The sequence below is a fragment of the Myotis myotis genome, unplaced genomic scaffold (genome assembly GCF_014108235.1).
Source record: "Myotis myotis isolate mMyoMyo1 unplaced genomic scaffold, mMyoMyo1.p scaffold_m19_p_9, whole genome shotgun sequence".
Classification (NCBI taxonomy): domain Eukaryota; kingdom Metazoa; phylum Chordata; class Mammalia; order Chiroptera; family Vespertilionidae; genus Myotis; species Myotis myotis.
Genome location: NW_023416401.1, coordinates 92,665,210 through 92,776,453, shown reverse-complemented (window position 1 = coordinate 92,776,453; position 111,244 = coordinate 92,665,210). Strand labels below are relative to the sequence as shown.

The following is a 111,244-nucleotide window of genomic DNA, read 5'->3' as shown; positions in this document are numbered from 1 at the left end:
TATAAACATGAATTCCTAATATTTGAAAGCACATTCAAGTGAAAACGCTCCCCAAAATTCCTGGAGTTGTAAATATTATCAGTTTTCTGGTTATTTCACCGTTTTCCACGGGTAATGTCCGTGATTGAAAAGGACAGGAAATGTAGTAAGAATCTATTAAATTTTATTTCAAGTGCTTATTACAAGTTTTTAATCATTTCTGGAAACTCTAATTGCGTATTTTAAGAGTTTTACCACAATTTGAGGGTTTTCTTACAAGTATGTACTGGAACCGTCAGGATATTAACTGATTCACAAAAAAGCCGCTAGAGAAATGCGGCCTCAATTGTAAACATAAGCAGTGTAGTCATTACTTACAGTCTTTCTACACAAATTTGGAGCTGTATAAACATGAATTCCTAATATTGAAAGCACATTCAAGTGAAAACGCTCCCTAAATTGGCCCGAGTTGTAAATATTATCAGTTTTCTGGTCATTTCACAGCTTTCCACGGGTAATGTCCGTGATTGAAAACGGCTGGAAATGTAGTAAGAATCTATTACTTTTACTTCAAGTGTTTCTTCCAAGTTTTTAATCATTTCTGGAAACTCTAATTGCGTATTTGAAGAGTTTTACCACAATTTGAGAGTTTTCTTACAAGTATGTACTGGAACCGTCAGGATATTAACTGATTCACCAAAAAGACGCTAGAGAAATTCGGCCTCAATTGTAAACATAAGCAGTGTAGTCCTTACTTACAGTCTTTCTACACAAATTTTGAGCTGTATAAATATCAATTCCTAATATTTGAAAGCAAATTCAAGTGAAAACGCTCCCTAAATTGGCCCGAGTTGTAAATATTATCAGTTTTCTGGTCATTTCACAGCTTTCCACGGGTAATGTCCGTGATTGAAACGGCTGGAAATGTAGTAAGAATCTATTACTTTTACTTCAAGTGTTTCTTCCAAGTTTTTAATCATTTCTGGAAACTCTAATTGCGTATTTTAAGAGTTTTACCACAATAAGAGATTTTTCTTACAAGTATCTACTGGAACCGAAAGTATATTAACTGATTCACAAAAAGCCGCTCGAGAAATGCGGCCTCAATTGTAAACATAAGCAGTGTAGTCCTTACTTACAGTCTTTCTACACAAATTTGGAGCTGTATAAACATGAATTCCTAATATTTGAAAGCACATTCAAGTGAAAACGCTCCCCAAAATTCCTGGAGTTGTAAATATTATCAGTTTTCTGGTCATTTCCCAGCTTTCCACGGGTAATGTCAGTGATTGAAAACGACAGGAAATGTCGTAAGAATCTATTAAATTTTATTTCAAGTGCTTATTACAAGTTTTTCATCATTTCTAGAAACTCTAATTGCGTATTTTAAGAGTTTTACCACAATTTGAGGGTTTTCTTACAAGTATGTATTCGAACCGTCAGGATATTAACTGATTCAAAAAAAGCCGCTAGAGAAATGCGGCCTCAATTGTAAACATAAGCAGTGTAGTCCTTACTTACAGTCTTTCTACACAAATTTGGAGCTGTATAAACATGAATTCCTAATATTTGAAAGCACATTCAAGTGAAAACGCTCCCTAAAGTGCCCAGAGTTGTAAATATTATCAGTTTTCTGGTCATTTCACAGCTTTCCACGGGTAATGTCCGTGATTGAAAAGGACAGGAAATGTAGTAAGAATCTATTAAATTTTATTTCAAGTGTTTATTACAAGTTTTTAATCATTTCTGGAAACTCTAATTGCGTATTTTAAGAGTTTTACCACAATAAGACTTTTTTCTTACAAGTATGTACTGGAACCGTCAGGATATTAACTGATTCACAAAAAAGCCGCTAGAGAAATGCGGCCTCAATTGTAAACATAAGCAGTGTAGTCCTTACTTACAGTCTTTCTACACAAATTTGGAGCTGTATAAACATGAATTCCTAATATTTGAAAGCACATTCAAGTGAAAACGCTCCCTAAAGTACCAGAGTTGTAAATATTATCAGTTTTCTGGTCATTTCACAGCTTTCCACGGGTAATGTCCGTGATTGAAAGGACATGGAAATGTAGTAAGAATCTATTTATTTTATTTCAAGTGTTTCTTACAAGTTTTTAATCATTTCTGGAAACTCTAATTGCGTATTTTAAGAGTTTTACCACAATTAGAAGGTTTTCTCACAAGTATTTACTGGAACCGTCAGGATATTAACTGATTCACAAAAAAGCCTCTAGAGAAATGCGGCCTCAATTGTAAACATAAGCAGTGTAGTCCTTACTTACAGTCTTTCTACACAAATTTGGAGCTGTATAAACATGAATTCCTAATATTTGAAAGCACATTCAAGTGAAAACGCTCCCCAAAATTCCTGGAGTTGTAAATATTATCAGTTTTCTGGTCATTTCACAGCTTTCCACGGGTAATGTCCGTGATTGAAAACGACTGGAAATGTAGTAAGAATCTATTTCCTTTTATTTCAAGTGTTTCTTACAAGTTTTTAATCATTTCTGGAAACTCTAATTGCGTATTTTAAGAGTTTTACCACAATTAGAAAGTTTTCTTACAAGTATGTACTGGAACCGTCAGGATATTAACTGATTCACACAAACAACCCCAGAGAAATTCGGCCTCAATTGTAAACATAAGCAGTGTAGTCCTTACTTACAGTCTTTCTACACATATATTTTTAGCTGTATAAACATGAATTCCTAATATTTGAAAGCACATTCAAGTGAAAACGCTCCCCAAAATTCCTGGAGTTGTAAATATTATCAGCTTTCTGGTCATTTCCCAGCTTACCACGGGTAATGTCCGTGATTGAAAAGGACAGGAAATGTAGTAAGAATCTATTACTTTTATTTCAAGTGTTTATTACAAGTTTTTAATCATTTCTGGAAACTCTAATTGCGTATTTTAAGAGTTTTACCACAATTTGAGAGTTTTCTTACAAGTATGTACTGGAACCGTCAGGATATTAACTGATTCACAAAAAGCCGCTAGAGAAATGCGGCCTCAATTGTAAACATAAGCAGTGTAGTCCTTACTTACAGTCTTTCTACACAAATTTGGAGCTGTATAAACATGAATTCCTAATATTTGAAACACATTCAAGTGAAAAAGCTCCCCAAAATTCCTGGAGTTGTAAATATTATCAGTTTTCTGGTCATTTCACAGCTTTCCACGGGTAATGTCCGTGATTGAAAAGGACAGGAAATGTAGTAAGAATCTATTAAATTTTATTTCAAGTGTTTATTACAAGTTTTTAATCATTTCTGGAAACTCTAATTGCGTATTTTAAGAGTTTTACCACAATTTGAGGGTTTTCTTACAAGTATGTACTGGAACCGTCAGGATATTAACTGATTCACAAAAAAGCCGCTAGAGAAATGCGGCCTCAATTGTAAACATAAGCAGTGTAGTCCTTACTTACAGTCTTTCTACACAAATTTGGAGCTGTATAAACATGAATTCCTAATATTTGAAAGCACATTCAAGTGAAAACGCTCCCCAAAGTGACCAGAGTTGTAAATATTATCAGTTTTCTGGTCATTTCACAGCTTTCCACGGGTAATGTCCGTGATTGAAAAGGACAGGAAATGTAGTAAGAATCTATTAAATTGTATTTCAAGTGTTTATTACAAGTTTTTAATCATTTCTGGAAACTCTAATTGCGTATTTTAAGAGTTTTACCACAATTTGAGGGTTTTCTTACAAGTATGTATTCGAACCGTCAGGATATTAACTGATTCACAAAAAAGCCGCTAGAGAAATGCGGCCTCAATTGTAAACATAAGCAGTGTAGTCCTTACTTACAGTCTTTCTACACAAATTTGGAGCTGTATAAACATGAATTCCTAATATTGGAAAGCACATTCAAGTGAAAACGCTCCCTGAAATTACCGGAGTTGTAAATATTATCAGTTTTCTGGTCATTTCACAGCTTTCCACGGGTAATGTCCGTGATTGAAAACGACAGGAAATGTAGTAAGAATCTATTAAATTTTATTTCAAGTGTTTATTACAAGTTTTTAATCATTTCTGGAAACTCTAATTGCGTATTTTAAGAGTTTTACCACAATTTGAGGGTTTTCTTACAAGTATGTACTGGAACCGTCAGGATATTAACTGATTCACAAAAAAGCCGCTAGAGAAATGCGGCCTCAATTGTAAACATAAGCAGTGTAGTCCTTACTTACAGTCTTTCTACACAAATTTGGAGCTGTATAAACATGAATTCCTAATATTTGAAAGCACATTCAAGTGAAAACGCTCCCCAAATTGCCCGGAGTTGTAAATATTATCAGTTTTCTGGTCATTTCACAGCTTTCCACGGGTAATGTCCGTGATTGAAAAGGACAGGAAATGTAGTAAGAATCTATTAAATTTTATTTCAAGTGCTTATTACAAGTTTTTAATCATTTCTGGAAACTCTAATTGCGTATTTTAAGAGTTTTACCACAATTTGAGGGTTTTCTTACAAGTATGTATTCGAACCGTCAGGATATTAACTGATTCACAAAAAAGCCGCTAGAGAAATGCGGCCTCAATTGTAAACATAAGCAGTGTAGTCATTACTTACAGTCTTTCTACACAAATTTGGAGCTGTATAAACATGAATTCCTAATATTTGAAAGCACATTCAAGTGAAAACGCTCCCTAAAGTGCCCAGAGTTGTAAATATTATCAGTTTTCTGGTCATTTCCCAGCTTTCCACGGGTAATGTCCGTGATTGAAAACGACAGGAAATGTAGTAAGAATCTATTAAATTTTATTTCAAGTGTTTATTACAAGTTTTTAATCATTTCTGGAAACTCTAATTGCGTATTTTAAGAGTTTTACCACAATTTGAGGGTTTTCTTACAAGTATGTACTGGAACCGTCAGGATATTAACTGATTCACAAAAAGCCGCTAGAGAAATGCGGCCTCAATTGTAAACATAAGCAGTGTAGTCCTTACTTACAGTCTTTCTACACAAATTTGGAGCTGTATAAACATGAATTCCTAATATTTAAAACACATTCAAGTGAAAACGCTCCCTAAAGTGCCCGGAGTTGTAAATATTATCAGTTTTCTGGTCATTTCACAGCTTTCCACGGGTAATGTCCGTGATTGAAAACGACAGGAAATGTAGTAAGAATCTATTAAATTTTATTTCAAGTGTTTATTACAAGTTTTTAATCATTTCTGGAAACTCTAATTGCGTATTTTAAGAGTTTTACCACAATTTGAGGGTTTTCTTACAAGTATGTATTCGAACCGTCAGGATATTAACTGATTCACAAAAAAGCCGCTAGAGAAATGCGGCCTCAATTGTAAACATAAGCAGTGTAGTCCTTACTTACAGTCTTTCTACACAAATTTGGAGCTGTATAAACATGAATTCCTAATATTTGAAAGCAAATTCAAGTGAAAACGCTCCCTAAAGTGGCCCGAGTTGTAAATATTATCAGTTTTCTGGTCATTTCACAGCTTTCCACGGGTAATGTCCGTGATTGAAAATGGCAGGAAATGTAGTAAGAATCTATTTAAGTTTAATACAAGTGTTTCTTCCAAGTTTTTAATCATTTCTGGAAACTCTAATTGCGTATTTTAAGAGTTTTACCACAATTGAGAGTTTTCTTACAAGTATGTACTGGAACCGTCAGGATATTAACTGATTCACAAAAAAGACGCTAGAGAAATTCGGCCTCAATTGTAAACATAAGCAGTGTAGTCCTTACTTACAGTCTTTCTACACAAATTTGGAGCTGTATAAACATGAATTCCTAATATTTAAAACACATTCAAGTGAAAACGCTCCCTAAAGTGACCGGAGTTGTAAATATTATCAGTTTTCTGGTCATTTCCCAGCTTTCCACGGGTAATGTCCGTGATTGAAAACGACTGGAAATGTAGTAAGAATCTATTTACTTTTACTTCAAGTGTTTATTCCAAGTTTTTAATCATTTCTGGAAACTCTAATTGCGTATTTTAAGAGTTTTACCACAATTTGAGAGTTTTCTTACAAGTATGTACTGGAACCGTCAGGATATTAACTGATTCACAAAAAAGACGCTAGAGAAATTCGGCCTCAATTGTAAACATAAGCAGTGTAGTCCTTACTTACAGTCTTTCTACACAAATTTGGAGCTGTATAAACATGAATTCCTAATATTTGAAAGCACATTCAAGTGAAAACGCTCCCCAAAATTCCTGGAGTTGTAAATATTATCAGTTTTCTGGTCATTTCACAGCTTTCCACGGGTAATGTCCGTGATTGAAAACGACTGGAAATGTAGTAAGAATCTATTTATTTTACTTCAAGTGCTTATTACAAGTTTTTAATCATTTCTGGAAACTCTAATTGCGTATTTTAAGAGTTTTACCACAATTAGAATGTTTTCTTACAAGTATGTACTCGAACCGTCAGGATATTAACTGATTCACAAAAAAGCCGCTAGAGAAATGCGGCCTCAATTGTAAACATAAGCAGTGTAGTCCTTACTTACAGTCTTTCTACACAAATTTGAGCTGTATAAACATGAATTCCTAATATTTGAAAGCACATTCAAGTGAAAACGCTCCCTAAAGTGCCCAGAGTTGTAAATATTATCAGTTTTCTGGTCATTTCACAGCTTTCCACGGGTAATGTCCGTGATTGAAAAGGACAGGAAATGTAGTAAGAATCTATTAAATTGTATTTCAAGTGTTTATTACAAGTTTTTAATCATTTCTGGAAACTCTAATTGCGTATTTTAAGAGTTTTACCACAATAAGAGGTTTTTCTTCCAATTATCTACTGGAACCGACAGGATATTAACTGATTCACAAAAAAGCCGCTAGAGAAATGCGGCCTCAATTGTAAACATAAGCAGTGTAGTCCTTACTTACAGTCTTTCTACACAAATTTGGAGCTGTATAAACATGAATTCCTAATATTTGAAAGCACATTCAAGTGAAAACGCTCCCCAAAATTCCTGGAGTTGTAAATATTATCAGTTTTCTGGTCATTTCACAGCTTTCCACGGGTAATGTCCGTGATTGGAAAAGGCTGGAAATGTAGTAAGAATCTATTTACTTTTATTCAAGTGTTTCTTACAAGTTTTTAATCATTTCTGGAAACTCTAATTGCGTATTTTAAGAGTTTTACCACAATTAGAGAGTTTTCTTACAAGTATGTACTGGAACCGTCAGGATATTAACTGATTCACAAAAAAGACGCTAGAGAAATGCGGCCTCAATTGTAAACATAAGCAGTGTAGTCCTTACTTACAGTCTTTCTACACAAATTTGGAGCTGTATAAACATGAATTCCTAATATTTGAAAGCACATTCAAGTGAAAACGCTCCCTAAAGTGACCGGAGTTGTAAATATTATCAGTTTTCTGGTCATTTCACAGCTTTCCACGGGTAATGTCCGTGATTGAAAACGACAGGAAATGTAGTAAGAATCTATTAAATTTTATTTCAAGTGTTTCTTACAAGTTTTTAATCATTTCTGGAAACTCTAATTGCGTATTTTAAGAGTTTTACCACAATTTGAGAGTTTTCTTACAAGTATGTACTGGAACCGTCAGGATATTAACTGATTCACCAAAAAGACGCTAGAGAAATTCGGCCTCAATTGTAAACATAAGCAGTGTAGTCCTTACTTACAGTCTTTCTACACAAATTTTGAGCTGTATAAACATGAATTCCTAATATTTGAAAGCAAATTCAAGTGAAAACGCTCCCTAAAGTGGCCGGAGTTGTAAATATTATCAGTTTTCTGGTCATTTCCCAGCTTTCCACGGGTAATGTCCGTGATTGAAAACGGCTGGAAATGTAGTAAGAATCTATTTACTTTTACTTCAAGTGTTTCTTCCAAGTTTTTAATCATTTCTGGAAACTCTAATTGCGTATTTTAAGAGTTTTACCACAATTTGAGAGTTTTCTTACAAGTATGTACTGGAACCGTCAGGATATTAACTGATTCACCAAAAAGACGCTAGAGAAATTCGGCCTCAATTGTAAACATAAGCAGTGTAGTCCTTACTTACAGTCTTTCTACACAAATTTTGAGCTGTATAAACATGAATTCCTAATATTTGAAAGCACATTCAAGTGAAAACGCTCCCCAAATTGCCCGGAGTTGTAAATATTATCAGTTTTCTGGTCATTTCACAGCTTTCCACGGGTAATGTCCGTGATTGAAAACGACAGGAAATGTAGTAAGAATCTATTAAATTTTATTTCAAGGGCTTATTACAAGTTTTTAATCATTTCTGGAACTCTAATTGCGTATTTTAAGAGTTTTACCACAATTAGAGGTGTTTTTCATTCAAGTATGTAGTGGAACCGAAAGATTATTAACTGATTCACAAAAAAGCCGCTAGAGAAATGCGGCCTCAATTGTAAACATAAGCAGTGTAGTCCTTACTTACAGTCTTTCTACACAAATTTGGAGCTGTATAAACATGAATTCCTAATATTTGAAAGCACATTCAAGTGAAAACGCTCCCTAAAGTGGCCGGAGTTGTAAATATTATCAGTTTTCTGGTCATTTCACAGCTTTCCACGGGTAATGTCCGTGATTGAAAACGGCAGGAAATGTAGTAAGAATCTATTTACTTTTACTTCAAGTGTTTCTTCCAAGTTTTTAATCATTTCTGGAAACTCTAATTGCGTATTTAAGAGTTTTACCACAATTTGAGAGTTTTCTTACAAGTATGTACTGGAACCGTCAGGATATTAACTGATTCACAAAAAAGACGCTAGAGAAATTCGGCCTCAATTGTAAACATAAGCAGTGTAGTCCTTACTTACAGTCTTTCTACACAATTTTGAGCTGTATAAACATGAATTCCTAATATTTGAAAGCAAATTCAAGTGAAAACGCTCCCTAAAGTGCCCGGAGTTGTAAATATTATCAGTTTTCTGGTCATTTCACAGCTTTCCACGGGTAATGTCCGTGATTGAAAACGGCAGGAAATGTAGTAAGAATCTATTTACTTTTACTTCAAGTGTTTCTTCCAAGTTTTTAATCATTTCTGGAAACTCTAATTGCGTATTTTAAGAGTTTTACCACAATTAGAGAGTTTTCTTACAAGTATGTACTGGAACCGTCAGGATATTAACTGATTCACAAAAAAGAGGCTAGAGAAATTCGGCCTCAATTGTAAACATAAGCAGTGTAGTCCTTACTTACAGTCTTTCTACACAAATTTTGAGCTGTATAAACATGAATTCCTAATATTTGAAAGCAAATTCAAGTGAAAACGCTCCCTAAAGTGCCCGGAGTTGTAAATATTATCAGTTTTCTGGTCATTTCCCAGCTTTCCACGGGTAATGTCCGTGATTGAAAACGACAGGAAATGTAGTAAGAATCTATTTAATTTTATTTCAAGTGCTTCTTCCAAGTTTTTAATCATTTCTGGAAACTCTAATTGCGTATTTTAAGAGTTTTACCACAATTTGAGGGTTTTCTTACAAGTATGTACTGGAACCGTCAGGATATTAACTGATTCACAAAAAAGACGCTAGAGAAATTCGGCCTCAATTGTAAACATAAGCAGTGTAGTCCTTACTTACAGTCTTTCTACACAAATTTGGAGCTGTATAAACATGAATTCCTAATATTTGAAAGCACATTCAAGTGAAAACGCTCCCTGAAATTACCGGAGTTGTAAATATTATCAGTTTTCTGGTCATTTCACAGCTTTCCACGGGTAATGTCCGTGATTGAAAAGGACAGGAAATGTAGTAAGAATCTATTAAATTGTATTTCAAGTGTTTATTACAAGTTTTTAATCATTTCTGGAAACTCTAATTGCGTATTTTAAGAGTTTTACCACAATCAGAGAGTTTTCCTACAAGTATGTACTGGAACCGTAAGGATATTAACTGATTCACAAAAAAGACGCTAGAGAAATTCGGCCTCAATTGTAAACATAAGCAGTGTAGTCCTTACTTACAGTCTTTCTACACAAATTTGGAGCTGTATAAACATGAATTCCTAATATTTGAAAGCAAATTCAAGTGAAAACGCTCCCTGAAATTACCGGAGTTGTAAATATTATCAGTTTTCTGGTCATTTCCCAGCTTTCCACGGGTAATGTCCGTGATTGAAAACGACAGGAAATGTCGTAAGAATCTATTAAATTTTATTTCAAGTGCTTATTACAAGTTTTTAATCATTTCTGGAAACTCTAATTGCGTATTTTAAGAGTTTTACCACAATTTGAGGGTTTTCTTACAAGTATGTATTCGAACCGTCAGGATATTAACTGATTCATAAAAAAGCCGCTAGAGAAATGCGGCCTCAATTGTAAACATAAGCAGTGTAGTCCTTACTTACAGTCTTTCTACACAAATTTGGAGCTGTATAAACATGAATTCCTAATATTGGAAAGCACATTCAAGTGAAAACGCTCCCCAAAGTGCCCGGAGTTGTAAATATTATCAGTTTTCTGGTCATTTCACAGCTTTCCACGGGTAATGTCCGTGATTGAAAAGGACAGGAAATGTAGTAAGAATCTATTAAATTGTATTTCAAGTGTTTATTACAAGTTTTTAATCCTTTTTGGGAACTCTCATTGCGTATTTTAAGAGTTTTACCACAATAAGAGGTTTTTCTTACAAGTATCTACTGGAACCGTCAGGATATTAACTGATTCACAAAAAAGCCGCTAGAGAAATGCGGCCTCAATTGTAAACATAAGCAGTGTAGTCCTTACTTACAGTCTTTCTACACAAATTTGGAGCTGTATAAACATGAATTCCTAATATTTGAAAGCACATTCAAGTGAAAACGCTCCCTGAAATTACCGGAGTTGTAAATATTATCAGTTTTCTGGTCATTTCCCAGCTTTCCACGGGTAATGTCCGTGATTGAAAACGACAGGAAATGTAGTAAGAATCTATTAAATTTTATTTCAAGTGTTTATTACAAGTTTTTAATCATTTCTGGAAACTCTAATTGCGTATTTTAAGAGTTTTACCACAATTTGAGGGTTTTCTTACAAGTATGTATTCGAACCGTCAGGATATTAACTGATTCACAAAAAAGCCGCTAGAGAAATGCGGCCTCAATTGTAAACATAAGCAGTGTAGTCCTTACTTACAGTCTTTCTACACAAATTTGGAGCTGTATAAACATGAATTCCTAATATTTGAAAGCACATTCAAGTGAAAACGCTCCCCAAAATTCCTGGAGTTGTACATATTATCAGTTTTCTGGTCATTTCACAGCTTTCCACGGGTAATGTCCGTGATTGAAAACGACAGGAAATGTAGTAAGAATCTATTAAATTGTATTTCAAGTGTTTATTACAAGTTTTTAATCATTTCTAGAAACTCTAATTGCGTATTTTAAGAGTTTTACCACAATTAGAGGGTTTTCTTACAAGTATGTACTGGAACCGTCAGGATATTAACTGATTCACAAAAAAGCCGCTAGAGAAATGCGGCCTCAATTGTAAACATAAGCAGTGTAGTCATTACTTACAGTCTTTCTACACAAATTTGGAGCTGTATAAACATGAATACCTAATATTTGAAAGCACATTCAAGTGAAAACGCTCCCTAAAGTAGCCGGAGTTGTAAATATTATCAGTTTTCTGGTCATTTCCCAGAAATGCACGGATAATCTCCCTGATTGAAAACGGAAGGAAATATAGAAAGAACCTCCTTACTTCTTTGATCGCACATTCTCAGTGTTTCAACACTACCCTACAGATATAAAGGTTCTAGGAACATGTATTCCAAGTGTTTCAAACAGATTCCTAAACATTTCCCAAGTCCATCATTGTGAATTCTTTTCGGAAGGCGCTTGCTCTGCCCCAGGTTCTAGGACAGAACCTGAGGTCAGGGGTGTGCATGGCCCTGACCTTTCATCCCTCCCACCCATCACCACACAGAGCAACCACAGCTGTTTTCCAAACAATTTTTTTTTCTCCAAGTCTCCCCTAACCTTATGGGACAACAACTCCACTGCCCTTCTGTCGTGTGGGGTGGAGGGGAAGGGTCAAGCTGCAATCAGACACAGACTCACCTGGCGCCTTGATCCTGGCCTTCCCACCTCCAGCTGGGGAGAAACACATCCCTGTTGCTGATCAGCCACCAAGACTCTGGCGGCTGCAGCTGCCCGTGCTGCCGGACACTCCTGCAGATAAGCCTCGTGTGGGCGCACCTCTGGGCCAACAGCATGGCTGGACCCACCTCAGGCAAGATCCCGTCACAAGGACCTAAAGCCTGGGTGACGGTGTTAGGAATGGGCCTCAGGCCATGACGGTGGAGTCCGCATGAGGGTCCTCGCTGTCAGAGACCCAGCCCCCCTTCCTTCCTCCCTGCGAGGGTGAGCCTGGACCCCAGGCTCTGGAGAGAGGCCCTCCCCTACCAGCTCGGCACCCTGATCTCAGACTTTTAGCCTCCAGAATGTGAATAACAACTTTAGAAGCCACCCCAAAATACCAAAATGGTGTTTTGTTATAGCAGCCCAGATGGACTAAAATGTACAGGAAAAACTGGAATTTGAAATGAAAAATTTTTTTGCAATAGCACCTCAAAAATTGAAGTCCTGACCCTAACCCTCTGACCCTGGATGCTACCCCTGACCCTAACCATAAACCCCAAACCTAAACCCTGGCCCTGGCCCTAGGCCCTGACCCAAACCAACCCTAAACCCTAAACCCTCACCCTTTGCTGCTGGTAAAATGTATAGCTACCAGTAGTACCCAATTTTCTTTCCGTATTTCAGGTCATGGAAAAATTGTGCCAAAAATCTAACCACTGACACTCTTCATGTCCCAGAATTAAGTAATAAAGTATGAAAGAAAACACACTGTAAGAAAGAAAAAATATATCTTTTTTAAGATTTGGGGGGGGGGGGGGAATGTAGGCAAGAATATCTATCCCAGACAAGAAACAGAAGCAATGCTAAGGCGGCTAAAATGTCTTAACTGCCTTTATTGATATCTTGTATTTATTCAGGTATATCAGCTTTTAAATCAGTTTCAAATTTCTTACATTAATCCCCTGAAAGCTCCAGACTGGCTAAAGCACTTTCATACACACAGTGATTTTTACGTTACACGTTTAATGTTATAAACTTGATCTTTGTTTTGTACATCTCTATGGCTCGCCTACTTCTAAGACAAAAGTCACATATAAAAGTACAGACGACTCCACAGAAGCCCACCTTGTCTAGAGGGTGGTTTCCGCACGGGCTTACAGGCAGCACAGCCCGCGTAGTCGCCGGCTACTCACGCTGCACCAGCAACAGGGCCCACAGGAGGCCCACTCGCAACTCTCCGTCATGTTTACAAGATAAACACCAAGCTAGTTCATATATATTACAGCATCATATTTTTTAACCAAATTCTGGTTTAAAAATCACAACTGACAACATGTAAAATAAAACTGTTAGGCAAGGTTTAACACATACATAAGAAAAACATGTGTTATGCATGGCCTTTTTTTTTTAATCCTCCCCTTTTGACATTTTTTCCATTGATTTTAGAGAGTAAAAGGGAGGGAGGGGCAGAGGAAGAAACATTAACACAAGAGACGCTGATTGGCTGCCTCCCACACATACCACGACCAGGGCTGGAGAACCCACAACCGAGGCACACGCCTCTGTATTGCCTTTTATAAGGCAAACATGGTTTAAAAGAAATGAAATCCATATACAATCATAGCGGAACGCATAATAGAACAGATTTCACAGATATCACATCTAATATCATGTCCAAAAATGTCCACGACTTGGAGGCCTCTGTGGATCGAGACCCTGTCGCACTGCAGTGTCAGCAGGAGCGCTCTGCCCTGCTCTCAGAGTGCGCGAGTCCCAGGCAGGACACCAAGCCATGAAGTGCCTCTTCCCAACAGCTTCAATGCACAAGCCCAGGACACAGCAGTTTCCCAGCCAGGCATGCTCACAGCACCCTGTGACAGAAAGGATTCAGCTACTAAAAACAGCAAAAAGGTGAAAAAATAACCAGGACTCAACTGGTTGAAACCAGAGACACTAAACCTCAGCAATACCCAAGATGTGAAGCAATAAAATTAACCCTCAATTCTGGGTGACTGACCAACATCAGCACTCTGTTTACTGGGTTTACTGTTAACATTTAATACTATTCTTTTGTTTGGGTAAAAAAAAAAAAAAAAAAAAAAAAGGGAAAGAACCAGTGTTTTGGAATAAGCGCTGTAACTTCAAAACATTCTGCCACCAGACCCACAGGACCCTTCCTTCCGAACCCAGAACCTGATTAGACAAAAGCTCCCGCCACACAAGGCCCCGAGGTCGGTTCCCCGAGAGTGAAACTGCTCTAGTGTAATGGAGCTAGCAAAATACATATATTTGTTCTTAAGAAAAATTACAAAACTAACAAATCTTTTTTCTCCAGAATTACAAAAGATAAAATCTGAGTCAGTACTTGAATGTGATTACAGAGAAATACCAGCGGAAGCTCAGAAAAGCGAAAAGCGCAGGCAGTCGGCCAGTCTGCCAGTCCATCTCTGCCCCTCCCGCAGCCCAAGGGCCTCGGTCCCCAGAGGCCACCTCTAGCAAGAATCGCCAAGATCCCCTTTGTCCGGGTAAAAGTTATGTTGTTTATTACCTATATACGACATGCGCTTCATTCTTCAGGATATTCTCTCAGGGATTACTAGACATTGGATCTTTTATTTTTTGATTGATTGATTAATCGTAGAGGGGAAGGGAAAGAGAAACACTGATTTATTGTTGCTCCACTTTTTTAAGCATCCAGTGGCTGATTCTTGTATGTGCTCTGACAAGGGATTGAACCTGAAACCTTGGTGTATCTTCTAAACGATGCTCCAACCAACTGAACTACCTGGCCAGGGTGACATTATTCTAAAGGTAAGGAAAGGTGTCAGGAAAAAATTCCTTGGAATTCTTTTGGAACTCCTAAAAGATATCTGGAAGTTTGATGCTTTTATTCCTCCTCCTCCTCCAGCACAATTTTAAAAAACCCACAAACTGACAACTCCCATAAGAGTTACTTCAATTACTTACAATAAGGGAGGGTTTGTCAAGAATGGAGAGCTAGGTTTAGTGAAAGTCAGGACCACGAATTAAGAGGTTGATAACGTCAAATTCAAATTTGGACAAAGGTGTGTCACACTCAGAAGTCCCCCACACTTCCAAAGGTGTGCTTTCACGCTCCACACACAGCACAGCACAGGCCCCTTCGATCTCACTGCTTGTGCAGACATGCCTCCCTGCGCCTCCTACCAGCTGGGGGGAGCCCTTTCTCCAGGAGACTCTGTCCCTTTCAAGAAAACATTCTCCCATGCACTTACGTTTGTCAGATTATATTTAAAGAAATCTACCATTTAATGAAAATTCTACAAGATAATCAAGATCAAACTGGAAGAACCGTGCAGACAGGGCACACTCCACTGGCCACAGCCTCAGCGCCGCCCACGTGCGCTCACTTGTCCCTGTAGTAGAGCAGGTAGTACTTCAGGGGGTCAGGCAGGGGCAGGCTCAGGACCTTCTCCCGCAGGAAGTTCACGGGGGGCTCTGGCTTCATCTCAGCCGGGCTCTGCTCGTCCTCTTCCCGCTGCTCCTCTCCTAAACCTTCACAGCTGTTGTCCTCAGATGGGTTGGAAATCCGACTGGCAAAGACCTCTTTGTCTAAGAAGACAATGGTTTCCATTCGACGTCGACGCACTCTCCTTCGCTTAAACCTGGGAGTGGCCTTCAGTCCGTCCCCATTTCTGCTCACTGCTTCCTGGTGAATGACCTTCTTAATGGCACCCCGGATGGCAATGCGAGCCAAGTCCTGGAGGCTCCGGACCGCCAGGGGGGCTGCAGCGCAAAGGACATGAGTCAGTGTCTGTGATGACAACACAGGCCTAACCACCTGGAAACTGCATGTGGACAAAGCAAAGAACATGAGCTCTTTTCAGGAAATACTTTAAACACATAACCAGCACACAGACGAAGGAGGGCGCCACCTGCTGGTGGAGACCGGCAGGAGAAAGCCCGGCTGCTCTGCGTCTTCCCCAGCCCAGCCCCGACGGCCCTCTGGTCCTCTGGTCCCTATGTGTCTGCCCATGGGCTCTCTCATCCAGTGCCATCCAGCACTCGCCCACCTACTTTAATGTTTTCACTGTGATTTATAAACTGAATACTTTTTTGTTGTTGCTATTATAGTAGAGAAAAGTAGAACCACAACATTTTTAAGAACAAAAACTCTACAAGACAAGAAAAGGAAAACTTGGTCACTGAGGCTCTGTTCAATTCAGGCTCTGTGCCCGAGGGGTCAAGTGCTTCAATACAGTAAATTCAAAACCAGCAGCACTTTCCCCTCCAGTACCTGAGTTCTCCAAAAAATCACCACCCACTGTCGGGGAGCCTCGCAGAACCTCAGCAAATGCCCACAGAACCCAGGGACCCTGAAAGTTCCTGTGACCCCATTGTCAGCACCAACTCTCCTCTCTGCTCAACTGTCCTCCTCCTCCAGGAAGGGCGCTGGGGCTCACCCTGCCGCTAGCTGCTGCTCCTAAGGCAGTTGAAAGGAGTCCTTCACAGGCCACCAGACTTCCCACAGACAGCACTGGCACGTGGGCCACGTGGGGAGGTAACCTGCTCGTGGGCTGGTGTCAGGCCGAACCTCTCCCTGGCTTCTCCTCCGCCCAGCCCAAATGCTGCTTCCCAAGGTTCTGACTTGGCCCTTTCTCCTCTCCCTTGATTTGACATCTAGTCTGTGGCTTCAATTAACAGAAACCGGCCAGCAGCTCCCAGGGCTGACCACAAACCCGAATCTACAACGGTCTCTGGCATCCTTCCTCAGAGAGGCCCGTTGGCCTGCCCCAGCCCTTCCCTCTCAGGCCAGTGTTTCCATCCATCTTCCTCTCTAGCCTGGGAAATCCCAATCGCCTCCTAACTGGTTCCTGCCTGTGCTGTCCTTGGCCCATCCACTCTGACGGCTGACCCTGTCGGCACCTACAGGACCGCACTAGGCCCTATCTCCATCAGTGTGACTATTGGTCGACAAAGATCAAGTTATAAACAGTGGACTGCTGTTCCCTTCATGAGCCCTAAACAGCATTACATGATTATTTATCATCCAATATTCACTTGGAAACATGGGCTCAAAACCCACATATCAGGGTGCCCTCTACCCATCAGCCAGGCCCGACCAAGCCTCCTCGACCCCCGACTGTCCCCTCACCTCCAACACACTGCCGTGGGCAGCATCGGCTCAGTTACCCTCTGGGATTTTCACGGAACATGGACACGACTGCACACCCCCCGCCTGGCAGAGGATGGTCCTGAGTGAGACGCACCACCTCTTATCTGAACCCGCGGGAGCTCTGCACAGCCCGTGTGATAAACTGCAGGCTAACCTGCATCCCATCAGGGTCCCCGCTTGCCTCCGCTAAGCACCTGGCGACGCGCACGTCACAGTCATGGCCTTGGATCCCTTCCTCCCTCTTCTCTCCGTAGGTAGCTCCTTTCAGCCTCAAGGACCAAGCACAAATACCCTCTCTCTACACACCTAGCCCTCTCAGTCCCTCTGCACATTCTATGGCTGCTCCTTACCCCGGTTCCTCACACTTCACCAACCATGTTGATGTCATGTGACCTGCACTTAGCAGAGACCAGGAAGAACATCACATTGGTAAGTGACTCTTCTCATATATTAAAGGATGATTCTGGAAGGAACTCACCAACAAGTATTAGTTATCTTTGGGTGTTGAAATTAAGGGTGATTTTTTTTCTTCCTATATATTATTTCATTTTCCAAATTTTCTAAATGATCAGAAAGGAGAGTGCATGCTGAATAGTTTTATTTTAAATAAAGACACTTGCAATCCTCCTTGCTGTGTAAATCTCTGTTGAAATTATAAAACATTTGGCTGAATGCTTAGCTCTTTGCTGGGTCTGCACCCTAACAGATTGAGAGGCACAGGCCTGGCCAAGGAAGGCTCCACTGCAAACCTGGCCCTGCCCACACGAGCCGAGTGGCAGACACGTGGCCCTGCAGCCACCCGGGAGCAGAGGGACCAGTGTCTGCAGGAGCCCCACAGCCAGAGGTGCCGGGACACACTCTCCACAGAGCGAGTTTAAGTCCCCTTCAATGTGGCTCTTCTGCTTCCCAGGGCATCACCATCAGCAGTTCTCTGTAGACATAAAACAAGGCTAAAATCACGTACAATAAGCTGGAAATGGAGTATAATTGTTTAAATGCCTAAAAATCACTTGGAAAAGTTTAAGGTTATAGTGAGTGGGAAATGCTCTTTAATATTAAAGGTTCCTTCTAATGAAATTCAAAACATCCAAATGATGGCTAGGGTCTCTGTACTCACGTAACTGGACGAGTCTTGATTTCCCCGACTCTGAGCGGCGCGGCTGGACCAGAGGAGCAAAGGAAACAGCCAGGATCTTTTTGGTTTCCCATGCAGAAGGTCCTGTGCGAGTTATCTTAGTCAGCTATCCCAGAGACAAAACAAGATTTAACTGCTGGTAGGTCAGAATACATATGATCATTCCCACACCATCCACAACCACAGATACACAACTCGTGACACCCGAGGGCGACGCGACATGAACGGCGGACACATTTAGTCGGAACACAGCCAAGCGTCTCACCCTAACTCCTGTTGACAGGAAACGTCTATGACAGAGGAAGAAGTTAAAGGACAACAAGAGGACACAATCCAGTAAGGAGTGTGGGGTTCTGATGAGACCACTTTCAATGCTGGGGGACGTGGGGGCTCTGAAGTGACAGTCATCAGACACACACAGTCTACACCGCACTCTGGCCGGCAGATCTCCTACAGCAAGTGGGGACTCACGCCCAACAGCTGCAATCACAGAGCACAGCTCCTTGCTGCGAGTCTAGTCTTCCTGTCCCCTTGGGAGATGCGCACTGAAGTGTCCAAGGAGCTTCCCAGTGATGCTGCCCAGGACCCCGGAGTCAGTGGCTAACTGCGTGCAGGTCTCACCACATTTTCCTGTGAATCACAATTCCAGGGGCAGCAGAACCGATTAGACAACACACCATCCTGTGTTCTGTGGGCCTGTTCTGCCACCACACACACCTGGGTCACAGGACTATTTCTGATCAGCTCTGTCCTGCTAAGATTATATACTCTCTAATCTAAAAATATCTAAACCAGCAAACCATCTAAAAACTAAGATTCTATGCCACGAATCTTAGAAATAAAAGAATTCAGTAGCCATGTACTCATGAACATCAACAGGTTACTTGCATTCTTGTATACTAGCAAAGACATTCCTTTTTTTATTTTTTTATTTTTATTTTTTTATTTTTTTCTTACATTCCTTTTTTTAAAAAAAAATTTATTAAATTGATTGGGGTGACACTGGTCAACATGAACATATAGGTTTCAGGTGTGGGTTTCTATGATACAAGATCTGTATTGCACTGTGTGCCCACCACCCAAAGGAAGACATTCTTAAAAGGAGAATTTCTAGTTATAATGAACATCAAATATTTAAATATAATAAAAAAATGTGTGAGCCCTTAAAACTATAAATGCCTATTTCATGCTCTGTATGAGCAGAATATTAAAAATATGTCTCTCACCCTCAAATTAATCCAGCTGTAGCACAATTCTAATCAAAGATCCTATGTATTTCTACAAAACCATGAAGAGTCCTACAGTCATCTGTAAGGAAGGACCCACTCCGCATTCTGAGAATAAAGAGCAGAGACAAGGCCTGGTCCTGTCACCTGTGAAAACAGCAGGATCAACCTGGCAGGACGGCCTACTTGGCACGTCTCCAGTGGAATAAAATGGCAAAAAGCACACACCCCTGCCGGGAGCCAGTCCATCCTTGCTGTTTCAAGGGACCTGGCATATATGGCATACTGTTCTTAATATGTTTGCTCACCTTCTTGGCACTATGTGTTTTAACCAAAGTCACCTCTCTGAGAAAGGTTGTTTCCCCAGGTAGGGATTTTCCCCTGAAGGTAGGGAGGGAATAAAACCTCTTAACTAAGTGCCAGGTGGGTAATTAATCACTTTAACTACGAACAATCATGCTTAAGCTACATAATCTTTACTCCCTGGAATGGAGATAAGAAACGCCCTAACCTTTGTAATAGAGATTGATAGGATTGAATCAACTGGTATAAATACAGATGTAACAAGACAACAGGACACAGAACCTAGACACAGAACCTACACAGAACCTACACAGAACCTAGAGACAGAAGAACTTAGCTAGAGACAGAACATGGCAAAAGATCCTTGACAGAAACTGGACACAGAACCTAGAGACAGAACCTAGAGACGGAACATGGCAAAAGATCCTGGACAGAAACTGGCCTCAGAACCTAGAGAAGAACCTAGAGCCAGAACCTGGCTACAGAACCTGGATAGAACATGGCAAGAGAACCTGACTAGAACCTGGTGGCTGAACCTGGCTGAAGAACCTAGAGACAGAACCTGGCTACAGAACCTGGATAGAACATGGCAAGAGAACCTGACTAGAACCTGGTGACAGAACCTGGCTGGAGAACCTAGCAAGGGAACATGGCTACAGAACCTGGCTGGAGAACCTGGAGAACCTGGCTGGAGATCCTAACCAGAACTTTGCTGGAGATCCTGAACAGAACTTCGCTGGAGATCCTGGCTAGAGATCCTGGCTAGGCTGCTGATCAACTGAACGCTGTCTCCGTATCATTCCTTCTTCACCAACTACATCCACACCTTTGGGGACCCCAGCATCTGGCGCCCGAACAGGGACCCCTAGGTAAGCCCCACTCTCGGGATGGATAGGACTCCACCGTAGGAAGAGGGTGAATAGTCTTCGCCGACTCTGTCCAAACCTTTGGGGACCCCTGGACCTGCTGGGGTTGGACCCCAACACACCCCAAAAATCTTTTTTTTTTAAATATATTTTTATTGATTTTTCACAGAGAGGAAGGGAGAGAGATAGAGAGTTAGAAACATCGATGAGAGAGAAACATCAGCTGCCTCCTGCACATCTCCCACTGGGGATATGCCCGCAACCAAGGTACATGCCCTTGACCGGAATCGAACCCGGGACCCTTCAGTCCGCAGGCCAACGCTCTATCCACTGAGCCAAACCGGTTTCGGCCACCCCAAAAATCTTGAACTAGTTATAGACATCAGATTGTTGGTGATCATGGTGATGCCACATGTTGTGGCTAAACATCACACTGGGCGGATGGGGACAGGCGTTCTGCCTGAGATACAGGTGACACTGACACCGCTGGCAGAGGGCCAACACCCACCACCATCTCCTGGAGGAAAGGACAGGAGGAAGAACACGGGAAAGAGCCCCACAGAGACATGCAACCCCACAGTCCAGGCTGCAGGGGGCTCTGTCAGACAAGTGGCCTAAATGCTTCAAAACTAAATGGCAAAGAAAAAGAAAGACTCTAAGGATGAATGCACTTAGGAGATACTCCGACCAGATTCAACACATAAATCTTACATGGACATGCATTCACATAAACAACTCAAACTAACTTTGAGACAACCAGGAAAAATGGAATGCTAGCTGACATTTGAAGATATTAAGAAATTACTATTGCCCAGCAGGTGTGCTCAGTGACTGAGCGTTGACCCATGAACTTGGAGGTCACAGTTCAATTCCCTGTCAGGCCACATGCCCAGGTTGTGGGCTTGACTCTCCCTGGGGAAGGAGAGGGTGTGCGGGAAGCAGCCGTTCAATGATTCTTTCTAATTAATGATGTTTCTATCCCTCTCGCCCTCTCCCTGCCTCTCTCTGCAATCAATAAAAACACATTTTAAAAAAATAAATTGCTATTTTTTAGGTTGATGATGGTTTTAGGACTATGTTTGAAAAACAGAACCCTTATCTTACCCAGATACATACTGAAATATTTATGAGTAATTGTTTTTTAATTTGGGTAACTCACTGAGTCTTTATGTAACAGTAAAATAACAGTGAGTCACAACACACAGCCTCATGTCCAATCACAGTAACTGGATCATAAACTAGGCACACACACCAGTGGCTGCCAGGTAAGGACTAAAAATGATGATGTGAGCACTGACTGACTTGAAACTATATTCACGAACTCTTTTAAGTAACCCAGTGTAACTTCTCAAACATGTGCTGTCGCCTTTGTAAAAAGGACATCAAACTAGAAACAGGTACAAGGACCACACTCAGCCAGCAGGAAGGGAATTGTGAGCAGTTGTCCCTGGTGTTCCTTCATTTCCTAAAATGAATGATTACTTATCAAACAAAATGAGTTAAATGCAAACATTTAACAATTACAGAAAAATTTTTAAAAAATGGACAATCTCATAATTTTTATCATTCTGTTTTTCCTAGTTCTTTGTGACAATGAATCATCCTTCCCAATGACCAATGCGTGTCTATTTTTCCCACTGAAACACAGTACTGAAAACATACTAAAACATGCATGACCAAACAGCAGACTTGGGCAAGATGCCCACCAAGCAAGGGATTCCTGTGAACTACCACAATGAGACTACCAGCCGGAATAGACTTACTCTAGTGGTTTTATATAAGTAATTATAGTAACAGGACAAGCACCACAGCACAGCTGGGGGTGTGAGTGCACAGGGAGGCTCAGAGATGCTTATTCAACCCAACACCTATCCTTGCCTGCTATCTCATTTGTGACCACAGAACTGTTACAAGGAAGAATATGTGTCAACTACCTGCAACAGACCTTGCCAAACAGTTACATGTGCAAAGATGTCAGTTAGGAAGGGGTCTGACCTTCTCTTCCAGCGGCATGACCAGGATGCCCCCCACCTTGAGAAGACTCTTCATGTAGTCCTCGTGCTCCTTCTGCACGCCTGCCCCGCAGTACACCCGGTCATACTGAGAGCAGTCGGGAGAAAGCTCCAGGCAATTGCCAGGAACAAAGGAAGGTTCACAGAAGTCAAACCTGAAAGGAAGAAGTGTGTTCATTCCACACCTCCGTAACTTGTAACAGGGCTATAATAAATCTATGCCAACCACAGGTTAGACTTTCATTTCAGAACCTACACCATGTGATACAGCTTACTGAGCTGGCATGGAAGCCAGACTTCAAAAAGAATTGTGCTATTAATACCTAAACCCTAGAAATTGCAAATAAAGTATCATGAAAGTGAACATTATAAGCATGATCCAAGCTTAAGTCATCCAACCTCCAATTATCACTATCTTTGCCCTGCATTTATAATTATTTTATTCAAAGTCACTACACAACAGAAATGAGAGTAAGTAAAATACATTTGTTTTTTCTAAAAATTTTAATACCTAAAATAAGAATATTCATGCCTTGTTTAAAAATGGCAAGAACTAGTTACAAATACTATTCACTGTTTTAGAAACCATCTGTGATAAAACACCTCTATAAGAAACATGAAAACTGAGCAAAGTGAACATTCTATTTCTCTCTCTTATTGGTGAAAAACTACCTTTACCTAGGTAGCACAGTGGACAAATCTAAAGCCCTTAAAACCCCAATATATATGTTTTAAAACTTTTTTATTGATTTTCAGAGATAAACATCGATTTGTTGTTCCACTTATTTATACATTCGCTTGAGTCTTGTCTGTGCCTTCACCAGAGAGCGAGCCTGCCACCTGTAACCCTGGCATATTGGGAAGATGCTCTAACCAACTACCAACTGAGCTACCCGGCCAGGGTGAGAGAGAGAGAGAGAGAGATATATTAAGATTTTTTTTTAAATATATTTTATTGAGTTTTTACAGAGAGGAAAGGAGAGAGATAGAGAGTTAGAAACATCGATGAGAGAGAAACATCGACCAGCTGCACTGCCCTTGTCTGTAAAAAGGACATCAAACTAGAAACAGGTACAAACAAGAAACTGCCCTTGTCTCTCAAACAAACAAAACCGTTTGAGAGAACTTTGAATCCCAGGGGACTTTGAAGTTAATTACTCTGTTTAGAGCAACCCAGGTACATGCCCTTGACCGGAATCGAACCTGGGACCTTTCAGTCCGCAGGCCGACGCTCTATCCACTGAGCCAAACCGGTTTCGGCAAGATTTTTTTTTTGAGAGGGAGAGGAAGGAAGAGAGAGAAACATCAATGTGAGAGTGGAACGTCCATCGGCTGCTTCCTGCACGCCCTCCACCAGGGATGGAGCCCACAACCCCAGCACCTGTGCCCTGACTAGGAATCGAACCAGCAACCCTGTAGTGCACAGGACAGCCCAATCAACTGAGCCACTCCAGCTGGGGCCCCAATATACTTTTAAACAATTAGACCACACATCCTGGTCCCCTGCCACACCACAGCCATGCCTGCTGGTCCAAGGACGCTGCGGATGGACTTCCCCCAGTCTCATCAAGTTTACCTTACAACCCAGACCCTGACCGAGGGACAGGACTTGACCTTACTTGTCAAAGCTGTCGCTGGTCCTGATGAAGAAGTCTAGTTTCTGCTTTGCGTACTCAATCACGTCTGGATGAAGCTCCACACCATGGTTTACCCCAAAAGGACCTGCAAGGGTTCAGAGCCAGAAAACTTTCAGAACTGGAGCGACAACTCTTACTCTGCATTTCTCCTGACTTTGTGTGAGCAATTACAGAAATTCACAAGGTTTTCTAACTTAACACATCACCTCGAGCTAATCTTTACATGCAAGGCAGGCTCTGCTCACATCACACACACTTGTGGTTACTGACTCCATAGCTTTCCAAAGCCTGACCCTCGCTGCTCTCCAACTTCCAAAGAATTATTTGAAAATATAAAAAAGCCAAGGTCTGAAACCAATAGTTCAAGGTCTTGCCAATAACTGAAGAAACGTGTCTGCACATCGATATAGGGCTGTTTTCCACAGAAGGTCCCACCAGACACTCAGAGGTGGGCACTAATAATCCTCACAAAACAGGTTGTAATCATCATTGAAGAAACTGCCATTCCAAGTCACAGTGAAACATTCTATCAGAGGGAACCGTGACAGACATCACGCTGTTCCTGCTGTCAGTGCTCCCTGCATGGGAACCTTCTTCCAGGTGACATCTGGGTGACAACGATCGACACAAACAGCTAAGGTGAGTCTGTGTGGGAATCTGTTTCTATGCAGGTCAGAAACAGGCAGCACCATCTGTGCTGATGGAGGGCACAGTGCTCCTCTCTGGAGGGTGTGGGTCCTGTGGGCGCCTCTGGGTGTGCTTGCAAGGAAGTGGAGGCACATGTGCCAATTCTCCAGGCTCCACACTGCACGCTCTCCTTTCCTCCTCCCGACACCCCATGTGGATTCTCTCACAACTGACATCTTTCTTCTCCAGAGTCACTGTCAACCTCCGGACGGGACAGAGTGGCCTCCTCCATCTTGTGAGGCTGCCCAGGACCTGCTCCCTGCTCTGCATTGATACATTTTATTTTTCCAGAAAAGCTTCAGGCCATGATAGTTGTTAAGATGCCTTCCCCTGCCCTACCCCCCCCCCCTCATTTTACACAAGATAGGAATTAAATGAATCCTCAGTTATCGGATATGTTACTAAATGGCTTCAAGTAAGTTAACTTGTGAAATCCCTCTCATCCTGGAATTTATCTAAAAATAACATTACAGGCATTAATTCTTCCAGTGTTCAAATCACAAAACAAACAAAACCGTTTGAGAGAACTTTGAATCCCAGGGGACTTTGAAGTTAATTACTCTGTTTAGAGCAAGTGGCAGGGCATGCTGGGTGAGGTCGAGTCAGGAAATCAGGGAAGATCCAGACTGACGCCACTGTCCAGGGGCTCCACTGCTGGGGAGGAGGGTGTGCTGACACCTGCTGGAGGCACACGTGGCAGGGGACAGGGACCGGGAGCCAGCCCACCAGCGACTACTGGTAAATGATACCAGATAACACTGGGAAGGCCAAGGGCAATTAGACCCCTTCAAAGGACACTGCCAGCAGCTCTTTGGTCCTGCAAACTCCCCCGATTACCTAAAATGAGCCCCACCATGGAGCTGAGGTAGCCGGTGCCACTGCCCAGGTTCAGGAACGAGAGCCCCGGCTGCAGGTCCAGGGCTTCCATCACCTCTGAGTAGATGCACGGAGCTGACAGGTGGATGTTTCCGTGCTTCCATGCCAAGTCTTTATAAGCATTTTCTTTAAACTCTTCAAGATAATAATCTGCGCGGTCAATCGCTCTGAAAGCCTGCTCCACCAGTTCGGTCCGGATGTACTGTGCTTCCTTCAAATTGTCTATCAGCTCATCATTGTCCTCACCAGCACTCACCGCACCTCCCATCTTTGAGATCACACTCGGGCAACACTGCAATGAAAAATTTTTAAAGAGCCATTTACATTAAAGGTAAGAGCAGAACAATGAAAGCACTAACACATACCAATTTCAAATTCTGAATTCTGAAATACAGATGGAAGATATTTTGTCTACCCCTGCCTGCCCCATAGCAAGGATGCCAGCTTCAGAAGGAAATAAACTCAGTGGTACCCATCCAGAAGGAAGTCTATAACTTATAGTATCAACTGAATTAAATTTTTTTAATTTGCACTTGAGATACCTATGACATATTTAACTTTAAACCTTAATTAAACTGTGAATCCCATACTGTACTTTCATCAACAATCCACAAAGTCAAAATTTTAGGATTAATTCTATCTTGAATACAGATCCGCCTTAAAGGGATACACCCACCCATGGCAAAATCACTGAATGTAATACCACAGGAGGGCAGACAGTCTAAAAACTCATTCTAATAGCAACTGTTCCTTGAATATTTCAAGTGCTGCAGATCTTTTTTTGCAAAAAAAAAAAAAAAAAAAAAAAGGCACTGAAATTCAGGTAAACAACAAGTACTAAAAATTACTGGTCATTTGAAATCCTACTGTGCATGGTGTCCTACATGCTAGCAGGCACCTCTGCACCCCTCACACACACAGGTGCCCCGTCCCGCAATCCAGGCAGTCTGCTCATCTGGATGTTCTGTCGTACACAGTTAAATTGAAAACAGAACATATTGTAACAAACACAAAATCTAGTTTCCAGGTAGGAGGAGCTGCTACTCCAACCCCTGCGGCCTCTGAGTCTAGCTCTGCGTCCTTCAGCTCTGTCACAGTATAAGCTACATCTTCCCACCCGCCTTCAAGAAAACCAAGAAAGCATGGCCGGCTGCTCAGTGGTTAGAGCACTGGCCTGAGGACTGAAGGGTTCGGGTTCGATTCTGGTCAAGAGAGCACGTACCTTCCGTTGCAGGCTTGATCACTCGCCCTGGCTGGGATGTGTGGGAGGCAACCAATGGATGTGTCTCTCTCAAACTGAGGTTTCTCTCTCCCTCCCTCTCTTCTACTCTCTCTAAAAATCAAGGGGAAAACATCCTTGGGTGAGGACTAACAACAAGAAGAATACCAGTACCACCCTGTGTTCCCCTCTGGCTCAACTAGGAGCCAAATGTGCCTTCATCGAATCACTAGGGAAAAGGCTCTGTAGAGGTCTTACTCTTCCAAAAGCTAAAGAAGGTATCTTTTCAAATTTTATACTTCGTCCATGTAACTTTTTCCGAATCAGGCCAACTCCTATAACAACATATTATAATTTTGTTATTACAAAATGTCCCCTTGCTTTGCCCTCACTATCCTCTGGCTTTCAACAGAAAGAGAATCCTGAGGAGGACTGGGCGGAGGGATTCCACACCCGCTTCCGCTCACACAAAGGCAGCGGTGATGGGAGAGGGTCACCCAGGGAGAAAACACACCGGCACACGGACGGATCGCCATCTCCTGACACCACGAACGTGTGAGAGCCGGGGCTCGGCACACACGCTTCCACGCCGCCGCCGGACGGCTGCCTTCCCTGGGGTTCCGCGCTGAGGAGGAGGCTGTACACAGCGCTGGGGCCAGCGCTTCCTGCCCCGCGCTGCCTCAGAGCCCCGGTGAAGCTGGGTCCATGGCCAGTTTGTGGGATACTGTGCTAATGAGGGCGAATTTAATCTCAGATAAGCCACTTAGCTTTAAGGTTCAAGTCTACACCCCTAGTCTAGGACAATCATCTTAAAATGTGGGTCACTGGTTAAGTGGAGCTGTGTGTGCCTGCTTCAGGGTTTAGGTAAAAGCCTAGAACCACACACACCCCACCATGGGTCTGAGCCTACCCATGATGTCGACACCATCATTCCACCCCACCAGGCAAACACAGACTATGTATCGGTAGGTTTTATCTTGTACAAAGTACTATCACTTATCTCCAACTTTGCCTCACTGAGAATTTATTCCATATGCAAAGGCTACTTTTTTATTTGGTTGGTTGGTTAATCCTCACCCAAGGAAATTTTCCCCATTGCTTTTTTTTTGGGGGGGGGGGATGAAAAAGAGAAACAGCAATGTGGCGTGCACCCCGACCAGGGCCAGGGACCAGGTATTGAAGCCGAGACCCCCTCGGTGTTGCGGCCGACACTCTAACCATTGAGCCCACCAGCCATGGCGCAAAAGTTAGTTTTTTAGTAAGTACAGCTTCAACCTTTTCTCAGGCACCGCCTGCCAGTCACGACCTCATTTTGGCTTCACAACTTGTAAGAGGCTTGGAATTCAAACCCAAGACTGTCCGGTCAAAAGCCTGTTTTTTACCCACAACAAATGCAGCTTTTAACAATTCTCAAAGGGGCAACATCCTTTAACACATAACATGTGGGGAATCTTTGTCCAAAATGACAGACTAAGTAACTCTGGGGTAACCCTACCCCCTGCCACTGGTGAGATGCACGTGCCCATCTGTAGGGTCTGAATATTAACTTTGCAGGACCCTAAGGCTCCCTTCCCACTGGACACCATCTCGGCTGATTGCTGACTCCGATGCGATCAGTCACCAAGCCTCCAAACCTGGATCTCCCGTCCGTTCATTCAAACCCGACTCGTCAGAGGGACGCTGTCCTTTCTCGGGCGCCGCGCTGGACGGTCCTTCCCAGCCCCCGGCCTAACGCACCTCCCTCTCGGGAGCTCCCCCAACCCGCGCGGCAGGGGCTCTCCCGATGGATGCGCGGGGCGCAGGCATGAAGCCGCGAACGTGAGGCCACCGTCCATCCTCCTGTTTGTCGATCCTACGTGAGGGCCAAGTCCCACCGTGAACATCACTCAGGAAAAATGTGAGTACGTCATCCAGGCGGACCGGGAGCGGGGAAGGGCCCGCCCGCACCTCCTGCCCGAGGAACGGAAGCAGCGGCGACGGCCCTCCCTTCCCAGCGCCGCCGGCTGCCGAGCGCGCGCTCCTGGGCCCGAGGCGGGCGGACCCGGCACCGAGTGCCGACCGAGTCCCAGCCGCCGGACCCCGCCTCCCAGGGCCACACCGAGTGTGCGGCTCCCCAGGCTCGGCCACGAGTTCTCGGCGGCCCGTGGGGACCGGACTGCACTAATCCCCGAAGGACAGAATGACACCGGGACGCCCGCTTCCACCTGCCGCTCCCTCGGCGAGAAGGTCGGGGGCGACGGCGCCACCAGCGACGAGGGCCGCCCCGCCACCTGGCCCCCCTGGGCCCCTCCGGCGGAGGCCTCCGGCTCCAACCCGCAGAGACGCCTGACCTGCCCGACCCCCAACTGCGAACGCTTCCCCCGTAACTTAGGGGCAGCTGCGACCAAGGCTGTGACGACGGGCTGGGGGGGAGGGGGCCGTGCGGACGGGGAGACCCCGGGGCCGGCCGGGCGGACCAGGGAGGGAACAGGTGGACCGTCGGGAAGGGCCCAGGGCAGCGACGGCAGCGGCTCTACCTCCGGGCCCGGCCGGCCCGCGACCTACGGCTCCTCGGGCGCCGCTCGCCCGTCCGCGGCCCGTCTGCGGCCGCCGACCTCCGCCGCCGTAAACACCCGCCGGCCACGGCGCCTGCGCGGCCAACGGCCCGACTGCGCGTGCGCCCCGGCCCGCGCCGGAAAGGGCGGGGCGGCGGCCCGGCCCCGCCCCCCGTCGGCCCCGTCCCCGAGGTCCGGGCTGCTAACTGACGCGAGGCCCCGGGGAGCCGGCTGTCGCCCGGCCGTCCTGGCGCCCTGCGGGGAGCGGAGCGCCACGGGCCGCGGGGCCGGGCGAGGGGCGGGTAATCCTTCCGCGCGCCGCCGCGAGCCGGGGCCCCTCAGTGAGCACGACCGGCGGGGCAGGTGAGGCACAGCCACTGGCGGCGGCGGCTACCTCGGGTGGCCCGGGAGGGACGTTCAAGCCAGGATGTGCGGGGCCAGGGATCCAGCCTAGAGCGGGCCGCCCACCCCTCCTGAGCCCCGGCTGCCGGGCCGCCCACCCGCCTCGCCGGCGCCGGGCAGAACCGCCCCTTTCCCCGCCCCAGCAGAGAAGCCCCGCGGTTGGAGCAGGCCGCCGAGCTCCAGCAAAGTCGCTGTTCTGTCCATAGGGACAGTGGAAGACATCCCCAATGACACCTAGTCCCCATCTGAACCAGTGGGCGCTCATGTCACGGCGTCTCGGTTCCTGGGTATTGACAGCAAACAAAAAGGATGGGAGGTAGGGGTGCGACTCAGCAGCCCCGTGCAAGTCCGCCGGTGCGAGGGAGAGGGAGGAGGAGGACGGCCGTGAGCAGAGGCTGGGGGCTCTTCCGTCCCCGGGGCCTGAGCGCCTCCTGCAGGATTCCCGTCTCCGGTGACGGGGAGGGGAGTTTGGGCTAGAGGGCCCACTGGCCGGGTTTCTTTGGGTCCCACCAGGCGAAGAGAAGCTTTTTGAATCATGAAAAGGAGTGACATGCCGGTGTGAACTGAAAGCTGCCCTGAGGCGGCGAGCAGCTGGAGCGCGGGAGCGAGTGCCTCCCACACGGAGGGCGTGTCCGCTCCGTCCACCGGGGGTGGGGGCTGCCCTGGTGAAGCTGACGGCCTGAGCGGGGCTGGCAGAGGGGCCGCACAGGCTGTCTGTAAGCCCGCTCCCGCCACGAGTCAAGATCATGCTGGGTTGTGTTCTTCAAAGTACAGCACTAAGGCGTCCTTTGCTTCAGGTAACCCCATTTTTTAGTTGTTGTTTTTTAATTGTGAAAATATGTAGAAAACAGAAATTTACCATTTTAACCATTAATAAGTGTACAGTTCGGTGGCATTAGGTGATTTCACATTGTTGTGTAGCCATCACCACCGTCATCTCCAGAACTTTATCATCTGCAACTAAAACTCTGACCAAGATGCCTGAGACAACCAAGAAATGGACACAATATGTGAACCGGCAGGTTTTGTTGTTGTTGTTGTTGTTTAAAATATATTTTACTGATTTTTTACAGAGAGGAAGGGAGAGGGATAGAGAGTCAGAAACATCGATGAGAGAGAAACATCGATCAGCTGCCTCCTGCACACCCCCTACTGGGTATGTGCCCGCAACCAAGGTACATGCCCTTGACCGGAATCGAACCCGGGACCCTTGTGTCCACAGGCTGACGCTCCATCCACTGAGCCAAACCGGTTAGGGCTGAACCGGCAGTTTTTAGGGTGCTGCGAGTTATGCAATAGCTCAGTGACTCCTGAGAGGTCAGAAGCCAGTGGACCGAACCTAACAATCACCTCTTCCTACTGCTGTCACAGTTTCCAGGCCACAACGCAGAGGGGAGTCCAAGCAGGGCCTGGAGTTGAGGAAATAAAACTGAGAATGCAGGGAGACCAAGGCAGCTAGCAGTCCCAAATCAGGCTGGTCCTAAGGAAGGTTTCAGAGATCTGCAGGTTCCCATGAGTAGAAGTAACACTGGCCACAGTTGCACCAAGTAGGGATCAGTGCCTGACCCACCAGCAGACTGGGAGCCTAGTGTCCAGTACAGAGAAGATCTTGCTGCAACCGTGGGGAGTAACTAGCTTCTGACCCCAGCTAACAAATCAAAGAAAGCTTTGGAGAGATCAAACTGTTCCTAGTAACTGTGTCCTAGAACAAAGCTAAACAATCCTATCTAATAAAAGAGTAATATGCAAATTAACCATCACTTCACAATAAAGATGGCGGCACCCACAGCCAATAAGAAGGGAATATTCAAATTGACGCGACAAAGATAGCAGTGCCAGCTGGAGCCACGGACCCGGCCAGAGAGCAGGTGAGAAGGCCTGGTTATTCTGGGTTGCCCCAGCGACCCAGGAATGGGGCTAGGGGCAATCAGGCCAGGAGGGGAGGGCAGTTGGAGGTGATCAGGCTGGCGGTGGGGGAAGTTGGGGGCAAGCAGGCCAGCAGGGGGGGCCAGTTGGGGGCGAGCAGGCCAGCAGGGGGGTGCAGTTGGGGGCAAACAGGCCGACGGAGGGGCAGTTGGGGGCGAGCAGGCTGGTGGGGGGGGCAGTTGGGGGTGATCAGGCTGGCAGGCAGAGTGGTTAGGGGTGATCAGGCAGGCAGGCAGGTGAGCGGTTAGGATACAGCAGTCCCGGATTGCAAGAGGGATGTCCGACTACCAGTTTAGACATCAGACATCCCCCAAGGGGTCCCAGATTGGACAGGGTGCAGGCCGGGCTGAGGGACACCTTCCCCGTCCCACCCCCACCTCCACCCCCCGTGCACGAATTTCATGCACCGGGCCACTAGTCCTATATAATAAAAGGTTAATATGCAAATCGACTGAACGGCAGAGCTATGGGCTGCTATGATGCACACTGACCACCAGGGGGCAGACGCTCAACGCAGGAGCTGCCCCCTATGGTCAGTGTGCTCCCACAAGGGGAGCGCAGCTCAGCCAGAAACCAGGCTCACGGCTGGCAAGCACAGCGGAGCACTAAGGATATCTGACTAAGCTGACAGACATCCCCCAAGGGCTCCGGGACTGCAAGAGGGCGCAGGACTCCCCCATCCCGCTCAGTGCATGAATTTCATGCACTGGAGCTCTAGTATTTAATATAAGAATACAAAATTTTCAGCACTCAACAAGATAAAATTCAGTGTCTGCCATCCAATCTAAAATTGTCAAACATACAAAGAAGGAGGAAATACAACTAATAATGAGGAGAAAAATCAATCCGTTGAAAGTAACCCAGAGCCCTAGCTGGTTTGGCTCAGTAGATAGAGTGTTGGCCTGCGGACTAAAGGGTCCCGAGTTCAATTCTGGTCAAGGGCACATGCCCGGGATGTGGGCTTGATCCCCAGTAAGGGGTATGTAGGAGGCAGCCAATCAACCTGTACAGCATGTTACCATAATGAATGCTCTAGGCAACTGCCGGAAGCCGGTCCATCCTTGCTGCTTGACACAGTCACTGCAGGATAGAAACATCTGCACAGCATATGTTTCAAGGGACCTGGCGTATATAGCATACTGTTCTTAATATGTTTGCTCCCCTTAACGCTGTGTGTTTTAACCAAGGTCACCTCTCCAAGAAAGGTTGTTTCCCCAGGTAGGAATTTTTCCCTGAAGTCAGGGAGGGGATGCCTCTCCTAGAAAGGTTGTTTCCCCAGGTAGGAATTTTTCCCTGAAGTCAGGGAGGGGATGAAACTCCTTAACTAAGTGCCAGGCGGGTAGTTAATCACTACAAACAATCATGCTTAAGCTACATAATCTTTACTCCCTGGAATGGAGATAAGAAACGCCCTAACCTTTGTAATAGAAATTGACAGGATTAAAATCAACTGGTATAAATATGGATGTAACAAGACAATAAACAGCAGAACTTCGCTGGAGATCCAGACCAGAACTTGGCTGGAGATCCTGGCTGGAGATCCTGGCTAGGCTGCTGATCAACTGAACGCTGTCTCCGTGTCCTTCCTTCTTCGCCGACTCCGTCTACACCTTTGGGGACCCCTGGACCTGCTGGGGTTGGACCCCGGCAGGCAACCGTAACACAATGGTAAATATTTATGTGCCTAAACATAGAAGAGGCACAGTAAAAATATGGCATAAAAGATAAAAATGGTGCACCTGTACGGGGCCCTTGCCAGGAATGGAGTTTGCCGGGCTAGACGTTGCTCTGGATGAGCCAGGGGTGAGTGGGGGTGATGTGAGGCCTGCATCCCCCTGGGCACTTTATAAATGCTGTGCACTTAGGCTACAGTCAACATATTTTTTTTAATTCTTAAGTCGTAAAGTAACCTTAGCTTTAACTTTTTTACTTCAGAAACTCTTTAACTCTTTTATAATAACACTTAGCTTAAAACAAACACATTATATAGCTGTACAAAAATATTCTTTATATTATTCTATTTTAAAATTTTTAATTTATTTCTTCATTTTAAACTTTTTTTGGTAAAAACTAATATACAAACACACACAGTAGCCGAGGCCTGCACAGGGTCAGGATCATCACTATCACCAGCCCCCACTCCATGCCCTGTCCCCTCTGGGTCTTCGGGGCAACAACACTGTGAGCTGCCCTCTCCTGTGCCAACACGCCTTCTGCTGGAGCACCCCCGGGCTCTTCCTGAGGGTCACTCTTCAGAAATCTGTCCATGGTGGTTGGCTTGGTTTCTTTTTTCCATCATAGACTTGCTTGTAGGCACAGGAGCACTCCTCCCTGTGAATGAAACCTTTCAGTGTGGGCCGTGTGTTAAGGAGCTGGTTGAGGTCTGCAAATGCTCTGCGAAGCCCTTCGCTGAGTTTTCTTGGTGGTTCCTCTTTTTCTTCTCCTGCAGTTTCCTTTTCTCTTGCCTCTTCTTCAGCTCTGCCTGCTGTTCCAGGTCCAACAGCTCCTCAATCGTCAGTCCCCGGAGCTCCTCGTGCCACCACCCTCCTCCACCCAGCTTGGAGGTGCCGGCCATCTCAACCACAGGCTGGTGGTTTTTGCGACCTCCTCATCCTTGGCAAATCCTTTGAAGTCACAGGCTGCGACATCACTAGGTGACAGTGAGTTTCAGTTCCATTTTAGTCTATGGGACCACGCTGCACATGTGGTCCATCATTGAACAGAACGTAACGATGTGGTGCATGACCATAAGCCAGCAATGAACAATTGGAATTTGACGTTAAAAACACAATAGCATTTACATTAGCATCAAAAAAGGAAATACTTAGGCATAAGTCTAACAAAGTACAAGATCTGTATAAGAAAAACTACAAAACTCTGATGAAAGAAATCAAAGATCTAAATAAATGCACAGATATTCCATGTCCACGAATAGAAAGACTCAATGTAGTTAAAATGTCAGTTCTTCCCAATTGGATCTGTAGATTCAATGCAGTCCAATCAAAATTCTAGCAAGTTATTTTATGGACATCAACAGAATGATTCTAAAGTAATGTGGAGAGGAAAAAACACAGTAGCCAACACAACATTGAAGAAGAACAAAGCTGGAAGACTGACACACCCAACTTCAAGACTTACTGTAAAATTATGGTGATCAAGACAGTGTGGTATCGGTGAAAAACACAGACACATAGATCAATAGAACAGAACAGAGAGCCCAGAAATAGACCCCAACAAAAACAGTTAACTGATGAGTGACAAAGGGGTAAAGACAACACAATGGAGAAAGGACAGTCTCTTCAACAATTGGTACTTGCACAACTGGACATCCACATGTGCAAAAACTAGTCTAGACACAAATCTCACAATGTTCACATGGAAGTTCTAGAAAATAACATAGAAGAGAATGTAGCTGACCTTGGGCATGGCAATGATATTTTACATACAACACCAAACATGATCCATAAAAAAAAAAAGATAGGCTTTAGTTAATAATGTATCAATCTCGGCACATGAATTATAGCAATGTACCAGACTAATGCAAGCTGCTAATAATAGGACTACTATCACTGCAACTTTTCTGCAATCTTAAAACTACTCTCAAAAATACAGACTATTACTTTTTTAATCTTCACCTGAGGATTTTTTTTCATTGCTTTCTCAGAGAGTAGAAGGGAGGGTGGGAGAGGGAGAGAGAGAGAGAAGCATCAATGTGAGAGAGACACCAACTGAATGTGCCCTAACAGAACTGAGCCCCTTCCATGTGTGGGCCGACACGACACTCTAACCATTGATTAACCCAGCCAGGGCTAGACTATTACTTCTTTGAAATGATAAAATAAAAGCTAGAAGAAGAAGCAGACTCACACGATATGACGTGATAAATGAAGGACAGCCACGTGGGGAAGGTACGTATGAGTGACATGTCTGTACAGTAGTTTTTCCTTTGCCCGCCTGTCCTGGCTGAAGACACCACTTGTTTTATTTGTCACAGTGCTGTCGCTTCACTGTGGGCAAGGACCGCCTTGGCAGTTACAGTCACCACGGTGTTTTATCAGCTCGCAGCCTCCAGCTCCGTTTCCAAACCTCAGACAGTGACCAGGAAGCTGAGTCAGGGCTGCAGATGGGGGCTCCTCCAGCTGGTGGAGTGGAGCTAGACAAACGGGGCCTGGGGGGGGGGGGGGGGTCCTCCCCCGCTCCCATGTCAGCCAGGAAGCGCTGCTAAGGCCGCCCTCACTGCCTTTTGCAGAGGAAGTGGAGGGTGGGTGGCAGCTCCGCCCCACTTCCTGACAGCTCCATGGGGGAGGAAGGTCTCGTGCCCACTCTCCTGGTGTCCTGGGTCTCTGAGTGAGATCCTTGTCGGCAGATGCATGAAACACCCTTAGGCTGGAAGCGGGTTGGGGGGCGGGGGGCTCCTAGTGGACTGCCTTAGCCTGAAGTGAGCCAGGAGGGACTGCACCTCAGCAGCTTGAGGCCACAGTGATAACAAGATTCAAACGTCACCACAAGGTGTCGCCACAGCACAGCTTTTGTGATGGGAACATCCAAACTAGGTTCTCTGAAAAGGGAAAAAGTATTCTTTCCCCTTTTTAAGGCACTCAGCTCAGTCCTGTCAGGGCCTCTCTGCTGTGTGCTGCGCAGGCGACTGGGGCTTGATGCTGATTTGAAAATACTGGTGAACTCTAATCTTTTATTTGTACATGTAAAATGACTCACAAAATAAAAATAACTTATCTTAAAACAAACCACCTTAACAAAATGTTCCCATGCATGAGCGGGGGTGGGGGGGTAAGGGGGTCCACCTGGCTAGGCCATGGTGCCCAGGGGGCTGGTCAAACATCAGTCTAGATGTTGCTGTGAAGGCTTTTTTGATGTTTTTGTGTGTTTTTCACATGTGATTAACATGTAAATCAGTAAACTTTAAGAACAGCAGTCTTCTCCACCATGTGGGTGGGCCTCGTCCAAGCTGTTGAGGCCCTAAAGCGAAGACGGAGATCCCCAGAGAGGAATGAGTTCAGCCCCCAGACAGCCTCTAGGAGGGAAACAACAGCATTAACGCCTCCTGGGCCTCCAGCCTCTGGCCTGGCTGCAGAGTTCAGACTCAGCCCCAGCAATCGTTAAATCTATTATATATCTAATCGGTCTCCTATTGGTTCCATTTTCTTGGAGAAACCTGACTAATGCAGGGTCCTTAAAAAGAAGTGGCGCCAGACCCAGGTCCAGAGGTCTGTCTACAGGACACCGCACTTATTAGGGTGTAGTCCCAAGGTTAAGGGTCCCCTCCCCTTCGCCAGACCCCAGCCACTCTTCACTGCCTCTTGTGGCTGAGGAGAGGGAAGAGTGTGAGTGGGACCAGTTTGGGAAGAGTGGACTCCAGAACTTCCGACTAAAGCTGTTGGTGGCAGATGTCACTTGGGAGGTGGCAGTAGCAGATGCAGGCGCTCTGCAGGTGCCAGGTGGGCGGCAGCAAGACTGTGGGTGCTTGTGGGAGGCCTGCGTGGCAGCTGTGAGCAGACAGCAGGTGGCTGCCACCCCCCAGGGGCAGACCTCAGAACCAGGAGTGGCAGCTGGTACAGATGGGAAGGGGGGCGGGTTCGAGGGTGTCCTCAGGGTGAGTGAGCTGGGGTCTAGGCTCCCTCTCCTTCAGCAACATGTACTGGGGCCCCTTTATAGAGAGGCTGGAATTGACCTGCAGAAGGTTCTCGGGTGGGACATGGGCCAGATCCAGCCTAAAGCCGTCACCTGTGCTTCTGCATCGGAAGCCAGAGACCCCATGAGGGACCTCACCCAGCACTCCTGACCCATCGCTGCACCACCCCTCAGGCCTGCGGCTGCCTATGGGCCTACCTGAGCCTCCTTAGGCAGGGGGGGCCAGAGGAGCTCTAGGGGATGTGCCTTTGCCTCAAGGAGTCCTGAGGGTCTCTAAGCAGAGCCACCTACCTGGGGATGGTCGGAGCATCCTGGCAGGCGATGGCATCTACCTGGGCCAACTCTTCCAAGAAGGGGGCAACCCTGCACCTCCACTCCCTGCTCCCCCACTCCCTGCACCTCCACTCCCTGCTCCCCCACTCCCCAGCGAACTCTCAGCCTGCAGAGTGGACATTTCACAATCAGTCTGGCTCATATCCAAGCATCTGTGTGCTGATGAGCATGGGCATAGTCCAGGCCACAGGCACCCCTGTCCCCAGTGGGGCTTCAGCAAAGGGGACCCCAGGACACAGGCTCCACACGCCTCCTTGCTTGTGATGTGCCCTCTGTCCTACAGCAGCAGCTGGCACCTCTACACACCAACGTGCCCTGGACTGTTTGCTCAGACAGGGTTTGAAAATGAAACCCTGGATTTCTAAAGTATTTCCTTTGTTCACATGGTAAACGGGAGCTCCAGGTCACCTTGCAGGGCCACATTCCCAAGGAGGTCAAAGTGTGCCCCTAACCTAGTCTAACCCTGGGGAGCTAACGCCCCCCTGCACAGGAGCATGAGACAGTGAGGTGCTCCTGCAAGGCCAGGGACTTAAGCCAAAAAAAGGGAATCTGTTACTCTGTTGCCTCATATAACTGGGAATTGCAAGGGTATATAGCAGGGGTGGGCACACTTTTTGACTCGAGGGCCACAATGGGTTCTTAAACTGGACCGGAGGCCCGGAACAAAAGCATGGATGGAGTGTTTGTCTGAACTAATATAAATTCAAAGTAAACATCTACACTAATAAAAGAGAAACATGGTAATTGGCGTACGACCGCTACCCTTTTCGTTGGCTAATCAGCGAGATATGCAAATTAACTGTCAGCCAAGATGGCGGCCGGCAGCCAGGCAGCTTGAAACTAACATGAGGCTTGCTTGCCTCAGTGAAGGAGGAAACCAACGTTCCCCTCCTGCAGCTGCAGGCCTCTGAGCGGGCAGTTTAAGAAACATTGTAACAAATACCACCAGACTTCAGCCAGCAGATTCACAACATTGTAAGCAAAGGCCAGAAACCTACTTTCAGTGCGGAGGCCTAAGAGCTGGAGCCAAGCCTCAAGGTAAAGCTGGCCCAGAATAAAAAAAGAAAAAGAAAAAGGAAAAAAGGAGCAGTTGGGAGCTTCAGTCACCCCCAGCCTGAAAACAGACCTCAGCCCCTCACCCAGACTGGCCAGGCACCCCAGTGGGGACCCCCACCCTGAAGAGTGTGTGACCAGCTACAAACAGCCATCATCCCCTCACCCAGGCTGGCCAGGCACCCCAGTGGGGACCCCCACCCTGATCCAGGACACCCTTCAGGGCAAACCAGCCGGCACCCACCCGTGCACCAGGCCTCTACCCTATATAGTAAAAGGGTAATATGCCTCCCGGCACTGGGATCAGCGTGACAGGGGGCAGCACCCAAACCCCCTGATCAGCCATGCTCTGTGTGTGACAGGGGGCGGGGCCACAACCTCCCTACCGGCCCTGCTTTGTTCGTGACAGGTGAAGGCGCCCCAACCCCCTGATCCGCCCTGCTCTGCATGTGACAGGGGGCGGTGTGCCAACTCCCCTATTGGCCCTACTCTGTTGAGTGACAGGGGGGAGCTCCTCAACCCCCTGATGGGCCCTGCTCTGTGCGTGACGGGGGGGGGGGGGGGGAGCTCCCCAACCCCCTGATTGGCCCTGCTCTGTGCGTGACAGGGGTGGCGCCACAACCTCCCCATTGACTCTGCCTTGAGTGTGACAGGGGGCGGTGCCCCAACCCCCCAATCGGCCCTACCCTGAGCGTGACTGAGGGTGGCATCTCAACCTCCCAATCCGCCCTGCTCTGTGCATGACAGGGGGCGGCGCCCCAACTCCCCAATCGGCCCTGCTCTGAGCCCGACCAGGGGCTGCACCTAGGGATTGGGCCTGCCCTCTGCCACCCGGGAGCAGGCCTAAGCCAGCAGGTCGTTATCTCCCAAGGGGTCCCAGACTGCGAGAGGGCACAGGCCGGGCTGAGGGACCCCCCCTCCCCCCCCCCGAGTGCACAAATTTTTGTGCACCGGGCCTCTAGTCATTACATAAAAGGGTACGGTCTTTTTTTTTTTTAGTTTTATTCATTTCAAACGGGCCGGATCTGGCCTGCAGGCCATAGTTTGCCCACGGCTGATATATAGCCTTCAGGTATGGCTGGATCCAGGAGCTCTGAAAAGATCCTTAGAGAGCTCTCTCCTTCCTCCTCCCACCTCCACTTCTCTCCCCGCTTCTCAGCCCTGCCTCCCTTGAGAGGTCCAAACTCTCTCCTGCTGCGGGCTCTCTCCTTGTGGCCAGGAGAGATGGCCCGAGGCACACCCCCCAGTTACAGCCTCAGCAGGAAGACCGCTCCCTGAGCCTACAAGAAAACACGGGGTTACACATGCCTGTCGTGTGGGCAGGGCAGGGTGCAGTGCCTTAGACCTTCACACCTCGGGAAGTTGCGGGTTCCCTGGGTGGCAGTGAAGAGGCCTGAGATGAAAGTCCACACCCCACCCTCACTCCCCCGGAAGGTGAGCAAGGGCTGCCCCACAAAGGTAACGGGCGCAGGCACAGAGGCAGCGTGCACGCCATCACAGTCAGAGGGGCTTTTATTCGGAAAGCAGCCGCCAGCACACCGAGAGCGCTGTGCTGTGGTTCCACACATTTCCTGAGGAAGGAGCGTCACAGTATGAGCTCAGAGGAGCTGGGCCAGTGGGCAGGGGACTGCTTAGCGCCGCGGCCAGCACCCCTAGCGACAGGACTCGCCATCACGATCTGCACACGGACGCCACACGACACACAGCTGCGCTACACACACATAACAACAAACACAGAGCTGCTGCTGGGCCTGGAACAAAAGGAACCGAAAGGGATAAAAAGAACCAAGCCTTTCTCTCCATTGGCCAGGGGGGCCATTCCCCAAATCATCAAACTTCCTAGTTACAAAATACTTTTTAAAAATTCTATTATTAAAAGAATAAATAACAAAATATATTAAAAATAACTTGATTGCATCAAAATTATAACTAGAAGTTATAGCAAGATTTTTTGTATGTGTGGCCTACCTCATAGTCAAATCGTTAATTTCACTTTGATTTCTTTTATTTCTCTCTCATGGTATCCTGGTATGTGGGGGGGCTACTTCAAACAGTATAAAATTAATAAATAAAAAATGTCAAATAAATAGCAAACGTTAACATAAAAGAGGTTGTGAATATAAATACTTACATCTTGACAAAATTAAATAATTTACAGAATAATTAAACTAACTACTTTTTTAATTTCTTCCAGAAAGAGCAATTTCTCTACTTGTAAATACTAACTTGGAATTGCAGTCACAACTGATTTGGACTCTATTTACATGTAGGAACATTGTGTTTTTAACACATTAGATTAAAATTTACCTTTTTTCGCATCTTGAATAGATCTAACAAGGAGTGAAACCTTGGTGTCTCCGATTAGAATGTGTCACCCAGCCCTGAGTCAGCCCCGTGCAGGGCTGCAGCCCACGAGGGAGCTGTGTGGCGCTGGGCAACCGGCGCCCCGGCGCAAGATGCTTTCTGGGTGAGCCAGCGCTGACTCGCAGGGGCGCCCCGGTCAGACACCTGAAGCTGACGGTGGGCTGCAGGCCTGCTCCCACCTTACCCTCTGGAGCAGCGCTTTGTTCCATTCTTAACACAAAACTGAATTAACTGAAAACAGAAAACACACTCGCCACACTGGCCTCGCAGAGCAGCCGCACCGGCTGGGCCCAGGCTCAGGCCACGGCCACCCCCGGCGCCACAGACACGGGAACACCGTGGTTGCAAACTCCAAAACTTCCCTGAGAACCACGGGAGACCTCGAGCTGTTCTTCATATTATTTTCAGAAAACAAAAATAAATCCCTTTGTAATACTTCACATTCTGCCCTCGCTCAGGGAGGCTGCGGCCTCGGCCTGACCAGCATCGGAGGGAGCCCGCCCTCCAGGCACCCCTCTGATCACCCGCAAGGCGGGCTCCCCCCAGAAGTCACTGTGACTTGGGAACCTCCGGGAGGGCAGTGTGGGGGAGGTAACACGGAGCCCAGCTGGGGGCCTAGACCTGGATGCCCCTCACGGCCTGCTTGACGCTCTCCAGGAGGGCCCTGTGCTCGGGGTTCTGGTAGCTCTCCCGGCTGGAGCACATGTCGGTGAGGGTGCTCACGTAGGCGTCGAAATTCTGTTCACATATTGGCTCCTGGAGGACAGAACCAGTCTAGCAAGCCCTGCCCGCAGCGGCCCCGGGGTTTCAAAGACTGTGGAGCCGCAGGGGACGAGGCCCCACCCACCCAGCACTGACTGCCCCTCCACTCCATCACCCAGGAGGGCTGGCTGCGATCTCCAGCGACTCAGGAGGCCAGGAACCATGTGGCAGCAGCCCCCCGTGCGCCCCAGGCCCGCCTGCCGCTCACCATGTGTGGAAGGCGGATGTTGGCAAGACTTTGGATGAGGGCCTGGCTCAGGCCCGACAGCTCCAGAAACAGGGCTTCGTTCTGCTCCTCGATGAGCTTGTTCTCCTGCTCGATGGTCCGCAAGCTCTTCTCCATGGAGGAGATCTGCACTGACAGAGACGGGAGCCGTCCCTCATGTCCTCCTGGGGCCATCTCCTGCCTCAGGGGGAGGGTCCCTGCCACAGGGAGGGGCTGGCAGCGCCCTGGTCCCTGGTTGCAGGGCACACGGTGACTAGCCAGGGGCAATGTGGGCCATGGCTTGGTGTGTGTCTTCCTTGGGGTGAAAGAAAGGAGCCCAGGCCAGCGCAATCCTGGGCAGCTTCACAGTCCTCGTCTGTAATGGGAGTTCTGCACCCAGCGGGGTGTCTGCTGCCTTTGGGTTTCCACCCCACAAAGACCAGCAATGTGTCTAAAGCAGCTGAGGAGGCAGGAGGTTGGGGAGGGCGGGCAGCCACTGTCCCCAGAAGCCCATCGCCCAGGGGAGTGGCCGATGGCTCCTCCAGGCACCCTGACAGGGCCCTGGGGTTTCCAGCAGGACACCAGAGGGGAATCCCAGGGGGGCTCCGGGCTCTACAGTGGAATGCCAGAAGACAGCGATGCCTGGGCTGGCGGCCATGGGCAGTGCTGTGTGCCCTGGGCAGCTCAGGCCACCCGCACAGCCGTGCAGGGGCGCATGGCCAGCACAGGAAGGTGGGCCTGCCTGACTGCATTTTGCAGGAGCCTGGGCTCAGAAAGCTCAGTGTCGGTGACGAACCGTGGGAGCGGGGTGGGGGCTGGGGGGGCTGGACGTTTTCCTCCAGCCAGGTGGCTCTGTGGCCCACGGCTGGGAGCATCCTGCGTCTGGGCAGCTGCCTCTGGGCCTCAGCCTCCGCCCAGCAACTCCCTGGAGGGGAAGGGAGTCCTCCCTAAAGGACTGCTGAATACACTTCTAAAGGTGGGCGTGGAGCCCTGGCCGTTTGCCTCAGTGGATAGAGCGTCAGTCCTCAGACTGAAGGGTCCCAGGTTTGATCCAGTCAAGGGCACGCACCTCAGGTGCAGGCTAGATCCCTGGCCTGGTCGGGATGTGTGGGAAGCAACCAATCAATGTGTCTCTCTCACATCAATGTTTCTCTCCTCCCCCAACACCCCCTAAAAAGAGAGAAAGGAGCCTGGGCAAGCTCAATGGGAAAATATCCTCAGGTAAGGATTAACAACAACAACAAAAGATGGGCGTTGGCAAATGAAGAGAAATTAGAGGCCCTACCTGCTGGTTACTGATGCCAGAGGGCCCATGGTCTTTGAGAAGGCAAGTGCCAGGAAGGGACAGACATGGCACAAAGATGTGTCTTGGAGCCCAGAGACGGCCTGATGCCCTCTCTGCTTCCACTGTCCAGGACCCTGGGGAAGATGCCGCTGGCAGTGTGACAACCCTCCCTGCCCTCGGGGCTGCCGCTGTGTTTACATGGCCTCTGAGTGACAAGCAGTCGGCAAAGCTTTGCCCGGAAGGAAGGAAGGAGCAGTTAGACGTGTCACATTGCGGCCTCAGGACAGGAGCCCCATCTTCTGTGCCGTCCTCACTGCCCTCAAGTCGTGCAGGGCCGGGTTCCCTCCTTGTCCCTTTGTCGCATCAGCCACAGGGACATTACTCTGTGTGGCCCCACCTCTGTATGCTCAGCTCTGTTCCAGCCCCACTCAGCACCCAAGGGCAGGCCATGGTCTCCTTTTCAAGATGAGATCTTTACTGCTTTTTCCTGGTCGCAAGCATTCATTTGGGGGAAGTCCGAGGGATGCGGCACACACACGTAGAGTCCTCGGCAATGCCGCCGCTCGGTGCAGCGCTGCTGGGTCACACACACACTCACTGCCTTCTCAGAAACAGGCTCCGCTGACGACCCGTGGAGCTGACTGCACTGAATCAGCCCCACGAGCACAGGAAGGTGCGCGCAGCCTGTGTGGCCACGCGGCGTGGGACCAGCTCCGTCCCGCTCTTCAAACCACACTGTGGGTGCTCCTCCTGACACTGACTCTGCCGGGCCACCAGCCGCCAGTGCCAGAGCCCAACACGGACACAGAGTGGGCCAGAGGCGGCCATGAGCACCGTGCTCATCTGCCCAGACCAGCAGTGACCTTGATGTGGGGCTCGGCTCTTCCCCCCTCAGAGAGGAAGCCGAGGACCCAGGACAAAAGGACTTTGTTGAATTGGGAGCCAGCGGGCAGGTGGGCGGAGCCACCCACCTGAGACTGCAGCTGCACCATGGCGGCCTCCATCTCTGAGTTGGACTCATTCAGGTCTCGAATCTCCTGGTTCAGCTGCTTGATCTCCTCATCGTTCTCCAGCACTGCCCCAGAGAGAAAGCCTGGTCATGGCTCTCCGCCTCACACCCAGGCTCTGGATGGAACTGGGGCCCCTTTCCAAGCAGAGGCACCTGGCCTGCTTTCTGAGCACCCCTTGGTGAGTGGCTCACCTCCCACATTTCATGCTGGGAAGGCTGGTCTGCGGCCACTGGCTGTGTCTGTGGTTTGCCTCCTGGCCCTGGGTCACAGGCATTAATTGCCAAGAATAACATGGAAGTGTTTTCAGATGATACTGAGTTTTCTCAGCTCCCTGCTCCACTGGGACTGAGTTCTCTGCTCCTCGCGCCTGCAGGGCACAGCCCCCAGGTCGGCCAACAGGCTCCTCTGCTGCCAGGGCTCACCGACGCCCAGGTCAGAGCTGCAGTGCTGGGGGCCCAGGCACGGCCACCCTAGGTGAAAGCCAAGGTCCGGAGACCCATTGGCTCAGGTCAAGGGATCTGTCTCCACCATGATGGGTTCTGCACCCCTAACCCTCCCTACGGGAAGGCTCGCTCACCCCGGTGCCAGGTCCACGCAGATGCTGCCGAGGGGCGTCCTTACCATCACTCGTCTTAAACTTCGTGCCGAGAACATCATCCCCTGAGAGTTTTCCCTTCTTTCCAGCAAAGGTTGCTCTGGGACAGCCGGACAAGCTGGAAGCAAAAGTCACACATCAAAAACCAGCCGAAGGTCACACATCCCAGTGAGAGCCAAGTCCTCGCTGCTGGTGGCCTGGGAGGGTCCTGGATGGAACTTTCTAGCTCATGACCTTTTGCCCCCTCACCCAGGGACAGTCAGTCCCCCCAGCTCCCTCCCTCCTCGTCTAGGACCCTGGTCACTGCCCTGAAGACTTGTGTCCCCGATGTCCTGGGAAGCTGCTCCCTCCCTCTGCACCCTCCCAGCTACGCCTCCCCAGCGGGGACCACCTCTGACCACACCGGATGTTTCACGTGTTTGTTTGCAGCCCGTCTTCCCACCCGCCCTGCCCACGTGGCCTCCAGGAGGGCCAGCTGTCAATCTCATCTCTGCTGTCTCTCCAGAGCCTGGTGCTCCGTGGACTCCAGGAGAGGCTTGTGGAGTGAGTGAGTTCATTGATCTCATGGGGGATAGACGAGGGCAAATACAAGAAGGAGACAGGACCCAGTGGTGACTCTGTGCGCCTCAGCCATCACTTGGCACAGAGGAAGCGGGCTGGCGAAAAAGTTTCACTCGCCCTGGGGTGGGGGGTGGGGGGGAGATGGGGGAGGAGCCCCCAGGAGCACTGACAGGGTGAGGAGGGGTCTTGTCACCAGGACTCTTTGCAAGATGGGCAAGGCCGGCCCCAAACTTAAAGAGGCCCCAGCAGGAAAGCAGGGCATGGAGCATGGCAACCAACACTGCTCCTAAGACGCTGGCAGCCAGGACTCAGGAGGGACTCAGACACGTGGAGAGAGGCAGTGACAGCCGCCTCAGGTGACAGGCCACAGGCACATCACCTGGGCCACAGGCTTCCTCTCGCCTCCCCAGGAGCCCCCAGGAGCCCCCCAGTGCACAGAGGGAGCAGGTACCTCCGGTGGGTAAGGAGCCGGTACCTCCGGTGGGTAAGGAGCCCCCCCCCCCAGTGCACAGAGGGAGCAGGTACCTCCGGTGGGTGAGGACCCCCCCCCCCCAGTGCACAGAGGGAGCAGGTACCTCCGGTGGGTGAGGACCCCCCCCCCAGTGCACAGAGGGAGCAGGTACCTCCGGTGGGTGAGGAGCCCCCCCCCAGTGCACAGAGGGAGCAGGTACCTCCGGTGGGTGAGGAGCCCCCCTCCCCAGTGCACAGAGGGAGCAGGTACCTCCGGTGGGTGAGGAGCCCCCCCCCCCAGTGCACAGAGGGAGCAGGTACCTCCGGTGGGTGAGGAGCCCCCCCCCCCCCCAGTGCACAGAGGGAGCAGGTACCTCCGATGGGTGAGGAAGCCGCCGTTGGCGTGGCCGGAGCCGTCGCAGCCTGGAGTGGGGCACGTGGGTCCCTCGTTCCTCGGCGACTTCCAGAATGAGGGGCCGTTGAGGGAGCCCTCCTTCTGCCGGCGGGCGGCCAGCGGGCAGCCAGATGCGCTTCGGTGGGAGGCGTACTTGCCGCTGACATGGCCAAGCCCCACACAGCCTGGAACTGGACACCTGGCACAGACATTTCAGAGGGGAGCAAGGGGTGCCAGGGGCAGAGCCCAGAGACCCTCCCACACGGGCCCTGCCATGGCAGCAGCCCCAGGGTGGTGACAGCCACAGGAATCACATCCCCTCTCCAGCCTTGGTCTCTGCCCCCTGCGTGGCCAGAGGGTCCCCAGCAGACTTTAACATGACGCCCTGGCCCCGAGGTGGCTCGCGGGGGTCTCTGGATCCACCCTACTAGTAGACCTGCTGCCAATGCCGCCTTGTACCATGCCAGTGGTGAAGTGCCCGCTGGGACCACCCAGAGACCACTGGCTGGGAGCCTGCACCAAGCACAGGCCTGGGTGGCCTAGGAGTCACAGAGGTCAGAAGGGTGCCCTGAGCCCTACCACCCCCCAGCACCCATAATGAGGCTGGTCATGGCATGATGCCTGTGGGTGTCCCAGCTTTGCCGCATCTGAAATGTGTGTCTGGAAGGATGGATGGAGGCCACAGCTCACATGGGAAACAGGCTCAGACACCCCAGAGTGACCCAGCCTGAGGCTGGCCTCCCCTTTATTCAGGTTGTTCAAGGAGAGGAAGGGGTCCCTACAGAAATCACAACGCCCCAGGGACAGGTGAGATGACGTGAGGGGGGCTCAGAGTGACTGCCCTGCACCCTGCTGTCAGGACCACGCGGTCACACACAGCAGGTCGAGGCCAAGAGCTCTGGGTGGCCTCATGGGGAGGGACCTGGCCCGGCAGCTCACAGCTGTTCCTTCTGAGCACCGACAGGTCCAGGCTTTTGGGCGAACAGGGGACGGAGGACAAGCTCCTCTATCTGCAAGTTCCTCGTCTTCTCCCTCCAGCAAGCAAGACTCCTTTAACATGATGCTGGTCACCACTGCCTTTGTGCTGCAGACCCGCCCGGGCACAGGGCCCAGGAGGGGACACACCACCCAGGTTACAGAGAGGTTCCTGGGCTCAGAGAAGCCGTGGCAGGGCTGGGCCGTCCCAGGGCTCTTGCAGCACCGGAGAGGGGTGCGGGGGTGTGCACTGCCCAGTGACAAGGCCATCTGGGCTCCTAGCCCCAACACCCCGGCCTCGGTCGGAGTAGCCACCGCAGACACTTTCTGGCCTTATTTGTCCCCTTCTGCCAGCTCCCATTTCCTTAGTCATCCCACCCACATGGACCTCGGGCCTGTGGGGTGTCCACTGACCCCATCCAAGGTCACCTCAGCCCATAGTTCAGAGCAGACACACTGCCAGGGGCTCACAGGGGGTTGGGGAGGTTCCGTTTGATACCCATCCCCCAAACCTGGACACCTCCCTGCTGAGGGCATCTGGCAGGAGGCCTGGGCCAGGTGCCCATGAAGCCCCGACATGACAAGATCAAAAGGCCGAGTGAGCGGTGGGCCCGGAGTCTCCTTCGCTCTCTGTGCAGCTGCCTGCAGGGGCTGTGCTGTGTCCCTAGAACTGAGGGCATAGTGAGCACTTTCTTCTCATCCATCCAGCGCCCAGATCTTCAGAGCTGTCAGGTGACATTGTTAACACGTGTGTGGAGTGCCGACTCGCGTGGCTTCTGCGCTCCCCGGGCAGCCTGTGCTGGGAGCAGGAGTGATGAGCCACCGGGATCCCAGATGCCACTGTAGTGAGGACAGAGGGCATCCAGCTCCCGACCCCAGGAGCCTCCACAGACTTGGATGGCCAGTTACCCAGCTGTGGCCACAGGGATTCACCACAAAGTGCTGACAGGACTTAATCTCAAGCAGAGCAGACACAGGGGCCAAAACAGGAGCCCTCTCCTCGCCAGCCTGTCCAGAGGCTCAGGGAGGGCATGTCACAAAACCCCATCCCGCAGCAGGGCAGCCTGCAGGCCCCTTGCCTGGGAGCCCGAGGAGCTCGCCCCTCCTGCAGAGGCTGAGCTGTTTCTGAAAGTCACCTTCTCAGCTGGCTGCAGAAATCCTGTTTGTTTTTTTGTTTGTTTGTTTGTTTGTTTTGTTTAAACAAAGGTCACAGCACACTGGGAAGAGGAGCGGGTCCCAGGGAGCCTGCACTCCTGGCACTGGTTTGAACTGTCTGCAGGGACAGCACAGTGCGCTCACTGCGCCCCTCCTCCCACAGCCTTGTGGGGGCCCCAGCCCAGGGCGAACCTCCAAGGATCTCACCGGCTCCCGCAAAGCTGTGTGAGCCCCACACTCACGACCGACTGCAAGATCTGTCATCTTTCTTACCACAGCCTCCTCCTCAACCCCTGCACCCACCCTTTCCCACAGACGGACCGAGCCAGTGCCCACGAGTGCCCCAGGGGCTGCTCCACACCTCAGCCCTGTGCCCAGTTGGCCTCCGGTACCTGGGTAGCAGGGCCCTGTGCCTCTCGGCCCATGGCTGGGGCCTGCGTGCCCCGATACAATGCACAGGGCTCACGCCTTCATAGGCTTCCACATACCTGGGGCGAGAACATCTGTACGAGCAGGTGCTGTCACTGACGGGCCATGTTAATGGAAAGGGATCGAGACACTACAGGAAAGCCCCAATTCTGCCGGGCAAGGCCCTGACTTACTTCATCAGCTCGGGGTCCTCCTTGTCGTCCTTGGTCGGCGTCACCTTGGTGCCACTCTTCTTGGCACGAGGGCAGCCTGACAAGCTGGTTTCAAAAGAGGAAAAATACAACTGTGGTCCCAGAGCAGCAGCACCTCACCCCGGGGTCTGCAGCCCTGGAAGACCCCCAACAGGGTGCGCCCCCAAGAGCCCAGCTCTGGTGCAGAGGCAGCTCAGCCTGGCTGCCAGCAACACTGACGTCTTACTTGGACCTTTACACCTTCACCTGAGAAAGAGGCCTCGCCTCCCGGCACCCCTGGGCACGCAGGCTCACCTGCGGTGCGAAGCGTAGTTCCCCGTGATGTGGCCAGAGCCATCACAGCCGGGCGTGGGGCACCTGCAAAGCAAAGGGACAAGGGAGCTGGGACAGAGCCGGTGAAGACGCCCACCCTAGGGGGCCTCGCAGTCGGTGGTGCCCACCCTGGCCAGCCTTCCACCGGGCCTCCGGCCTTCACTGCTTTGCCAGTGAGACCTCCACGGAGTCCCAGAAAGGCCAAGAGGAGAGCACACCCCCACAGCAGGGATGCTGAGCTCCGAGCCTGGCCTGGTGCAGGGTTTGAGGCTGCAATAGAAGGTTCCAGAACACACACCGGCCTTCACTCTACACGGATGGTCAGGGAGGCAAGCCTAGCACCTAGCACCTGGTCTCCATGGTGTCACTGGGAAGGAGAGGGCTTCCCTGAAGGGGAAGCCACCCACACCGTCCCCAGGACCCAGCGTGCTCACCCAGCACGGGGCGGGCTGGCACCAGGGAAAAGGGGAGCACGACACACACAGCCCAGCTCTGCCCACACAAAACGCTGGGCGGCCATAGCACAGAGGCCGTAGAAATTCCACTTTAGTGCACGAGCGTGGGCTTCCTTAAATGATGTTCCCCAAATGATCTCTGAGCAACGCAAGTATTCCTGTCGCTGTCGCTGCCGCGGCTGCTGGCCTGACTCTGCAGGTGTCCCCATGAGGGTGCACCCTGGCCGGGAGCCATGGGGACCGGCAGGCCTGTGGTGTGGCATGAGGGAGCCATTACTCACACCTTCACCCTCCCACACAGAGCCATGGCGCCCACGTGGCCCGAGGGGCCTGGGGACTAGCACACTGGAGCAGGACACAGGTCTTTGCCTGCCCGACCCCTTCCTCAGTGTCCCCCACCGGCACACACAGTGTCTGGCACTGGGGGCAGGACAGGAAGCTGGTGCAGCCAGCAGATGCCCCACAGCTACAGGAGCACCTCCCAGAACCCAGCAGGCAGCACTTCCTGTCCCCATAGGAATCCTTGAGGTGGGCACACGGCATGGGGCTCAATGCCCAGCCTCCTCTGGCCTCTCCTGCCCTCGGGACTTTCTGGGGCCCCTCCTCATCGCTGCCACATCAGGCCACACATCAAATGCCTCTCTGGTGTGGCAGTTGACCAACCAGTCAAATCACCCCCTGACCAGGCTGTGGGGTAACTCACACCCCATTGAGGTTATGATGGTCTCTGTTCCAGTCATATGTGGTCACATTTCAACCCACCATGTCTGGGACAAGGAGGCTTTTGCATCTTAACAGGAGCCACCCTCCGCTATCCAGGCAGCTGTCACCCCCCCCCCCCCCCCCCCCCGCAGCACAGCACCCTCACTGCCCCCTGTCCCTGCACTGCCTGAGGCCCAGGCGCCAGCCGCTCTGGTCCTTCGGGCCCATGGGGGAGCCCCTCACATGACTCTTAGTGCTGAGGCCACAGCCTGACATCCTGTTGCCTCTTCCTCACATGAGGGGTCTGCAGTGCTCCCCAGAGGCCAGTGCTCCCCGGAGGCCAGTGCTCCCCAGAGGCAAGTGCTCCCCAGAGGCAAGTGCTCCCCAGAGGCCAGTGCTCCCCAGAGGCAGTGCTCCCCAGAGGCCAGTGCTCCCCAGAGGCCAGTGCTCCCCAGAGGCAGTGCTCCCCAGAGGCCAGTGCTCCCCAGAGGCAGTGCTCCCCAGAGGCCAGTGCTCCCCAGAGGCCAGTGCTCCCCAGAGGCCAGTGCAGCGTGGAGCGGGGAGGCACTGCTCAGGCCTCTGCTTCTCGTCAGCCTCCACGCCCGAGTGAGACTCACAGGCTCGGGGGTGGACGGTGTCCTAGGCCTTGATGAGCTCTGGATGGTGGGGAAGGGCCCTGCAAGGTACAGCCCCAGTGGGGCCTGAGTCTAGGGCAGGAACACACACACGGGGTGGTGCCTGCCAGGCCCAGTAGAGGTGGGACCAGCAACCCCAGGGGTCCCACTGAGGCACACCTGCCCCAGGCAGGTGAGACTGTCCTGCACTCCTTGCTGAGACCCAATTCAATAGCTTTTCCAAGAGTCGAGTCCAAGAGAGGGTGCTGTCCATGTGGCTGGAGCAGCCTGCAGCACCAGCCCCTCTCAGGCCCTGAGGACCCACAGGGCCAGCTGCAGGGACCGTCCACCACTGGCTTGTGAGTGGGCTGTCTGAGCAGGAGGAAGTGCCTGTGTCTGAGGGGCGTGGCAGTGCACAGGGTCTCCCTTCTGAGTCCCATCCCTGTCCCTACCCTGTGCAGAGTCCCCATCACACCTTTGTACCCCAACTCCCCACACAGAGGGTGCTGAGCAGCCAAGTCCCACCCCTGACCACATGAGGGCACGTGAACAGGAAGAGCAAATGGATTTAATTAAAATACAGAAAACATGGTACGAGACTCACTGCACCCAGGTGTCGCTAGGGAGGCCACCAAAAGGTCTCCTCTGCAAGGGGTTGGCATAGGTGTCTGTCCCCATCCCTGCCACAGGGCTGGTTGGGAGCAGCCACGCCGGCCACCCACTGATCAGGGGAGGGAGAAGGAGACAGGGAGCCTCCAGCACCAGGAAAGTGCTGGGACCTGGCCCACCCCTCAGCCAGACAAGCAGGCCTCCCTGGGAGGCCCTGGGGAGAGGCTTTGGAACAGCAGGCCTGCCGCCTCCCAGACCTCCCGAGGCTGAGGGGGAGCTCGTTTCACACAAGGAAGACTTTCTGGTGCTACTTCTAAGTATGTTCTGGGTTAAAGTTATCTTTTCAATCCTCACTGGAGGGTATTTTTTCCATTGATTTCTAAAGAATGGAAGGGAGGGAGGATGGAGAGAGGGAGACAGAGACACGTCAATTGGTTGCCTCCCACCCCTACCAGGGCTGGGGAACTTGCAACCGAGATATTTGCCCTTGACCGGGAATAGAACCTGGGACCCTTCATTCTGCAGGCCGATGCTCTAACCACTGAGCACCAGCCAGGGCCGGGTTAAAGCTCTTCACAGGCTGTTAGTCTGAGAAGGAGCAGCACTCTCAGAGCCACATTTCTGGTGTTTCCCTCCCGCAGCCCTGAGCACACATGGCCATGGCTCAATCACGCAGGCCCTCAGACTGGAAATCCATGAAAACCAATCACAGGTAAGAAAGGCCGTCGAATTGGAAAAGGAAACAGGAGAAAGGCGCACGGGAGCAGCGGAGAGAAGAGAGGCTGGGTGGGTCCGCCGGGTTTCCAGGACCGGACCCCAGGCATGAGTCGGGATGAGCTAAGCCTTAGGAAACACTGTGTCCCAGCGGTCACTCCCGGGAAGACCCCTGGCGGCAAACCGGCCCAGCGCCATCTGGGGACAGAGCCCCTTGCAACAAGGCACAAGGAGGCGCTCCCCCTTGCAAGGGCAGCGCGCTCGGGGACCTGGGGCTTTCTGCCCGTTTCTAAACTAGCTCAGGGCCTGGAAGCCTTGGCACAGCAGCTCCTCGGCTCAGTGCCAGGTCTGCGCCGTCTGGCCCCGAGCGGAGTGGCCAGGGAAACTTGTCTGGACCCAGGGCCTCCCAACACAGAGGCCTGGAGGGAGGAGCAGCGCAGAGGACGACCCGAGGGGCCAGAGGGGCACCTCATTCCCCGTCTTGGCTCAGCCAGGACCAGCCTGTCACAGCTCACCAGATGGCATGAACACAAAGGCAAGGACGGTCCCGCTGCACCCCAAGAGGACACTGAGCCCGGGAACCTCTGGGGGCTTCGAGCAGGCCACCGGCAGTGCATTAGGGGCAGGGAGGAGCAGAAGCAGAAAGAGGAGGGGCTCGGCAGACAGAGGGAGGAGCGAGGAGAGGCACATCTGGGGCACCAGGGCCAAGGCCAGCAGCTGGAGGGCTGCAGAGAAGGGGGGCAAGGAGCTTTCTCTTTCACCAGCAACAGCACTTCCTTTAGCACGAGCAGCACAGCCCGCAGCGCTGAGTCACAGCCAGACTGGCGGCAGTGAGGCCAGTTCTGGGCTGGTCCACCCCAAGTGCAGGGGAGCAGGCCCTCGTCAGGACCCTCAGCACAGGGAGAGAACGGGCCAGGCCACCAGGGGCCCTCAGAGAGGCCGGCAGGGCCAAGGGCAGCACAGGAGCCTACAGCAGCCCAGCTGGTGGGGACAGACAGACAGCAGCCTCAGAGCAGAAGACACAAGCACAGCGACCCCAGCCACGGGAATCGGCTCCTCCACAGCCTTGTCTCTCTGCCCCTTCCTGCAGGAGGGCCAGCCCGGGACTGCAGCCTACGATTTGGGCTGGAGCCTCATGGAAGGGGACAGCAAAGCTAGGGAGCCACCCAAGAGATGGGCGGCCAGGAGGGCAGACATACTTGAGGTCAGCAGAATGGGCAGCCATGAGGTTTCTGAGGCTCTTGTCAGCAAGAGGGCAACCAGAGAGGCTGAAAGAGAAGAGAGGGGGGTAAGCCAAAGAGGGGAGCAGAGCAGGAGAGGAGGAAGACCCACCACGCAGCACCCCGGCCAGGCAGGCCCGAGCGGGGGACGAACCTGCGGTGGGAGGCATAGTTCCCGGTGATGTGGCCACTGCCGTCACAGCCCGGGGTGGGACAGCTGGACAAAGAAAAAGAGCGTCAGGAGAGTGGGGCCACCTGCGAGGTCTGCTCAGGGACGGCAGTGGCACCTTCTCCTCATCACCCCAGGACAACGCCTCCTCCTCAGCCTTCAGAGCACAGCCTCAGCCTCGGACGGCAGCTCGCACAGAACTTAACTCAGAAGGGAAAAGGGAACCGAATCAAAGCTCTGCTTGAAGTTAGGGTGTCTCAAGCACTCGTGTGGGTGCCCATGAACACATAGGGAGATCCTTTCCGAAGAGCATGGCCTTCTCTGAGGACGAGGCCCCAGCCAGAGCCCGGAGCTGGCCGTCCTGGGGAGCAGCTACGGAGCAGGAGGCTCAGGACAAGAAGAGGAGCCCCGGCACAAGCAGCACAGGTGTGGCTGGACGCCTGGTACAGGTGCAGGGCCTCGCCCCTCCTCTGAGAGAGCTGGCTCTCACGGGCCGACCGGAAGGTGTGGGTTGCGTTTGTCTATGAATAACTCCCAGTAGCTTCCCTGCTCTCCGGTGACACCTGGTTCCCTGAGGACCAGCTCAAAGGCCCGTCAGCTTCCAGAGCTGAGGGCAGCGGTCAGGCCTGGCCGTGGCCGGGCAGATGGCTGTGCTCAGGAGGCCGCTTCCCTCAGCTCTCAGCCTGCTGCATGGGTAGAACAGGGGCTCCTTCTCATTCTCAATTGTGTTCTAGGACCACGTGAGAGCCCAGCGCAGTGCGGCGATGACGGACACTGTCCCCGGTGCCTGGTCGAGCCCCCTCTAGACAGAGGGCAGCGGAAGGCCCCGGACAGAGCCGCCCAACCTCCCAGCCCAGCCCGGCCCGGCCCAGCTGTGCTCTTGTCCAGACTGGTGAGACTTACGTGAGCAGCTCCTTCTTGATGTCCTTGGAGAGAAACTTCAGCTTAAAGTTGGTCAGGGTGACATCCCCGGGGTACTTCCGCTCCTCAAGATTCTCTTCGGACACTTCCTGGTCATCTGCTTCAGAAGAAGCAAAAGAATGGGCTGCTGGCTCTGACTGCAAAAAACCAGCAGGGAGAGGTTTTAACCGCTGGCGGCCCGGGCGCCCGCCCAGGGCTGAGGGAGAGGGCCCTTCAGAGCAGCGGCCACGGAGGCGCGGCCTGGCGTCTCCTGTCCTCTAGACAGGGGAAGAGCGCCCCCACAGACACAGAAGACAGCACCCCAAGGGGCGGGCGTCCCTCGGCCTCAGCCAGAGCTGCCCGGGAACAGGAGACCCTGACACCCTCCGCGTCCCTGCATGGGGTGGCCTTGTCCAGCGGCTGCTGAGCCGCCTCCTGAACACGGTCCTCGCCACCGAGAGTAGCCCTTCGGAGGGTGCGCCTGGCACATGGGGCACCAAATCGTCTTGGTGGAAAGGCTGTGACGATGAGGTGGCACAGGAGTAACCACACGCAGAGCATAACAGAATGATCGCCGTGCCCCACGGCCAGCTGGCCCTCGGCCCCCCATCTCCTGCCACCCCCCCAACCCCCCACAATGTTGCACCAAGCTGGCACTTCCTAAGGCCGGCCCACGCAGGCGTCACGCAGCCTTGTGGCGCACCCCCAGCACTGGTCCTCGCTCTGTGTCCCTGCAAGTGTTCAGCCTCTTGGGGCTGAGGTGCCCCTTTGGAAATGGAGCTCAGGGGAGCCCCTCACAGGCCTTCTGGGGTCAAAGGAGGACACGCCCTACAGCACCAGCCCTGAGAAGGACTGCTCGAGGTCTTGTCACCGTCATTGACCCATTCGCTTGGTTGAGTTGCAAGCTATTGGCCAATGTCACCCCAATAAATTTAATTTTTTAAAAATCTGCTCTTCAGCATGGACAGGGCTCCCAGAAGCACCGAGCAGGAAGCATCCGGAGGCCATGGGTGCGGAACAGTGCGGCTGCACTGGAAGGAGTGTCTGAGCTGGGAGCCAGGATCGTGGTGCGGGGACAGAGAAAGCCTGGCTCAGGAGGTGTTGCCAGGGGTGGCCCCATGGACAGGGCTCCCATGACCGGGAGAGACAGCTGGGGAGAGGAAGGGGCAGGGCTGAGCTGAGGCTTCTGCCTGGAGGGGCTGCCGGCTGCAAGGCCGAGCATGGGAACAGGCTTCCGTGGTGGGAACCTCAGGGCGGGGCCTCTGGGTCACCCCATAGATCAGTGGTTCTCAACCTCCCTAACGCCGTGACCCTTTAATACGCCGGATACTCATATGTGGGCGTCTCTGCATGTGGGCGGGCCCCCCTGGAGACGGATAGAGGAGCGGTGTCTCGGTTCCTGAGACCATCGGAAATATGTGTTTTCCGATGGTCTTAGGCGACCCCCGTGAAAGGGTCGTTCGACCCCCAAAGGGGTCGCGACCCACAGGTTGAGAACCGCTGCCATAGATGATGGTCAGTCCTGGGGGGAGACAAGGATGCTTGGAGAGAAGTGGGCCGCTCAGGGATGGGGATCAGCCTGAGGAGGGTTGAGGAAAGGGCCAGTGAAGGAGACAAAGGGGGCCACTGGAGACAAGTCGCTGTGTGAGGGGGTGCAGATAAATCCTGGGGGCAAGACAGGAACAAGGATAACACAGACACAGAGGCCCCCACCTGCACTGCAGCCCCCACACAGGAGAGTCCTGACTACAGACGGGACTCTGCCAAACAGGGAGAAAGCGGGAGCACAGCTCGCGGTGGGCGGGTCTTGGCCAGCCTCCCTCATTGGGGCTCAGTCTCAGAGGCACCCCTCCTCGGCGCCAAACACCAAGTTACAGCCATGTGACCTCAGTCTGGGGCCTCATATGACACATGTAGAGGGAGCCTGGCTCACCAGCAAGACAGAATCACGGAGGTGACAGGTACTCAGATGGGAGGTCTCCCTGCCACCTCCTCCTCCACAGGGACCTGCCCTGCCCTCCAGGGAGGAGGGGGGCTAGCGGGGAGAAGCGGGTGAGGGGACCTGCCCACACTGCAGAGCTGCCAGGGCGGTGCCGCCCGCAGAGCTGGGCTTTGCTGTTCAAGACGCACAGCTCTTCAGGAAAAGCCCTCAATCAGCCAGCATCTCAGCTGGGTGGAGCGGCTGGGCAGGGACTGCCTGCGGCGCCCAGACCACAGCCCAGCACAGGCGCCCAGCTTTTTGCTCTTTACCAGGCAGTGCCTGTCTTGGGACCAGGCCACTGCCCAGCACGGAGGCTCTGAGGCCAGGAGTTCTCTCCTGACTCTGTCCACGGAGCCAGGTGGCCTGGAGGGCCCAGGGCTGCTGCTGGGGTTCAGGTGTGCCTATTTGGGAAGCAGGTTGGCAGGAAGCCCCCAAAACCAAGGAGCTCAGAGCCATTCCCAAGTCATCCTTTGTGGGGACTGAAAGAAGCCCCCTCTTCCTCGGACTCTCCGAGGTCCCACCATGTCTTAGAGGCAAGGAGACTGCGCTCTCAGAGGGACACGGACACCGCACGCCACTGGCAGAAACGCCCCCAGCGGCGGCGGAGTCCTCCCGCCCGAGGGTGCAGACCCGAGTGCAAAGGGACAGGGCCCCTCAGGCCACGCACCCACCTCCTCGGGCTCCTCCTCTCGCTGGCGGCTGGGCTTGGTGTAGTCCAGAGGCCGGTCCCATTCATCCTGGTGGGAGGCCTGGCTGGACGGGGGCGTCATGGAGCTTCCGGGGGCACTGGTGCTGCTCTGGCGCTGGGAGGCCTCGGGAGCCTTCACCCCAGGCTCGGGGCCGCCACTGCCGGGGAACATGCCCTCCCGCCTGCGGTGCCTGCGCATACTCAGGTCCAGGGTCCCATGCTCATCCACCTCGATGGCCACTGCCTACAACGTAAAGGGGCATCTGCATCCTGGCCCCACGCCCTCCACGTGGGCCTCGAGGTCCCGAATGAGGGGCTGCAGAGCGCCAGACCCGCTTCCCTCTGAAGGAAATAGCCAGACAGGAAGAAGCGCCTCTGAGGCCCAGATGGAGGACTTGCGACCTCCCTCCTTCGGTCTCCATGGGCCATAAGCCAGGCCCTGAGGGCATGAGCATGGTCAGACGAGAACATGTGCAGGACCCTCAGTCTCAGGGAGACACGAGGGAACATGTGTGTGCATGATAGTCTCAGGGAGATATGAGGGAACACATGTGTATGTGACTTTTTAGTCTCAGGGAGACACGAGGCAAGGTGTGTGTGTGTGTGTGTCTGTGTGTGTGTGTGTGTGTGTGTGTGTGTGTGTGTGTGTGTGTGTCTGTGACCCTCAGTCTCAGGAGACACAGGGAACATGTGTGTGCATGACCCTCAGACTCAAGGAGACACGTTGGAACACACATGTGCACAGCCACGTAGTCCCTCTTTAGGCTCGGCACACAGAGCTCTCAGAAGGCACCCATCCAAGCTCTCTGCTCATCAGGAGCCACAGCAGAGGGAGAGGGAGAAAACAGCACCCTCCCCAGATGGACCGGTGGTCCTGAGAACGACCCCCTCAGGCCTGTGGCCCTGACTGCAAACTCCTCCCGACGATGTCTGCCTCCGAAGGGGCCCTGCAGGGGACACACCGACCTTGCGGGGCGCTTCCTGTGGCTTCGTGCTGAGGTTCTCGGGCCGCTCCCAGCAGCGTGTGGAAAGGTTCAGGATGGCAGTGGCGGCCATGTGCGCGGCCTCGGCGTCGTGGGCGTAGTCGAAGCCTGCAGGAGAGGAGGGAGGGCAGGAGCTGCGCTGGGGGAGGAGGCCTTTGGGAAAGGTTCGGCTGCAAGAGCGAACAACACCACGCTGATGTGCAGCTTGAACAGCAGGTGGCACGCAAAGGCACACGGGACGGTAGGGTGGGGTGCACAGGGCAGAGCTGCAGGGAAGGCGTCGGGGGCAGGGCCGTTCAGGCTGCTCACATGTGCCCACACCCAGCTCCCACTCGTCCTCCTATTTGGGACTGAGGAGGCTATGTCTGGCCTGCCCAAAATGTGTGCAGAAAGAGTAAAGCCCTCCAAAGACATTCTAGCATCCCTGATATTTTAAACAAAAACAAGTTGCCCATTGGTGAATGGTTATCAAAAGACTAAAGAATTCTGCAAACAGGATGACTGTTGGAATACCACCCAAGTAGGACAATTGTATCAATCATCTCAAAAGGCTGATTTTGGTGTCCCCATAATAGCCGCTGCTTCAGTAAAGTCACATTGATGTTCAAACAAACATAAGGCATAAAATGGTATCTTTCCTAGTCATTGTGCTCTCAGGTCTGAGATTTCTGAGTGATCACAACTTCCGACTTGCAGGGCATGTGGGCGCTGGGGTCAGGGTGCCGGCGGGAAGGCCAGCTGCCCAGTCCTCGCGAGTGGGCAAGGTGCCATGCTCCAGCACGGTCATCTCGAGCAGGGTCTTTATGATCAACGGGTAGGAAACCCGTCACTGCTGGCTGGGCCGATTCCCACCAGCAGATGCCAGTTCCGCCCGGGACAGTGGGCACTTTCCCTTCCGCACGCGTTTCCAGGGCTCAGGGGCTGGCAGGCAGTGTGATAAGTGACAAAAGGGCAGGAAGGGTGTTCCCGAAGGGTCATGTCTATTAGTACAAATACCCAGAAACTTCATTGCTTACTATCACAAAGAACACCTTGCATCCACCAAGCTGCCCCCAGCAGGAAGGGAAATGGCTCCTGTCAGGTACCAGGTTCAACACAGCAGGTGTCTGACCCCCCCCCCCCCGGACACACACAAACACATGCATGCGCACCAATGCACCCACACATGTGCGCACACATACACGCACTCACATGCGCACACACCCGTACACGCCCTGCCTCACTCTAGGAATAAACAGGCTGGAACTAGGTGGCCAGGAGAGGGGGACCTGGCAGGGTGACCACAGCAGCGGCATCATTCTCAAGCCTTTGGACACACACCCCACAAAGGGCCTGGTTTTGTTTCACGAATAGTGAGCCTGATGGTGAACAAAGAGGGTGGACCCTGGGGCAGCTAAGTCCTGGGTCCGTCCCGTCAGACCCCGGGCAGACGCCCTCCTGGCCAGGGTCCCTCCACTGTTCCTCACTCTACACCTCCCAGGAGCCATGCTCCCCAACTTACATTTAAAGGCTTTAGGTGAGGTTTCGCTGGTCTGAATCTTTGGGGCAAGCATGCGTTTGCCAAAAACCTGAGCATCAAAACTTGCGTAGTCAAAGGTGACCTTGGAGAACTTCTCCAGCTCCTTCGCCAGGTTGGCCCTGGGCGTGGAAGGGGCCACACTGGGCCGGTAGCTCCCATATGGAGGGACCTCGAGCTGCTTCACGAAGCACATGGGTCTGGGGTGCAGGACAGATGTAGAACCATGAGGACAGGACCCAGGAGCCCAGTGCTGCTCATCCCCCAGCCTGCACAGGGGCCCCTCAGAGCCAGCGGACAGACCCCTGGGAGACCCTCCCCCACGTCCCACCACTAACAGTTGCCTGGGGCCTGGTCTGTGTGAGGAAGGATGGCCTGACCCCTTACAGACAGCATTAGCCAGAGGAGGCAGGGCCTGCGACCTTAGGAGAGCAGGTTTCAAACAGCTCAGCTACAGTGCACAGGAGCCCTTGGCCGCGGGCCGCCCCAGAGCAGCCCCCAGCGGGGATGGTATGGGCCCAGGGAGGAAGCTCTGCAGCAGGTGTCCGAGAGCCCTCGAGACTGGCCCGACGCAGCTCTTCACGGGCAGGGACGGTGGAGACGGCCCTTGAAGGGCTGCGGCAGGGACAGGGACAGGCGTGGGAAAGCCACTGCAGGGTGCCGTTCTTTGTTACTGAAGCTCTTGGAAGAGTTCGGATGTTTAAATACACAAGAGGCAGCATTGAAGACCAGCCCAGAGAACACAGGAGCCGGGCAGGAAGACCACTGGGAGGAGACTGCCAACCACTCAGGACGAAGGAGCCTGGGCACCCCCCTCCCCCCTGCAGCAGGCCAGAGACTCCTGTGCGCCCTGAAACTGCTCTCCAGCTTCGTGCTGGGAGGCCCGCGGCTACCTGAGGCACCAGCACAGGCCCACACCCACACCCACAGGCATGCGCTGCCCACGGGCAGCCCCTCCAGTGCTGTGGCGCTTGCACTCGCCTGAGGATCCGCTCTGAGCTGGAGTCAGTCTTGGAAGGATCTCCTGTCTGCGGCTGTTGCTTCTCGTGAGATTTGGCTAACTTTTCTGCAGCAGCAATGGGACACCCAGACAAACTAGAGAAGGACAAGGGGACAGCTGAGCCTCCCCTCTGGGCCTCCTGCTGGGCCGGGGACACGGCAAGAGCCTGCGGGGCCTGGGAAGCTGTCACTCCTCCAGAGTTGGCTTTTTCTTCTGCTCTGGGCTCAAGCACCAAAGCACCTGCTGTTCAGGTGGTTTGTTTGGGGACATTCTAAACCAGTGACACCAAGGTCTGCCCTGACCTTGTGCCTGCCCTGAGGGGCCACGGCAGGCCCTGCGCACCCACGACCGCCCTCACCACGCCCAGCTTCGCAAGTACCTCCTGTGCGTGTTCCGGTTGCTGTTCACGTGGCCCTGGCCTGTGCAGCCGGGGGTGGGGCACTTGAGCACGTTCTCGTGCATGGCCAAGACTGCAAGAGAAGGGGTGAGCACAGCCTGAGGCACACCGCACCTTGAGCAGTCGTCCAGGGAGGTTCCCGTCCCCAAGCCTCAGCCTAGTCAAGGCATGTCCCCCACCCCCCGGCTGCCCCCTGCCTCCCTGGGGCAGAAATGAACTCAGCTTAACAACCCCCGGCTGTGCCGTGTGACTGGCTCCAGTGAACCTCCGGTTCAACTACTGCCCCCAGCCTGGGACCAAGACAGGCTTCCCCTGAGCCCTCAGGGCGCAAACCCAGCCCCTGCCCCGGGGTGGCCTCATCTCCCTCAGCTGTGCCTCCCATGCCCATCTTCAGGGGGCCCTGACCCAAGCTGCCTTCTCAAGGTGCATGACTGAGCACGCTCCATGTCCCCAGCCTCATAGGGCTCACGTGTGGGCATCTGGACAGTGCCAATCCAAGGGACAGGGCCCAAGTGGCCATTTGGACACCGTCCAAACACCGGCTGTGTCCTGAGCTCTGCGGAGCTACTCACTCTCTGGAGGGATCCTGTCCTTGTGGGGGCACCCTGACAGGCTGCGGTGGTGCGGGTACAGCCCTGTCACGTGCCCGGTGCCATCACAGCCCGGGGTTGGGCACTTGATCTCACGTTTCTCTGCTCTTGAGGAATCTAAACACACAACACACCAATCAGAAGGTGCCCAGGAAGTTGCATGCTGGGTGGCGAGGATAGCTAATCCTTCTCTGGGCATCCAGAGAGGAGGGTGACCAGCCTGCCCGAGAGCCCCAGAGGGACCAGGGCTGCACAGCGAGCTGGCTCCAGAGGACCGGTCCGCGCACGTGGGCTGCCCGGAGTCCGGAGAAGCCCGAGACTGACCGAGCACCCCGAGAGCAGCTGCGCAGTCAAGCCCGGTCCCTCTGCCACTGGCTTCAGAGCGAGGCCACACCTGCCGGAGCCCCACCCTCAGGGTCAGCCTCTGCAGAGAAAGGAGATGGTCAGGGCGAAGGTCCCTGCCAGGACTGATCATTTGTTTGGGACAAAATGAGGAGGACAAAGAAGTTAAGAAACTTACCCAAATCACATGCCTACTTAATGCTGGGGCGGAAATTTAAGCTCAAGCCGCAGTGACCGGCCTCATCGCTCTCTGCAAGGCCAGAGGGGTCACTCGTGCATGTGGGGACCCGAAGGGGACACCTGTCAGGGCACTGGTGATCTCCAGAGCCTGGCCTTTGCCCTGGAGAAGCTCCTGGGTGGAGCCGCCCCCCTGGGAGAACCCAGAGGCTACAGCCTCGCTCACAAGGAGGCCTCACAAAGCCTGGCACCAGCCTTATGGGCCTGCCTGGCACAGCCTGGTGCTCCCAGCCCAGCCACCAGCATCTGTCCCCTGGGTCCCTGCCCTCAACTTTAGCCCTGAAAGCAGGGCACTGCATCTGGGTCCCCTAATGTCCATCCCACAGGTGTGAGCCCCTGAACACCTGGGCCTGGGCTGTCACTTGTCTGTATCCCCTCTCCAACAGGGTCCCACTGAACTGTGGGCCCCAAGTCCGCCCTCAGACTGACACCCCACACCACCCCCGAGTCCCTGTCACCTTCACTCCGGCATCCTCATGTCCATGTCCCCTCAAGGCCTGTGCAGGAGCCTGTGTTGGCCTGACTTGGAGCCCCAAACTGCTGTCCCTCAGTCTGCCACCCCCAAAGGGTCTCCCCTGATAGCTCTCCTTGGGTTGAAATAACGTCCCCATCTGTGTCCCCTCCGCTGTGCCCCTGAATATCTGACCCTGTGCCGGTCCCACAGGAGCGAGTGTCCCCAGAAAACATGGCCCTGTGTCTCCACAAGCGAGGCAGCCTCATGACCCACAACTCACGCAAGTCCCTCCCAACCCGGTGGCTCCCCAGGCTGTGGCTGAGCCCCTGAGTTGGGTGACTGTCCCTCCCTCGCCTCTGCTCAGCTGGTGCCTCGGCTCAGTGCTGCTCTCTAGTGGCCCTGTGTGTGCAGCGCGAGCCCTGTCCTCAGGCTCGAAGCCTCGCTCTGTGGCCTGTGATCTCTGCCCCTCGGCTACGCTACATCAGGCGGGGTCTCTGCTGGTGGCACCTGCACACCTGGTGTCCCCAGGGGAGGGGCAGGGATGGGCGTGCAGGGCCTGTGCCAGCCCTACCTTTGCTGCAGTAGGTCTTCCGCGTGGCATCCAGGGGCCTGGCCACCTTCACCGGCTCACCCAGGCCCAGCTCCCCGGGCTCGCACGCAGCCCGCACCTGCTCAGCTTTCAGGGCGATGGCCTGCTCCAGGAGGCCCAGGTTCCCCCGTGTCATCATGTCGTGCATCTCGGACTCATCCGTGACCTCGGACTTCTGGGAGCGTGAGTCCTCATCCTTGCCGTCATCAGACCGCAGCTCCACCAGGACAGAGTACTCGGGCTTGCAGCTGTGGGGCTCAGGGGCCTGTTCTGGGGGGGAACAAGGGGCGCCCTCCCGGCAGGTCACATCAGGAGTGATCTCCTCCTCGTCCTCTTCGTCTTCTTCGTCCTCGGTCTCCTCCTCCTCCTCCTCTTCTTCCTCCTCTTCCTCTTCCTCCTCCTCTTCAGCTTCCTCCTCCTCTTTCTCCTCGTGGTCCCCAGAGACTGTTTGCTGGTGGAGCGCCTCACTGGCCACGCCCTCCAGGAACTGAGGGCCGGGCCCCTGAGTGTACTCACTGGTGACCTCGATGACCTCCTCGATGTCCTCTGGCTGGATAAAGACCTCCTTCTCCCCTCTGTCGCTGGCAGCACCTCCTGCCGCTTCCTCCTGCACCAGGTGCAGGACCCCGGGGCCCGGCTTGGCCTGCTGGCCGGAGCCCTCCCTGACCAGGGGCTCCTCAGTGACGTGGCCCAGGTCGAGGAGGGAAGTGGCGATGGCTTCCTGGAAGCTGCTGTAGCTGCCTTTGGAGGAGCCTGTGGGGGTGCCGACGGGGTTGGAATTGAACTGAGACTGGATGGGGCTCCTTCCTGCACAAGATCAGAAAAGCCACATGGAGGCCCTGAGGAGGGCGGCGTCCAGGCCTCTGTCCCCGCCCAGAGTGGGCGTCAGTGAGGTCATTGGCGTCACTGCCGCTGCCTGGATCTGGAGGTCACAGTGGACTTTTTAGGGGCAGACGGGGTCACTCATTGTGGTGCTCTCTCACATCACTTCACAAAATGGAGCTCAAAGAATACATCCGATGTTTTTAAATTGTTTCAAAATTGAAAAGTAGTAAACAAATTTATACTTTGCAAAGGACCTAAATTTAAATGTTTTCAGGCCGAAGCCGGTTTGGCTCAGTGGATAGAGCGTCGGCCTGTGGACTGGGGGGTCCCAGGTTCGATTCCGGTCAAGGGCATGTGCCTGGGTTGTGGGCATGTCCCCAGTGGGAGATGTGCAGGAGGCAGCTGATCGATGTTTCTCTCTCATCGATGTTTCTGACTCTATCTCTCTCCCTTCCTCTCTGTAAGAAATCAATAAAATATATTTTTAAAAAAAAAAAAAATGTTTTCAGGGTGATGACTAAAATGTGGGGTGCTCCCTGCGCTGGCCCTGCAGTCCGTGCTCCAAGGACGGAACACCCTCGGGCGCTGCCAGCGCTACAGAAGGAGGCAAGTGTGGGGACCTGCAGGACTGACAACAAGTTACGCAAACCCGCCTCGGACCGAGGAGCTCGGGGGTGCGACAGGGTATGGACCTTGGCCTGTCACACCAGCATTTGCCAAGGGTGGGGTGCCCCACAGGGAAGCCGGTGCAAACAGGGTCCCCCTCAATCCTCCTACATCTCACCAAGTGCCAAGCAGCCCCAGGCTTCACTTCCCAAGGGCCACACAGCTGTGTCCGTGTGTCAGTCTCTCACGTGCACAGACACACACCCAGTCACACAGTGTTCACACAGCGCAGTCGCGGCCTCGCAGGAAGCCCGCCGCCTGCGGACAGGGCGCCCTTGTTCTCAGGAAGGGCTTTCTTGGCAGGGCACTCCCGGCCCAGGTGGTGGCTCTCTGGGACACACTGGGCGCCTTGATTCAGGACAGAAAGAACAAGGCACCTTCAGCGGGCGGGGGGCGCCGAGCCCCCTCCTGTCCTGCCATCTCGGCCTCGGCCTGCTCCAGGGCGCCTTCCGACTCCTCCGAAACAGAGGCGCCCTTCACCTCGGCGTCCTCGCTCCCATCGCTGTCCACGCCGCAGCCCTCGTCCAGAGCCAGCTTCAGCGGGGGTGACTTCCGCTTGGACACTGGGTGCTGGGCCTCTGGGCCCTCCAGCTTCCTCTTCTTGGCCAGAGGGCAGCTCTGTAAACTGGAGGAAGGGGCCAGGCTGAGGCCACCCACCCTGCCTCCCTGCCTCCCCTGCCCTTCACCCTGTTCCTCTTGGCATCACATCGCCATCCCTCTGCTAGAAGCCCCAGACTCGTTGGCGGGGTTGCGTGGACCCCCCAGGATGACTTGAGTCACCCCAGTGTGCCCGGGTCTGCCCCGAGCTCTCCTACACAGAGTCCTGCGTCCTCCCAGCAGCCCAACTGGGAGAGCCAGCGCTCTGACTCAGCTGGGACAGCCCCTCCGTAACAGGTGGCGTGGGAGGACACCGGCTCAGCAGCCTTGGGCAGACGTGGAAGGTTCTAGATCAGCCGTGGGCAAACTACGGCCCGCGGGCCGGATCCAGCCCGTTTGAAATGAATAAAACTAAAAAAAAAAAAAGACCGTACCCTTTTATGTAATGATGTTTACTTTGAATTTATATTAGTTCACACAAACACTCCATCCATGCTTTTGTTCCGGCCCTCCGGTCCAGTTTAAGAACCCATTGTGGCCCTCGAGTCAAAAAGTTTGCCCACCCCTGATCTAGATCCACAAAAGGCCCAGAGCGGTGGATGGGCTACAGCATCCCAGCAGCCCACCCTCCTTCCCAGGAACCGAGGTGAGGCCCACAGGCCTCCTTACCTCCGGTGCCTGGAGTACTTGCCACGGATGTGCCCCGAGCCCGAGCATCCCGGCGTGGGGCAGCTGGGGAGGCAAGCAGAGCGTCACTGGGGGAGGGGCCCCCCAAGACCTCACCCGGGGCCAGAGACTGTCTCCAAGCTGTTGGTCTCAGAACAGCCGCTTGCAGTAGCAAAAAACAAGTGAAATCACTCCCCCAGGTAAGTAACTGTCGGGAGGGCGTCCGTGTGGAGGCCAGGCTCCCAGTGCGCAGCTCCGGAAAGGCGCTCCCTCTCCACAGATGAGCCAAGCTTCCCGGGCTGGGCAGGCTCTGAGGCTGGCCCAGGGCCACACACAGACGCTGGGATTCTCTGGCCGCCGCGGGGCCCGGCAGCGCTGAGGCCGTGGCCTGCAGCCTCGCCCGGCGCTGAGCCAGTGCCTGCAGGAAGGACCGTGCAAACACGAAGGTGTGGCGGCCGCACCTGGTGTGGTGAAGCCAGGAGGACCGGTGACCCAGGAGCTACCATGAAACCTTGGAGGGGGTGATGGGGGGCCTCTCCCAGCCCCCCTCAGGGCTGGTGAACGAACATGGATGGAGGCGAGACCCCAGGAGTTCCTCACCCTTCACCATGCCTGTCTCCCCACAGAACCAAACCGTGGGAAGCTCCAGAAACTTCTGGTCATGAACGGGGACCATGCCACCCAACCCCCTCCCAGGAGCTGGCTCTGGAGTGAGTGAGCGTCCTCTGGCTGTCGGACACATCAGACCAGGGTTTTAAAGAGCCGTGATCACCCCATTTTACAGAGCAGCAAACTGACACCCAGCAAGATGGAGAGGTCACCTAAAGGGGGGCCCAAGCTCCCCCTAGAAGGGGGTCACCCCAAGTTGCCCTGCCCAAGGGGAGAAGACCTCATTTTTAACAGGAGCAACACCACAGGGCCTGAGCTCCACCTTGGTTCAGACATCCCCAGAGCCAAGAAGGAAAGAACATTCGGGCCCGACATCTGCAGGCTCCTGGGACCAGGAAAGGGGCACCACCCTTGACCTCCATCCAGACACCCTCAATGATTTCTAACCTGATTGGTCACTGGCCTGAGTGCAGATAGCTGTGGGGCCCGGATGGCCAGAGGGCCACCCCTGTGACCGGTCAGGGAGAAGCAGGACAGAGGGTGGAGGTGAAGCTCCCCGCACGGCAGCCTGGGAGCAGCTGGTGGGAGCACGGCCTGCAGCCCACGTGGGGTCTCGGCCGCTCTCAGTGCTGATTTTCACTGATTTAGAAAGCAGACGGAAGGAGGGGGGAGGGCAGCGGGGGGGACATGCCACTGTCACTGTGGGTCTCCTTTGCAGGCACAGAGCTGCAGCCCAGCCTGGCTTCGCTCTCCAGAACCGGCTTTGAGACTTTCCACAAAAGCTCCTTGTTCCGGGAATGGAAGCTGAGGTCCCAATTAGTCCATTAATCATTGAGTTAATCAGGCAATTAGGTGGCAGCTGCCGGGGAGGCCTGCGGGGCACTGGCACTGCCCCAACACGTCACCTGCCCCGAGACACACCTCCGCCCACCGATTCAGAAGGGGCCTGGCCTCCAGCTGGCCTGTGTGCAGCGCTGGCGCGGGCCACGCAGGAGGTGCTGGGATGCGGGCTCAAGGAGGGCCTGGCGTGGGCAGCACTGAGCGGACCTGGAGACCACTCCCAGGTCTAAACTCGCACAGTGTGTGTGGCAGCAGATGGGCCTGGACTAAAGCCCCAGGAAAGCGTCTGTCACCTCTCGTGGTGTGAAGGGAAAGACCACCAGGCCACATGTTTTCACCCAACACTTAAATCCGGCCCCAGAGGCAGGAGGTGCCGGGGCCACCTGTCCCAGCCTCCCGGCAGCTCATCTTGTCACAACCTCTGTCCCACCGCCCAGATGCCAGGGCTGTGCTTGAGCTGGTGAAGGGACAGCTGGGGTGCAGGTGGCATGGAGCTCTGGGACAATGGGGCCCACATTCCTCACCCACAGAGTGAGTCCTGCAGGCAATTCCGCCTGAGTTTCTCTAACCTCACGGTGCTCCTCGCGCACACCACAGCACTGAGTTTTCTGTGGTCATACTCCCTGTGTCAGCACCAACAGTGGGCGTCCCACCAGGACGTGCGCCCATCTGCTTGTACAGGGAGGAGTCCTGGCTTGCTACCCGCCATCCCATGGCACGAAAGTGCCCACTGTGGGCGGCGTGCACAGAGCGGTCTGTGGCCATATGTCACATTTCCGCGTGCGGCTCCTGGCCTCAGTCCGCTCCACTTGGCGAATGTCGGTTCTTGGGAACCTGAAGAACAGCTGGAGACACTGTTACTAGAACGCTGGGTACCCAGTCTACCCTGCTTCTCTGCAGGAAACTAGATGGTCTCTGTGACCAAGCCCACGGGGACCTGCCTGACTAACGAGGCTGGGAAGCCCAGCGCTCAGAGCCTCACTCCCCCGGCCGGCTCTTCCCTTAGGATGCTTCAAGCAAATCTATTTGAGAGTCATTTTCTCTTCAAGAGAATATCCAGCCCTTTGTGTTTGCCTTTCTAACTTCTCCATAACTTCATCTATTGGCGAAATTAATTGCCATTACCAAAGCGGAAGCCAGATGTCCCCAGGTGAGAGTCACACGCCCAGGCAAGGAAGGGGGCCCCCTCTCGGAAGCTTCTGCACCTGCGCCCAGGGCCTTGGAGGTCCCGCAGCCACTCTCAGGGCGCCTGGTCTGCCTGCCGCCCACCCTCACCCTCTCTCTCTTGACCCAGGACTGTGCTTTGAGCTGCAGAGTCTGTGGTTCTACTCTTCAGGCTGGAAAACTTTAACCCTCTCACCCGCCGGTTCCCACTCACTATGACACCAGCAGGCACAGCTTCCATGCGGATCCCTGACATCCAGCCGGTCCAGAGCAGCCAGCGCGGAGCCTCCCACGCCGGGCTCTGAGCCTCCCGCCTCCCGCCTCCCGCCCACGCCCCTTCCCTTCTGAAACCAAGTTAGAGCCCAGAGCTCGGGGGACTCTGGGACACTTTGGGGTCCTCCCATTCTCCTGGTTGGCAGCAGCCAACTGCCCAACAACTACCTAGAGAAGAATAAAGTGGTGCTGGCCCCAGTTTTCCTCCGTCTAGTGAGAGGGAATGGAGGGCAGCGAGGTGGAGCCAGCATTCTGCGGAAAGGCCGGCAGCCTCAGGAAGAGCATGTTCTCTGTCTCCAGCCGGGAGTCTGGAAGCTCAGAGACTTCCATCAGGTGTGCTGGTCGCCCCGGCCCCTCCGCATGGCATCTCGAGGGTGGCACACCCGCCAGCGCCCAAAGGTTGGGCACGATGCAGTCCCCGCACCAAAGCTGTGTGCAGAGCCCCCCCCCCTCCAAGGATGAACCTCATGCAGGCTGCCTCACAAGGAATTTTTGGAAATTAAATGGGGCACCCAATGCCCACATGGCATATTGGGGACGCTTGGCAAGCAGCACCTCCCTCCTTCCCTTGTACTCTGAGCCAGAAGGCGTCGGCACTACACTCCTCAGAGAAGCCGGGACTAGGGCCGGTTTCTTTGCCGGTCACTACACACTATCCCCTGGGGCTCTGTCTAAGACCAGGGCCCCAGACCCCAGGAAGAACCCTTCTGCAGACAGTGTGGGAAGGATGCTGGGGTAGGCAGTGTGGGAAGGGTGCTGGGGTAGGCAGTGTGGGAAGGATGCTGGGGTAGGCAGTGTGGGAAGGATGCAGGGGTAGGCAGTGTGGGAAGGATGCTGGGGTAGGCAGTGTGGGAAGGATGCTGGGGTAGGCAGTATGGGAAGGATGCTGGGGTAGGCAGTATGGGAAGGATGCTGGGGTAGGCAGTGTGGGAATGGTTGCTGGGGTAGGCAGTGTGGGAAGGATGCTGGGGTAGGCAGTGTGGGAAGGGGTGCTGGTAGGCAGTGTGGGAAGGGTGCTGGGGTAGGCAGTGTGGGAAGGTTGCTGGGGTAGGCAGTGTGGGAAGGGTGCTGGGGTAGGCAGTATGGGAAGGATGCTGGGGTAGGCAGTATGGGAAGGGTGCTGGGGTACGCAGTGTGGGAAGGGTGCTGGGGTACGCAGTGTGGGAAGGGTTGCTGGGGTAGGCAGTGTGGGAAGGGGTGCTGGGGTAGGCAGTGTGGGAAGGGGTGCTGGGGTAGGCAGTGTGGGAAGGGGTTCTGGGGTAGGCAGTGTGGGAAGGGGTGCTGGTAGGCAGTGTGGGAAAGGTGCTGGGGTAGGCAGTGCAGGAAGGATGCTGGGGTAGGCAGAATGGGAAGGGGAGCTGGTAGGCAGGCATGTCGGCATTAGGGTGGGTTTCCTTCTGGCCATCCCCACCCCAAAGGCTTTGGCCACACCCAGGACAGAAGCCAGCAGGTGAGAGCACCTCAGCCTTAGCCTCCAGGAGGGGCCTGGCCTCCAGCTTAGACTCGCCCTCACTGTGGTGGGCTGTCCTCCCTCCTCCTCAGGGCTGGGCCCCTAGCGGTGTGGCCTGGATCTGCAGTCGCAGACATGCCACAGGAGACCCCAACACACCGTCTGCGTTTCCCAGTCAGTGGAAGCCTCGGGCCCTGGAAGCCCCGGAAGCCAGTTCCCTCTCCAGCCTAATGGGCCTCAGATCGTCTGACTCAGAGCCTTTGTGACCAAGAGAGCCCTCACGACTGCAAGGGACCCTGTGACAGCCCTGCCGGTGGCGGCCAAGGTGCACAGGCTGTGCCCCTGCCATGAGGCGACTGGGCGATGGGACCAGGACGGGGAGGGGGGGCGACAGCTGGCACATGCCAAGGAGAGAGGGGCCTCGTCAGGGAACAGCCCGAGGTGCAGTCGGTCAATCCCAGGAGCCTGTGGGGGACATTAGGACGTGCAGGGTCATAGGCGCGACAGGCTCAGCACCAGCGGAGAGTCCTCTTACCTGAGCTCGGCACCTGTGGGCTCCAGGGGTGCTGGTGAGAGACAGGAAGCACGCAGAGTCAGCATTAAACGAGCACAGTGGAGAAATGGCAGCCGCCCGTGCCGCCTCCTCCTGACCTGCCAGTGCGCCTTAGATGCAACCGGGGAAGGGCTGGTGTCTTTGGAGGGACAAGTGCCCCCACCCAACACCGGCTCCTGGGCCCGCAGAGCCAGTGAGGCACCTCTTCTCTAACTGCACAGAGGACACCCTGCGGAGCTGTGTCTGCCTGGCACCTTGCCCGGCGCTCTCTCTGGGAGGGCCCCGCAGCACCCACAGCGCCCTGAGGCCGCCAGGGGCCTCAGACTCAGGCCCCCGCCAGGGAGGAGCAGCTAGCCTCGCTGTGGGCCGCTCTCCTGAGGGGCCCCGCGGGAGTTGGCGTCCACAGCCTCGGCCTGGGACTCGGACAGAGCCAGCTGTGGCACCAGGATGGACAGGGAAGTAAGCACTCACCTCGCAGGGCCTTGGATCTGGTGCGAGCGCGCATCTCCTCGTTCTCTAAGCTCATCTGCAAGTAGAAGCAGCTGTCACGTTCAGGGAAGACAAGGCTGCCGGACCTGCCTGCGTGCTTTCCAGCCCAGCTTTGCTGGTGAAGGCGGGCGTGCGACACGCATCCAAGGAATGGCTCCCAAGGCAGGAAGTCCTGGACCTGGAGCAGCAGGCCCCCCACCCCCGGGTCCTCCCGTCCCCTGCGCCTGGCCTGTCCCATCCCGACCGAGGAGGGTGGGCCTGCTCCCCCCTCGCAGGCACAGGGGCTCAGGTACCAGGGCAGTTCACCAGCACAGACTCCGCCCCACTCTGCCCCGGTGCCCAGCTTCCTGCTGGAGCTAACGTGAGGGTCGTCCGGTCAGAAACAGGTTGCCGGGACCCGGATGGACTATCCAGGAAGCGTCCAGAGGTGGGACAGCTGTGAGTGCCACTGTGTGCTATCCCAGGGACAGTCCAAGGACAGGGCCTGAGCTCAGGGACCGTCCCTAACGTGGGGCAGGTCACCTCTGCGTGTGTTCCTAGAGGCACCAGGCTGCTCAGCATGCCCCACCCTGGGGACTAGAGACACATCCCTGTGCACGTGCTAATAGCCGCGCCGACAATGTGAAAGGAAACAGCTAAAACTAATGCTAATACTAAACTTAGCCCGATCTACCCAGAACTATCATTTCAACAATGATTGATATGAATGAAATTGTGAATGAGACTTTTGTTCTGTAGTAACTGAGAAATCTTGCGTGCCTCCTGGTCTCAGCACATCTGCGTGAGCAGCCACCTGCCACCTGCCCACAGCCACCAGGCTGTGTGGCATGCCCAGAGGCGGAGGCCGTGTCCGTGAGAGCCAGGCTGGGGCATGAATAAAGGCCAACGGGTCAGCTCGCCAGACCCACCGGCCCCTACCCGATGCCACTTCTCCCAGGAGAGGCTGAGTGGCACCTGCGAGGGGGCGAGGCACAGTCCAGACCAGCGGCCACCAACCTCTCAGAACTCATGGACCACCAGTGGTCCGCAGACCACCGGTTGGCAACCGCTGGTCTAGACCCCACCGGAGCCCATTAGTGATGCCCCCCACAGTCCCCGCCCCGATCCACTTCGGAGAGGGACACGCCCACACTGTCCTCCAAGGAGTCGCGGGAGAGCCCCAGGAGCTACAGGTCATCAGACGGATCCTTGGCCTGTGTCACTCATGACACATCTGGGCATCAGGTGATGACGAGGTAGGAGGTGGGCGCTGAGCAGGAGCCCCGACATGCTCTGTGTCTCCAAGAGAGAGCAGCCTCTGCCCGATACCCACCCCAGGAGGCCCTGGGAGAGTGGGCCGCACCACTCACCACGGTCAGGAAAAGGAGGGAGCAGCCCACCTGCCTCAGGCCACCACGGAGGCTGCCGGAGGGACAGCGGACAGTGGGGAGACGTGTCGGGAGAGAGGAAGCCAGTGCAGGGAGAGCAGAATCTGGGGTCGCCCCTGGGAAGACAGGTGGAGGGATCCCCCCAAGTAGTGAGATGAATTTTGCAGAGGGAAACTCCCCGCAAGCGGCACTAACATGTGATGACGTATGTGATTTGTTAAGGAGGAAAAATCAAAACCTGGGGTGACTTATGCAGGGGCGGGCGCGGGCCATGCTCCGAGTGCAGCTGTCCAGCAGCAGGAGCCGGGCTGCACTTTCCATGTTGGAGGCGAGGCTCCCCGCGGACCAGTGGCTCACACGGGAAGTGAAAAGAGCAGGTGTCCAGGGGGCTTCATTACCCTACGAGCCTTCAAACGCACCTGTGGGCCGCAGCACGCCAGGCAGGACGCACCGCGACGCTGACGCCTGGCTGCCGGGCGCCTGCTTGCAACTGAAATGCAATCTACCGCTCGTTTTTGGTGATGTTTCCCAAGGAAGTTGGCAAGCACCGGGCTAGGTTAAAGTATGCCTTGGTAATTTGGTTATCTGCAGATAAATTATTCAAAGAGCAGAGAACAGAGAAGGTGGCAGGGGTGGGTTGCGGGTGCTGCCTCCAATGGCAAGCCCTTTGTCGAGCTAACAGCTGTGGCCTCTGTATCGGAGGGTCGGTCAGTGAGAAGTTCTCCTCGGGGCATGTGGCTTTGATTTTAAAAGGGAAAAACTGAATTACCGGAGAAAAGGTGGGTTGGCTCTTTAACGTGAGAGTGAATTGGGGACCTGGCAGCCAAGACCGCTTTCTGAGCTGTTTGGAACCGGGGGTTCTGGCTGCCTCGGGAGCACCGGGCAAGGCTGTGATGACCCCAGCGAGCTCCGGGCTCCTGGAGAAAGTGGAGCGCCTCCAGCTGAGGGCACCACTCCCGTCCCAGGTGGAGCCGGCGCACCCAGCAGCCCCCACCCCGCAAAGGCAAGGAGACACGTCCCCATTTTTCATTCATTTATTGTTTAAAAGCCTTCCTCTTGTTCCAAGCACAAATCCATCAAGTTTCTGTTTTGGCGTGGCCCACGGGTAACTGCACAGCCTCTCCCCTGGAGGGGGAAGGCCCCTTGGCACAGCCGAGCCTCCAGCGCCCGCTCTCCAGGGGGCAGGCGCTCCTCAGAACCCTCCTGTGTTTCTGTAACTCCAGCTCGCTCTGCCACAGGAGCCTCTCACACTTCCCATGCTCCTTAAATGGCTCTAAGCTCTCATTAATATTTCACTAGTTCTGCCTTCAAAAGGAAAACTGGGGGGGGGGGGGGGAGTGGTAATTTACAGATGCAGACGCACCAGCGTGGCCACATCTGTGAACCAGAGTGGGTGGTCCTGTCCTGCGTCACCTCAGGACCCACATCAGCATGAGGCTCTCCCTGCTGTCCACGCAGCTCTCACAGCCACGGGCCACAGAGACCAGCCCTCGTCCGACCCGTCTGCATATTGCCATTGCCCAAACTGGGTTCCCTAGATTGAACATTTACAAGCTGGGAACCAAACAAGCCCATGTGGTCAGCAGCCTCCAAACCTCATCTGGACTCTGGGGCCGCAGAGGTGAGCCAGGAGCTCAGGCCCAGCCAGTGACAGAGCGGTCAGGGAAGAGCACTCTGTATCCAGGAGGGTCCAGTCCACACAGCCCACAGGCTTTGTCCATCTTCACTTTTATCCTAGAGGCCAGGTCTGTCCACCCCCCAAGTTCAGAGACTCTAGGGTGGTCTCTGGAGATGCCCTCCCCCCCCCCCTCGAGCCCCCAGCCCTACCCCGTCTATCGCCTCTCTCCCTCTCTTTCACTCTTTTCTTCTCTGTTCTTCCCAGGCCTTCACAGCTGAGGAGCCTCCCTGCCCTTCTGCATAGACAGCTGAGGCCCAGCCCCGAGGAGCCCCAGACAACGTGCCTGCCAGCCCGAGAGTCCCTCACTCTAGAGTCAGGTGAGAGATTGCTCAGGGGCTGCTCAGACTCGGGACCCTGGTGGGGAGGGAGGTCCAGTGGGTCAGTGAAAACCTGAGGACATGTGGGCTGCCTCAGGGTGGGAGGTGCTCAGAACTGGGGAGCAAGGAGCACCCTTAGGTGTCAGCTCCTCTCAACAGTCAGGCCTGCTCCCTCCCACTCCGCCCTCACAGCCCTCAATTCCATCTGAGATAAGCTCCTTCATTCCTGTTTCGAGGTCACTGTCCTGCAGAGCAAGGTGCCGCGGCCTCGCTCTGCTCAGAACATATTATGTAAGGATGGACAGATGGACAGACAACTGGGGAAGGCGGCTGAGCACACATCCGGGCCTGGGCTGGGCAGGTCCCAGGGGCCTCAGGGATGCTCGCTGGCCCTGGGATGCAGCAGGAGGCAGGTGATGCTTCATTTTATTTGGAATTTGCTTCAATAGCTGCAAAGCTTAGGGCAATTTTTGAAGCCACAAGGTCATATGCATTCTAGTGTCTCTGGAACAGACCTAGAGGAAGAGAGGGGAGCACCCACTGATCCCAGGAGACCACAGGCAGCCAGCCTGAAAGATGGGGTGACATGGAGTGAGGAGGGCAGAGGGACATAACAGGATGTGGCCGGGAACTGGCCATCACCTGCCCTATGGGCTCCAAAGGATCTGCCCAGTGTCCCCTTTCTCCGTGGAGGGTGGGGGTCTGGGCTGGTTCTGGGCACAGCTGAGGGCCGCGCCTGCGGGAGCAAGCACTGTGGCTGGCCCCACACCCACCCGGCAGCAGCTCCACCCCAGGACCAAGAGCGTACCAAGCTTTCAGGTACTCTCCTTGCTCCTCTCCCCTGGAACCTTTCAGCGCTCCCCTGCCTGCACACCTCCCGGCTTCCCTCTTTTCTGAGCATGCACCTGTGTGGACAGGTGGCCCCAGAACAGCCTCTGCTTCACAGACAGGCAGGTCCTGCACCTCCAGAGCCCTCGGCGCACACCCAGCTCCCCACCCTCTGGTCTCTGAGGCTAAACCCCGCACCCACACGCCTGCACCCTTGATGGCTGATGTCACAGCTCTCCTGGCTCCCTGCAGGGACAGCTCTGTCTCCCTTGGGGAGTCCCACTGCATGTCTGACATCTTCTGACTCCACCCATTGTCTGACCTCCTGGCAGCTGCAGACACCGCCTCTGTTTTGGTTGCAAAAAGGACAGCCATGGAGTATTATTGAACACATGTCTTGGGAAGGGTTCTCCTGACACCTCTAAGCATGGGGCCATGGCTCACTCCAGCCCCAAGTTAAAATGTAAAGCTACATAATGACACCCTGATGAAGCAGCCATGTCTGATCTCTCTCTTTAAAATTCCACCATAAATGGAATTTGTGCCCACCCAGAGGTAGAAATCAGGTACTTCCCTCCCTTGTCAGGAGCCCCAGGCAGGGGCAGGGAGAAAGCCTGGCTGGATATCATGCAATCCACCTTCTCCATAGCATAGCTCTAATCATCCACTGAATAGCAGTGTTTCATTCTTCAAGGTCAAGAAGAGGTATAAGGACCTACAATCAATGCCTGCTCCTTTTCTCCTTCGGTTTAAACACACACACAGCTCTAGCTGGCTTGGCTCAGTGGATAGAAGGTCAGCCTGTGGACTGAAGGGTCCTGGGTTCAATTCCAGTCAAGGGCACATGTCTGGGTTGTGGGCAAAATCCCCAGTAGGGGGCATACAGGAAGCAGCTGATCAATGATTCTCTCTCATCGTTGATGTTTCTATCTCTCTCGCCATTCCTCTCTGAAATCAATAAAAATATATTTTAAATAATAATAAATTAAATAAAATAGCGCGCGCGCACACACACACACACACACACACACCAGCCAGCACTTCCCCTAAACTCACACCACCTAATCTTTTCTAAGGGCCGCTTCCCAGCCCACCTGGGAGCTGTCCGCATGCCTGGTGCTGAATCCAGGGTCAGACGGTGAACACCTCCCACAGAAGAACCACGTACTCTGCTCCACTGCCCCCCAGGCACTGAGCTGTTCCTCACCTCACCCACCTCCTGACTGAGGCCAGTTCTGCTTTGCCACGTGGTTCTCTGCTGTCCCAAGGCCAGCACGTCTGTGCTGCGGCCTCCTCAGCCCACAGTGTTCGGATCAGAACAGCAATTCGGGCCCTACCTGCCGAGGCAGAGGGACAAGTCTCTCTTGTAACAGCCAATGCTGCCGGAGAACCAAGCGTGGCCCACAGACTAGTGCATGGCAGGTCCCACACCCTGAGCTCCTCAGGCCAGAGCCACCGTGGCAGCACTTCCCTGCCATCCTCACAGGCGTCCCCAGGCCCTGGGCCTCAGATCAAGTCCAGGCGGCCTTCAATGCTGCTTCACATGCCCTGTGTTCCTGCGCGTGGAGGCCTGTGGCAATCCTGCAGGGAAAGTCCCTCGGTGCCATTTTCCCTGCAGTGTTTGCTCACTGCATGTCTCTGTGTCACATTTTGGCAGGTCTCAGGATGTTTCAAACTTTTTCACTATTGATATATCTGTTATGGTGTTCTGTGATCAATGATCTTTGATGCTATTATTGTAATTGTCTTATATGGGCCATGAGCCATGCCCATATAAGACAGCGAAGTTAATCAATAAATATTGTGTGCATTCTGACCAAAAAAAAAAAAAAAAAAGGGAATGACTCACTGTCTTTTGATACCTGTTTATTGTGGATGCCTGGACCGGCAATAGCTCTGAGGCTGCCTGTCACTTTCTGGTCACGTGATCTCTGTTTAGCTGCTCAGGGCTGAGATGGGGTGATGCAAGTAAGGCCATCACCCAGGTGTAAATTTAAGGGGGAAACAAAAACTCAGTGATCAAGATAAAACAACAGATTAATGCAGTATTTTAACACATTGAAATTAATGCAGGAAATCCATGATTTTTAAAAAATGCCAGAAATTTAATCAAGGCAGGGTTGGTGTCACTGCCTTTTCTGAGGCTGCGGCATCATCTGGCCTCAGACTCCAGATGGCACCAGTCACCACACAGGAAGGAAAGTGTGGATGGAGGTGCTAGGACAGACCCTGAAAGTGCCCAGTCCAGTCGCCAGGTTGGAAAGAAAGATGTTGGGCTTTGAGAGTGAACTACCAGCACCCTCAGAGGAGGTTGTCACCCAAAACTTTGTAGCCCTGGCTGCCTACACTCTGGGCGGTCACATCTTGGTGGCCAAACCTTGGGTCATGGTTTGGAGCCTTGTCAGAGAGTGTCTTCATGTCAAGAAAATGAGATCAGAATCTGAGATTTGGGAAGGGAGGCCCACCAAGCCTGCTGTTGCCTGCACTTTCATCTCTGAGGGTCACCTGACCCTGGGGACCCTGCCTTACCCGGAGAACATCATGGGAAGTTCTAGAATTAGAGGCATGGCGTGGCTGCCAGCACACAGGATGTTCTGGGTTAGGGAGCAGTCCGACAGAGGGCACCTCAGCCACCGTCACCAGTGAGTCTCAGGCCAGCGTGACTCATCTGATCGACATGAACGAGGAAGCACACCTCACGAGTCCCGAGGGACTCTCAGCCGCACCGGGCGCAGAGAGGACAATGCAGCAGGGGCTGAGGACATCAGGGAGCCGATGCAATGGCCTCAGAACAGGGACCTGGCCCAAGTGAGGCTGCTGTCACCTGTGGATTTGCTCTACTCAGCCACTCGTCTCCCTTTGTTTAAAGTGCCCCTGGCCCCACCCGGCTTTGCCTAATCTAGACTGATGACCAGACAAACCTCACCTGTGCTGCTCCAGGCCAGGGGCGGGCCTGCCTGGGGCAGGGCAGGTGGCCCTCTGAGTGCCTCACCTTGCTGTGTCCGTCCAGAAGCCTCGAGGTCCTGCAGTTGCTGGCCTTGTCTCCGTGTGTCCACCTCTGGCTCAGCAGCTCACCCCGGAACTCATTTTCTGAGGCAGAAAAAGGAAACAATGAATGTGGCTGTGCGTCCCGAGGACAGAAGCCGAGAAATGTGGGTCACGTCTGCACAGCCATCGACAGCCCCTTCCTGGGATCCACTGCGAGACACGCAAGACTCATGGAGGAACATCACTTCCGACGGGAACACCTGCACTGCACTGGGGTTACAGGACACACGGGGGCTTCCAGCCGGGGCGCGAGTCACTGAGGGGACCCTGCTCCCCCGGCCTGACTCCCAGCACTCTCCTCTGCGACGCGCCCCCAGTTAATGTTTAATTCCTCACAGAAACTCCGGCCTCTGCAGAGGCTGCGGCATCAGCTGGACGTGACAAAGAAAGGCCTGTGTGCCTATTCCCTGTGGCACTCTGTTTCCATGACAACTAGCTTTCCACAACGGGCAGCAGCAGCGTTCCAAAGAAAGGCCATCCGTAACCAACAATAAAAACAGGAAATGAAGGTTCCTGGTTCTGCTCTCTGCTGCTCCCTGAAGGGGGCTTGGGTTCTGCTGGAGGCGGTAGGGCCCACAGCTCTGACACCCATCAGCCCTGCACGCTTGGCAAGCATCCCCCACGTGGTCCATCTAGAATTTCACCTCTCCTGCCCTGGCACCCTTGTGTCTCCTGCCACAGCGTCCACATGTCTGGAAACGCCTCCACACCCTCAAAGGGCCTCCTGTGGCCTCCAGGAGCACGACACTGAGAGAAGCAGACTGGTTGTCAAGGAGACGCCTAATGCAAGGTCTTCAAAGGACTGGTTTGGTGCCTACCGTGTACCTGCCTCCCTGAGCCATGAGTCATCCGCAGGGGACCCCTGTGAGGACTGGCCTTGACCGGAGAGGTGTGGGCTGACTCCTGGCTCCCAGGTCCTCACCAGTCACCAGCACACCCAAAATGAGGACAGGCCCACCCGCCGGCATTCAGATCTCCAAGCCCACGGCAGGTGTGTGGGAGACGCATGTGGGAGCCACACAGGCCCTGAATGAACAGGCAGAGGCTGCAAAGTGGGAGCAGACAGACTCACACCTGGAAGGGATGACGGACACTCGGGTGAATCAGCCAGTCGCAGGACGTGTCTCACACCTGAGGGCAGAGGTGAGTGTGCACAGGGTTCGTTCTCCACACACATTTCCTGGTCAGGAGACGCCGCAGCTGCCTGTGCACTGGCTGACGTGCCAGGCGCCAGCAGGATTTCTTGTCTCCATGACACGTGTAAATGTGTGAGGTGACTGGGGCATGTGTCATGGCAGCTGGAGGGGAGAGCATAAGAGCCTGAGTAAGGTCTGCGGTGCGGGCAGGACTGTTTCCCCTCTTGGCACCCCAAAAGGGCCCTAGACATGCCCCCACCCCTGTGTGACCCCTCGAGGTCCCCCCTGCTTCCCAGAGCAGCCCAGCCAGTGAGCAGAGCAAGTCTCTCGGAGGGAACTCTGGTTTTCTGTTTGATGGGTGACAACCAGCTCACAGGTGCTTCCCACGCCATCTGGCCTCACTCCCTGTGCTCCCCATTCCTGCGCAGGGAAAGCATGGGGTACAGAGCGTCTGGGCACAGGAGCAGGATGGCACCTCCGCGGCCTGGAGCTCACACCCCTGGGACTCGGCGTCAAACAGGGCGCCCCCCCAGGACCAGATCCTCATCATGAACCAGTTCTCCCCTGATGTGAGTCCTACCTCTTCCTGGGAAGCTTTTGGCAGAAAACTATCATCACTGCTGGGAGACAACACTCCTCCTGGGCCGGGTCCCCCAGGACCTGCCCATGGCCTGGCCACGTCACAGACGGGACACCTCCTGTCTGACACACGGAGGCAGCACACAAAGGCCCCGCCGCCCAACTCAGAGTCCTCAGGCTGGAGGGCGGCCCTGCTGGGGCCCAGCAGGATGTGCCTTGCAGAGGCCACCTGCTCTGGACACACTGGGTGGAGGGGCAGAGCTGCTCCCACACCTGACCTGCATGCCCCCTTTCCCATCCACGAAGTGAGGGAGGGAGGCCTGGGGATTGAGAGCTCGTGTGCAACGTGGCCTCCCGGGGTCTGGTGCACAGTAGACACGTGAGGATGTCGCAGCCTTATTATGGGGATCTGAAGGGAAGAGCAGGTTGTCCTCAGGACCAACCCTGCCTGTGAGCTCTTAGGTGTCTAATCAGCTCATCGGAATCCCTGTGCATGGCCTCAAACAGCAATCAGGCCACTTGGGGGCAGGTGGTGCAGAGGAGGCCTGGCCATGACCCCTCTAGGACCGGGCATCACCTGCCCTGTCTGTCCACACTGCCCAGTGTCTGTCCCCGCAGAGGCCCCAGACTCACTTCTATCACGAGACTGGCTGGCAGACAAACTCAGAGCAGCAACCAGGGCCTGCCAACAGGGTGGTGGGTCTGTGAGCAAAGCGCCTCCTGCCCACGCCCAGCCAGCCCTCTGCTGATGGCAGCCACTGCCCCAGCTCAGCAGCCCCAGGGCCAGCCCGCCAGGCCCAGGACAGTTCCTGACAAACAGCAGCACAAGCCCGGGGCCCCGAGCATGAGAGACGGTCTCGGGAGGCCCCAGCCCAGCCCTCCTTGGTTCCCCTCTGTTCCCAACATCCTGGCTGAGCCAACCTCTCCATGCGGGCTTGATGCCCCCTCCTTCCCAATATCGAATAAAGGGTCCCAGGGGCACCTCGCAGTCTTCTCAACTGGACCCTTCCTGGGGCTTTTCAACTCTTCAACAAACTTGAGGTTAAAATGACCACCCCTGTGGGCTCCACAGCCCGCAGCCTCCCTCTCACCCCATCACAACCACATTTCTTAAGGGACCCAAACTGGCTAACTCTGCTCCTCACTCCCCACCACAGTGGCCTCCACCCACAGCCTTCCACCAGAGCACGATCCCTGAGGGGTCACCAGTCACAGCCATGTCACATCCCCATGTGCACCCAACCCCGAGCCTCTCCCCCACTGCCTGCAGGTCCTTCTCTTCCGTCTCTGGTCCCTGCTCTTAACATCTGCTCCTCGTAGGACGGAGCTTCCCCTCCCCGCTCCTCGAGCAGGGCACCAGCATTGTCTTGGGCCCCAAATCCTGCCACAGTTACATCCTGAGTCTCACCACAATCCAGCAACTTCTGTCTCTCAAGCTGTTTTGTTTGCGAAAATGGACTGATTCTAAAATTTACATATCGATTAGAGGAGCACAGGATTATCAAACAATGAAGCTGGACCCTCTCACACCATACGCAAAGATTAGCTCACAGTGGATCACAGATCTCAAGGCAAGAGCCAAAGTCTTAGAACGCATAGGAGCACATCTTCCTGACTCTGACTTAGACAATGGTTTCTTAGATATGACACCAGTAGATCAAGTAATAAAAGAAAAAAGTGGGGAAATTGGACAGCATCAAAGTTTAAAGCTTTTGTACATCAAACACCATCAATAAGAGGAAAATACAACCCATAAACTGGGGGAAAATGTTTGCAAATCATATATCTGATAAGGGACTGGTATTCAGAACACATAAAGAATCCTTACAACGCCATAATTACTAGACCACCCAGTTTGAATGGACACTTGTCCAAAGACAACATATGAATGCCAATATACACATGAAAAGAAGCTCAACTCTAGTCTTTAGGGAAATGCCAATTAAAACCACAAACTCACTAAAGTGGCTATAATTCTTTTAAAACTCACACAATAACAAGCGTTGGAGAGAATACGGAGAAGCAGGAACACAGACACGGTGTTGGCGGGAATGAAAAGGGCACAGCCTGGCCAGCGGGGCTCAGGGGTTGAGCAAAGTCTTGGGCACCAAGAGGTCACAGTTGGATTCCTGGAGAGCACATGCTCAGCTAGAGGCTCAGTCCCCACTGAGGGGCTTGCAGGAGGCAGCTGATGGATGGTTTTCTCTTATCGATGTTTCTCTGTATCCCTCTCCCTTCCTCTCTCTCTAAAAAAAATCAATAAAAACATATTTTTAAAAATAAATTTTAAAAATTAAGGTGTATCATTAAAAAAAATGTTTCTTTAGACAACTTTAAAAATATATATCAAGCATAGAGTCACTATATGACCCACAATTCCATCCCTAGGTAAAGACCCAAGAGAAATGAAAACATGTCCACACAAAGCCTTGGACACAATGATTCTTTACATCTTTGTTCAGACCAGCCGAAAGGTGGGAACAACCCAAGTGCCCATCAGCTGCTGAATGGACGAAACAAAAGGGCATGGGGCCTCGCCTCAGTCGGTTAGGCACCGGCCCGGCACACCGAGGGGCCGGTCAGGGCACGCACAATGAACATAAACAACTGGAGCAACAAATCGCTGTCTCTCTCTCTCCTTCCTGTATCTCTAAAACCCATCAATCAGTTACTTTTTAAGATGCCGCTGAGTATCTTCAATGAGATATCACGTGGCGATGAAAAGGAGTGCGGTGCTGCTAGTGGTGGGGTGTGCGAGCCTCAGACACAGAGACAGCGGGAGCACCGGGCTGGGCTCCCTGTGCACAGCCATCCAGAAAGTGTCGGGGCTTGGGGCGGGGGAGGACTGTGGAGGGCACGGCTTTCCTTCTGGAGGATGGGGACGCTGTGGTCCGCGCGCTGATGGGCGAGGCCCTGGATGTGCGAGGCCACCGAAGCACTCGTTCCCACTGGTCAGCAAGGACAATTTGCGCATCGACATAATGAGTATAACCTGCTGGGTAAAATCAATCGCATCTACACAGATATCAATAAAAATGAATAAACTGGTAGTTAAGTGAGGAAGTTAAGTGAAACTCCGTAGTTTCAAAGTACCTTCCAGCCAAATACTTATCAGGTGCAAAGAGAAAGACTGTCACTGCGTCAGGAGCTGTAGGACGGCACCATCTGACCAAAGCAGAGGCATCAGGGCCAGGGCACAGGGCCTCATGCCCGGGGTCTCCAATCTTGGAGACAGCCAAGAAGTTCTACCAAAAGCTGACCAGCACTCTTCAGGAGGGTGAAGGTCATTGAAAGGTTAATGTGGTGATACATGGGCGGGCTACAGAGCATCTCAGATGGACATTTAAGAAAAATGGAATTTATTTAAGGAAAGGGGGGGGGGGATGGTATGTCCAAAGGGAAGGGCTGCACAGCACCCAGCCAAGGGGACATGGGGCGATGCTGGCAGCCCCAGCAGCCAGATTCCACCTCATATGCAGTCACTGTCGGCAGCGGGTCGGGGCTGAGCTGGTGGGCTGGGGGTCAGATGGAGCACAGGTGTGCGATCAGGTGCCTCCAGGACAGGCTCCCTTCCTTATATGCTCTGACACCTGGTGGCCAGCAAGTCCTTCCTGGCCGGTGTTCTCCGGAGGCGGGAAGCTTGGACAAGTCTTCCTGGTCTTGTTTCCTGTGGCAGGAAGCTTACAAATGGCCGTTAAGGATCATATTGCCCTATGGCCCTAACATTTTCCTCTTCTCTCTGCTTGTTAGTAATTATTCTTATGGAATCGGGGTGAAGGTCTCTATCTTCTGGAACCACCTCCTGCTGATTGGTGGTGTAGAGATGTCCCTGACCCGTGTTTGCACGTTGGGGACCTGCAGAGTGATGGTAGGGTTGTCCTGTAGGCCATGGCCGGGACTGGCTGTGTGTCTGTAATAGTTTGTATACAGTTTTGGAGCAAGGAAAGGAGGGCACGGCCGATGCGAGGTCTGAGAGAAGGAGACTCATTGAGGTGAGTGGACCCAAAATAGGTAGAAGCCACATCTTATTAGGGTACCAGGAAGAGAGGGATTGCCCAATATCTTGGTTTTGTCAGTTATATATGTGTAACTGTTCTGCCTGTTCATAGATTTTCTTTATGTTAGTTCCAACGAGACCGGAAGTGTTGATGGAGGGACAGCAAGTCTGTGACTACCTGCACAGACCCCTCCCTGCTCTATGAGGAGGGCACCAGGGCTACAGGTTGTCAAGGACTAATCGGCTAGGGAACCCAGGGGCCTGGGGAGTCGGCTAAGTGGTTCGCAGGGCAGAGATGCTCTTCCTATGGGTCTGTGAGTTCTGTTAGAGTGTGTTCAGGGCAGGCGAGCCCTCCCCATGGAGCTGCGGCTGAGATTGCCCCAATGACCCTGCCAGGACTAGACCAAAGCCCCTTCGTGTCCTGCGTGGGGTTGTGCTTTGCTGGGTTGTGCTGAGGATAGCGATGCCTGTTGGTGCAATGACTCCTAGGGCACTATCGCTCCGTGTTGGGAGTGGGCTGTAGCCTCAAGGAGTCCTGATGGAGAGTTAAGAAGTTGTTGGGAGTCCTGCATAGACAAAGGAGTCCTAGGGGTGCTGGTATAGGAAAAGGGCTAGAGGAATTATACTTGTTGAGAACATGGTAGTTGGGTAGAGAAAGACAATTGCGGACGGACCGCGCTTGGAGGTATTGTGTGGTTTCCATGTCGGAGCTTTGAAAATGGGGGCAATGCGGTGTGTAGCTTTCCCAGCCACCAGCTGCTGCGCTGAGCAGGGTTTGTGTCAGCAGTGGCTTGTGTTTGGAGTGCGATTGTCGTCCGAGTTTGGCTGGCTTCCAGACAGGCTCAGAGGGTGAGCCAGGACGAGCTGCCTGCCGCTGCCCACTGCTCCCCTGGGTGCAAGTCTCATGGGTCCCTTAGAGGTTAGGGGATTCATGCCTGTGGGGGAAGGAGAGGGGAGGGAAATGGCCTGGGAGTGCTCCTTGAAGGGAGAGGGCACACTGAGTCCTTTGTCCTGAATGTATTTTTCTCTCTTGCAGGTGGGAATCTTATGGGAGGTCTCAGGGGAGAGTCTTAATAGAATATTCATCAGCTTTCCAGGTGTACTCTCTCAGGGTCGTGGTCTCCGCTGATTGGTCGCTGCCAGGGCGGGAGTCATCATCCAGGGCAGCTCACTTGTCTGGTTGTGCTGCTTTTCTGGGCCTGGAGCTGCAATACAGCCGAGGCCTTGATGTTATCTTTGGAGGAAAAGGTCAGGGGCCTAAACCCTGATATGAAAGATCCAAACTGTATGTCCAGTGATGTGCCAGGGAGAGGAGGCCACCTTGGAGACAGGTTCTTGTTTTCCCAGTTTTGCCCCTTGCGAGGCACCCATGGCTTCCTGCCCTGGCGAGTGTCTGTCCCAGGCCCATCATCCCAGCTCTGCTCCTGTGTAACAGTCAAGACCAGCCGTGGGCAAACTACGGCCCGTGGGCCAGATCCGGCCCGTTTGAAATAAATAAAACTAAAAAAAAAAAAAAAAAAAAAAAAAGACCATACCCTTTTATGTAATGATGTTTACTTTGAATTTATATTAGTTCACACAAACACTCCATCCATGCTTTTGTTCCGGCCCTCCGGTCCGGTTTAAGAACCCATTGTGGCCCTCGAGTCAAAAAGTTTGCCCACCCCTGGTCCAGACTGATGCTGACCAGTGAGAAGCAGCCACCAGGCGCTGCAGCCGAGCCCGCCGTGAGCCTCTGCTCAGGGTGCTCGGGGTGACGGCATGGCCGCGGCGAGCATGCTCTCCGGAGGGTCAAGGGAAGCAGCTTTGTCCTGTATATGAAATGCTCCTGTGAGTTTGAGGTTGCTTCAAAAATATTTTGAAAAATAATGGGACATGAGGACATGATTTCAGTGACGGGGCAGTCAGTAGAGGTCTGTGAGGGGAGGTGCAGGTGCAGGGCCCCGCTCGCTCAGGACTGTCCCTGGAGCCCAGGAGGCTGGCTCCAACCTGCCCCGAGTGGCCTCGCTGGGCCATGCTACTCTGCACAGCCTTCTGGGTGGTGCTGTCCCTCGGGAGTCTGACAGCCACAACACGAAAAAGGAAGTGGCAATGGTGCCCTGGACACGTGGGCCCCAGGCAGAGGGACCCGATATTTGCCTCCTCCCACTCTGACCCCTATCCCTCCAACCCCGCCCCAGCTTTTCCTGCAGCCCCTGCCTCTCAGACAGGGAGCCCCCGCACCCCCGACCTCTGGGCTTCACACCTGGGTTCACAGCTGCAGGGGGTCCTCCCACCTGGCAATGCTGGCATCCCACCCACGTGCCAGCTTGTGGCAGAAAATGCAAACAGGGCAAACAGGGCCCAGGGGTAAATGAGGCAAGTTTTGCTCTTTTTCTTCCTTTTTCTTAAGCTGGGAGTCCGGGAGCATGACGTGGAGGCGTGCTGAGCGGAGAGACAGCCGCGCCTGCGCCGAGTTCAGGAGAAAGGGGCCAGGGGGCTGGCAGTCCGCTCCGCAAGGCTCTCTCCTGATTTTGCTCCGACGCCAGCCTCACGGGGCTTTCTCTGTCAGTAAAAGCCTAATGCAAGCCTGTCCCTGAGCCGCTGCAGCAGCAGCTCTCTGCTGAGGAAATAATACACTTTTCCATTTATATGCAAATAGTGACCTTTCACCCAGGCTATCTCAAAGAAGTGGTTCCTTAAAAATGCAAATAGCACGTTGCTGTCAGTTACTGTGGCTGAGTCTTTGTTATATTATTATTATTATTATTATTTCTTTTAACCTCACCAAGGCTGTAAAAACAGCAGCTAAAGTGCCCGCAGTAATAATGACTTTCTAAACCAAATCACAGGCCGTTCTCCAGGCATCTGTCACGGAGCCTGCCAGCGGGGAGGGCGGATCCCAGGTGGTGGGCGGAGTTGGCCAGCCCCCTGAGGCCCGTCCTGGGAGAGGCCGCTGTGCAGAGCTGTTCCAGCCTGAGTTGCCCAGGCCAGGCCTCCAACCCAGCCAGGTCTGAGACACAGGCTGCAGGAGCTCCATGTGATGCTCACAGACTTCACAGGGCACCTTCTACCCCCAGTGGAGTTCCACTATGACCCCAATCCCACCTACAACTGGGCTGATGGGACCCCAGGACGCTCTCGGAAGCTCCCCACAGAAGAGGAGTGGGGAAAGGGGGGCGGAACAGGGGGCGGGCGGGGGGACAGTAGTAATAAAGGTTGGAAGAACAGGCTAGGTCCACAGTGATGGCGAACCTATGACACACGTGTCAGAGGTGACACGAAAACTCATTTTTTTGGTTGATTTTTCTTTGTTAAATGGCATTTAAATATATAAAATAAATATCAAAAATATAAGTTTTTGTTTTACTATGGTTGCAAATATCAAAAAATTTCTATATGTGACACGGCACCAGAGTTAAGTTAGGGTTTTTCAAAATGCTGACACGCCGAGCTCAAAAGGTTCGCCATCACTGGCCTAGGAGAACAACCAGGGGGAGCCCAAAGGAAGTGGTCAGGGCAGAAGGCATTGGGGTGGGGGCTCCCCGCGATTCCCTCAACCCACCCCACTAACCAAGCCAGGCAGCAGGCCAGGCAGGAGCTGGGAAGACTTGTGCTATGTCTCCTGTACCGCCCCCAGAGCACAGGGGCGGTACAGAGCACAGGGGCGGTACAGAGCACAGGGGCGGTACAGAGCACAGGGGCGGTACAGAGCACAGGGGCGGTATCAGTGCCACCCACCCATCCTCTCTGTCTGTGGCCCAGAGCTTGGGCCACCCCGTGCTTAGGAAAAGAGGGCGGTGGCCAGCCAGGCTGAGCCAACCTCAGAAACCTCCAGAGCAAGCACCTCAGATTGCCTGTCTTGATCCAGGAACACACAGAGGAGAAGGCAGCATGATGGCCCGGCTTGGCACAGCCTCACCCGCCAAGTGGGGAGCCCAGAGGGCTGGTTCAGGGCCCTCCTCAGTCTCTGCCATCCCCAGGAGGCACACGGGCCTCTTTTCCCTTCTTCCCCCCAGGGCCTGTGAGGGAAGAGAAGGGCCAGCTCCAGGGCTCAGTGGCCCTCGGGACTGCCGCCAGCCTCCGAGCAACGCCAGGAGCTCTGCCCCATCTGGTCCGGCCAGGCGGCCTCAGAGGGACCCTGGACAGGAAGGGGCCTGGCAGGAGGGGTTGGGTGGGGCCAGGGAGTGCACCCTGTAGCATAAGAGTTGGGAGTCCAGCTCCCCTAACAGAGCCTATCTGGGGTCTGCAGGGGCCAGAAGCCGAGGGTCAAACCTGCAGCTGGACGGCAGGCCAGGGCCCAGAGCCAGCAGCCTGTGAGGGGCCACGCCAAACCCACCCCTCTCTGCTCCTGACGCTCTGAGGAGTCAGGGCCTGGCTGCGGCCTCTCTGGCTTTCCTGGCGGCTCAGTGGCATTCCGAGGCAGGCGCAGCAGAACTTGCATGAGCGGAGTCACAGCTCTCACCAACTGTGAGACCTGGCGGGTGCACGTGAGAGGAGGAAGCCCTCACCACTAACCTGCTTCAGGGGCCTCAGCAAACCACCACAGCAAGGGTGGGAATAAAAGGAGGTCACCAAAACGCTAAACACGCCAAAATCAGACCGTAAGAAGCAAGAGCCAGAGGCACGCTCACAGGACGTGGTCTTGTTCACCTGAGGCAGAGCCAGCCTCAAGAACTGAAATTCCTCACAGGGCATTTAAGTAGCTTTTCTTCTGACTCAATTTCCTTCCAACCTTGAAACCAAAATTGAGAAGCATCCCTGGCATGTCCAGCAGGGCCCTGTTCACAGGAACCTGGGCAGCACCTGCACCTGCGGCCAGTGGGAGGGCCTGGGCCTGCAGGTGCTCCTCAGAGGGAGCGGGGACGCATGCGAGGTGGGTGCAGCGTCCTACGGAGCAGCCAAGACGGCATATCAAGGATGAGACACTGAGCGCACCGCACAGAGAAGCTGCAGAGGTTCCCCCACACACACACACACACCCCGCCACTCCGGGGCCTCGTCAGGGGCCTAGAAAGAGAAGGAGACTCAGCTGCAGGGAGAGGAAGCGCCACTGGGAGGCAGGTTGGGGGTCTTCACTTGGGGACGGAGACCAAGGTTGGAGGAAGCTGGACACAGACCATGGGCGTCTCCCAGGAGGGCTGTGGGGGAGAGGCAGCATGTGCGCATCCCAGGAGAGCGCTGTGTCTGACCCGTCCCGGGGCACGCCAGCACCTCCAGCTCCACAGGAGCCCCTGGCCATCCTCAGGGGACAGGGCTGAAGCCAGTTACTCTCAGGACTCAGCAAATCCAGCAGGTGTAAAGGCTGAAGGGCTGCCACAAGTCAGCTCAGTAAGACGACAGGGACATGGAAGTATCCGGGCCCTCAGAACGGTGGGTCTGGCTCACCATGACTCAGAGCCTCCCTAAGCCACTGGCTGAGGTGGGTTTAAGGTCTGGGAGCCCAAGGGCCCCCCGGGGGCCTTGTCAAGCAGGCACCTGCACATAAGGGAGTGTCTGAGCTGCCACAGCAGAGGGAATGTGGGAGGCGGTCCTGGGTCTGATGAGAAGGGGGGCGGGGGGCGGGGGGGACCTTGGAGCTCAGGTTGCTCCTCTAATGTGCAGCTTTTAGGGAACAAAATGGGGAAAAGGAGAGGCCCCAGATGGCTTCTGCCAGAGCCTCAGACCGACGTCCAACACCATCAAGGTGTGAAGCCAGGCGTGAGTGTGGGTGGGAGCCCGCAGCAGGTCCAGCAGCAGCTCAGGCCATATGGCGTGTGTGCCTACATCTAGGTCACCGAGTGAGCACATGCGCACCCCGCCACCACCCGAGCCACACAGACTGCCAGTCCTTCAAGGACCTATCACTGCCCGCCCGCTCAGTGCATGGCCCGCTACACACGCTGGCCAGCTCCATGCTGCCAGGACAAGCCCCTGCAGTTACCAGAACACCCTGAAGGTGGGGCTGCAGATGCAGCGCCCGGGGTAGCAGGAGGGGCTCCTGAGACCAGATGCCCAACCCTGCGCCGCTTACTGCTGCCTGTGCTGGTCCTGACAGGGCCTGCTCACAGCCGTCCTCCAGTCACTGTCATGCCGTCTGATTAAAAGAACATTGCACTTTTGTGGGCAAATTTAAAAACGGAAAAGGGATGAAGCGAATGGTAAGGCCTCTCTTGGCACAAGACAGCACACGTGTTCCTGACGGTGAGAGCCAGGGAGGGTGGGATGGCGCCAGCAACGCTGACGGGAGGGGGTGGGGGGTGTTGGAAGTGCCCGGAGCTGCGCTGCCCTGCGGGGTCCTGTCTCTGTTCTCTCTGATGCGAGCTCCGCGCAGAGTCTGAGAGCAAAAACATTTCAAATGAAACACGTCCCTCTCTCGTTTTGTTTTGAGTTTTTAAAGCAACGTTTGGAGAAATGAAACTCAGCATTCATGAAAGACAGAAAGTACTCTGAGGCCTCAAGACCTCCCCCACCAGACCCGCAGCGCTCTGGCTGGGCTGCCCAGGAGGGGTCCCCAGAGAGAATGGCCTTGGGGTCTTAGGAGCAGAAGGCCCCAGGGGCACTGCTCTCACCCCTCTGGGAAATGGCATTTTGGGGGCTGACTAATCTAATGATGCCAGCTCCCAAAGACCATTTTCCTATCAACTCTCACCACAAAATTCCCGTTAAAGTAGACACTCAACTGCTCCGTTATTCATGAGGGAGTTCACAGGAGAGCAATAGGAGGCGGTCTGGGAGCTGAGACTGGAGCGAGGCCCAGCGGCACCTGCAGGGCTCTCCTGCCGGCTTTCCACGGCTAAAAGCCGACAGCAAGAGGACCTGGGCCAGGCCTCCAGGGCTCGGGCCAGTGCAGTGTTGGTCTTCCCAGAAAGCCTGGCTACTGACTGCGTCCTACTGGCTTCCCAGTGCCCTGCCGGCCGATCAGGTGACAGGGGCACCCAGCCCCTGGGCCAGTCCCCGCCCCCTGTCACTCCATTGCTCTGGGCCACATGGTGCTGACCAAGACGGTCACCAGGTGGGGCCTGAGCTTTCACCATGTCACATGGCACGCCCAGCCCATCCAGGAGGAGCTGGCCCCACCAGTGTGCCTACTGCCATCAGGGCAGCCGCGGGAGGCCAAGAGGACCTTGCTGGCACTCTGGCACAGTGTCCGTCTGCAGATACTTTGTCTTGCTGTGTGCCCAGTGCTGGGCCATGCAAACCAGCATTCCCAACGGTGTGGCCATCGCCAGGCATGGGCCCCATCCGGAGGGAGTTCAGCTTGGCTCTGTGCTGCCTACACACTCCAGCCCCCCCTCCGCCCTTCCTCTCCGCTCCCCCCCCCCCCCCCCCCCAGCCATCAAGCTCACAGAGTCACCATGTCCTGGTGGGCATCCTTGGTGACTCCAGGCCAAAAGAGGGCAGTAGGAAAAGGAGGGGCCAGGCTCTGGGCAGCACCAGGGAGAGTGCCCAGAACAGCTGGGCCCAGCTCCAGCCAGAACCAGTGCTCCTCTGCGCCAGGGGCCAGCACACTCAGCAGGCCTGTCGACATCTCTGAGCACTGACAGGGCTTTCAAGTAAAAGCTGCTGTGACAACCGGGACAGAGCAAACTTTCAGCCCCAAAGGCTCTGCGCCCACAGGGGGTCACCTCTAACCAGGTTCTCTGCCATCTGGCACCAGAACTCTGCTTTTGCCAGAACCTTCCAAGAAGGTATATTGTCTCAAGTACTTGGGGCTGCCTCTAGACCAGGGCAATCCTGAGGGTCCCACAGGCCCCCAGGTCAGAAGCGGCCTCCTTGACCTGCATGAGCTCCCAGGCCCACATCTGGGCCCTGCAGTCCAAGGGAACTCAGCCCAGGTGGTTCCAAGATGGAAAGGCCTCTGTTCCCCGCTCTCATGGCCCCGGGGAGGGCCACTGCTACACAGGGGCCCTGTCTCCAGCTCCAGGGGCCAAGGGTTCCTGCAGCTGCCTCCTCTTTGCAAGCAAGCTGCGGCCTGCGCCCTGGCTGGCCTACTCTGCACAGCAAACCACTCTGGGAAGCTGGCAGGTCCTGTCCTGTGGGGGACGCCCTCCCTGCTGCGCCACAAACTCCAATCCCTGCTCTCCCACTCTTTTGTTTATCAGTAACTAACAAAGCACATTGAAGGGGGTGATCGTCACAGCCCAGGACCGACGGGAGGGGGCCCTGGTGGCAAGGACCAGAGTAAGCACACTTGTCACCCTCGCCCAGGCTCACCCCTCGGATCTGCCCAGCACCCGCCTGCCTATTGTTCACTCAGCCACTAGCCTCAGAAACCATCACAGGTTCTCTGACTTTTTTTTAAGCCACTAAGGCAACATTTCCCACCTCCCTCTCCCAAAAGAATGGTGATGATAAGGATTGTCAGCAGCACCCGGACAGGGACAGTCTGCTGGCCGGAGACCAGCCTCCTCCTGCTCCCAGAGCCGCCTCCCGGTGCTTTGTTTCAGGAATTCAACAAACTTGACCGGCCAGTGGTATCCACTGGTGACATGGACGCTGAGACAAGAACAGCTGTGGGACAGGAGGAAGAGGTAGGCTCCCGCATGAGGACCCGCACACACAAGGGCCCGCGCTCGTCTACTTTCCTGGCTCACAAAGAAGAAAGTGATCCAGGGGACAGAGCAAAGTCCACGCCCTGACATGTCACCCACAGGCAAGGGCACCACGTCGCTCAAAGCTCACACCAACTGCTCGGCCAACCAGGATTTTTAGCTTTAAATACACAAGCCCAGTTACACCAATACAGACACCATGGCTCTCGGGACCCTGTCACATCGCGAGAAGGGACCGAGAGGAACGGCTACTCATTCCTGCACTCTCCCCACAGATGCATGCACCTAGGTGTCGTTCCCTAACTTTAGAGATACGTGACAGGCAAAGGCAAATGCTCACATGACCATCTCCACTCCGCGTCTCGGGGTGGGGGGGCCACACATGATGTGCGGACTGAGTCCCCGTTCCAGGGAGATCTGCTGCTGACGGAGGCAGCGTCCTCTCCGTCACAGCCGCGGCCCCACAGCTGCCGGCACCCCCGCTCCTCTTCCAGAAATGCACGTGAAGTTTCCCGCCTGGCTACCAGGCCCCCACTGTCCTTCCCGGGAGGTGCACAGTGTCCACTCGACTCAGAGGCCAAGCCTGCGCGTGAGCAGGGAGGGCCCGGGAGGGAGGAGACCAGCCCCGGCGGACCCCGGAGGAGAGCGCCTCGGCCCAACAGAGCAGCTCTAGAGAGCCGCCCCCGACCTGCTCCCTGCAGAGAAAGCCTTCATCCTGGCAACTAGCTGCTCGCATGCCAAGCCCCTGCCCCCGTCCCTCCGAGGGGGGAGCTAAGCACCCGGGATCTGCCTTTGTCCGCGAAAGAACATAACATTGACTTACCTTTCCCCACAGCTATTGTCTGTCCTCTTTCAAAATGACATCACGGAAAGCAATCATGAAATTTACATGGGGGGTGCAGGGTGGACGGGAGGAGGGGCAGGCAGCTGCCTGCCAGGCATCACATGTGGGGAAGCCTGTGTGCGGGTTTCAATTAAATATCTTCTCCCCTCAGTGTGCGGGCTCCTAAGCCAGCGAAAGGCAGCGTCTCATTTACTTAATGACCGCTCTCATTAGCAGCGGTGGCACGGGCTGGCAGAGAGGCTCCTTTGTAAATACGCTACCCATGAACCCTTGGGGCTCAATATATCTGTTTACTCTCCGAGGTGAAATAAATTTACAGTATAGCATCAGCAAGATGGATCTGCTGACCTGGGAACTGAGAGGGGCCTGGCTGGCGGAGCCCCCAGCTCCTGCTCTGAGCCGCCTCCAGCACAAGGTGCCCGCATTTGCCCACACTGGTTTATAATTAATATGCAACATGATTGGGTTTTTTATGCAAAATACACAAAAGGGCAGAGAGCGTCACAACTGCCATGCTCACCCCCCTCTGCTTTCTCCACCAGTGGTTCAGTCCAATAATTCCTAATAGCAGCAACCGGAATGACAGATGCCCTGGGTTAGCATGGCTGCAGAGAAAGTACTTTACAATATTTATTGGTGGTTAAGAATATGACCTACCATCATAAAGAACGGACGGCAGAATTTATCACTCAGATGAGCCAGGAGGGCTACATAGGGGTTCATCTGCATATTCAAGTATCAGTGACGTAAATGGATGTGTGTATATAATTTTAAAGTGCTTAAATAGTACCTGTGGCCACAGACCAAAAAATAAATTTATACGCACAAATAATCAATCAAGAAAAGATACTTTTCTTTTATTACACATTCCCTTTTTAAAACAATTATTTTAAAATAATGAAACCCTCTCAGAGAGGATGCGTACCTCCTGGAGCCCTTAAGTCGTAAGTTTATCGCATAAGCACAAGTTCTCTGCTCCCTCTTTCTGAGTCTTTTTAAAACTGCCTGCAAGGAGCTATCCAATGAAAATCAAGAGGAGGAAAATCCATAGCACACACAATAGAAGTCCCACCCACTCTTTAGGTACATACAATAGAAGTCCCACCCACAATTTAAAACTAAATTGTCTGCTTTCTCATCTCTCATTTTGGGATTTTTTTTCCACATTCAGGGGTAAATGTAGGAATTTCCTCAGGGTACCCAGGAGCCAAGGTATGCTTGCTTACAACTCAAGTTCCCTTTTCTTTCTGATAAATCAGGCGAACAATTGTCCATTATCATATTAGGTTATTAGGAACTGTCCTGTGAATTTCAGACTCCTTCCTAGGACCGGCTGCCATGGAGGACAGAGGCTTCCCAGCAGCAAATAGCATTTCCTGGTAAGTTATTCAAGAACACATAAACCCCAACCTAATTAGCATCCAAGGTCCCAGGCCATCAAAAGCAAGAATGAGACAGAACTAAAACATTTTGCATTCTTTAAGAAAGCATGTGCTGAAAATCAGCCGAAACTCTTCCACAGCAATTATTGTTAACATGCAGTGTCCTATCTACAGGGAAGCCATCGAGCATCATCCTAAAAGTAGGCAAGTAGGTATGTTCGGTTCTTATTCACACACATTATCCTCATTGATAAAATGCACAATATATGGTGGGCAACCTTTCAGAGGGAGCAAAAGGAACTAAATGCACGTCTTCGCTGGTCAAACTGCGGGTGAAATCTTAATTATCCGATGAGAAAAGTGTGAGGCTCCTGCAGTGCCTGCCTACCATTGTTGTTATTCTTTTGGAAGCTCATGTCCATTAGCCTAGAAGATTCTTCAGTGGTTCTCAACCTTCCTAATGCTGCGACCCTTTAATACAGTTCCTCATGTTGTGGTGACCCCCAACCATAAAGTTATTCTCGTTGCTGCTTCATCACTGTCATGTCGCTACTGTGATGAATCGTCATGTGAATATCTGATGTGCTGTGTGTGTTTTCCGACGGTCGCGACCCACAGGTGGAGAAAGGACATAGTCAGTTGAGAGCTCTCCTGGAAAACCACTTCCTGTCTCCTCTGGACACGCTGTGTGTGCTGGGATACTTTACATCCGAGCCTTTGGCATTCAGCAATCCCATTAAACTCTTATCAGCAGGCTGCAGGCTCCGGCAGCCCTGAGCGCCATTGTTTGCAGGGGAGATATACTCAAGGGGGGGTGGGGGGGGCGGTGCTGAGTCAGCCGATTCCCCAACAATGCCCACTGTCTCACAAAAGCACTAATTCAGATATGTAACAGTCAGGCTTAGAAACAACAACAAACAGGTAGCTACAGGGAGAGATCAGGTTGTACAAAGAAGACCTGGTGCGGCACAATTACTTCTTCAGGAAACAGGAATTATATCAGCACAAACCTCAGTCTCAGCATTTCACGTGTCCCCCACTGACGCATCCCCCACTGACTCATCCCCCCCCCGCCCCCCTCGCCCTCTCTCCCCCACCCCCCCACCCCCGCCCCCCTCCTGCCAGCTGTGCAGCTCTGTTAGAAATGGAGACTTCCAATGTGCTCGCTGCCAGTTCCAGGAACTGGGAGAGAAGCCCTGTGGCTGTTTCAGAAGAAACAGGTTTAATGAGCACAGGTTCAAAATCTGGGGCTGACTCATCTAGAGAACAAGGGAGGGAGGGTCACCGGAGAGGAGCAGGGAAGGGCTGAGCGGCGGCTTCCCAGCCTGAGAGGTGGCCACGCGCCTTGGTCGGATCAGCACTTTGGACAGCGCCGTCGCCCCGAGCGGCCTTTGTTCTCCCCACAGCCTCGGCTCAGGAGGACTCGCTGGGAGCCTTCACACCAAGGCTGCCAGTCCTGCTTGGAAGTGACAGCCGCCAGGTGCAATCAAACACTTTGTTTCCGGGTGACAAACACCACGGACATTTTAATGATAAGATGCTTTCTTTTCCACAATTAAGCACAGAGCAGATTGCTTTCCTTTAAGCTTTATAGGGAAGTCGCATGTGACTGTTACGGTTGGGATCATTCACAGGGAAACAACCTCTGTTTGGCTGAAGGGTCTCCAAACTCCACTGGGGACAGAGCGAGCTTTGCAAAACCAAATCTGTAACTGAAGGCGCGCTGGGGAGACAGGCTTGATGATCGCTTGGCTGGAAAGATCATGTAAAATACGTGTAATTCCTTGTGCAAATCTGCACAGATACTCCAAGAATCTGTCCATTTGCTTCATAAAAACTCTTTCAAGTAATTTTGGTCTAAACTTTCTGCATCTGTGACTGGCACCACCTTCTCCGTGACCAGCTGGGTGAGGCTTTCTTGTGTGTGTTTTCTGAAAGCGTCCTGCAGATGGGCACCGCCTTAAAGCTGCAGACGACAATTAGGGCCCTTGTGTGTGGAGCCGAGGTGGTCAGCATTAATATTGTATATGAACAGCTGAGGGCGAGGGGGGTGCGGCCCCAGGCAGGCGCTGGCAGATGGAGCAAACAAAACCCAGAGCCACTCTTACCAACACCCAGGGCTGACTTTGTGTGCCGTCTCGCACACCCGCACACACTCTGGGCCAGACTGTGAGACTGTTTCAGCTGAGACATCAAACACACCAACCCTCTGACACTGTGTGAACACATATCTGCGCACACACACACACACACACACACACACGATTGCGAGGATTTGTAGGAGTCACACACAAACTCTTGCTCCAGCACAGTGTTAAATGGTACACACAGAGGAACTCTACATGTGACGGGAACACAAGCAGCTGCCCCAGCCACAGCCCCTCTGTTCCAGACAAGCCTCTCCACTCACACACAGAGACCTGCTCCCACCCCACCTCCTCTCAGAGCCTGGGAGCCTGCTGCACCCACACCCTCCCTCGCTGCCCCCCACCTTCAACCTCCCGCGCCAGCCCAAGGACAGGTGCTGCAAGCTCTCCGTCAGCTGAGGGAGGGCAGGCTGGAGTCCATGGGCCTGGCCTCTTTCAGGAGGAGCCCTTCTGTGACCTCCTCTGCTTCCCAGAGAAGAGCGCTGAGTGCTGACGGGACACACAGCTAATTAGTCCCTTGGGCATCTTGGCGGAAACCTGTGAACAGGCCAGGGAGGGGTGCCCGAGGCTGGGGGGAGGTACGCACCCAGGAAGGTCCCGCAGAGCGCCATCCTGGCTGAACAGGTAAATCTCCGCTCTGAAGCCTGGACACTCAGTCACTTCATGCTGGGGAAAGTTGCTGCACAAACTTCTGTGTCCTAGGGCCCTGGAGAGCCCCTTCTCACCCAGCCAATCAGAGCAAAGAGCAGACAATCACAAATTAATGCCTTGCCAATGAGGCTCCCTTCCCCACACAATGGGCCCCAGCCCAGACAAAGAGCCCCGCCTGCAGGTGGGGAAGAGGAACGGCCCCTCACAGTGAGCCAGGGAGGCTCCTTCCAAAGAACGCTTCCCCCCTCCCCCCACCCCTTCCTTCCCTGAGCTCCTCCTCCCCCCTCCCTCTCCCCCTCCCCCTCCTTTACCCCCCTCCCCTTTCCTCTCACCTTCTTCCCCCCACCTTCCCTCTCTACCTACTTCACCTCAGACCAGGGGTGGGCAAACTTTTTGACTCGAGGGCCACAATGGGTTCTTAAACTGGACCGGAGGGCCGGAACAAAAGCATGGATGGAGTGTGTGTGTGAACTAATATAAATTCAAAGTAAACATCATTACATAAAAGGGTACGGTCTTTTTTTTTTTTTTTAGTTTTATTCATTTCAAAGTTTGCCCACGGCTGCCCCAGACCAAGCCAGGGCAGAAACCAGGTGGGAGCCCAGTGGGATGGGGGGCAGGACCAGTCTGGGGAGTCCTGGCTTGACCCCAACATAATCACTGGCTGCCTAAGGGACAGGCCCTGGGGGCCCTGGAACTCTGGGCTCCCCACCACCAAACTAGGGAGCCCTGGTGGGGGGCGGGGGAAGGTAAAGGGAGGACCAGAAACCCACCTCTCTGGGACGGAGGCTTAGGAAGGAGGAACTTGAGTTTGACCTCTGGCAGCTCAGCCCAGACCAGCGTGGGGAGGGGCGGGGGTGACCTTTCTAGGACAAGTCCTCCTGCCCCATCCCCTGTCCCCATCCTTCACTGCCCACACGGCTTTGTTTATGCAAAGTTTGGCCCATCCCAGACCTGGCTGGACACTCCCAGCCTAGAGCCTGGCTTCTGCTCACCCTGAGACAACTCAAGTCTCACCCCTGGGAGGTCGCCATCCCACCCTCCGTCTGGCTACCCCCCTGCCTAAGTGGGGCACAGGCTGCTGATGGCCTGGGTGTGAGTTGGGGGCAAGACACACTGCAGGGGGATGCTCAGGACTCCAGGTTGAGCTTGAGCCATTGGTGGGGGCAGTGCCACTCACTAATGGGGGAGGGAGCAGGTGTGTGGGAATCTATGGGGGTCCCAGTCTGAGGCTCAGGGCCAAGATCAGGCTGGAAATAAAAGGTGAGTCCTCTGATTAGTGAGGTTGGTGAGAGTGCAGGGAGAGAAGGGCAGAGCTGAGGCAGGTGGGGGAGGAGCAGGTGGGACAGGTGGGAGAGCCCCTATAGGCGGTCACAGTCCCTTGTCTGCAGCGACCCCCATGCTAACAGAACAGAGCTGACCTTGGGAGAGTTATCTAGCCCTTCTGTGCCTCGGCTGCCTCCTCTTCACAGTGGGTCCCAGGCAGGTAGCACTGACTGGCTGGTGCTGGGTCCCCATCACGCACCCCTGGCTGCCCAGCCTCAGGGACCCAGGAAGCCCTCCTGGCACCACAGATGCCAGGTGCCTGCAGCTCACAATCCTCTCCTCCACCTCACCTGCTCCCTAACCTTGGGGAAGATGAGTTCTTCGGGTGGAGTTCATTAAGATTGATTATTTAAAGTAACGATGGTGGAATCTATGAATGCTTGTGATGTTTCCTTTAATAAAACCAAATGACCTTCTAATCCATCACATGACAAAACCACTTGGACAAGTTCAGAGTCAAGTGAAACAAAGTCAACTACCCTCTGAGGGCTGCAGGGCCCCAGCTCCTCCATGCCCCACACCCCGTGCCCGTGCTCCGGCCACCGCACTGAGTCAGAATCCTGGGATCGACACTACCCTCAGGCCTGCAGCCCCTAGAGCAGTGGTTCTCAACCTGTGGGTCGCGGCCCCTTTGGCGGTCGAAGGACCCTTTCACAGGGGTCGCCTAAGACCATCCTGCATATCAGATATTTACATTACGATTCATAACAGCAGCAACATTACAGTTATGAAGTAGCAACGAAAATTATTTTATGGTTGGGTCACATGAGGAACTGTATTTAAAGGGCCAGAAGGTTGAGAACCACTGCCCTAGCGTTTCAGGAGCATTTGCTCTGGCCACAGGGGCCCCTAGGAGGGCTGCCTGTCTATAGCTCAGTTGTGGCTGTCAAGGGCAGAGGTCCCTCCAGCCCCTCTCAGGGACTCTGTGTGGCCATGGCCCCTTCCTCCCATTTCCAGAAGCCAGGGCAGCACTGAGCTCAGCCACCAACCCCAGGGAGCCCTTGGGACATCACCTTTCACAGCTACATGTCCCCGCACAGCCAAGGCTTCCTGTCCCCTCCATGCCGGCTGGTCTCAGGGTGCTTCTGCCCAAAGTGAGGCTTCTCGATGCCAGCTGAGGGCAGGCTGCCCCCAGGCGGAGGGGCCAGGAAGCCGATCGCCATGTCGGATGGCCCCTGCCCCCCAATTGGCTATCTTGGGGTTGGGGAGGCCAAACAGGTTCAGACCTGATCAGGAAGCCCCACTGAGACTTCTAAGTGTGTCTGGGACAGTGAGCAGGGACCAGACGCCTTCTGAGGGAGTGGCCTGCCAGGACAGAGAGCAGCTGGCCAGGTCACAGGGAGGACAGAGACAGAGAAAAAGACCTCCATGACAGGCAGCGTTGGGAAGGGGCTGGAGGCAAGGGTCAAGGGAGAGGAACGCCGGCAGAAGGAGATAGGAGTGGGGACAAAGGAGAGAGCAAGGCAGAGAGGGGAGGCAGAAATCAGGCAGGCTCAGACAGACAGATGGACAGAGAGGTGGAAAGGGAGGTGGAAGACAGGAAGCAGTGCTGGTGGAAATCTCCCTGGACTTTGTCCTTCTTGTGGCCTTCCACCCTGCAAGGTCACACCTCATCTGTGTGTGTGTGCACGTACGTGTGTGGTGTGTGTGCACGTGTGTGGCGTGTGCACTTGTGTAGTATGTGCATGTGGGTGGTGTGTGTTTATGTGCACACATATGGGAGGATAGAGGGCTCAGCACCTTCTCTGCTCCAAGGTCTGTTTAAATGGCTTTGGAATTCTGCTCCCAGAACAGATGGCCGCAGAGATAAAGCGCCCGGAGCCGGACAGAGTGAGGCAGAGGGCGTTGCCATGGCAGGCCAGGCTGGTGGCATCTGCTTATTGGTGGCCATGAGGCTGCTGCCCACAAATGTCAAAACAGCTCATGGGGGGAGCCCTCCAGCAGAGCCCAGGAGGGAACACCCCAGCAGCAACAGTGGAGTTCGGTGGAGCCAGGGGCCATCATATGGCTGCAGGCTTGAGTGTGGGGACAACAGCAGCCTAGTCCCATTAGGAGAAACACTCCCTCCAACACTCAGTCCAGAGGGGCCAGAGGTGGAGCTCAGGACAGCTGACCCTGGGTTGTTCTAGCCACACCCAGCAGTGGAGACCAAGAGCCAGCCCACTGGGTGAGTGAAGGAAGAAAGAACAGACCCCAGTCAGCCCCAGTCTCAGATACAGTGCCCTGGGGTGAGGGTGAGGTGCAGGGCCCTCCCATCCCAGCTGGCACCCCAGAGCCCAAAAGAGTGAAAGGGCAGCTGGAGCCCTCAGCAGAGCTAGTCGTAGGGGCCAGATTTGGGCGCAGCAAGCACAGTAACCTCCTGAGGGAGCCAGAGGCCCAACCTGAGGAGGAGGGAGGGGAGACGCTGAGCCTGGCACTGTGGAGTGCTACTCTAGGGTCGACAGTGTGGCTCAGAGTGCCAAGGGCCACAGATCCCGGACAGAGCTGGCCCTGGAGTCCAGCACCATCTGGAGCCACAGCCCAAATCCTGGCCTTCGGCACCACAGAGGCCCCAGTGCTTCCTCCCCTGGAACTACCTGGGAAAGGCTCTCGGCACAGGGACTCGACGCCTCTGGGTGAGAAAGGCTCCCTCCTCCGCCTGGTCAGCCTAGGGCTGTTCACCTGGCCAGTAGGCCTGGGCCAGCCCAGGACTAGAAGCTCTGTCCAGGGCCCCAAGGCCTCACCTTTCCCTGAGCCCCACCCAGCCTTCATAGGTTAGAGCAGCTTGGAAACTTCCAGACCCTGTGCAATCCTCCCACCCCAACACACACACACACACACACACACACACACACACACACTCTCACACACTCACATTCACACACTCACATGCACACACTCACTCACACACACCCAGAGCCCTGAACCTGCTGGATGAGACTGCAATGAGCCCATCATTAGCCCTGACCTTTCCATGCCCAACTCTGCCACCCATGAGTGTAAGGAAGGATGGATGGATGGATGGGTGGGTAGGAGAATGGGGGGGTGGGGGTAGGAGAATGGGGGGTGGGGTAGGAGAATGGGGGGTGGGGGTAGGAGAATGGGGGTGGGGGTAGGAGAATGGGGGGGTGGATGAGTGAATAGATGGGGTTAGATGCATCACTTTGCTGGGTAGATTGGTACAAGTGATGGGGCTACTTCCGGCATGGACATGGGACACAGCTCATTGGGGGGCACCAGTATAACCATCCACAATGCTGCTGGAGCTCAGAACACTGCGTGCCCCTCCCTCCCTGACTTGACCCCCCCACACACACACACACACACACACACGGAGCAAGACAACCTCATGTCCAACAAGAGGCCTGAAAGACATCCACCCCAGCCTCACACACTGAGGATCCTGGGTTTGGAAGGAAAGAGAGACAGGCTGACAGACACAGCCACTCCTAGAGGTCTCAGGAGGTCAGGCTGGGACAGGAGCTGGGGAAGCGGCTGCTGGCGAGGACCCAGAGCTGGCCGGGAAGGGGTGCTGTGAGCCCAGAGCCTCCCCATCCGTCACCACAGTGGTCACTAGGCCCTGAGGACAATAGCACAGTGAGACTCCTCTGGCCCACCAGGCTCCCAGCCTGTGAGAAAGCAAATGCCAAGGCAATATTCCCAAAACAGGGCGTGGCCTCATGCCCACTGGGAAACTCAGCCTTTTACAGCTGAACTATTCATTGGTGATCACTGGACCAATTACAACACTCCAGACCCCAGCGCCTGCGGGTCTGTGGATGGGCCTGCCGAGCCTCAGCACCACCTGGCCAAGCGCCCATTCGGAGGGAGCCCTGGCAGTCCTCACGGGAGACCCTGGTGATGTGCAGCCTGACCTGAGAGTCCACCCGCCCACCTCCATCAGCACAGGCCCTGCAGGCCATTCCCCAGGGCCACATCACCCCAATTATAGACAAGGAATGGAGGCTCAGCCAGCCACTAAGGGTGGCAAGGCTCCAGGGCAAGTTCATGGCAGCCCAAGGGCTCCCCAGGGGCCCCACAGGCCAGAGCCCACCCTCCCCCACTGGCCTGGGCGAGGCTGCAGCTCTGAGGAGGCAGCAGGAGAATGAGACTCACTCTTAGTGGCCATTGTCCCACCACCTGTGCTCCTGGTTCCCACCCCCAGCCCTCAGCTGCACAGGCAGGTGCACCTGTATGCAAATTCCCCAGAGGGTACAGAGGAGGGAGGGCCCAGCAGACCAGGGTGCTGGAGAGGAGGGCAGAGGGCAGGGGGCACAGGCCCCCACCCCACAGGGATAAGCAGGATCACGGGAGGAGGGGCTCCAAGCCCCCCTCTGAGCTGGGGAGTCCCATGGCTGAGGGACAGGACATCCAGGCTGTGGGCTTGCCATGGGCCTGGGCATAGCAGTCGCTGCTTGAACTTGAAGCTGCTGCCCATCCAATCACTCAGCTGCAAAGTTTCCTTGGAAACATGATAATGGCCTGTCTGAGTTCTTGTCAAACAATAATGAAATCACGCGGTGGCAGGAGGCGGAGCGGTGACCAGTCACTGAGTGCTGGCAGCAGCCTCCTGGTGATGTCACTGCGCTTCAAGGAAGCCTGGTGTTGCCGGTGTCCATCCTGCACCAGCCCAGATGGACTCGCTGGAAACTCGAGAGCCAGGCCCACGACCCTCCGTGGCACACAGAGCACAGGCACAGCCGGGCCAGGGCCCGGGTGCACACTGAACACCGGGAGCGGGATGTGGGGCCGGACAGGCACAGTCCGAGAGCACACCGAGCTGGGGTCAGGCTGGCCAGGCGGCAGAGACCCAGCTGGACGTCCAGGGCGCACCAAGGGCCCCACACAGAAGACCCTGTCCTGCGCCCTCACCACTTATCTTCAGCCTGACTGAGGGCGCAGGCACACAGGGCACATCCTGGGCCTCACTTCCAACCCAAGGGCACTCAGACACCGCTGGGCTCCAACTGACAAGCCAGCGCCCTCCCGAGATTTCCTTGCGTGCAACTGAGCACTCATCACTGGTGTTTGCAAAGCAGACTCTCTAGTGCCATCCAGAAGGCGGACGCAAACGGAAGAGACCTGGTGCCCCAGCTTCACCCCACAGGGCGGTGGGTGAGAAGCTCCTGGCAGCCAACAGCACCCCCGGCAGAGGGGCTGGGCCTGCAGCCACGCTCAGCCACACCTCCTGCAGGGAAGGGGCTGCCATGTCCTCTCCTGGGATGGACTCCCAAGCCAGTTCTGGACCCATCCTCAGCCTGAGCCGGAGGGTCCCAAGCCACAGCCTCACCGCCTGCAGCCACCTGCCCCCCCGTGGACGATGACCCCCAGTGCCCTTGTCTCAGTGCCTCCATGGCAGTGTTCACGTTTATCCTGCAATGCGGGCCATTGTGTTGGCAACGGCTTCATGAGAAAGTGAGAGCCAGCCATGGGACAGAGCACCAGGAGAGAAGGTCCTTCCACCTGCCCCTCCCTCATGCACAGTCCCACGGGCAGGGCTGGGGCAGACACAGCCTGCTCCGCCCAGAGGCTCCCGCCCAGGGGCCGGCGCTGTCTGAAGGAGTTTGGATGACACGAGAGCAGCTGCAGGGTGAAGTGCCTGGACCTGAGACGATGCCCTGAGGGCGTGAGCACCCCTCCTGTTCGCACTCATGGGGACAGGAACCACAGTCCCCAACTCCGGGTGGCCCCGCCATTTCTAATGTAACCTTAGGGGGTATGAGGCCCCCAGTCTGAGCCCACTGCCTCACACCCCTCAGTGCCCTTCCTTAGAGGACCTTTTGGGGTGCACTCACTTGCTCAGCGGCAGCTGTGGGGACACAAGGCGTGGACACCTACTTGTGCTCCGGCCCAGCAGAGGCTGCCAGCCCACATGGGCGTGGACAGCACAGCAGGGGCTGGACACAGGGGTCGGTTTCCCGAGTGGAGGCAGGCTGGCTCCCTCATGTCCTGCCATTGGGGATCAAACAGCCCAGAGCCCACTCAAAACCATTTCAGCTGTCCACCTGGCTTAGTCCCTGTGGCCTGCGAGGGTTCTCCACTGAGGCAGGCAGGCCCCTTCCTTGGCTGGAGAACAGGTAGGGCCCTTCCTCCTGCCCATGCCCTGCATCCACCTGGCAGCAGCTACCCCCCTGTCCTGTGTGCCCCCCATTGGGCCCCATCCTTCAGGGTAAAGCCCCAGCCCTCCACCTGCCCCTGCCTCCTGGTGCTCAGCCACAGGGGGGCTTGCTCCCACCCAGCTCTTTCCAGCTCCTCCTGCTACAGCCTCTCAGGGAAGCTGCCAGGTGAGGTCAGCGTGTCCTTGGAGCTCTCCAGGCCCTGGGCCCTCCTGCCTCAGCCTTATCACAGACGGAATCTCACAAGTCGTATCACCCCTTGTCCAGCATCCAGCTCCTCAGGGACAGGATGGGGACGCTCAGGCTGGCTCAGAGTTTCAGAGCCGAGTGGATGGAGAAGGGAGGGAGAACATGACGGGGACTGCTGCCTTCCTGCACATCTGAGAGAGGCCGTGCGGATGGTCCCGCCCAGAGGAAGAATAGGCCTTCTTTGAGAGCTGGGCTGGAGGGAGCTGCTGGAAGGCCAGTCTGGGCGTCCTACAGAGTCCTACACAGAGGGCTCTGTCTGCAGAGTCGGGCCCTGCACCTGCCCTACCCGTTTCCATGCTCTCACCCGGAGGAGGGGCAGGAAGCCTGCAGCACCCGCCTCACCTCCTCCAAGTCGCCTGGAGCTGGCTCAGATGGGTGTTGCCACATGCAGGGGCACAGGCCTTGACACTCACTCACCCTAGTGTGCAAAGTGCAGAGGCCAGAGCCCCAAACAGAGGCTGGGGGAGGGCAGAGGCGGGGACAACCCCCTCCCCTGAAACTGCAGCAGAACGCTCCCCTCTTCAGGCCACAGAGTGGGAGGAGCTGTCGAGAGCAGAATGTCACCAACAGCGAAGCCAGGGCCCTCAACTCCCAGCATGGGGGCAGGGCAGGGGGAGGAGGGAGGGGGAAGGGAAGGGAAGGAAAGGGAAGGGAAGGGAAGGGAAGGGAAGGGAAGGGAAGGGAAGGGAAGGGAAGGGAAGGGAAGGGAAGGGAAGGGAAGGGAAGGGAAGGGAAGGGAAGGGAAGGGAAGGCAGTGCTCAGAGGGAATCTGCACCCAGCACCCAGCTCAGGGGCTGAGCTTCTCACCAGCATCCTGTCTTGTCTCCTCCACAAGCAAACCCAGGCCCAGGCATCCCTGGGCCTCTCTCCTGGGCTGCCCATCCACCCTCCTAGGACCCAGGAGAGAAGGCGGACCCTGAGCTGCATCTCTAGGCTGGGCGAGTCAGCAGCAGCTGCCAGGCTTGGGGGACACAGAGGGGCCGGGCAAGCGGGGCATGAATACACTCAGCAGCCTGCAGAGCCTGGCTGCTGAGCCTCCCAATTGCTTTAAAGTTGTGCTAATTGACTTATTGAAAACAGAGTCTGGGGAGGGGGTGGAATGAGGGGAGGGAAGGATGTCCTGGAAGTCACAGCCTGTCCCCCAGTCAAGCTGAAGACTCCCAGTTCCCAGGATCTCAGCCTGGTGGCTCTCTGTCTCCTGATGCCAGGCCTAGCCCAGGCCCCTGCCAGAGTTGGAGCTGGGGTTGGTTTGGGCCACACTCAGGCTGAGGGCATGTCCCACCGAGGGCAGGATAGAGGCAGGGTGGGCAGGCCCAGGCTCAGCACCAGGGGCCACAGACAGTTAGGACAGGTCTGCCCCCCGTCCCCTGACCAGGAGACCTCAAAATCAAACCTTCTTCAGGACCCCAAGAGAAGGGCCAGCAAACATTTGGGAAGGGGAGTGAGTGGGTATAAAGGACCCTTCACCAGCCCAAGATATAAACATGAGCATGGGTTTTTGTTTCGTCAAAAGCAAGCCTCTAAACCCTCTATTAACACAAAGTTTATGATTTCCTTCCTAAATTTCCTCCTCCAACCTGAGCATCCATCCAGTGGTCGGAGACCAGGAGCAGCTCACAGGACCAAGAGGGATAGCCTGCCCCAGCCCAGGCAGGTCCACCAGGTGCTGTTCCAGTGGTGGCCAGAAGATGTCACTGTGGAACATGGGTCCTGCACAGCCCTGTTAACTGGCTCCTGGATCTGTGGTCTCTCTGCTGTCCCCATCCCCATGGGCCGCAGTGGGGACAGGGTTCATGACTCTCATCAGTTTAAGCAAGGCACAGATCCCAAGCCTGGGGGCTGTCCACATTACTCCCCTGTGTGCCCCCACAAGTCTCCAGGCCCTTGTGTTAAACCTGATCTTTCGTTTGGGTCGGGAGCAGGGAGGGGGGCAGTTTTTCTATCAGGCAACTCCCATCTTCACACTCCCAGCCCGTCAGAGTGGCTCTAACAATGTTTGACCTAAAATTGAAGGAGCTGGTGGGATGGAAATGGTTTCTCCTTTTCCTCCCAAGAGGCTGCCGTGCAAATATCTCCTCCTGGCTTGGCCTCACACCTGACTGGCTCCCAGCATGGAGGGGATGCCCTCAGAGGGATATTGGGAGAGGCTCTGCCCACAGAAAGTGCTCATCCAATTTCTCTGCAGGGAGGGGCCTGGAGAGGACAACAGACAGGCCGCCCAGAAGGGGGCTCAGCCCTCCTCAGGGGGTGTGAGTCCACACTCGGGGTGCAGTGAGAAGTCTGTCCACCCAGAGGGGTTCCTCTCAGGCTCACCCTGGGGAGGTGAGGGGGGCGGTGAGAAGAGCTCCTGGGAAAAGGACTCCTGCCACACCCTGTGCATAGGAGGGGTCAAGGTTGGATGAATGAGTGAAGGAACAAACATGAACAGATAGAAGACCTTCTTGAACACTCCGCAAGGCACTCCTGGAGAGACGGCCACACTGGGCCAACACACACAGCAGGAGCTGAGTAGAAGGAACAAGTGCTGCTACGGAAAGGATGAGCCTTGGGAACCCAGGTAGGGAGATGGGTGGGGAGGCCAAGGACAAGCTGAGGGGCTGGGGTAAAGGGAGCCCGAGAAGGGAGAGCAGGACCATGTCAGACCAGTCACAGGGGCACCGACTCTTCTGGCGCAGGGACAGCAGAGCACAGCAGGCGTGTGCAGCTGGAGAGGCGGGTTGAGTCTCCAGGAGGCAGGTGGGCCGGGAAGAGCTGCCCTGGGAGGCATGACCAACTGCAGGATTTGGGATGTGGGAAGATTGGGAGCAGGATGTGAGGTAGCAAGATAATGAGCTGATTGGCAAATGAGTAAACAGCAATCTCTTGATGGAAACATGTTTATGGTGCAATTAGCAGCTGTGCCATAAATAAAAATTTAACTGTATGATCAAGTTGTTGAGCTGTAGGAAATAGCTCTCCGTGACTGAGCCAGGCTTTCATACTGTTTGCTTCGTGCAGTATCTGCATGAGGCATCATTGCCTGCACTCCCCCGTCTCCAGCCCACATCTCCACGCCCAGCTCTGTCCTGACCCAGGACCAGAGGGAGAGGAACCAACCTCTCCCTGGGCATCTCCTGCCCAGATTCTGCAGTACTGCGCAGGTACACGTCCCACCTGAGCCTTTGCCCCAGACTCTCCCTCCTCTCTCACTCTTCCTCCTATAAAATCCTGCTTGGAACCCTCCCCCACCACTGGGGGAGCTCCCAAGGCCAGCCTCCTTGTCCCAGCCTCCTGATTTTTCTGTCTTTTTAAATTTTTTAAGCACAAAAATGTCCAAACACATAGGCAATGATAAACACTCTGAATCCATCGTTGCCTCTGAAATTGGTTTGTATCATCTCTGCATGTTTTCCATTTTGCCATCTACATTCACATCCAAGAACATCGCGGACCATTCTTTGCAGGTTACATTAATGTGAATGAATGTGATCACACAGAGTAAAACCCTTTGAAACGTGCTTTTTATGGCTCAGCATGATTTCCAGGGTGTCAGAGCGACCCGCCTGGCGTTAGCCCTGTGTGTCGTGAGTCCGGATGAACCGAACCTGTGCGCTCCTGCCTAGGGACAAGCAGGACACCTTTGTCGCGACAAGTACATTCCCAATAGCCCCGCCTCCTTGCTGCTGAGTGTTACAGGTGGCCTGGGTGGCATGGATGCCCTGGGTGCCAGGGGGAGGCTCGCCAGGGCTCCTGGGGGTGACTCTCTGGCCACAGCATGAAGCTCACATCTATTCACTCACTTGGAGAATCTGATTTCAGTTGTGCCAGCCTCCTGTGTTTTGGGGTGATTAGTGAGGGTGGGTGTCTTCACATAGAATTTGGGGCAGGAAATACCACACACTCAAGTTCAGTCATCAGCCAACAACCCAGAACTTCGGGGTGGCCAGGAGGCTCCTCCCGGGCTCGCTCCCACAGGGCCTCTGGGACTGGGCCATTCTCCAAGCCAAACAGCACGTGGCATGCCTTTCCCAGACTCAGCCATCTGGGGCGAGGGAGGCAGCACGCAGGGACCCCAAAAGCCACTTCTCCAGCTCTGCTCTCTCTGGGCAGCCCATCTCTACACAGCCCTGTGGCCCCTTTTTCTATTTTGTTGTAAATTTTCTGTTAAGGTATAAAGATTTCCCCACATTGGGGGAGTAACCCTTGCTGGCTGTGTGTTTTACAAATGTCCATGTCCAGCTAAACTCCTCTTTCCTTAAGTTATAACCTTCCTGGGCCCTTGACCCCTAGTCCAGGCACGTCGGCCCCTGGCTGTGGGCTCCTGGGCGCAGGCCTGCACCTGTTTGTAAGTGAATACTGTTCTCTTGGTTCCCAGGGCCACTGCCTCCCTTGCAGGTGTCCCTGGTGGGGCCAGAGAGGGGACAGTCCCCATTGTGGGGACAGCTGCCCCCATGCAGCCTCCTCTCCAGCACAGGGTTGGAGGAAGGGCCACCCAGCTGGATGATGAGGAAAAGGGTGAGCTGTCCCTTTAATTTCTTCCCAGGCAAAGCCTCCAGACTACAAAAACAACGTTTTAATTTAAATTCCAATTCTGCATCCATTCACAGAGCAGCTCTGAGCAGGGGTCTCATCAAAGGCTTTAATGGTTTGAAGGGACCTGTCACATGCGGAAGGGGTGGGAGGAGACCCACTGGCTCTGCTTGGGGAGCGCAGCAGCTCAGAGTAGAGGCCCAGCCCTGTGAATGGGAGAACTGGTGCCCCATGGGGCACTGCCAAAGGAAATCAAAGGACCAGCAAGACCCAGGAGTGCAGAGGGCTTGGCTCTGGACAGGGCAGCGAGGGGTGTCAGGTCGCCAAGTCCCTGCACGCGGGCCAGACATCTTGCCGGGACTCCTGGCTGGCGGCAGCTGCTCTCGGTACCCACAGCTCCCATGGTTTGGGGTAAGGAGACGCAGCTTAAACTTTGACCTGGCTTCTTCCCTTCCTCTCTCTCACAATCAATAAATAAAACTGAGAGTGCTTGCCGGGAGCCGGTCCATCCTTGCTGTTTCAAAGGACCTGGCATATATGGCATACTGTTCTTAATATGTTTGCTCACCTT

General features: G+C 53.9%; 3 protein-coding genes across 8 annotated transcripts; 1 reads left to right on the top strand and 2 right to left on the bottom strand.

Moving 5' to 3' along the window:
- Window positions 1-12,887: 12,887 nt before the first annotated feature.
- PCMTD2 (protein-L-isoaspartate (D-aspartate) O-methyltransferase domain containing 2) lies at window positions 12,888-29,785 on the bottom strand. Of its 6 annotated transcripts, XM_036321151.1 has the most exons (7): window positions 29,647-29,766; window positions 27,645-27,859; window positions 25,873-26,203; window positions 24,331-24,433; window positions 22,695-22,866; window positions 18,287-18,410; window positions 12,888-15,779 (listed from the first exon to the last, which is right to left on the bottom strand). In XM_036321151.1, exons 3-7 carry the CDS (start codon window positions 26,177-26,179, stop codon window positions 15,400-15,402), a joined length of 1,086 nt encoding a protein of 361 aa, XP_036177044.1. In that variant the 5' UTR covers window positions 26,180-26,203; window positions 27,645-27,859; window positions 29,647-29,766; the 3' UTR covers window positions 12,888-15,399. The 6 variants fall into 6 exon arrangements, with proteins under 6 accessions (XP_036177044.1, XP_036177041.1, XP_036177043.1 ...); XM_036321148.1 differs by lacking the exon at window positions 27,645-27,859 and having other exon boundaries at window positions 29,647-29,785; XM_036321150.1 differs by lacking the exon at window positions 27,645-27,859 and having other exon boundaries at window positions 22,731-22,866; window positions 29,647-29,785.
- On the top strand, window positions 28,571-35,489 carry LOC118662522 (translation initiation factor IF-2-like). The gene is made up of 3 exons (XM_036320987.1): window positions 28,571-28,637; window positions 28,992-30,863; window positions 34,469-35,489. Exons 1-2 carry the CDS (start codon window positions 28,571-28,573, stop codon window positions 30,029-30,031), a joined length of 1,107 nt encoding a protein of 368 aa, XP_036176880.1. The 3' UTR covers window positions 30,032-30,863; window positions 34,469-35,489.
- A 5,043-nt stretch (window positions 35,490-40,532) lies between these two features.
- On the bottom strand, window positions 40,533-94,309 carry MYT1 (myelin transcription factor 1). Its single transcript, XM_036323381.1, has 23 exons — window positions 94,294-94,309; window positions 79,190-79,287; window positions 71,990-72,044; window positions 71,501-71,531; window positions 66,633-66,695; window positions 65,744-65,991; window positions 63,858-64,682; window positions 62,236-62,370; window positions 61,646-61,736; window positions 61,248-61,361; window positions 60,252-60,466; window positions 58,734-58,858; window positions 57,751-58,011; window positions 55,102-55,256; window positions 54,184-54,246; window positions 54,009-54,077; window positions 49,698-49,760; window positions 49,386-49,469; window positions 46,634-46,852; window positions 45,275-45,366; window positions 44,615-44,718; window positions 42,362-42,505; window positions 40,533-42,147 (listed from the first exon to the last, which is right to left on the bottom strand). The coding sequence occupies exons 3-23, from the start codon at window positions 72,042-72,044 to the stop codon at window positions 42,007-42,009; spliced, it is 3,297 nt and encodes a 1,098-aa protein (XP_036179274.1). The 5' UTR covers window positions 79,190-79,287; window positions 94,294-94,309; the 3' UTR covers window positions 40,533-42,006.
- Between the last annotated feature and the right edge of the window lie 16,935 nt (window positions 94,310-111,244).

What these genes read in the sequence shown, in the direction of transcription:
- PCMTD2 (XM_036321148.1), bottom strand. Translation starts at nt 26,179, where the DNA reads ATGGGAGGTGCGGTGAGTGCTGGTGAGGACAATGATGAGCTGATAGAC. An exon ending in ACCAGCGACAGCTTTGACAA is followed by an intron (nt 22,867 to 24,330) that starts GTAAGGTCAAGT and finishes TCTTCCTTTCAG; the next exon opens with GTTTGACTTCTGTGAACCTT. An exon ending in TCATGCCGCTGGAAGAGAAG is followed by an intron (nt 18,411 to 22,694) that starts GTCAGACCCCTT and finishes TCTCTGGGATAG; the next exon opens with CTGACTAAGATAACTCGCAC.
- LOC118662522 (XM_036320987.1), top strand. Translation starts at nt 28,571, where the DNA reads ATGTGGGGAATCTTTGTCCAAAATGACAGACTAAGTAACTCTGGGGTA. An exon ending in AACCCTACCCCCTGCCACTG is followed by an intron (nt 28,638 to 28,991) that starts GTGAGATGCACG and finishes ATCCTACGTGAG; the next exon opens with GGCCAAGTCCCACCGTGAAC.
- MYT1 (XM_036323381.1), bottom strand. Translation starts at nt 72,044, where the DNA reads ATGAGCTTAGAGAACGAGGAGATGCGCGCTCGCACCAGATCCAAGGCC. An exon ending in GAAGACCTACTGCAGCAAAG is followed by an intron (nt 62,371 to 63,857) that starts GTAGGGCTGGCA and finishes TTGTGTGTTTAG; the next exon opens with ATTCCTCAAGAGCAGAGAAA. An exon ending in AACTATGCCTCCCACCGCAG is followed by an intron (nt 54,078 to 54,183) that starts GTTCGTCCCCCG and finishes CTTCTCTTTCAG; the next exon opens with CCTCTCTGGTTGCCCTCTTG.